This window comes from Armigeres subalbatus, chromosome 3 (assembly GCF_024139115.2).
Source record: "Armigeres subalbatus isolate Guangzhou_Male chromosome 3, GZ_Asu_2, whole genome shotgun sequence".
Taxonomy (NCBI): Eukaryota; Metazoa; Arthropoda; class Insecta; order Diptera; family Culicidae; genus Armigeres; species Armigeres subalbatus.
The window spans coordinates 281,722,277-281,844,172 of record NC_085141.1 but is presented as its reverse complement, the minus strand read 5'-3'; the positions used below and the strand labels follow the sequence as shown (position 1 = coordinate 281,844,172).

Here is a 121,896-nt window from a genome sequence, read left to right as displayed (position 1 = left end):
GGACCCCGGCTACTTAAAAATTGTTGATGCTGAAGATGTGATCGCAGATCCAACGTCTTACCGTAGTCTCGTAGGCGGACTTCTGTACCTATCCGTTGTTGCAAGACCAGACATTGCTGCGACTGCTGCGATCTTAGGACGAAAGTTCAACGAACCCAGGGAGCTCGACTGGACGGCGGCTAAACGAGTTCTCCGCTATCTTAAGGCGACAAAATGTTATCAACTGCAGCTGGGAGGAGACAAGAAACAAAACCTCGTTGGATTCTCCGACGCTGACTGGGCTGGCGACGTCAGTAGCAGGCGTTCGACATCGGGAATGGTGTTCCAATTCGCAGGCGGCACAATTTCGTGGGCCAGCCGGCGCCAATCAAGCGTCACACTTTCCTCGATGGAAGCCGAGTATCTCGCGCTCAGCGAGACGTGCCGGGAAGCAATATGGCTGCGACAACTCCTCCGTGACTTGGGCGAAACTCAAGATCAGCCCACCTTAGTTCTGGAGGATAACCAGGGATGCCTATCTTTCGTGCGGTCGGAGAGAAAGAGTCGACGAAGCAAGCACATCGACACACGTGAGCGTTTCGTGCAGGAGTTGTGCGTGCGAAAGGAAGTACGATTGCTGTACTGCCCTACCGATCGTATGTTGGCCGACATCATGACAAAGCCACTTGGACCAGTCAAACATCGGGAGTTTTCGGAACTTCTCGGTCTTATGAAGAATGATTGAAAAGGTATCATTGAGGGGGAGTGTGGAACGGGACAATGACTACCTCTCTACTCAACACACTTTGTTCCATCACAAAACTCTCTCATCCTCTTAATTATAAAGACTTTGTTTCTCAGTGCATAATAAAAACAACAACAACCGCGTGCGGACTTGTAAAACCGGAGTTATAAATAAAGTTACTTTTATTTCGTATTTCGCGCGTTTGACTCCTCCGTCGGTATCCCGAATTCCCGTGTGCCATTCCACTGCTGTACCTCGACTTTGCCGTCAAACTCGGAACCTCCAGTTGCCGAAATTGGTCCCATCGAACAACCACAACTTTTCTTCGCCCATTTCAACAAGCAAAAGGTTTCAAGGAAAATAGCGCCTCGAAGTTTCTTTCTTCGTCAGCGTTCTGGGCTCATAACCTAATGAAACAGGCAGAGCTACAAAGAAGTTCGGCTTCATTGGAGGAGGACTTGAATACAAATGAGGAAAATTCATTATGACAGCAACGCAGTCTACTTAGATTGTAATACATATTTAGTTTGGATATAGTTACTAATGGTAACGTGTTGAACGGTTGCATACCTAACAAAAGCTGGCATTTGCTAATTGATATTTCTGGATCTATGTACATATAACGGATAAACTGAAGAGATCCTTGTAAGGGAGACTGATACATTTTCTAACGTAATCAAAAACCAGTTTCTGTAAATGATGAAATTAATAAACTTCGCAATAACGAACCGAGGGGCCCTCCTCAGCCGTGCGGTAAGAAGCGCGGCTACAAAGCAAGACCATGTTGAGGGTGGCTGGGTTCGATTCCCGGTGCCGTTCTAGGCAATTTTCGGATTGGAAATTGTCTCGACTTCCCTGTGCATAAAAGTATCGTCGTGTTAGCCTCATATACGAATGCAAAAATGGTAACCTGGCTTAGAAACCTCGCAGTTAATAACTGTGGAAGTGCTTAATGAACACTAAGCTGCGAGGCGGCTCTGTCCCAGCGTGGGGATGTAATGCCAATAAGAAAAAGACAACAACGGACCGAACCGGCCTGTCTCTCTTCACTACATTTCAATTGGTCGATGGTATTTTTTTTGTTCCGATCGCAGTAATACGATACCTACTGTAAATTGATTTATCCGTAATGAATCTAACATAGATGACAATATTCTGGTATTTGACCTGACCCTCCGTGTATTTTTGGATGTGCAAGCTGAGGATAAAAGGCCGTTTCTTTAACTAGGGACACGGCAGGTATTTCCGTCCTTCGTCGTAGGGGCTAAAACCAACGAAAGCAACGTACATTTGCTTTTTTATTGGTTTTCGAGACTATGACGAACAGACGAAAATACCTGCCGTGTCCCTATAGCATCATCAACGTACACTGCCCACACGAAGGGAGACCCGATGACGAGAAAGAAGTGTTCTATGCACAGCTGGAGCAGACATACGATGGATGCCCACTGCGGGACGTCAAAATCGTCATCGGCGACATGTACGTTCAGGTAGATAGGGAGCAAATGTATAGACCGGTCTCTCGGACCGGATAGTCGGCATACCGCATTGAACGACAACGGCCAACGATGCATAAACTTTGCAGCCTCCCGCGGAATGGTAGTCCGAAATACTTTCTACCCCGCCAGAATATCCACAAAGCCACATGGAAATCACCAAAAATCAAGAAACGGAAAACCAAATCGACCACGTTCTAATCGACGGTAAATTCTTCTCCGACATAACGAACGTACGCATTTACAGCAGTGCGAATATTGTATCCGATCACTATCTCGTTGCAATATGCCTCAAAACTCTAAACGGTGTTCAAAACGCGTCGGAGTCGTCCGCCGCGGTTAAACATTGGGCGGTTACAAGACGGTAGACCAGCCCAAGATCCATTATTGTCCCATTACCGCAGGAGTCCCGCAAGGGTCAATTCTGGGCCCGGTACTATGGAACCTGATGTATGACGGGGTTCTGAAGCTAAAGTTCCCTCCTGGTGTGAAGATCGTCGGCTTTGCTGACGATGTAGCCCTAGAGGTCTACGGGGAGTCAATCCCCGAAGTAGAACTAACCGCAGAACACGCGATCAGCACTGTGGTGGACTGAATGAGTGCGAGAGGTCTTGAGCTCGCTCAACATAAGACGGAGGTGGTTATCGTCAGTAACCGTAAGTCGGCACAACATGCAGTTGTTCACGTGGGAGACGTCGCGATCACTTCAAAGCGGAGTCTGAAGATTCTTGGGGTCATCATAGACGACAAGCTTACCTTCGGTAGCCATGTCGAATATGCGTGCAAGAAGGCTTCGACTGCTGTGGCGGCATTATCGAGGATGATGTCCAACAGCTCCAAGGTGTGCGCCAGTAGACGTAGGCTACTGGCAGGCGTTGTCGCATCTATCCTTAGGTACGGTGGCCCGTCCTGGGTAAAAGCACTGGGGGTAACCAGTAACCTGCAAGAACTGGAGAGCACCTACCGCGGAACTGGAGAGCATCTACCTGTGTCTCAGAGTGATATTGGCCTACCGCACGGTATCGCACGACGCATCCTGCGTGATAGCGAGTATGATGCCAGTCGGGCTGGTCATCTGGGAAGACGAGGAGTGTTTTGAGCTATGTGGCACTAGAGGAGCCCGCGAGCGTACCAGGGTGGCTTCGGTTGCCAGATGGCAGCGTGAGTGGGATAACTCCTCGAATTCCCGTTACGCTGGGATATGGATACTCTGAAGTAGTGCGTAACGGTGTAAATCCGGTCATATTGCCAGGCTCGGTACAACACTGAAGCTGACAATATGACGTCCCTAACCCCGAATCCCAAGGTGTCAGGTGACCCGTGCTGAGGGGATGAATGGCCTGGGGAGTGAAACAATTAGCCAGGCAGTTAACGGAGCCTGTAATGCTGGATAGACACTCTTCGTGTTGCATTACGGAGTAAGATCTACCACACTGTGCTCTAGTTCTTACTATTCTTGTTAATACTTATGAGTGATGGTCGGAAGAGTATGGAACGACTATAATTTGCTTTTAGATAACCCATTTTTGCTTCTTTTGGATGGAGTCAATGGAGTAAATTGTAAAAACGTAACTCAACCTTAGGCTGGTTTTCGAAGCCGACGACATGAATCTCCAAGCTCCAGAGCGCTGATTAATTAGGAAAGAAGCGGATACGAATTTGGTGGATCTGCTGAACCCTCTGACTGATAAGAGCTCTGTGTAAAGGTGAGATTCGGAAATGCCAAACGCAATGAAATCAGATCTCTATACAAAAACGAATTCGGAACTCATAAGAAGAAGCAAAAATATGTTTGAACTTCAGTACCGATGCATGGTCAAAATCAATATTATCCCACTTATTGCTGAGCCGAAACTGATTGAAAGGCGCGCCTTTGAGAGTTGGTATAAGCCATTTTTCGAAGGGTATAAATAGCGGTACCTTAATCTAAAGAGGCCTTACATTAAGCTTAAGAAATATATGAATCAAAAATGACTACTTCATTTCTTCTCAATAGAAATGGAGCAGAAAGACATGCACTAAACAAATGACACGGGTATACTACAAAAGTTCAATGGAATGGACGCAGTGGTTCATCCCGAAAAAAAAGCTCCTCGAAAGGTAGGTGGACCCACCGGCTGATTCCTAACATATCAAGCTGGGTGGGGAGACCCCATGGGGAAGTTCACTTCCATCTGACATAATTCCTGTCAGGCCATAGCTGTTTCCGACAGTACCACCACAGATTTGGGCACGCGGGGTCCCCGTCTGCCCTGACTGCCCAGTTGTTGACGAAACTGCAGAGTACATACTGTTCGTATGTCCTCGCTTCGACGTCGAAAGAAGAGCAATGCTAGACGTTTGCGGCCGGGACACAACTCCGGATAACCTTATCCAGAGGATGTGTCAAGCGGTGGAGAAGTGGAACGCAGTCTCGACTGCAACCACTCTGATTGCCTGCATATTGCAGAGAATCTGGCGCGCCGAGCAGCAATCGACAAGCAGTACTAACTTGTGATTGGTTAGTTAGAGCGAAAAGTGTCGAACGCGGAGAAGTGTGTGAATGGTCGCCCATGCAGAGGTAATGGCGCAGCGGGTGGCAACCGAGATCGTCACCTCGAAGCATGGCAGAAGTGTGAATGAATAGGTGTATGCATGGACTGCACACGCCGTGCTGGGAGTAGTGCAGGAATGTTGGTTCCTATGACTACTTTTACCCCGCGGCGTGGCAGAGGAGTGTGGGTGAGCATCCAAGTCAGTCTCACATGGTATGAAAGGAACGAGCACACAAATCAGTCTCACATGGTATGTTCGAGGTGAGCTAGTCTCATATGGCATGAGCGAGGTGAGCACTCAAGTCAGACTCACATGGTATGTCAGAAGTGGGAACCTAAGTAAAATGTCCCATAAGGGATGCCAGAGCGAGAGTTAGGTCGAATGACTAGAGTAGTATGTGTTAGCGCGAACTGAATGAAAGAGGTGAGCATCCAAGTCAGACCCACATGGCATGAGAAGGGTGAGCACACAAGTCAGACTCACATGGAGCGTTAGCGCGAGTGCAAGCATGGAGTGCATGAGCGTGTACCAGGTGGTTGGGTGAGCATACAAGTCAGACTCACACGGTATGTAAGAGGTGAGCATCCAAGTCAGACTCACAGGGTGTGACAGAGCATGTAGGGTGTGTTAGAGGGTGCGATAGAGCGAGCACCCAAGTAAGACTCGCATGCGACGGGTGCCTGTGTGAGCGAGAATGAGCGAGTACGTTAAGTACTGCCATCCCCCAGAAGTAGTACTGAGAGGTAGTTCCTGGGGGTGACGATGGCGGAGCCCAAGGGAGTTTATTCGGTATTACCGGTACGGTCGAGTCCGACACTCCAGTACACTTCCGTGTGATAGTTTGGCAACTACAATGCACGTGTGCTGGATTAGTGTGTAAATGCATTCTCCCCTGTAAAAAAAGAAGAGACCAGCCCAAGACTACGCGGAGCAACTAGAAGTGACACTCCCAAGTCCCAACAGAAGAGGAACTAGACGCAGCGTCTTTTAAAGATGGCTGGAGAGATATTCGATCCGCCATTGGAAGCACCGCAACCGCTGCACTAGGCACGGTGCTTCTGGATCAGAGAAACGACTGATATGACGGCGAATGTGAGCAGTTAGTTGAGGAGAAGAATGCAGCATGGGCGAGATTTCTGCAGCACCGCACGAGGGCGAATGAGGCACGATACAAACAAACCCGATCGGAGGAAAAAGCGCCAGCAGGAAGATAGAGACCGTGAAGAGACGGAGCAACTGTACCGCGCTAATAACGCACGAAAGTTCTATGAGAAGTTAAAACGGTCACGTAAGGCCGCGTGCCACAGCCCGATATGTGTAAGGACATAAACGGGAACCTTCTTACGAACGAGTGTGAGGTAATCCAAAGGTCACCTACGAAGAGCGCCTGATGTAGCAGACTAAGGTGGTGGTATGGTAATGAGCCTAGGAGCACGCGCGCAGGACATACGACTTCCGGTTCCGAATCTGCAGGAAATCCAGGAGGAGATCGACCGGCTGAAAACAATAAAGGCCCTGGAGTTGACCAACTACCAGGAGAGCTGTTTAAACACGGTGGCGAGGCACGGGCTAGAGCGCTGCACTGGGTGCTTACCAAGGTTTGGGAGGATGAGGTTCTGCCGCAGGAGTAGATGGAAGGTGTCGTGTGTCCCATCTACAAAAAGGGCGATAAGCTGGATTGTAGCAACTACCGCGCAATCACATTGCTGAACGCCGCCTACAAGGTACTCTCCCAAATTGTATGCCGCCGACTAACACCGATTGCAAGAGAGTTCGTGGGGCAGTACCAGGCGGGATTTATGGGTGAATGTTATAAAACAGATCAGGGGCCTGTAGCATAATCGAAATTTTACTAATAATATTAGTAGAGTAGCTTGTAACTTGTAGTTTTCTGTTGCATAATAATTCTTATTATTTATTTATTCAGACTAAGGCCGAAGTGGCCTGTGCGGTATATAAGAGTCTTCTCCATTCGGCTCGGTCCATGGCTACACGTCGCCAACCATAATAATTCTACAAGTATTATTTTACAAGTCTAATATTACAAGTAAAGCGCACTAATAATATTAGTAGAATTTACAAGTAACTGTTGCATAAAGAAAATACAAGTACAAATTATTAGCGTTGGCTTGTAGTTTCTTTTACAACTATGAATGGTCCTGTAATTTAATTTACAAGTAGCTTTTATTTTAATATTTCAGCTGTGCAAAGTAAATATACATCGTTTTATTGTTTTTAACGACTTAACAAAGAAAGAAACTTTTATTCAAAGCGGTTTACATTACCATACGGTGAAATACTATGCACTAAGAATAAATTTCTCGTTCCAATACAAAACTGAGAATTATGATTTTTTTTGGATAACTCTGATGGAGGAACCACAAATGGTGACATCAAGTATTCAAATGGTGCGGCATCAACTACTCAAAAATGGGTTGTTTTCGCTTAAAACCGTACTTTGGCCCAATAACACAAATTTGTGTAAAAGGACTCTTCTAGTAATTTACCAATCCACGTAAAAACATATTACCCAAAGCAGGGTTTAGTAACTTTAGTTTACCTTAAGTTGACTTTATTTAACTCGAATGTGGGTTGTTGTACTTAACAATCTTGGGATTTGCCATGCATGTCCTATCATGGAAGGAAAAACTACTTAAATTTTAAATAAAATTGGAAGCGAATTTATCATCAGTAAGTATTTTGAACTTAAATTTTGAGATGATTTATCTGTTAAGAAATCGCCTGAATTTCATAATAATTTCAATTATTGGACTAAAGTTCAGCAAAACACGTAAATTGAGTTGAGATCCGCTTCAGGAACACGCGTCTAACTAGTCTAGCAAAATTAGATTTTTCATGGAAGATACGTTCGAGTAAAGTACAAATCGCCCAAATTAAAACCCATGTCTATCCCAAAATCCCCCTATAAAAACCACGTAAAAAATCACGCCAGCGTGCATTACTTTTTCTTTGTAAAAAATGCTAATACCACGAAACCGGATTTAACAACGGAATCAATAAATTAAAGAGAGAACTATAATAAATTCGTGTTCCGTGTATACCTATCCCAGTATTCTATGCACAAACTTGCAAAAAAACATAAACAAATCTAACCGCGGTGGAGGTTGGTACTCGGATTCTGATGGCTTTTCCGCAAACGTGACCTTTAAGTGGTCTTGTTGTGTAGGGGTTATCACGCCTATCTAGAGAGTAGGAGGTTGAGGGTTCGAGTCCCTCCAAGACACGTGGATTCTTTTTCGCAAATTTCATATCAATTTGTCCATTTTCGAAACATATGCTGTGCATATGCACAGCCAAGATATTTAACAAAAAATGGTTTTCGTACGGCCGAGTTGCCGAATAATATGCAATTAATTGTAATCAAGTGTCGGTCTTTCACCGTCATTAGTCGTCTGAGTACACGCGACCGCTTACGTTAAGGCAATCAAACTCATCAAATGCTTTAGCCAAGCAAGCCTTTGGCACAGCAGAGTGCGATTGAATTCGCATTCTATACCGTCCCGCCCAGACAGTTCCTGGGGGCATGGAGTGCGATCCTCTCGTTTAATAAACAATGTGCACTCGCTTGACTGTGGGTATACAACAGTAAAGCACAGGTGGAGATTGGACAAACCTAGCATCCGAAGGAAATTCAATGTGCAAAAAGAGAGCTGACCGCGGTGGAGGGTGGTACTCGGATTCTGATGGCTTTTCCGCAAACGTGACCTTTAAGTGGTCTAGTTGTGTAGGGGTTATCACGCCTATAGAGAGAGTAGGAGGTTGAGGGTTCGAGTCCCTCCAAGACACGTGGATTCTTTTTCGCAAATTTCATATCAATTTGTCCATTTTCGAAACATATGCTGTGCATATGCACAGCCAAGATATTTAACAAAAAAATGGTTTTCGTACGGCCGAGTTGCCGAATAATATGCAATTAATTATAAACAAATCATTTATCGCCGCATTGCCAGTGAATTATCGGATGAATTTTGACAGGTAAATGAACCTGACAGACTTGTAATTTCAACCTCACTAATAATACAAGTACTAATATTATTAGTTGGCGAATCACTTTTATGCAACACAAATTACAAGTACTTGTAATTTTTCGACTTGTAACTTGTAACTTGTAGCTAATATTATTAGTCTGATTATGCTACAGGGCCCAGGTGTTCGCCGTACGTCAAGTATTGCAGAAATGCCGCGTATACAACGTGCCCACACATCATCTATTCATCGGCTTCAAACCCACATATGATACATATAATCGATCGAGACCAGCTATGGCAGCTAATGCCAATAGAGTGATCAAGCGTCCGCAATTTCGGGGCGATCGGGGCCAAGACCTAATTCGCAATTCCGGCCCACAATAGCAACAAAGTGGATCAACAGAGTTTGCTTCGCGTGTGGCAGGAAGGGACATCTTAAAGGTGATGTTGGTTGCAAGGCAACGAATGCAAAATGTATAAAATGTGGCGAACTTGGGCATTTTATGAACCGCTGCTTGAAGCGTCCCGCTGGGATTGAGGTAACCTCTTCGAAGCCGAAACGGATACGGCTAGTTGATGGCACTGCGGCGGACAGTCAGAGGGAGGAAAAAAACGCCATGGGGAAAAACACTTTCGATTTCGTTGTGGGAGGAGTTAAACTGCCCATGGCTATCGATTCAGGTGCAGATGCCAACATCATCGGAGAAGCGACTTGGGAGCAAGCTAGAGCGGCAGGAATGAAAACATCAGGGGTTAAAACATCAGTGGATCGGAAACTTGTAGCGTATGCTACCAAACAGCCCATGCAGATCAAGTGCATGTTCTGGGCTTTCCAAAAATCAAGGATATTGTGGTGAAAATTCCGATAGATAAAACGGTGCAACCAGTACGACAGGGATATCGACGAGCGCCAATTGCGCTGGAGGAGAAAATCCACGATAAGCTTAAGTATCTGCTCGATAAGGACGTTATTGAGAAAGTGAGCGCACCGTTAGCTTGGGTCTCCCCTGTTGTACCGGTCCTCAAGGAATCCGGTGAGGTAAGGATTTGTGTGGATATGCGGCGCGCAAACCAGGCTGTACAGAGGGAGTTGCATCCACTTCCACTAATCGAAGAATTGCTGGCAGGGGTCGAAGATGCTGTTAAGTTTTCCAAACTTGATGTGAAGGATGCCTTCCATCAATTAGAGATTTCCGAAGACTCTCGCGTTATTACCACGTTCATAACGAAATATGGTAAATGGCTTGTACCAAAAAGTTGTTTTTAATAAATAAATAATGAATAAAAATAATTACTTTATTTAACTACTATTTACTCAGATATAAACGGCTTATGTTCGGCATCAGCTGTGCGCCTGAAACATTCCAAAAAGTCATGGATACTTTAATAGCAGGCCTAGAAGGGGTGATAGCTTATATTGATGACGTGATGGTTTGGGGTAAATCACAAGAAGCACATGATATCCGGTTAAACAAGCTTTTAACTCGTTTTAAAGAGTATGGCGTGCTTCTGAATGATGCAAAATGTCAGTACAACAAGGATGAATTAGAATTTCTAGGACATAATCTCTCAGCCAACGGGGTAAAACCAACAGAAAGTCGCGTAAGTGCCGTTGAACAATTTCGGAGGCCAGACAATGTTGCAGAACTCAGGAGTTTTCTTGGGTTAGTAACTTATGTTAGCAGATTCATTCCTAATTTAGCATCAAAAACTGATTCGCTACGCACACTTTTGAAGAAGGAAGTTTAATTCCAGTGGACGTCAGTTCATCAATCGGCATTTGAAGAAATTAAACAAGCCGTTGCGAAGATTAGTTACCTGGGATCCTAAAGATAAAACGGTGCTAGTAGCAGACGCGAGCCCTTGTGGACTGGGAGCCGTTTTAATGCAAGAGGGCATACGCGAGCAAGTCGCTAACGGAGCTGGAACGCAAATATTTCCAAACAGAACGAGGAGCTCTAGCGTTGGTGTGGGCGGTAGACCGTTTTAAGCTATATCTGCAGGGCACAACGTTTGAACTGATCGCGGATTGCAAACCGCTACAATTTCTGTTTAGTCCAAGGTCAAAACCGTGCGCTAGACTGGAACGGTGGGTGTTGCGTTTGCAATCATATAGCTATAGAATTGTATACTAGCCAAGGTCCGACAAATTTGGCAGATGCATTGTCAAGACTATCAGTTCCAAAAGAAGAAGTTGAAAGCTTTAATCCAGAGAATGAACATTATGTGCGAACGGTAGCTACCATGGCAACGCCAAGAGCAATAACGTTATAGGAAATTCTAACTCAATCTTTACGTGACGAGGAGATTCAAGAGGCCATTCGAGCTTTAAGTCAAGGTGAATGGACAGGGATAGCCAAACCCTACAAAGCGTACGATACTGAGCTTTGTATATCATCAGAAGTTCTCTTGCGTGGTGAGAGGATAATTATTTCAGACGGTCTCCGCCGTCGTACACTGGATTTGGCACATGAAGGGCATCCAGGGATGGTAGTTATGAAGAGGCGTCTTCGACAGAAAGTTTGGTGGCCTGGTTTGGACGCTCAGGTTGAACAATTCGTTAAAAATTGCAGAAATTGTACTCTTGTGTCGAGTTTAGCTGCTCCAGAACCATTGATTAGTACGGTAATGCCTGACAGACCTTGGGTACATATTGCAGTAGACTTCATGGGTCCGTTACCGTCCGGGCATAACTTGTTGGTAGTAGTGGACTACTACAGCCGTTTCGTTGAAGTCATTGTGATGAAGGAAATCTCCGTAAAAACTACTATCCAAGCACTACACGAAACGTTTTGTCGGTACGGAATTCCAGAAACTATGAAATCAGATAATGGTCCGCAATTTGTTAGCGAAGCATTGCAAGACTTCTGTAGTACGGGGTGAATCTTCTGAAAACGACACCTTATTGGCCCCAAGCTAATGGGGAAGTATGGAAGCGTCTCCAGATAAGTCAAGCATCAAAATCCGACTGGAAATGGGATTTGCGTATGTATTTGTTAATGTACAACTCAACTCCGCATTCGACTACCGGAGTTGCTCCATCAGCACTCATGTTTGGTAGAGTTCTCCGTGATTAATTGCCAGGATTTCCGACGATTGGATGCAAATCACTAGAAGAGATTCGAGACAGAGATCGTGAGATGAAAGCAAAGAACATAGAATATAGAAACATGAAACGTAAAGCATAATCAAATCCGTTGAAGGAAGGAGATGTAGTAGTGGCCAAACGGATGTACAAGAAAAATAAGTTGGCGTCGAATTTCAATCTGGAAGAACTCATTATAGTCGACAGAGCGGGATCGGATGCGACACTAAAATCGATGGAATCAGGGAAAATCGTTCACAGGAATGTGGCGCATCTCAAGCCCGTTACTTCGAAGGCTGGAATTATCGCAGAGAACAAAATGGGAGAAAAGGAAGCAAATGTGCAAGTTCAACAAAACGTAGAACCTGCATTCGAAACAAACAATCGTGTTGCAATCAGGTGGGTGGCACGACGCCATGTTTTTGCAGCCAACATCTCAGTGTAAAATTCATGATAGTATGTGTTTTGTTTACAAACATCACATTTGATTCTCATTAGGATACAGAACTGTCAGTGGGATACGGTCGCGCAATGTTGGCTGCAAAACAAACCTATTGTGTGAGATAGGGATGCCACCGGGCTGATTGCAATACCGGAGTCAGCTGATAAGGAGCGAGCCCGACGAGTAGTAAGGCGGCCGGAGTATCTGGATGACTATATTATGCGTGCAGTACAAGACTATTGAGGAAAAGGGGGATGTAGTGTTGGCAGGGGGAGAAGGCGGAGCACTGAATCCCTACCCCAACATGTGCGACATCTGGATTTGGTTCTAAACTGTAAACAACAGTGTTAATTCTCTACCACCTTTTTGTTATGGGGAGGCAATTTTTATGCACACTTTTGTTTTCGATATTTTATCAAAATTAAACACTCAATCATGCAGCAATATAACGATGTGATATGCTTGAGATACCTGCCTTATTATAGGGACTCGAAAAAGAATTTATTTGCAGTAACTAACCGAATATAAAAATGTTCACATTAACGATTGCGCCCTAACACCGGTTCTAAGCTTCGATGCAGAGTACACGAGCTTTGTTCGCCAGTGACAGGCGTATGAGGCCCTTGAGTCACCTTGAGTGTCGGTGTTAGTAAGTAGGGAGCTTGAACTTTCAGAGATATTATTGTGGGATGGCATAAATACAGACAGTGGCGTAGCCACGGGGGTGGTTTTGGGTATAAACCCCCCCCCCCCCAAAGACAAAATTTTTAGAAGAAATTTGTTTTTCTAAATAAAAATGTTCAGAAACCCCCCCCAGACCAATTTTCTGGCTACGCCACTGAATACAGATGTACAAGAAAGATAGAGAAAAAAGAGAAATGTATAGGCAGTTGATTGCAGACTGTAGAGCGAATTATACATGTTTTTTTTCTTCTACAAGATCCGATATCACAAGCACGACCGTGCTTTACGAAAGGTTCTGGATACTCTTAAAAGCAAGAATATTTAGTTAAATCATGCGAAGTGTGTTTTTCGAGTAAATGGATTGGATTTCTTACTTAGTAAATTAGATTGGATTGGCACCTCAAACAGCGGAGGAGTTGAGGAGCTTCCTTGAACTCGTAACATATGTAGGAAGGTTTCTGGCTGATTTAGCGACAGTGTGCATCATTGCGAGAGTTAACTCACAAAGGAACGATGTTCAAATGGCTTCCTGAATACGAGACAGCATTCCAAAAGCTATAGGAGATGGTTGGAAGTAAAAAGATATTACGGTTTTTCGACAATTTACTTCGTACTCGGGTGATTGCTGATGCATCGCCAGTCGGACTGGGTGCTGTACTGGTTCAGTTCGGCGATAGCCGGGAAAGCTTGTCAGCCACAGAAAGACGCTATTTCCAAACAGAGAAGAAAGCCCTTGCGCTAGTTTGGCCGTCGAAAGATTTTCTACCTATGTGATAGGTAAGAAATTTGAACTGGAGACTGATCATAATCTAGATTGTTGAATTCGAGTGAGCTCAACAAACATGGAAAACGGACATGTGTTTGATAAGAAACAAATATATTTATCATATAAAATGTTATTTCTTTCTTTATTTAGTATCGTTCAACACAAAGTAAATTATAAGTCGAATTATGGCAACAGTGAAATAAAATTAATTGTTTATTTAAAATTAGAAAAAGAGAACATTTAAAAATAAAAGACTAGAATTTCCTCTCATTAAATGATCGTTGTTATTTTTACTATATCAAATACAACTTTCTGAAAATTTAATTAGCCTGTAAATTCTTAGTAACTAATCTTTGGCAACAATATTTATGATGATAACATTCTATTTGGCCCCTAACTGTCAGCTCCGACGTTCCTTGGTAAGCGAAGTGGAATGAAACTGCGCTGACGAGTTGGGCAATGGAGACCGTGATGGTGATGAGTCTCTCGATCTTCGCACTGATCGTGGTTGTAAAATATCCGGCGGTGGGGTTGAAACGGATGACGGCGACGACATGGATCGTTCTCTACGGTCGCTGAACATACCAGGACTGGGATACTCGAGTAAAGGACTGTCCTCGTCCAAGAGTAGGCTGGCTGCAGCGTTCATTGGCAGCCCATCGTGAGGATGTTCTCCGGGTGATGTTCGCTGTTGTAGGTCTCCGGGAAGGTAGTCTTTCCAGCTTCGGAAGAGATAGCGGGTAAATTTTCGTAATTGTCTAAACTTACAATAGGTCGCACCTTCAGCCGATTGCATTTGTTGGGTTTGGATGAGAAATCCCTTTTCCTTGAATGTTTTCTCCAACGTTTCACGCTGGGACGAACGCCGTGAACGTCGTCGGGCACGTCGTGCTTCATTGTACTCCGACGCATGCTGACGACGCTGTTGGTTGGAAGAATTTCCCGCGGTAGTCAACCCTGTCAGACCAGCAGCACTAGGGAATTCCGGGATCTGTAGAATGTCGTTGCTAAGCCCCAACGAAGGAGGCGGCAGATCGCAAGCTATTTTTTCCACCGGAGGCGTGTTCAGGAATGCTCCAGTGGTGGTTGTTGAATGGAGGCTACTCTGTTGCAGACTTTCGCGGGGAAAGAATTCATAACCTCGCATTGATTTATCCCCCGTCCCGGAGTAGTATCGGAAATTCCCACCGGAGTCTACACTGAGCATCTTCTTCTCCTGGAGACACGGTTTCGCCCCGCCAGTGAACTTGAACTTGCAAATGCTAACTTCGGTGGCAGGATTTGTACTGTTTTCCGCCGGAACTGGCGGAATGAAAATAGCCGATCGTTTTCGTTTCTGAGTCGGTGGTGAGCTTTTGCTGGTCGAAGACTGTGAGTCTGACTGTTGTTTGGAGGGTTTCTCCGGCTTGATGAGTTGGGAAATCGGTTTGGGAGTCAGTGTATGCTGTGGCTCTTGTTTAGGTGCGACCGATGATGGGGGCGGTGGAGTTGAGTTGGTGGATGAAATTGGTAGTTTGGGGTTCAGTATTTCAGTAGGAGTGCTGGGGACTGAATTGGGAGTAGATGAACTTGACTGACCAGGTGTTATCGCATTGTTCGAATCAACTAGTTTCTGATAGTATAGGGCCATAGGATGGATGAAGCCGCCCATATTTGGCCAGTACATGTACCCTGGCGGTGTATCTGCTGTGGACGGAGTATCTACACTAGAGGGTGTTGCTGCACTCGTGTTGTGCAGGTTTGGCAGTGACATTTTCATATTTGTAGCAAGTAGTTGATCGGTGCTGATGTCGGTAGGTGTTATGATGGGTGTTGGACAGGAAGAATCATATACTTCATCACTTTCATTCTCCGAACTTGATACGTCTAAAGAATCTCCTCCACCATCTCTGACACAAAGATTTAAAGGTTCTTCCCGTTTTCCCTTTCCATCCTGTTGAGTTTTTTCGTTGGACATAAGACGCCTTTCTAGTAAACTACTGCTCCTAGTTTGCGCTCGATGTCCATTATTTGGCCTTTCTTGTAAAGATTCTGGCTTTGGCGTTCCCGGTAAGATTGTGCCATAATTTTTATATATCAGATGGCAGATATCAGCCTTCTTTGGCTTTCTACCTCTTCGTGGCTTCGAATTTTCCAAAGTCATCTCTCCCATGTAAGGCAAATCACTGTAGCTGATGACTTTATTTCTTTGGGCTCCAGGAGATGCATTCTGTTGAGTTGATTCCGTTTCATCTTTAACAGGTGCAAGGGAAACGCCCTCCTTTTGAAGTTCCAAAATTTTCTGTAGCCAATTTCTTACCGATTCGTTGGTTCGATCCTCACGTTCCTGTTCTGCTTGCTTCTCCATCCTGCTAGAACGTGTACCGGAGTAGTTTTGCATCTGCTGTTGTTGTTCTCGTTTAGCTGCGATGTTCTGGGTCGCCTCATAATGGTCCAGATATTCTGGTGGAAGGGCTTGGTGGTGGAACCGTAATTTGATGGGTCCTTTACGCCGTTGGCGGCCAGCGCCACCGGGTGTAGCCCCACGGCGATTTGAGTGGCCACCGGACTGCTTTGGTGGCGCGGGTAGCGGCGATATCGGAGTATCGGGTAGTTCGGGTGACAGGATCGACGTAGGTACGACAATGCTGTTGCGATGCTTCTGCGTGGGCGGAGGAGTGGGTGATGAACACATTGACTGGGATGCGGTAGCAACGCTAAGCTCATTATCGTTTTGATTGTCGTTGGTGCCTCCGGAGATGAGTGGGTCGTCCGAACTGCGTCTGAAAAAGAAACATGAACATATAATTAGTACATAAAGACAGTGGGTTGAATTAACCGTTATTCCAGCATTAAACATGTACATCACTAAAAATAGAGCAGTGTGTGTTGATTAAAACATGCATGATATACCAAATTTTGAGAGGAAGATGCCGGTTCAGAGGAGTACATGGATTGGTATGTCCATTTATAAAAGAGGGATAAGCTGGATTGTTGTAATTACCGCGAGATTAAACTACTGAAAGCCATCTAGAAGCTACTTTTTAAAATCTTATGGGAGAAGTTCGTGGAGCAGTACAAGGCGAAGTTCATGGGCGCTTTATTACGACGCCGCATGAAAGTCTGTCCTGAACTAAACGGACTCCTTCGTCGACCCCAGGATAAACTGATGTAATTTAATCGTCCTTCAAGAGTGACAGCTTGTTGAGTAGAACGTTGTGCTGCCGGAAGCAAAAATGAATTCGATCAGGACTTCCAGAATGCCTGAACGTGTGAATTTACTGGAAAATCGATTACTGGGAATTTGAAACAAGCCGAACCCGGGAATTGATTGCATGTATAGTCGCCAAACAAGAACATTCTCCGTAGTGAGAATGTCCATGTCGCGTGGATCCTCAAAGCAGCTAATTGATTTGGCAAAGTACAGTATTCATGGTTTCGTTTGGTAGTGTATGACGACTCTTCGAAAGTGGTGTTATATGCATGTGACTATGTCTTCCAATAACTCCGAAGCAAGAGTCGATGACATACTACAGATCTGCACTTTGTCAGTGTAGAATTACGAAATAAGGCTCTCGTTATTCCCTGTCCATGCCTTCGACTGGTGTGTAACAAGTATTGTGTCTATTATTTCGAGATGTGTAAGATGTTGCGTATTGTGTTCTGTATAATAAATTAAAAATTAGAAGGTATGGAAAGGAGATTCGCCATTGCTAGGCATTTTTATCCCTTTGACAGCTTAATTTGACAGGGGTAAACATCCATTTTGAAAATCATACGAAAAGTTAAAGACTTTGTGAGACAGTGGAAGCGGCAGAAGTTGAAGAAAACATCCAGGTAAAAACCCTTGACCAGAGCGCTTGAATTACCATTTTGCTAGCATTTTCGGGACGGCGCCCGTTAAACCTGTCCGAGGTCAGCTCAAGCGTAGATGGTCTTTCCAGCAGTGAAGGGACTAGGGGTAGTCGAGAGCACCACCAAATTACCTGAGACAGTATCAACGGCGAAACTGTGGAGAAGGAGGTGTGAAGTGCAAAAGCGAAGGAGCCCGCTACCAAATGTAGTGACGTGAGTAGTGTGGAGGTAGGAGATAAACCAAGAAAGGAAGTGAGAGAAGTGAAGGTATCTTTGGGCTCATGAAAGTGTGCGATCATCGCACGAGGGCCGGCGTTATTCATCTCGATGATGGTGGATGTGGTGCTATGTGGATGCGGTTTTATCACAAACGCCCGAATGACATAAACCGGAATTTAATTCGCCCGAATGACAAACACCCGAAAAGACCACCTGCCAGAATGGATCATGTGCCCGAATGGACCGCATTGACCCGAATGGTTCCTGATAGGGATCCGCAGGGGACAAGAAGGCGAGGGGCGCATAGAGCAAGGTGGTTCGATTTGAGGTCCCTTCGTGGACTACAAAGTTGGTGACGTGCAAATACTGACCGAGCTGAATGTAGACGAATTTAATGTACTGCAGAGGCCTTAGTTTGAATGAATCAAATGAAATAAATTCCGTTGTTAGAATGTCAAATGGTGCTATGTACTGAAAATCATTATTTTTTGTTTTATTTCACGAATATTCCGGAATTTTGGAAAGCCACAGCATGTATAAACCACAACATTAAGTGCATACTCATAATACAAAAACAAATGCATCAGAAAAATCTTGGTGCTTAACGATAAAATTTAGGAGTTTTAATTTTTGGGATGCTCCAGATTTCCCAGAGGACCACACGGTGGTTAAAGGTGTGCGCCGTCGCCTTCGACAATTTATGGCAATCCCGTTGAAACTCCAGAGGATTTCACGTGAAAAGGCTATTTTTCTTGAAAATTCCTTACATTTTTTCATTCAAAATCGAAAAAGCTTCTCGTAAAAACTAAGAACTTTTAATGAAAATTCTGAAGAATATCCTTCGAAATCGCGAAAACAATACCGTTGAAATTCTGAGTAAATTTCCTTAAAAACTAGGAAGGTCTTTTTGTAGAATTTAAAAGAAAGAAAGACAGGATCACCATCTTTGACCAGAGCTTGTACAACAGACTGAATACTTATCACTTAGCATTAGACAACGGATAGGATATTCACACAGCACCTAGTGAACAAGTGGAGCGTTTTCCTCTTCACGAAATGTTTTCTCTTTACTAGGGCGGGAATCAAACAAATATTCCATGGCTTGCAAATATGCTTAGACGACTGACGCCACTAACAATGCAAATTCCATAAATTTCCCGGGTAAATTATAAAGAATTTCCCTTATGGTAATCTCGAAGAATTACCTGCGTAAATTTCCTGTTGAAATCCACAGAATTTCACGTTGAAATCAAATGTTTTGACGGGGAAGGGCTGTTTGTTGTTTGGCCAAATATGTCCGAAACTCGACTGGCATAAAATCATTTGGCCGAAATAGACATATGGCCGATAATGTCGTTCGGCCGAACAGGTCATTTGATTGAAAAGTCATCTAATCGAATAGGTCATTTAGCCAAAAAGGCCTAGATGGTCTCTTGGTAGAAAAGGGCCATTTGGCCGAAATGAACATACACACTTAAAATTCTATGTTTAACGATTGCCGAGAATCCAACAGCCGAGATATCGGTAATAACTTCGACGAATTTCGGTAAATTTTTTACCGAGATTTAGGTAAACTTTACCGAGTCATCGGTAATCGTTACCGAGATCTCGGCAAAAAATCAACTTTGCCGAATTTCGGCAAATTATTGACGAAATTTCGGTAAAGGAATTACCGAATCTCAGTAAAAAATATTACCGAGATCTCGGCTGTTGGAATCTCGGCAAAAATTTTGCCGAGATCTAAAAAATAATTTAAGTGTGTATGGTGTTGCTTGCCCGAGCTGCCAAAAAAAAATCGTTTCACCGAAAATGCTGCTTGGCCGGACGAGGTGATATAAGGTTGATAACAGTTTGCGACGCACGGGTGAAGATTATACGGCCGTACAGATAATTTTTCCGAAAAAGACGTTTGCTCCAACAGCTCATTTGTTCGAAAATGGCGTTTGGCTGAACTGTTCGATGTTTTTCGCTGTATAATCCGATCAGCCGAATAACATTTTCGGTCGAATTGCCCTTCCTGCTAAACTACCCGAGCAGCACAAGTTAGACAAAAGTGGTTACAGCAACTTCATTGTGACTAAATCTAGTCACATATGAATTACAGTAACCTATATGAAATAGGTGTGCTGCTAGGGTACCGTTTCGGTATTCGACCATTTGACTTTTTCGGCCAAATGACTAATTTGGTCGTACCGCCAAACCATTTTCCACATAATAACCGTATCGGAAAAATGAAATTCGGCTAGATAGCTTTCGGCTTAACGTATTATTTGGCCATGTGGTATCCGGTAAAATGACTTTCAACCAACCGATCCTTCGTCTTTTGAAAATTCTCTAGTAGAATTTTCGAAGAATTACTAATAGACAACATAAGGAATTTCACGAAGAAATCCAAAGAAATTCCGTAAAAAATGAAATTCCGTTGGAAACAGTTTTTGTGAAACTTTTAAAAATCACAAGGAAATTCTGTTAAATTCGAAGCATGTATGCCCGGTGGCATAGGCAAACTCCTAAACAATTTCCCGTGAAATTTTCAAAGAAATTCCCGTGAAAACTTTAGAGCAATTCCTATTGAAAATTCGAAAAACTTGGAAGAATCTCATGCTCATTAGATTTTTCCGGGGAAATTAAAAGGATTCTACCGTCTAATGTCTTAAAATATCTTGAAAAAAAAACTTTGCGTTACGAACGTAATAAAAAAAATCGTCAAGCCATCGCCGACCAAAATTATGACAAACGTTGCCACCGACGAATTTTGGATCGGCGCTGACCTCTAACGGTAGTCAGAATCCATGAACGGACCAACGGGATATTTTATTAGATGTTATATAACCAAAATAAAGATTATTTAAGCAAAAGTTAAATTTTCAGCAACACCAAAAAATGGCTCGATTATTCGGCTCGATTATCCGGATTGAATTTTTTTTCCAACACTCAGGATAATCGAGTCCGGCCTGTATAACAAACTGCAAATTTAAATGTAGGCTTTTTGTGTATCATATCAACAATTGACGAACGGCACTCCCGTATAACCAAGGCGAAAGAGAGAGACAGCAACGCATGCAATGCTGCTCTGTCTAATGTGCGTTTTTCAGTAAAGCTTGACTTCTACCGCTAGGTTTGCTAGCGTTTCAAAAATTATGGAAGGACCACATTCCACAGCAAAGATGTCTATAATTCTAGTTTGCTTGAATTTCTGCTTGGAATACAGTTGGCTATTTTTACGGATGTTCCGGATCTTCGAGGGGACCACCCAGTGGACACAATGGTCCATATGTGGGTCAAAACATCAATTCCATACTCAGGGTTCGGCAGAAAATGGTTTTAAGAAAATCCCGTCGCTTTACGATGGAATATTCGAATTGACCATTTTTACGGATGTTCTGGATCTTCCAGGAGACCACCCAGTGGTCCGTATGTGGGTCAACAAAACATCAAATCCATACTAAGGGTTCGGCAGAAAATAGTTCTAAAAAAATCCCGTCGCTTTACGAAGGAATATTCGATTTGTTTATTTTTACGGATGTTCCGGGTCTTCCAGAGGACCACCCAGGGGACACAATGGTCCGTATATGGGTCAAAACGCCAATTCCATACTCAGGGTTCGGCAGAAATTGGTTCTAAAACATCCCGTCGCTTTACGATGGAATATTCGTATTGACAATTTTTACGGATGTTCCGGATCTTCCAGGTGACCACCCAGTGGCCTCTGAATACACACACTTCTCTGAAACCACACTCACACACATGCGCATACACAGACACAGCGATGGGGGCAGCAGGGACTTTGTCCAAGGGCTTGACGACCCCTCCCCATGGCCACTGCGAGTTAAACCGGGACCATCGTCCCTAACCCCTAATCCCAAGGCGTCAAGCGACCCGTGCCGAGGGGATGCATGGCCAGGGGGGTGAAATAATAAGCTAGGCCTTTAACGGAGCCTGTGGGGTACCTGGGCACCCTCCACAGTAATTGTCCATTACCGCGTCATGCTGGGCTCTGGCGTGGTGGACCTCTTTTCCCGAGCAACTCGTGGGACCAAAATGGAAAACCAAGTCAATTCTTCAATTAGTGGTAGTAGTGTAAGCGACAACCCCTTCGCAAGAGGTAGGTTGTTCAGGTCTCCGTCTAGGAGGCCAGATGCAATAGTCGGCAGCTCAGTGCGCAGCGCCAGCGTGGGTCACTCAACCTTCCTCTCGGCTAGAAAAACGCCGGTAGGGGTTATTGACGGCCCATGGCTTGTGAACCGCAAACGCGATGGGCTTTTGGCCTTCGAGGTGGCGACGGAACAGCTGGACGCCATCATCGACTTTGCGTCATCGAAGCATAATATCAGCAAGGACCTCAAGAGGAGCTTGCAGAAACTTTGAAAGTCGATGCTGGACGCCAAGCTGGAGAGGGCGGTCGGGACGGCCAAGTGTAAACCCGTGAAATCGGTGGAATCGAGGTCTACCCAGACTGAGGCCCAAGGATTCGCGGACTCGGGCAAGGTCGAATCGACCGAAGGCGTGCCTGCGAAGACGGTGGTGCCAAAGTCTACCCAGACTGACGCTCAAATATTTGCGGGTACGTCGGCGGTGACTGCTCCAACGGAGCAGACACAAAAACGGGGGAGACAGTCTCCAGGGGATGAGCTTCCTGGTTGCCGCTCCAAAACGCGGAGGGTTACTACCCCGAACAAGGGTAGTGGGGCTGGGAAGCTGAACCCCGGTCAGGTACCTCCAAAACCGGGGGAGGAAGGACCTGGAAAGGTCCGTCCACTCAGGAAAGACGGTGGTAAGGGGTTACGGCAGGCTGAAAGTTCTCAGCCGCACCAGACCAGGGAAATAGAGGGGGATGACGCCTCCTGGACCCTGGTCAAGAACAAGAGGAAACTGAAGACGTCAAGGGCCGAAAAGAAGGCCCAGGCGAATGAGGGTAGCAAGAAGTCTAGGGTAGGCGCCAATCGCTCCAGGGGGGATGCCCTAGTCATCACGGCGGACGAGGCTAAGTACTCGGATGTTTTGAAGGCGATGAGGAGTGACGTCAAGCTCGGTGAACTCGGCTCCGACGTACGTCGAATAAGACGTACCCGGTTGGGCGAGATGATACTCGAGCTGAAGCGGGGCGTCTCGCAAAAGGGCGTCGCCTACAAGAAGTTGGCGGAGGAGGTCCTAGGCGAGACGGTCAAGGTGAGGGCACTCACGACGGAGGTGAATCTGAGGGTTAAAGACCTGGACGAGATCACTGAAGTCGAAGAGCTCGTCACGGCACTGCGGCGACAGTGTGAAGTGGAGACGCCCACCGCAGCCGTTCGGCTACGGAAAGGTCCGGCAGGGACGCAGGTAGCATTGGTTCGGCTATCTGCAGTGGACGCCTCCAAGGTAGTCAAGTTAGGGAGCGTCAAGGTGGGATGGTCGGTATGCCCTGTGCTAATATACGAGCAACCCGAAGTTTGCTTCAAGTGCCTGGAACCGGGGCACAAGCAATGGGACTGCAAAGGCCCTGACAGAAGCAATCTCTGCCGACGCTGCGGATTGGAGGGACATAAGGCACAATGCTGCACGAACCCTCCCAATTGTTTGATTTGTTCCAGCAAAGCTGTGAACAGCAAGCACCCCATGGGGGGTTCGATGTGCCCGGCGTTTAAGCGTGCTGCAAAATCAAAGTACAGGTAACGCAGCTGGCTTGCTCGGCCTCGCCCGAGTGTTTGGTGTGCGCAGGTTTAGAGGAAACGGCGGAACACGTGTTGTTCGTGTGCTCACGTTTTCGCGCAATGCGTGACCACATGCTTGCCACTTGTGGTCTGGACACTACCCCGGACAACCTAGTTTGGAGGATGTGTAAAGATGAAGTTGACTGGAACGCCGTTTTATCGGCGGTCTGGACACTACCCCGGACAACCTAGTTTGGAGGATGTGTAAAGTAGATGAAGTTGGCTGGAACGCCGTTTTATCGGCTATCGCCCAAATCGCCTCGGAGCTACACAGAAGGTGGCGCGTGGACTCAAGGATGGCTAGTTCAGGCGTAAATAAGAGGTAATCCAAGGGATCGGAGTCGGCTTCATGGGTCATACCGGTGGTCATGCTCTGTGGTCGAACTCGATCCTTTGCACGCGGCATCATCATTCTTGATACCAGTCGTGCAGAGGGAAGCAGGCGCGAAGTCGACCCTTCCCACCTTCCGAGGACATAGGGCGTGGTAAGGCCACCTAGAAAGCCGGCAACGCGTTGGCACGATACCATGGTGTTCTTCTAAAAAAGCGAGTTACGATGATCGGTGCTGCAAGGACACGCAGCTAACCTCGAGGGTGCGTTGTGCACTGGCCCCCCTTTGAAGCATTACTTTCTGGTTGTACCGAAGGGACTATGGGCTTGGCGGCAATGGAAACGATTTAGCGGGTCGGGGATGTAGTCCTGCCTCCCTCGGTGATCCCTAACCCCGCACTTCCTGGTCAACCCAGGATGTCTGTTGAGCAGATTCCCCCTCCATTGTTTAGGAAGAAAAAAAAACACACAGCGATACACACGAACATACACACTTACACATACCACATATGACATATGAATGCCAATAGTAAGGCGGTTGGGTACCCCGTCACCAATCTACGGTGGGAAAAATCGTCACTCACATAAGGGTAAAAAAACGAAAATAAAAACGGAAAAAGTGCTACACGTGTGAATCGGCCTGAATAACAGTTCAAAAATTACAAAATCACTCGATCATATTTGCCGCTTTGATGTTGCACGAAGAGGAAGAAGCAGAAAGATGATAATCAAAAATACCTCCACGGGAAACCATATGTAGAAGTTTTTAAAAACCTTCTCAAAAAAAAAAAAATATATATATATATATAAGCAATTTAATTAAAAACGGTAAGCAGTACGGGGTTGGACTTTTCTTATAATGTGTTTAAGTGCAATATTACAAAATAAAATTTTGAATAGAAATATTATGTTTATTATACAGTAGAAGAAAAGTCCAACCCCGTACTGCTTACCGTTTTTAATTAAATTTCTTTTAGAACTTTTAAGAAGAGTTTTAAAAACTTCTTCGTATGATTTCCCGTCGATGTTTTTTTAATTATCATATTTCTGCTTCTTCTTCTTCATGCAACATCAAAGCGCCAATAATAGCTGGCGCTACCCAGAAATACCAATAAAAAATCTCTCAAAAATAATTCGATTTCTGTCAAAAGTAATATTGCTTTGCAAGCAGGGTTATTGAAAATTATTGAGTTCAATGCTTGTTTAACTCACACAAGGCCCTAACAATAGAATCAGCATCAAACCGCGATTCTCAAAAAAAATCACACGGATTTTTTTTATTGAATTTAAAAATTGTGAAATAATTGAAATGTCATAACTTTTTTGTTTATTAGTTCACCAAATTTTTATGGTAGATAGCTTATATAATGGATCGTTTTCCCTAAAAAAATTACGTTCTTAAAAAGATAGGGTTTTGTAATATTTGAGTTTTTGTGACAAAAATAATATTCTTTACCGCATTTTTTTTTACTGTGTACATTTTCTTAATAATCACCATTTAGTTGTCTAACTTTGCTGAAAAAATCATAACAATCGAACATTCCGTTTTTGCTGTGCAGCTTTTTGAATATTTTTGAACCATTTTCACATACACCCCTTTGAAAAGTTAGTCGTGAATCAATACGAAGATTTGATATCGAAAAATGACGATTTAGATGACGATTTAGAAGAAAATGACGATTGGAATTTTACCATAGCTAGGTTTCCACTGTATTCATTCACAGGGTAGACAAATATTGCGATAAAACCAACATGATTTTTTTTGGCAAAAAGTTGATTTTCAAACATTTTGAAATCTACAACTCTTGGTGTACTGGTATCTTCAGCAAACTTTTTATATTACCAAAATATGCATTTTTGCTGAACATGTCGTTAGTCTGCAACCTATAGAATTAAAGCTATTTAAAAAATATTTGCTTGCTAAACGAATTGTTTTAGTTCCACCGCAATATTTTTCAATAGGATCGAGACATAGGTAAAATAAAATTCATGTTCTAGGTATCTGAGCTCTGGTCAAATTTTCAGCATAATCGATTCACGGGCATTCAAGATCTAGAGCTCCAAAGTTGACTATTTTGTATGAAAAACTGCAAATGGGTTATTCGTATAAACTACATTTGTTTAAAGATTTCATTTGTAATTCGCGTGGAGAGTGCTTGTGTGTGCTTTCATAAACACCATTAGTTAAACTCATAGATTTTTGCCGAAAAAATGTGTGGAATAATAGGTGCGGAGATTTTAGAATTATTTTTTTTCCCAAATGGTTATTACACTGGGTTCGCTTTTTGCGCAGACAGTGTTTATCATTTTCTCGATCTACCCCAATTTCCACAATTGTTCAAATATTACTTGATTTTTCCTTCGATTTCTTGTGAGTTAAGCTCAATAAATCCAAAGGTCAGAAATAACCAAAAATAAACTGCGTAAAAAGTGACCCCAGTGAATGCTCTAATTTAATTATGATTGTTATGTATTTTATGCCAAACGTTCATTATGCCAAATGATTCCTGGCTATTTAACTCGTTATTCCAAATGGCATTATCTCAAATGGCGGCCTCATGCCAAACGACATGATGCCAGTTGGGGTAGCCACGTTCTAACGAACGCTTTTGGAAATGGCTGTTTCTAGTTTCAACAACATACCGAAAAACGAATGCACTAATGGGGTGGGGAGTTAACGCTCTACACGTAAATATCTTGAAAGGATTAGGATGCTTACATAAAGCTACAAAGAGAAACTAAGCATGTTGGTACCTGAGAGTTGGTACATGGAAAGAAAAAACTTAAAAGAATGCCTACTACGATTTTGTATCGCTGATTATAAGATCCGGATATTACTAGACCAATATTTGAAAAGGGCGTAACAGCCAAAATTTATTCCTTCTGTTTCTTCGTCTACATATATAGCTATATATGTGGACGAGGAATCAGAAGGAATAATTTTTGGCTATTACGCCCTTTTCAAATGTTGGTCTAGATTAGACCTGGGCATTGCTTTTGAGGGACCCATGCACACTTGGTGTATTTGAAAGAACAATGCTACGACATATCCATGGCACATGGCGGAGACGATGGAGTCATGAATTGCTTGAGCTCCTTTGAAAAGCATTCATCGATCATATCGCGAAAATCGGACGACCTAAGTGGACCGGGCACTTAGCAAGAATGTCGTACAATAACTTGGCGAGCATGGCTCTGGATTGCGATCAGACTTGTACGAGCCGTGTATTAAAGCTGTCTGCGATTTTATAATAATAATTCAAAATCATAACACAGGAACTTACAGAAATTGGCTTCCGATATTGTTCGTGCTCCAGGGATACAGATCTCGGTCTGCTTCCTCCAGTTTGCTACTTTCGTTTGTTTCAATCAGATCACCATTCTGATTAAGCTTAATTTCGTCGGCTATCGACGATGACTCAGGAATGATGTTTCCTCCGATCACCCCGTGGTGGTGATGGTGATGCAGTGACTGATGATGGTGATTCCCGTGTATGTGCACATTGAAATGCTGGCTATGGCTGGACAGGTCCTTATCGACGCTCACAACACTTCCACCAAGAAGACCAAATTCCTCCTTGGTGAAGTCTTGCATACTCCCGCCAACTGCAATTAGAAGAACGAACATTTATTAATTAGATTTTGAACCAGATCATAGAAACACAATTTCATGAATTTGACCTAATTATCTACTAAATGAAGGGCCATATCCAACCGGCGCGCTACTAAATTAGAAACTACCTTCTGCTCGTAGAACTACAGTTTGCAGCAGCACTTATGCCTCTAACGGTGAAATCCATTTTTGCCTTCCGGGAGTGGCCGAAGACGCACCCACATAGTCTCGTGAAGCGTAGAAAATTCGTGTATAATATCGGTTCAAAATAGAACAAAACATTGGTCAGTGGCATTTTTCTCGGTTTTCCACCCGCAACAACAACACCGACGATGCTGCCCAGCAGCAGCAATCCCAACGCAGTCATAAAACACACGTCGAGCGAGGAGGAAATTCGAGTTCTGTTGCTCCCATCATCATCACCATCATCATCTCGCCATCGCATCACCGCACCGTCGTCGCGTTGCTTGTCGCCGTGACGAAGCGCAACAGCATATGTAGTGCGCGCGGCGGTGGTGGTTTTGATGCTCATAAGCACGATGATGGCCCAGTTCAGTTGTTGGGTTAGCCGACGGACCGGCGATGGTGATTCACCACCAGAAGATTTAAATATAGCAATCGCCGCCGAGCGCATCGTGCAATTTTTCCCCAATTCGTGATAAATGGTGTTTCCATGCAGTGCGGCGCTCCGGACCTCTCCGTTCCATTCCGATAACCTGATGGTTTCGAGGTCCATCGACATTTGAAACGATCGCCAGTCAACACGTGTTGATCGACGTATTTTCCCTGGGTGATTGTTGATGATCGTTTAGCAGCGGAAACGATTCTTTTTTTGCGTGGTGATTATTTTACATACAATAGTGACCTGCAGTGAAATATTGAGTCTTTTGCTGTTTAGTGCTTACGGTGAAATCTCCGATCAAAAGTATTAAAAAATAAGTTCTTATTTTTGATGTTCCTAATTTAAAAAGAGCTGGTCACACATTCAATACCGTTTGCTCAAAATTATATGATGATTGAATGAGATTTCGACTTTTAAGAGTACTTGGAGAATTTGTAAGGATATGTAATTTAAGGGATTTCAATATTCATAATCCATAAGGTACCTAATATCATTTCATTTGTATTTCAAAATATTTCAGTTAATATGGAGGCGCATGGTATTTCAAGTGGCACAATAAGAACATGAAACATGAACTCATATGATGATTTTGGTATTTCTTGGTGTTGCATATTGTTTCGTTTATTGGGTGTTCTTTTAGTGTTTACTGCGATGTTGTGTCCTACTATTGTCCTGCTAGTAGGGAGAGAAAAGGTAGTCTAATTCTGCGGGGCACCGCCAACTGTAGTATGAAGTTTTAGAGAGTCTTTTGATTGAACATGACGGATCAGCGGATCCGGATTTATGTAAGACTTTAAACTTTTTTTTCTAAAACAATAACGGCCAGTTTTAGGCATTCTGTAACCGGTTTCGAGACTGAGGACATGCAACCGGATATCTTTAAATAAATCATTATTCATTTTTATTGTGAGAATGTTTTCCAAAATTATTTCTCGAATTTCTCCTAGAGTTTCTACAGAAATTCCTTTTCGAATTCCTGTGATTTTTTTTAAATTTCTTCAAAAATTCCTTAAGTGAATCCTCCGTGAGTTCAAAAGAAAATCATTCCAGGATGTACGAAAGTTCCACCTGTAATTATTCTCCTTGCGGAAATTCGTCAGTAAACTTCTTTGGAAATTAAGAGGTAGGGCAAATTTTCATATTAAAATAAATGCAGTTTGAGTTTTTTGCTGGAAATAAACATTATTATGAAGCTTCTTGTGGTTTTAAAATAATAAATATAATAATGGGGCCCTCCTTAGCCGTGCGGTAAGACGCGCAGCTTCAAAGCAAGACCATGCTGAGGGTGGCTGGGTTCGATTCCCGGTGCCGGTCTAGGCAATTTTCGGATTGGAAATTGTCTCGACTCCCCTGGGCATAAAAGTATCATCGTGATATACTCATGATATACGAATGCAAAAATGCTGCCTTGGCTTAGAAACCTCGCAGTTAATAACTGTGGAAGCGCTTAATGAACACTAAGCTGCGAGGCGGCTCTGTCCCAGTGGTGGGGATGTAATGCCAATAAGAAGAAGAAGAAGAAGAATGTCTCTTTAAATGGGCCACCCGTGCGGTAAGATGCGCTGGCTACAAAGCAAGACCATGCTGAAGACAGTTTGTCTTGGTGCAGTGATCACCACGTCACTATCCAAGCCGTTCTTGGGTGGACGTTAGGCAGAATGACAGCGATTTCAACAATGCTTGTTCTCACATATGGCCCTCTGCTAATCTTCAGTTTCTATTCATTTTACACTTGCCGCTCGCTTGCGGTGTCAAGCGAATCTGTATCTTCATTTCTTTCATCTACTCGCTTTTGCTTTGAGTAGTACAATTATTATCACCGAGAGAAGCCAATAAATTATTTTGGTAAAGACACTCGGTGATCAAAACGATCCTAATACGCAGTACCGTCCAGTCTACTGTAATCTGCCGTATTTTATCAGCCTGCCGATTTCTGCATTTGTGTACACTTGGTACAACTCGTAACTCATGCATCATTTTCTACCACGTCGCCAAGTATTGAGCGCAGTATTTTCCGCTCAAACACTCCGATAATTCGATATTCTGCTTCTTTTAACGTCCATGCTTTAAAGCGACTGGACGAATCAACGATGCGCAAGGAGCTAGTTTTGTCTGTTTCTGTAGGCTGCGAGATTTTAGCTGGCTAGCTAGCGTAGAAATTCTTACTTGCAGCCGGCAACACGTATTTTTACCTCGCGGCAAACGTCATTATCACATGTAACGAGTGTTCCACGATATATGAATTTATCGACAACCAATATCGTTTGAACTGTCACGATCTCTGCCAGCCACCAGGTACTTAGTTCTGACAGAGTTTATGGTTCGTCCTAATCTTTCAGTTCCCCTTTTAAAAGGCACGAAAGCCTCTTCCACCTTCCAGAGTTATGTCGAATAGCAGATTAGAGAGCGCATCGCCCTGCTTCAATCCATTTAACGTCACAGATTAATCGGATGTCTCACCGGATATTCGACGCTCAATTTGGATGCACCCATCGTCGACGAATCAGCCTAATAAGATTTGCCGGAAAGCCATGTTCCATCATTATATGCCACAGTTCGTTTTGTTTCACTGAGTGATGTGTCCGCATATTGTATTCCCGGCATTTATCAAGGATTTGTCATAGAGTAAACATCTGGTCCGTTGTTGATCGCCCTTCTTGAAAACCCCAATTTGATATTCGTTGTCAAAGATACTGAGTTATAACTCGATAATTATCATAATCGAGTTTCTGTTATTTCTTGTAAATAGTACATACAAGGGTTAGACAAAAAGGTTAAGATAGGCAAAATTTTGTCGAAGTTCAAATCAGCATAACTTTGCATAGAATGATCCGATTTTGATGAAGTCCGGGACCTTCGGACGCGTAAACTCTTCTAGTATACTGTCCCCATGCAAAACCTAAGATTGGTCCTTGGTCACCGGAGATGTTCCGGGTTTTCCGAGGATATGTTAAAAATGCATTTTTTTTCTGCTTGTCGTTTTATCTGACGTTTACTGCCATCATGTTTTATACTCTCCCTGGAAACTAGAACTAATAAAGCTGACCAATGCTGGCTGCAGATCGAAAATTCGTTTGGTATACGCAAAGATATGGCCATTTTCGTAAAATCGGTACGGGATTGGCCATACACCCTGACCAAATGTCACTTTCGCAGAACACCCGGAACCTGTTACAAATTGGCCAGAGAGTCTTACAGTCACCATAATGTATCTTTAATAAAGATCCTATATTCATCGTCTTGGGAAAACATGAATTTTGACACCCATATATGCATAGTTCCAGACGGTGCCAAAACCGGCCCCTCCTGGAAGGCCCTTGGAACCTGCTATAAGGGTGGCAGTGGACACTATCATTCTGGAAATGTTTCTGTAATCATCGTCTCGCAAAGCCATGAAGATAGATACCCATATTTGCATTATTCCAATCTGTTATCATTTCTTCATGTTACCGGAACCGTGTTATGGAAATGGCCTCATGTTACGGAAATGGCCATATCTCTGCGTAGTTTTGATGGAATGTCGATCTACAGCCACCACTGGTCGGCATATAAGTTCTAGTTTTTAGAGAAAGCATAAAACATGATGAAAGTAAACGTCACATAAAATGACAAGCAGTTGATAAAATGCATCTTGAACATACCTTTGGTAAACCCGAAACATCTACGGTGGCCAAGGACCAATCTTAGGTTTTGCAGGGTGGCAGTATACTAGAAAAGCGTCCGATTCTGATGGTCCTGATTTTATCAAAATCGGATTATTGTACGCAAAGTTATGATGATTTGAATTTCGACATAATTTTACCTATCTCAACCTTTTTGTCTAACCCCTGTATGAGGCCATCAAGCCAGTTCGAATGCATTTCTTCTCAAATAATTTGTACAACACTAACGAAAAACATCGCTCACGGTACACAAGAACCACAGACAAACAGACGTAACACTTCCCATTTCAACATCGTTCACGTGTTCAACGGTTGATTTGAAATACATCTGTGCTACGCGATTGTGGCAAGAGAGGCGCTAGTGTTCAATCGCTTTGACATTTGATTAGTGTATATGCTGCTGAATGTTTTCTGTGTTGATGACGATGATGATGATAATTGATATAGATGTATGCGTTAGGAGCAAACGTCAAATGGGAAATAATCATGGCCGACTCTGTGTCTCGCGATTTTGATAACAGATGGCAGTAGTGTTTTCTGAAAAGCGGGTGACGATATTTTTTCGAACAGTTTGTATGAAGAGTTACGTCTGTTTGTCTGTGCAAGGACGTTCCAGGAACGTGCGCGTGCTGACCTTTTTTTAAGTTTTTATTAAAGTGTTTTTAATAATCATTAGGCTCATCACTGGCGTGCTGACGGACCCTATGGACTTCAAAAGTACTTTGCAAGTAGATAGAACACGGAATGGTCGAGGAATGATTCAGCTACTGAAATTCCTTGAGCGGTACCTACGGAGCTGACAAGTAGAAAATTTCGCAACGCAAATAACGCCTACTGTGTAAAGTAAATGGAACTTTCATGTTTTCTTGCGGAAAAATATTCCTTTCCAGTCTTCACGAAAACATGAACCGCATTCAAACAAGTGCAGTTTTCCCGTGTGCATGTTTGTACTCAAACATGCATACTAGATCCAAACCAAGTTCTAAACCGAACCAAAATCACACCCAGTTTAAACACGAGTGTGCGCCCAAGTTCAAACACACGGGTTTGAACGTGGAAGTTTAAACATCAGTTTACACACAGCACGCTGTTCATCTGTTCATGTTGGTCAATGAATCGCCTACTTTGAGTGTGATTACAGCGGCACACTAGGAGTTAACTTTCGGAAATCAGTATGGCGAAAGGCATTTATTCATTTATTTAGTCTGCATCTAAACAGATAACACTGAATCAACAATTTGACGCCACAATACAAGGTTCGAGGCCGCATCTCGCCATCCTCGAATACGCCCCTCGCTCGCCAAGTCGTTTTGCACCTGGTCTGCCCATCTCGCTCGCTGCCCTCCACGCCGCCGTCTCGTACCTGCCGGATTGGAAGCGACGTATTTCACGACTAACATTGTTATCAGCCGTTAGCAAGGATCCGATGTAGACGAATTCCTCGACCACCTCGAAGGTATCCCCGTCTATCGTAACACTGCTTCACAGGCGGGCCTTCCTCGGTTCCGCCCACAAGCATGTACTTTGTCTTTGACGCATTCACCACCAGTCCAACTTTTGTTGCTTCACGTTTCAGGCGGGTGTACAGTTCTGCCACCTTTGCAAATGTTCGGCCGACAATGTCCATGTCATCCGCGAAACAAATAAATTGACTGGATCTGTTGAAAATCGTACCCCGGCTGTTACACCCGGCTCCCCGCATGACACCTTCTAGCGCAATGTTGAACAACAGGCACGAAAGTCCATCACCTTGTCTTAGTCCTCGACGCGATTCGAACGAACTGGAGTGTTCGCCCGAAATCTTCACACAGTTTTGCACACCATCCACCGTTGCTTTGATCAGTCTGGTAAGCTTCCCAGGGAAGCTGTTCTCGTCCATAATTTTCTCGATGTGGTCTATACTGTCGTATGTCGCCTTGAAATCAACGAACATATGGTGAGTTGGAACCTGGTATTCACGGCATTTTGGAAGGATTTGCCGTACAGTAAAGATCTGGTTCGTTGTCGAGCGGCCGTCAACGAAGCCGGCTTGATAACTTCCTACGAACTCATTCACTAATGGTGACAGACGACGGAAGATGATCTGGGATATCACTTTGTAGGCGGCATTAAGGATGGTGATCGCTCGAAAGTTCTCACACTCCAGCTTGTCGTCTTTCTTGTAGATGGGGCATATAACCCCTTCCTTCCACTCCTTCGGTAACTGTTCAGTTTCCCAGATTCTGACTATCAATTTGTGCAGGCAAGTGGCTAGCTTTTCCTGGCCCATCTTAATGAGCTCAGCTCCGATACTATCCTTACCAGCTGCTTTATTGGTCTTTAGCTGTTAGATAGCATCCTTAACTTCCCTCAAGGTGGGGGCTGGTTGGCTTCCATCGTCAGCTGAACTGACGTAGTCATCTCCTCCACTGCCTTGACTTTCACTGCCTGTATTCAAATGTTCCTCGTAGTGCTGCTTCCACCTTTCGATCACCACACGTTCGTCCGTCAAGATGCTCCCATCCTTATCCCGGCACATTTCGGCTCGTGGCACGAAGCCTTTGCGGGATGCGTTGAGCTTCTGATAGAACTTGCTTGTTTCTTGAGAACGGCACAGCTGTTCCATCTCCCCGCACTCCGCTTCTTCCACGCGGCGTTTCTTCTCCTGAAAAGGGCGGGTCTGCTGTCTCCGCTTCCGTCTATAACGTTCCACGTTCTGTCGGGTACCTTGCTGCAGCGCGGCAGAATCTGTCTGCACTCTTCGTCGAACCAATCGTTCCGTCGACTTCGTCCCATATACCCGACGGTGCTCTCCACTGCGTCGTTAATGGCTGCTTTAACTGAATTCCAGCAGTCCTCAAGAGGGGTTCCATCGAGCTCACCCTCTTCCTGCAACGCTGCCTCGAGATACTGCGCGTATGCAGTGGCAACATCAGGTTGCTTCAGTCGCTCTAGGTTGTACCGCGGCGGTCGTCGGTACCGAACATTGTTGATGACGGATAGTTTTGAGCGCAGTTTAACCATCACCAGATAGTGGTCAGAGTCGATGTTAGCGCCACGATATGTCCTGACGTCGATAATGTCGGAGAAGTGCCGTCCATCAATCAGAACGTGGTCGATTTGTGATTCTGTCTGCAGTGGTGATCTCTAGGTGTGCCGATACGGGAGGCTGTGTTGGAAGTAGGTGCTGCGAATGGCCATACTCTTGAAGGCGGCGAAATCAATTAGTCGTAGGCCGTTTTCGTTCATCAGCCGGTGGACGCTAAACTTCCCAATAGTCGGTCTAAACTCCTCCTCTTGGCCAACCTAAGCGTTCAAATCTCCTATGATGATTTTGACGTCGTGGCGTGGGCAGCTGACGAAAGGCATCTAAGGTTTAATATCTCGAAAATAATCACCCTTATTGAGAAAAATATTTGGTAGGCGTAATAACGTTCCTACATAACTGGTACCAAATAGATTTTCGTGAAAAGTTCTTGCTGTTGTGATGTCTTTCGCCATACAAACTTCAGTGCTGGCTATTTTTACATATACGTTAGCACCCGAATACGGCAGCGGCGGGTAGGAAACCAACCACTGTATGTGATTCATTGGTTTGTCTTCTTGAGTAGAGGTGATGGCCTAGTGGTAACTCGTTTGGCGTTCACTCAGGACACTAGGGTTGAATCCTTTTCTTTGGATTTTTTTTAGAAATAGCACATGAATGGCTTCAGTTTTATAAATGGCACTTTTCACCCCTTGTTGGGTGATGGAATAGCTGTATAATATACTTAACCACATACCCACAGTTTGCGCTTGGTCCGATATTAACTCACCATATAACGATCATTTGTCTAACGGGTGGCCACTACAAAACGGGAATTTCAATACCTACTTTAATATATAATAACATCAAAGCTTTCAGAGAAATATTTCTTTATGTGAATAAATCCTTAAAATATTCAGAAAATTATCGCCCACACACTTTTATTTCAACATGTTTAGTTGTTTAAGCATGCCGTCAAATAGGAAGTACTGCGCCACGCATTGTAGAATTATTTCAAGCGAACATAGATCGTGGGAAAAGTACACGGTGGACAATTTTAAACGTGAAAATGTTTCGAATAGTGTTTAAGGAATTTTTGTCTACTCAGCTTCATTATGTACAAAGATGAATGGAAGGCCAAATAAATGAATAGAATAGCCAATAGAATCAGAAGCATCATCCGGAAACGGCAGCCGTCCAGCGGTCATGTGATACCTGCCAGATTAAACTACGCCGCACGGCGGACCATATGCTATTATTCAATAATCTAAGTTTAAAGACTAAGGCCAACTCTTTCCAGCTATTTAGTGGCTTCCCGCAATATTTGAAAAAAAAAAAATCACTAGCGCAATAATACTTTGGTTTTAGAGAATAGAGGGAATGATACATTAACATTTATTCTTTACAGCTGTGCGATAAAACCGTAGTCCCCAACGGAAAAAAAGAGAAAAAGAAGAGTTTTTATCATAGTTTGTCAGTGGGCTGTTTCTACGCTTGCTTTATTTGTTTTTGCACTTGATCAGGATGCGATAAACTTTTCTTGTGGCTTGCAATTATTGTGTAAAATGCATGCTTCTGTTCAACATCTATCATAATTAATTGCAATCTGTTACAGCGACGCCGAGAAAGCAGAACATGCAATTGGTTTCGTAGCGATGGACAAGTTTTTTTCCCTCTTTATTAACGTGATTTTTTTATTGTAAATAAGTTCATCACCTCATGGACAAGTCGATGATAAGAGTAATGAGGCGAAAAGAAAATTCATTAGCGAACGGATCTGTGTGTTGAGGATACGTGAATTTTTTTTCAATTAAAGCCTAATCTACATCTACGCACCGACAAACGATAAATTCGACGACTTGAAAGACACGTGTTATGAATGTCTTAATAGAGTCTATGAGAGAGTACCCAAAGCAAGACAATGACAACAAGATATTTATTATGGAAAATCAAAATGGCGTACCTAATCCGAATATAAGCTATAACGCTCAGGTAAGTAGAGAGCAATTTTTCCGTCCCGTTATCAGTAGGCAGAGTTGGCACACCGCTACTAATTACAACGGCCTATACGACTGGTAAATTTTGCTGCAGCCAGAGAGATGGTCATTGCTAGCACGTACTTTGCATTTGCGCGAAATAATATCCTATAAAGTAAACCTGGAGATACCCAAATGGTGAAACTTGAAAATAGATAAGACCATGGGCGGAATTTTTCTGATGTTATCAATGTGCGGACATTCAGAGGTCCAGAACACAACCTCGTTGTCAATAAAATTAGAGTACGGTTGTCAACTGTATCGAACGGAAGATCAGAAGCTCGACGAACGGATAAGTGCAATCAACGTTAGCGACAACATCAACGATCTATGGATGTCAATCCATGGATCGGTGAGCACAACAGCACGGGAAGTGATAGGCACTGCGCAGATGCGACCTAGGGCGGGTTGGTTAGATGTGGAGTGTCAGAGATTGACAGACGAGAAGAACGTTGCAAGAAGCCGGATATTGGTTCAATTGAGATCGGTACAAGCAAGCTGGAGCAGCCGAAAAGCGAATCCTCCGATGGAAGAAAAAACAATATGAAGAATAAGTGATTACTGAGGCGCAGAAGAAAAAGGTAGCAGAACGATATGCGGAAGTTTTATGGCGTCAAAGGCGTGCGAAGATAGAAATTTGCTGTCAGATAAACCCGAAGTGGCTGTCAGGTGAAAGGGACACTTCCGGACTTTGTTGAACGGTGGATGTGACGGTACATCAGTGAACAGAATAAACATTACCAATAATGTGGCGTTAAGGTGAAGGTGGGTTGAGTACCAAAACAAAGCTTTGAAAGTATTGGTACTATACAAACTGTCATATACTGTAGTAGTATTTGTGTCGTATTTATGAAAAAACAAAGAATATTAGTAGGGTGGTTCAAAAAACGACCCAGCTCCACCACGCACACTTGATTCCGTCCTATGCTCCGACTGTCTTCCAAAAGTCGATTTGAACAAAAACTGATTGAGAAGAAGCCGGTTCAAGTTTGTATGAAAACTATTATGGGAAACTAAACCTTTCATTACACTGGCTACAGCGCCTCCCCTCCAAACGATGGCGAAAAGAGAACCCACATAGCTGAAAGCAACATTCCAGAGACTGGATCGGTGAGCACAACAGCCCGGGAAGTGATAGGCACTGTGCAAAGGCGACGTAGGACGGGTTGGTTAGATGTGGAGTGTCAGAGACTGACAGACGAGAAGAAGGTTGCAAGAAGCCGTTCAATTGAGATCGGTACATGCAAGCTGGAGCAGCCGAAAAGCGAATCCTCCGATGGAAGAAAAAACAATATGACGAATAAGTGATTACTGAGGCGCAGAAGAAAAAAGTAGCAGAACGATATGCGGAAGTTTTATGGCGTCAAAGGCGTGCGAAGATAGAAATTTGCTGTCAGATAAACCCGAAGTGGTTGTCAGGTGAAAGGGACACTTCCGGACTTTGTTGAACGGTGGATGTGACGGTACATCAGTGAACAGAATAAACATTACCAATAATGTGGCATTAATTGTGGCGATAATTTGGCATAACGCCATTTGGCATAATTGTTGCAGTTCAACAACAAAGGAGAAATGTTATCAAAATTCAACTGACCATAATTCTGGAAATATAAACCGATTTTTTTTGGTTCTACCAGGATTCGACGGGAAAACTCATCTACAGTCAAACCTACATGAGTCGATATGAAAGGGACTGTCGACTCATAGAGAAATAGAGATGTTGAAAATTGAAAATATTCTTGGAAAGCTGTTTGAAGGAAACACCACAGTAACCCAGAAATTATTTTTTAATATAGGGCACTGCACGGAAACATCTCTTTCTCTTTCCTTCTTCATGAAATTTGACGTTTAATGGCCTGGGTTCGGCATGGTGGCTACAAAGCAAGACCATGCTGAGGGTGGCTGGGTTCGATTCCCGGTGCCGGTCTAGGCAATTTTTGGATTGAAAATTGTCTCGACTTTCCTGGGCATAAAAGTATCATCGTGCTAGCCTCATGATATACGAATGCAAAAATGGTAACCTGGCTTAGAAACCTCGCAGTTAATAACTATTGAAATGCTTAATGAACACTAAGCTAAGAGGCGGCTCTGTCCCAGTGTGGGGATGTAATGCCAATGAAGAAGAAGAAGTTTGCTTCCATGACTCGATATCGAGTTACAGAACATCGACTCATGGAGTTTTTTTTTGTAAAACAAGTCAAACTCTTTTTCAGAGAGCTTTTTTGACACAGATCGGTCACTAAACACCTGAGATATGGCTGTTTCCGTGAAATTCGTGAAATGGGTTTTCAGCGTAGTGACCATAGTTGCCTACCTTTAAAGAAGGAAGCACATCCACCATGGCCTTATTGCGGACAAATGCGTACTTTCAAATAAGGAATCACTTTCACGCTGACTTATATTTATTACTAGTTGACCCGGCAGACGTTGTCCTGCATAGTAGGCGAGAATGTGCGTTCCGAACTGCCCATGCAAAGTTCGCATAGGAATCACAATTTTAGTTTTTCACGATTTGCTCAACTTTACTCGTAATTTTCGCATTAGGAAATATCATATAAACCCGTCGGAAACTATAACGAATGTTTCTACTGAAGAAATGAAAAAAATCCATCTAGCCGTTTTCGAGTTATGCGGATACGAACACAGACCATTTCATTTTTATATATAAGAAGAAGATATATGTTATGTTGATAATATGGGAAAACGAGGAATTGCCTGCTAGCTGGTTGGACGGCCTCATTTACCCACTCTTGAAGAAAGGGCACATACTCTCCAAAAGGGTTTGGATCCGTTGAACAGAATATGGGACATAATCTTGTACGCATGTATTAGAGAGGGGCGTCATGGTCATTTTTTCAAATCAAAGGTTTTTCGATACTACTCGGGGTCCCAAACAACTGTCCAGAATTTGAGCCCGATAGGTTGCTTCCTCGATTTCGCATCGCGTTTGAAGTTTGTATGGAAATTAGTATGGGAAAACATAAAATTTTGCATTTTTACTTCTAGTGGTTTCAGTTTATCGTAAACCAAGTGACACATTGTGTTAAAGTATAACCCGAAGGATGCCGAAAAACTTTGCTGAAGAAGGTTCGTTGCTGGAATGTAGGTACGTTTCTGGAACGTCTACAAAACATGTTATAACGGTTCGAAGATTGCTTGTTCAAATCATTTAACTTAACTTTAACTTAAATTTTATATCAAAATTATTGATCTTATAGGGCTGGGATGTAAATTGGCCATACAGCCATACAGGTTTTGCCCACAAACAACTGTAGATTGCCCGGTAGTGCTGGCAGAAACATTAATTTGTTTCCATATGGTTCGAACAATCAATCTTCGAACCGTTAAAACATTTTTTGTAGACGTTCCAGACACGTACCTTCTTTAGCAAAGTGTTTCAGCATCTTTCAGCCTATATGGTAACGTGATGAGTCACGTGATTGACAATACATTGAAGCCGTTTGGAGCAGAAATGCAAAAAGAACGTTTTCCCATATTAATTTCCATATAAATTTTAAACGCAGTGTGGAAAGCGGGGACGCAACCAATCGAGCCCATCTTTTGCACAGTCAATTGGGATCCCAGAACGATTCAGAAAAAGCATGATTTCACTTGATTGGATGAAATTGAAATTTGCGTTTTTCCATACCGCCAAGCTACCAATTACTGAATATGATGTACAAAATAAAGTCCCGTATACTGTTCAACGGATCGACACCGCTTGAAGAGTCCTTTGTCAGCGAATTACATGGCAGGCTTTCGTTAAAAACATTTGACGAATTGGTGTACCTTAGAGCTCTAGTGATGTGTGATAACGATGCTACCCACGAGGTGAAAAGGCGTATTGCAGCTACGAATGGGGCTTATTACGCAACCATCGTTAGTCCCGTAGTCTGCGAACGATAGACGAAATCAGACCTGTATAAATACTATTCTGATTCTTCCGGTGGCTTTATACAGCCATGAAACATGGACTTGAAGGCGGCTGATCGGAGCGCTTTCGGAATATTTACGTGTAGGGTGCTGCGGACAATACTCTGCGGAAAACAGAAGAACGGCATCTGGGCTTGATACGTTGTTTGTTTGTCGGAAGTGTGTCAAGCGAAAATAAATGACATTCAGTAGAAAGCCAGAAGAGGCCGTAGGCTTCGTGACGATTGGCTAAGGATCAAATCCAGTGGAGAAGCAAACTTCATTCGGCGTAGACTCATCGGGGAGCAGTTATAGTATCATTAACAATTGAGAACAACTTCTTCATACACTAATGCAGTCCCAAGGTTGTTGGCTGCTGTCGGTAGATATAAAATTGAGATATCTTCTGATACCTTTTTCCGATAATATCTTGTTTACTGGTATACGTAAGTACACGAGAAGCATTTTACCATGATCGTTTCTATTAATATTATAAATCACTTGAATTACTGCTAATATGTCATTGAAAAACAAAAACATCGATTAAACTTTCCATAAAGTGAAGCACACCAAAGTGCTTGCCTGTAATAAAAAACAACAAAACTATTTGTTTCAATATAATGTATCACATACCACCGGTTACATTTAAACAGTGGCTTGGGTTGAATCACAACTTCCACATCACTAGTTCAAAGCTTTTCAATGCCTGTCATAGCATGAATATGTACCTATATTGTATACACTATTGCCACGAAGTTGACAATATTTGTCACCCGGACCTAGATACGGACCGAGGATCGAAATCGTCGCCTCCGTATTGGCAAACCTAAGCCTGTGCTCGCAATGCTAGCAGAGAGACGTCGACCATCGGTTAAATGTGAAAACCGCTTATTCTGTCTGAAGATGGCAACTCCAAAATATTTTAGAAATCTTCTCATGCTTTTGCTGTGTACCCCAAAATCGCTTTCGTTATAACTACACTCAGCTTGACACATCACAAATATATCTTCGCTTCCCGGGCACTATGGATTTAAGTAATCAATTCATCAAGTATTATCGTCGCCCAAATGCCTCACTCATTTTCACTATGTTTTAATTTTTCAAAAGCAAAAAGTAAGACACTTCAATTACCCGAAAACAGGAGCTCTGGCAACATTTCCGATACAATCATCGGGTTGGAATTTCTGGCAGAAGACGGCTTTGCACTAAAACCGGGCGATGCATTAACCCGAACAACTTGCAGCAAATTGTCTAACTATCAGTGCACCACTAAATAACTATCGATTCTTTACTTGTCGAGTGCACATTTCCATACTATGTAGGCACCACGGACACGTTACACCTGATCCGCGTGCTATTTTCGTACAACCGAATATTTCTGATCGGGCGACTACCATAAAAGGCAATCGCTATATTTGCGCTGAAAATGGTTTAGTGGTGCCTCCTTGGGGACGGACACCGACCGCTGCCGCAGTGACTTGCGCTACTATCGTCGAGGTTGTCTTTTTGCGGACTTAAACACGTCGCGACGTGCCGCGAGTTGAGCTAAGACTAGATCTAGTAGAAAATCATGTCGAAAATACGGATTCAAAAGGGAATCAAAACACACTTTCCTTCCGTCGCCTGCTGCATCTGCTTCTGCTCTCCATTGATCCTACACTGACCCACACTTGGTTCCGGTGAGGGGTGGAATGGGTGCAGCGAGGAAATCTCCTACCGGGTGGTGGTAGTGGGTGGGATACCAGCTCGCATTTCTCTCTTTTTCGTCTGCAGGAGGTCGTAATCCGGCACTACTACAGTAGGCACTATATGGGAGTATCGCAGCAATGATATTTACTCACTCATTCAGTTTTTCCGAGCCGGTGGGCGATGACGAAAAGCTTGCGCGGCGCAATCCCACTGCGCAACGAAACGCATGATGAGCCCACCGGCTGTGTTGCTTGTTTATCGTGTACCATGCGCTTCCATCGAGCTGCTGTGTTTTGGGGCGGTGTGGGTTTACAGTGAAGATGAAACAATTTGCGATAGATACGTGAATTAGAATAATTAAGCGAAGTAGATTGACCAATAGAGAAATTGGCACATAGCGCGGTGGCATCATGCTACGTGGTGTAACAACGAGGCGACAACCGTCCTCTACAGCATTTCAGGATCGCTTGTCAAGCATGTCAACATTCTTATTTTTGTAATTATTTGACTACCTTCCATATCATAAAACCTCCAATACACCATGTCAAGAATTACAATTTGTCAAGTTTGCTTTTCCTCGTTCTAGCTAGGTGACGATTCGAAGCCGTTTTCCCTGCCATAAACTAGAGCAAGCCGGTCGCTCTCACTCTCGGTCGCGCACAATTTCTCTTCTATTTGGTAATATTTACATCTCCCACATGGCGTCTCACACCCACTACGCCGGAGCATCCTACGTTTTGGCGACTAGGTCGCGAGACCGTAGGTAAGCTATGCGAACATCATCTCGCTTCAAATGGACATATAAAGCGATGTTCGTGAGTTTTCCCCGAATGTTATTTTTTCTTCAATCGGTAAAATCTTTCGCAATGCATTCGTGTCTTTTTCGGCAGGACTGTGGCAACATTGTAGCAACACTGGTGTCTCCCACTAGCAGAAGCATAAAATTGGCTTGAGCTTCAGCTTAGCTTAAGCAATGAGAAAAAGAGAAGAGAGAACGGACAACAAGTGGGAAATCTCGTATCAACAATTGAAATCGAACAATAGAAACATAGTTTTGGAAAGTTTTACTATAATAAAATGTTGCTTCTGTAAGCATGAAGAGAATCCTTACTAAACAAATGTTTCCATGGGGATTTGAATGCTCTGTGCGTTATCCGAATTAATCCGTTAAGGGCTGGTATAACTATGGCAAGAAAAATTTTACTTCGTAATTCCCTATATTGATTTGATTTCATGAAAAATAATCTCATGAAAATATATGTAGTATCACTAAAGCTAGAGCAAAATATAAATTTTTCAACTTAACCATCCCACACAATTTGTCATCCACGCACGCCACTCGTGGAGACGATTCCTACAAGCATGAAACAGTAGAATACGATTGACGGGGCGCCTGGCGTACGATTTTAATCTCTAAAGGTATCAATGCTGGTTGGCTTTCTTTCAGGAGAGGGAAAAAACTTGGGTCCGTTTCTTTCGGGTTGGATCGGTCCGGTCCGATTTAGCCTTGTCGTACTCGCACTGCAAACGGCTCTACTGCCTGGGGTATTCACACGAAAATAAACCAGAAATGAAATTCGGTGTTGCTGATTCTGTTTGGCCGGTTGAATTTTGCGTAAAAATAGACTAACTCGGAATCTCGAGTGAGCAGACAAACACACATATGTATTAACATCGGCCGCTATGTCGTTCAGTATGCACAGCGAGGTCTCAGATGTGAATCGCCTTTTCAACAAACCCGGGACTTCTGATTGCGAGCTATTTTTGCGAGCGATTCCACTATATTTGGTGCTAGCGTTTTTTGACTGCAAGAACTTCTATTTTTGAATAGGATCAAATAATGCGATGTTTATATTCAAATCTGAAATTTAATGTTGAAATGACTACGAATGCGTTTCGCTTACTAGACTTATGTGGAGGCAGTTGAATTCAAAAAATTACTAGACATTGCGTACCATCGAAAGCTCACGTACCTGAATCATAAAATTGAGCCTGGTCCTTATGATTATTAATCCCTGCACTCCTAACATCACCTGCTCAAAATTGCATCGAATTCGACTCATTTTCTTTGAAAATTATAATCAAAATAAACATACACTTTATTAAAACGTCGACAACAAATATCAGACGGGTTATTTTGTCCAAAAACGGTACGGTGTACTGGAAGACATAGGAAATCTGTATGGCGGGTTGATTTCACAGAAACGTTGATGTTGACATTACTCAGCTGCGTCGGACAGTCAATGTTGTGGGACAGGATATCGAACACGAGGATTCTCTTGCTAGCCTGAGATGACAAATGAATCAATCCACAGCGATGCTCATATTGAGGAAGGCGGCGGGGCCATTCCACGGTAGTCGACGAAGCGTAAATCGAATTTCGTTGAATTCGCTTGATCCAATTACTCTGCACTGCAGTAGAGAGTATCCAAGCAATATATATCTTCAAACTCTTGAGCGTTTCGTTTTATAAATCCAAGCATTGCATACGCCTTGGCGGTTGTTGTAGTTATGTGTAAATTGAAGATGAGCCTGGAATCTAGCTGGACGACAAGGTCCTTGACGATGTTGACTCTTGTGATACTGGCGGAGAGCTGCTGTCATCGCATTTCGCTCAAGCTATTTGGAGCCACACATTTTGGCGATCCTGCCAGGTTATCTTTTGAATCCTGACGCTTATTTCAAAAGGTGAGTTGAATTCAAGTGGTTAATGTGCTAATTAAAATATTGGATGGATTACAAAAAATCACAAGGCAAGGGGGTTTGTATTGCAACAATGCGCGTCTGGAAAATGGATTGTATTTAAGCAAATCACAAAGTGCGTCTCGAAGAACGCTGGAAAATGGATTGTTGTTTGGAAAGCTTCAGCATACACGAGACAACCAGATGAGCTTGTTCTAACGGAATCTTGGATATATGGAAAACTATCGAATCCTACAAAAGGGGTGTTTCAGAGGCAAAATATATTATCTTGAAGTTTATTTTGGAATTCTTTGACATAGTATTCATAGCGGAACTACCTGTTGGATCAGATATCCGAAATTCATGAAGTTAAAATGTACGCCGACGATTTGAGAATATTTCGAATTATTCGGACACTGTCCGACTGTCTTGCGTTGCAACAAGATCTAGATGTCATAGCCAACTGGTGTTGTAAATGGGATGGAGATAAACGCGTCCAAATGCAATTCAATAAGTTTTACCAAACGCAGATAAACTTTCGTTACTCGGCATGCGGAAACGAACTAAAAAGTGTGAGCTCCTTAAAAGACCTGGGAGATACGTTTGACCGCAAGCTGAACTTTAATGAGCATATTGCAACGACTACTGCCAAGGCTTTCGCCGTACTAGACTCCATGCGCCGGAACGCTGCTGATTTTGATGACGTTTACTCCCTGAAAAGCCTGTATTGCTGCCTCGTGCGAAGCATACTCGAATATGCTGTGCAGGTGTGGGCGCCCTTTCACGAAATCCAGATTACGCGAATCGAAAGGGTCCAACGCAGTTTTGTTCGTTTTGCCCTCAGGCGATTGCCGTGGAATAATCCTTTGAGATTACCGAACTGATTCGACTCGAAACCCTTCGACAACGACGCGACGTGGAGATTTGCAGAGGGTTTTTGCATTTGAAATTATAAACAACCACGTGGACTGCCCTGAGCTCTTGCAGCAAGTTAACTTTTATGTTCCAGCCCGTCGCTCCGGCCAACGTCAGCTCTTCCAGTCTGTCCGACACTCCACAATGTTTGGGCAAAATCACCCGCTTGAACGTTGCTTCAACCTACTCAACGACATTGATTGGTTCGATTTTAATTGTAGCAGAACGATATTCAAAAATAGATTAAGGCAAATTTTACGTTAGCATATAAGTTTTAAACCAGTCTGTATATTTTTGAGGTTATGGCTTTCAGTCTTCTTATGCTCAAAAACGGGTTTTACGCTTTTATAAAAACGTAAACCCCGTTTTTGAGCATAAGAAGACTGAAAGCCATAGCCTGAAATATCACCATCATAGTCGATCTCTCCTAGCCAGTCTGTACAGTTAACACTGAAGATGAGGATAAATAAATAAATTTGCAAAGCAATTACTTAGTTACAATTAGTTCGGAATTGTTGGCTAATAGTTAACATAAGTATGATATCTCAGCTAAATTCTAGATAAATATCATTTTCTAGGCGGTTGTTCGGAAGTTCAACCTTGATATGTCGAAGGTCAACTTACTATACATGAGGCTGAAAGTTGGATTAAATGAACGGAATTTGATGTTAATATTATTGCTGGAATCTATAATGTTTCTTGAGAGATCAATATCGTAACACTAGGTATCAATTTAATTCAATCTTTGAACGATACAGTCTATTGACTTCCATATCGCTGTTTTGCGAATGAAAATCATGGTGTCAGGACAGGTTTATATTGGAGCACAGCTTTTAAGGAATTAATCTGTTTTTCAAATGCAACATGCTCAATGTTCATCTTAGTCTCGAGCAAATATCTTTGAAAAAATAGTTGCATCCCATGCAAGAGGATTTTTTTGTCTCTTTTATGAGAGAAGAAGGAGAATGTGGGGTTTGAGTATGTTACCATCAACGTGTGATTATCCATTAACACATCAGCGTGTCAATCGGTGAGCAGCAAGCCATGCCTCGCCCTCTTCTTGTCAGATCTCGGTGGCGTGCACACGCACTGACGGAGAGCTGCTCTGCCCATGATTTCATAGTTGACGTAACAACCAGCACCATCGATGTTGGGAAAACGCATTTTTATTAATTTTACACAAATCATCATATCAATCAACAAAATAGATGAACTAATCTTCTAAATGGACAATATTAGTAGTTATTTGAAGGCCGCGGGGAATTAATTATTATTCCTTTGATTGAAGTGGTCAAAATATGCATACGACAGTTTATGCGATCAAACAATCTTTTTGTGAAATGTTTGTTCCCATGACATGGCGTAAAAACCAGGCTACTACGTGTGGTTATATAGCGCTAAAGAATAATTGTAGTTAGTTCCAACGATTTATTGATCACTTGTCATAAGACGAGTTTGTACAATTCCAATAAATTCTACCACTTAATTGTACCTTGACCGATACGTATTTCGACCTCAAAGTAAGGTCGTCTTCAGTGTCTCGTACTTGACTCGAGTCGACTTAAGTAGAGTCAATTACGAGACACTGAAGACGACCTTACTGTTGAGGTCGAAATACGTATCCGTCAAGGTACAATTAAGTGGTGGAATTGAATGGGATAGTACAAACTTGTCTTATGACAAATGAAGACATTCCACTAAAAAGCTCAAAATAATTTTCTTAAGATTTATTGATTGAAGAAAGGAAATCTTTTGAAAAGTTCAAGTTTCCGGGAAAGGTTTTTCGGATAGCTCTTTCCGTGAAAATTGTATTGGCCAAAGTTCTCGTTCCAACCAAATTTAAAGCAAAAATGGTTCCAATCCCTATTTTAAAATACCCGAGTAGACGAGGATTAGAAGTAAATCAATCGTGATTAGATTGCAAAATGAGATATGGGTCTGATTTATATGTAGGATATAAAAGCACAAAATATCAGACGACAATATATAAATTTGCTCTGAAATATCATGAGGTTATCAGTTAATGGTATTTGGAAGAAGTGATTAATATCTCGAACTATCTTGATATTTAAATAACACTTCGGTGCGTTTTTTTGTTGATATTTTTGCCTGCTCTTTTGAATCTTACATCAAAGTCCATATCATGTTTTATAATTCAGTTCTGTCCGGGTAAGGTAATGAAAAACATGAATAAGAATTGCATTGCAATTGTTAAAACTAAAATAACAGCCGTGGAATCTATTAGGATCCTTCCCGGTAAATGTGCTCAAAATATACATACCAATATTATCAAGCTGTAACGAAAATATCCATAAATTACTACACTTTAGAGGAGGAATAGGGATTCAGATAAGTGTGATCCCATACACAATGTACAATTTCTTCTTGTTGTTGTCGTGGGCTCCAGGTCGTGTTTCAACGTGGGTTTAGAAAATGAGCACCGTTTGGAGTTTAATCACTCAAGCACCTTCTTGTAGTGAAACCTCTCCACGATCATTAACTCCACACCTTCGACAAACTCCTCCCTGTGATCAGTCTCCAAAGGTCGGGGCGCAATTCCGTCAGATCACCCTTCACAAAAACGGAAGGGCACTTCTCCTTCCACTAGAGTGTGCACTCGGGTGTTTTATCTGGAAACAGTGGCTGCTACTTATTTCTCTTCTTGTTTTATCCTAGCAGATTTCCCATAACAGAACTGGGCAATGAACACAACAACATCAACGATGACGCGATAAACAAATGGAGTGTTGCCGAGTATTGGCCACAGAGTATGCTTAGATTTGGAGGGCAATTCTGTTTAGTGTAATTTGACTGATCAGGTTGAAATGTTTCATTCAGTACGCTGTGAATTTGTTTGTAAATAATGTTAATAAATTAAAATGTGTCTTTTATAAACGTCTGATGATGGTCAGTAAACCGTGACGCGTCACGAAAAATTCTGCTGTCTGCTGTCTATGTGCGTCATTACCGAGAAAAACCAATCTGATGGAAGCTTCTAAAAAAAGTGTGACACAAATAGCTAATCACTGCGTTACATAATTATTGGATTTTCATTCTTCTTTTATATTATACTTCCTTTTGAATGATCGCGATTGTCTTAATTTTTTGAATTTTGGCCACAATATTTAGCAAACAAACATTATTTTATTGATTCAAAATAATGTAAACATTTATCTCCAGAGCTACACCTCGATGGATGAAAGCTTATTTTGTCGGATTATACCGTGGATTTCACAAGAAATGCTTGCTTTAGCAGGAACTTGCTTATTAATTTTTTATTACAAAATCAGTTACGCCCAAATCATAAAGTTGTCCTGAAATACGACAAAGTAAAACTAAAACCTATGTTGTGCCTAATTGGTGAATTGTGAATGTCGAAAAAATATGAGACAGGTTTTTGCTCCATATTGCAGGAGGTAATGGAGGTACGTCAACTTATGCGATCAAATGACCATATTTTCAAAAACAATTATCGCCATAACTCGAATGTTTCCGAACAAAACATGAATATTTTTTCATGGAGCACATGTATAATCGTACGAAGAATCCATATCCGCAAAAAAGTGTGTTTTGGTCATTTTGGCTTATACGTCAACTAGGTGATCATGGGCAGTGCTGTCATCGCATTTCGGTCCAGCCATTTGGAGCCACACATTCTCGATCTACAATTCTACCAAGAATGACACCACTCGAAAGAATTTCAAGTCATCAGTGAACATCGCTTCCGAGGATTTAATTGTGGTGCAGATATTATTCACAAAAAGCACGAATATGAGTGGACCTAAATGACTTCCTTGAGGAACGCCGGAAGATATAGTGAAAGAGTCCGAGCAGGTTCCGTTAATGCACACGTACGCTTTACGCTCTGTGAGGTAGGAATATATCCAACGAGTCAGCCAGGTGGGTAGACCCATTCTGTCCAATTTATCAACGGTCAATAAATGCGGCACTCGATCAAGTGAAGTCAATATAGATAGCGTCGACTTGCTCCCCATTCTCGAGGGCATTGACTAATGTGACTAATATGATGTATATTCGGGTAAAGCGCGTCGAAGACCAGGCTCTCGAAAACTTTTGAAAAGCAATTTAGGATCGATATACTCCGATAGTTTTCTACATTGTGATTGCTACCAGATTTGGGCAGAGGGGTGCTAGCAGTGCTTTTCCATATACTCGGGAACGTACCTTCCGACATTGAATGAGGCTCCACGCATGGAAATGGGACCGCTCAGCGAGGCAGCACAGTTTAAAATTTAAAAAAAACGGTGAAAGTCGATCAGGTCCGATGCTTTCAGAGTAGTCCATCTGTTGAAGCTTTCTCAGCACATCATCTATCGAAAAACTGAATAGCGTAACGTTGAGGTCATAACGCGTCAAACTGTCCAAATACGCTTCAGACGAAGGTGATCGGTTTTCACTAACCACGCTCCGAAAGAAGGACGAGAAAAAATTTGCTGAATCGAGTGACTTTTCAGCTGTAACTCCATTGTAGCAGACACGCTGAGGAATTCCATTCATCTGCTTCCGACTTCAAACAAATGACGAAAAAGAGTTTGGATTGATGTTCCTTAATGTTCTCCTCGGTTCGACGAATATAGCAGCTAAAGCATTGCGAGGGCAAAAAGTTATATTCGCCCTATAAGTCACGTAGCTCAACTTTTTGCTGTTCCGATTTCGACCGAAAATATCGTTTCCGAACATTGGAACAGCATCATGAAGAATCGAGTATACACTTTGAAAGAAGATGTTGACGGCTTAGCAGAAATAGAATTTCCCAAGGAAATTCCGAAGAAACTTCCAAAGAATTTCCCAAGGAACTCCGAAGAATTTCCCAAGAAAATTCCGAAGAATTTTCCAGGCAAATTCCAAAGAATTTCCCAAGAAAATTCCGAAGAATTTCCCAAGGAAATACCGAAGAATTTCCCAAAGAAATCCCGTAGAATTTCCCAAGGAAATTCCGAAGAATTTCTCAAGGAAATTCCGAAGAATTTCCCAAGGAAATGCCGAAGAATTTCCCAAGGAAATGCCGAAGAATTTCCCAAGGAAATGCCGAAGAATTTCCCAAGGAAATGCCGAAGAATTTCCAACGAAATCCCAAAAAATTCCCAAGGAAATTCCGAAGAATTTCCAAGGAAATTCCGAAGAATTTCCCAAGGAAATTCCGAAGAATTTCGAAATTCGAAAAATTGAGAAATTCGAAGAATTTCCCAAGGAAATTCCGAAGAATTTCCCAAGGAAATTCGAAGAATTTCCCAAGGAAATTCTGAAGAATTTCCCAAGGAAATTCGAAGAATTTCCCAAGAAATTCCGAAGAATTTCCCAAGGAAATTCCGAAGAATTTCCCAAGAAATCTGAAGAATTTCCCAAGGAAATTCGAAGAATTTCCCAAGGAAATTCCGAAGAATTTCCCAAGGAAATTCCGAAGAATTTCCCATGAAATTCCGAAGAATTTCCCAAGGAAATTCCGAAGAATTTCCCAAGGAAATTCGAAGAATTTCCCAAGGAAATTCCGAAGAATTTCCCAAGGAAATTCGAAGAATTTCAAGGAAATTCCGAAGAATTTCAAGGAAATTCGAAGAATTTCCCAAGGAAATTCCGAAGAATTTCCCAAGGAAATTCCGAAGAATTTCCCAAGGAAATTCCGAAGAATTTCCCAAGGAAATTCCGAAGAATTTCCCAAGGAAATTCCGAAGAATTTCCCAAGGAAATTCGAAGAATTTCCCAAGGAAATTCCGAAGAATTTCCCATGAAATTCCGAAGAATTTCAAGGAAATTCGAAGAATTTCCCAAGGAAATTCGAAGAATTTCCCAAGGAAATTCCGAAGAATTTCAAAAAATCGAAGAATTTCCCAAGGAAATTCGAAGAATTTCCCAAGGAAATTCGAAGAATTTCCCAAGGAAATTCCGAAGAATTTCCAAGGAAATTCGAAGAATTTCCCAAGGAAATTCCGAAGAATTTCCCAAGGAAATTCCGAAGAATTTCCCAAGGAAATTCGAAGAATTTCCAAGGAAATTCCGAAGAATTTCCCAAGGAAATTCGAAGAATTTCCCAAGGAAATTCGAAGAATTTCCCAAGGAAATTCCGAAGAATTTCCCAAGGAAATTCGAAGAATTTCCCAAGGAAATTCGAAGAATTTCCCAAGGAAATTCCGAAGAATTTCCCAAGGAAATTCCGAAGAATGTCCCAAGGAAATTCGAAGAATTTCCCAAGGAAATTCCGAAGAATTTCCCAAGGAAATTCGAAGTATTTCCCAAGGAAATTCGAAGAATTTCCAAGGAAATTCGAAGAATTTCTCATGGAAATTCCGAAGAATTTCAAGGAAATTCGAAGAAATTCCAAGGGAATTCCAAAGAATTTTCCATGAATATTCCGAAGAATTTGCCAAGGAAATTCCGAAGAATTTTTCAAGGAAACTCCGAAGAATTTCTTGAGGAAATTCCGAAGAATTTCCCAAGGAAATGCCGAAGAATTTCCCAAGGAAATACCGAAGAATTTCCCAAGGAAATTCCGAAGAATTTCCCAAGAAAATTCTGAAGAATTTCCCAAGGAAATTCCGAAGAATTTCCCAAGGAAATTCCGAAGAATTTCCCAAGGAAATGCCGAAGAATTTCCCAAGGAAGTTCTGAAGAATTTCCCAAGGAAATTCCGAAGAATTTCCCAAGGAAATGCCGAAGAATTTCCCAAGGAAATACCGAAGAATTTCCCAAGGAAATTCCGAAGAATTTCCCAAGGAAATTCCGAAGAATTTCCCAAGGAAATTCCGAAGAAATTCCGAAGGAAATTCCGAAGAATTTCCCAAGGAAATTCCGAAGAATTTCCCAAGAAAATTCCGAAGAATTTCCCAAGGAAATTTCGAAGAATTTACCAAGGAAATTCCGAAGAATTTCCCAAGGAAATTCCGAAGAATTTCTCAAGGAAATTCCGAAGAATTTCCCAAGGAAATGCCGAAGAATTTCCCAAGGAAATGCCGAAGAATTTCCCAAGGAAATGCCGAAGAAATTCCCAAGGAAATACCGAAGAATTTCCCAAGGAAATTCCGAAGAATTTCCCATAGAAATTCCGAAGAATTTCCCAAGGAAATTCCGAAGAATTTCCCAAGGAAATTCCGAAGAATTTCCCAAGGAAATTCCGAAGAATTTCCCAAGGAAATGCCGAAGAATTTCCCAAGGAAATGCCGAAGAATTTCCCAAGGAAATGCCGAAGAATTTCCCAAGGAAATGCCGAAGAATTTCCCAAGGAAATTCCGAAGAATTTCCCAAGGAAATTCCGAAGAATTTCCCATAGAAATTCCGAAGAATTTCCCAAGGAAATTCCGAAGAATTTCCCAAGGAAATTCCGAAGAATTTCCCAAGGAAATTCCGAAGAATTTCCCAAGGAAATGCCGAAGAATTTCCCAAGGAAATTCCGAAGAATTTCCCAAGGAAATTCCGAAGAATTTCCCAAGGAAATTCCGAAGAATTTCCCATAGAAATTCCGAAGAATTTCTCAAGGAAATTCCGAAGAATTTCCCAAGGAAATTCCGAAGAAATTCCGAAGGAAATTCCGAAGAATTTCCCAAGGAAATTCCGAAGAATTTCCCAAGAAAATTCCGAAGAATTTCCCAAGGAAATTTTGAAGAATATTTTACAAGGAAACTCCGAAAAATTTCCCAAGGAAATTCCAAAGAATTTCTCAAGGAAATTCCGAAGAATTTCTCAAGAAAATTCCGAAGAATTTCCCAAGGAAATTTCGAAGAATTTCCCGAGGAAATTCCGAAGAATTTCCCAAGGAAATTCCGAAGAATTTCCCAAGGAAATTCCGAAGAATTTCCCAAGGAAATTCCGAAGAATTTCCCAAGGAAATTCCGAAGAATTTCCCAAGGAAATTCCGAAGAATTTCCCAAGGAAATTCCGAAGAATTTCCCAAGGAAATTCCGAAGAATGTCCCAAGGAAATTCCGAAGAATTTCCCAAGGAAATTCCGAAGAATTTCCCAAGGAAATTCCGAAGTATTTCCCAAGGAAATTCCGAAGAATTTCTCTAGGAAATTCCGAAGAATTTCTCATGGAAATTCCGAAGAATTTCCCAAGGAAATTCCGAAGAATTTCCCAAGGAAATTCCGAAGAATTTTCCAAGGAAATTCCGAAGAATTTTCCAAGGAAATTCCGAAGAATTTTCCAAGGAAATTCCGAAGAATTTTCCAAGGAAATTCCGAAGAATTTCCCAAGGAAATTCCGAAGAATTTCCCAAGGAAATTCCGAAGAATTTCCCAAGGAAATTCCGAAGAATTTCCCAAGGAAATTCCGAAGAATTTCCCAAGGAAATTCCGAAGAATTTCCCAAGGAAATTCCGAAGAATTTCCCAAGGAAATTCCGAAGAATTTCCCAAGGAAGTTCTGAAGAATTTCCCAAGGAAATTCCGAAGAATTTCCCAAGGAAATTCCGAAGAATTTCCCAAGGAAATACCGAAGAATTTCCCAAGGAAATTCCGAAGAATTTCCCAAGGAAATTCCGAAGAATTTCCCAAGGAAATACCGAAGAATTTCCCAAGGAAATTCCGAAGAATTTCCCAAGGAAATTCCGAAGAATTTCCCAAGTAAATTTCGAAGAATTTCCCGAGGAAATTCCGAAGAATTTCCCGAGGAAATTCCGAAGAATTTCCCAAGGAAATTCCGAAGAATTTCCCAAGGAAATTCCGAAGAATTTCCACCAGGAAATTCCGAAGAATTTCCACCAGGAAATTCCGGAGAATTTCCACCAGGAAACTCCGGAGAATTTCCACCAGGAAATTCCGAAGAATTTCCACCAGGAAATTCCGAAGAATTTCCACCAGGAAATTCCGAAGAATTTCCCAAGGAAAATCCGAAGAATTTCCCAAGAAAATTCCGAAGAATTTCCCGAAGAAATTTCGAAGAACTTCCCAAGGAAATTCTGAACAATTTCCCAAGGAAATTCCGAACAATTTTCCAAGGAAATTCCGATGAACTTCCCAAAAAAAATTCCGAAAAATTTCCCAAGGAAATTCCGAAGCGTTTCCCTATGAAATTCCGAAGAATTTCCCAAGGAAATTCCGAAGAATTTCCCAAGGAAATTCCGAAGAATTTCCCAAGGAAATTCCGAAGAATTTCCCAAGGAAATTCCGAAGAATTTCCCGAGGAAATTCCGAAGAATTTCCCGAGGAAATTCCGAAGAATTTCCCGAGGAAATTCCGAAGAATTTCCCGAGGAAATTCCGAAGAATTTCCCAAGGAAATTCCGAAGAATTTCCCAAGGAAATTCCGAAGAATTTCCCAAGGAAATTCCGAAGAATTTCCCAAGGAAATTCCGAAGAATTTCCCAAGGAAATTCCGAAGAATTTCCCAAGGAAATTCCGAAGAATTTCCCAAGGAAATTCCGAAGAATTTCCCAAGGAAATCCGAAGAATTTCCCAAGGAAATTCCGAAGAATTTCCCAAGGAAATTCCGAAGAATTTCCCAAGGAAATTCCGAAGAATTTCCCAAGGAAATTCCGAAGAATTTCCCAAGGAATTTCCGAAGAATTTCCCAAGGAATTTCCGAAGAATTACCCGAGGAAATTCCGAAGAATTACCCGAGGAAATTCCGAAGAATTACCCGAGAAAATTCCGAAGAATTTCCCGAGGAAATTCCGAAGATTTTCCAGAGGAAATTCCAAAAAATTTTCCGAGAAAATTCCGAAGAATTTCCCAAGGAAATTCCGAAGAATTTCCCAAGGAAATTCCGAAGAATTTCCCAAGGAAATTCCGAAGAATTTCCCAAGGAAATTCCGATGAATTTCCCAAGGAAATTCCGATGAATTTCCCAAGGAAATTCCGAAGAATTTCCCAAGGAAATTCCGAAGAATTTCCCAAGGAAATTCCGAAGAATTTCCCAAGGAAATTCCGAAGAATTTCCCAAGGAAATTCCGAAGAATTTCCCAAGGAAATTCCGAAGAATTTCCCAAGAAAATTCTGAAGAATTTCCCAAGGAAATTCCGAAGAATTTCCAAGGAAATTCCGAAGAATGTCCCAAGGAAATTCCGAAGAATTTCCCAAGGAAATTCCGAAGAATTTCCCAAGGAAATTCCGAAGAATTTTACAAAAAAATCCAAAAAATTTCCCAAGGAAATTCCGGAAAATTTCCCGGAGGAAATGCCAAAGAATTTCCCAAGAAAATGCCGAAGAATTTCCCAAGGGAATTCCGATGAATTTTCCAAGGAAATCCGAAAAATTTCCCAAGGAAATTCGAAGAATTTCCCAAGGAAATTCGAAGAATTTCCCAAGGAAATTCGAAGAATTTCCCAAGGAAATTCCGAAGAATTTCCCAAGAAAATTCTGAAGAAATCCCCAAGGAAGTTCCGAAGAATTTCCAAGGAAATTCGAAGAATGTCCCAAGGAAATTCGAAGAATTTCCCATGAAAATCCGAAGAATTTCCCAAGGAAATTCCGAAGAATTTCCCAAGGAAATTCCGAAGAATTTCTAAAGGAAATTCGAAGAATTTCCAAGGAAATTCCGAAGAATTTCCCAAGGAAATTCCGAAGAATTTCCCAAGGAAATTCGAAGAATTTCCCAAGAAATTCTGAAGAATTTCCCAAGGAAATTCGAAGAATTTCCAAGGAAATTCGAAGAATGTCCCAAGGAAATTCGAAGAATTTCCCAAGGAAATTCCGAAGAATTTCCCAAGGAAATTCCGAAGAATTTCCCAAGGAAATTCCGAAGAATTTCCCAAGGAAATTCCGAAAAATTTCCCAAGGAAATTCCGAAGAATTTCCCAAGGAAATTCCGAAGAATTTCCCAAGGAAATTCCGAAGAATTTCTCATGGAAATTCCGAAGAATTTCTCATGGAAATTCCGAAGAATTTCTCATGGAAATTCCGAAGAATTTCTCCAGGAAATTCCGAAGAATTTCCCAAGGAAATTCCAAACAACTTCCCAAGGAAATTCCAAAAAATCGGGAACAGTCTTATACATATAATGTTTGTAGGGGAAGAGGCCCCAAAACGCCCCCCCGAGGCAAAACGCCTTTTGTGGCTTCCCTCATATTTACCGTCATTAAGATGGCCGTAACAAAACTAGATCTAAAATTATGTAGGTTAGGCGAAAAAAGTTTCAAAATAGTGTCTCGGAAGGTCGGAAAAACCGAAAATTTCCACATTTTGAAGAAACATCTAACATTTTGGCGAGGCAAAACGCCCTAGTGGCAATAACCTACAAAGTACTTGCGTCTCCACGGACTATCCATACTAGAATGCTGATTCGCCGACGCGTGGTACTTTGTTCCCTAGGAGCCGCCAGCTGAAAGGCGTTTTGCCTCATGAGTTTTCCGGCAACAAAATATCACCACTTTTTTGAAATGTGAATATTATCAATATGATTGAGATTTTGACAATTTTGAATGGCATCAACTAGCTATCTTGTTTAACTGATGTATAATGTAAAAATACCCATGAATAGCGTTACAAATAAGACAATAGAGCAGTGTGTGCTTAGCTAGGGCATATTGCCCCCCCTTCCCCTACAATAAATTTAATGAATCTGAGGGCCAGAAAGCTAAATCATAAAAGATCTTTTGGAACGGCTTTATTATCCGACCTTTAAACTGTCGGTGAGGGCGCTGACCCATTTTCACCCCCTTGACTCATTGTCACCCCCTATGACGCTAATATAATAAATATACGATGTATCATAAAAAATATCATGAATTTTGCAGAACTACGACTTATGAGTGAAACAGTATTTTTAAGCGTGAATTCCACTAAGACAACGAAAAGTTCACAAGACTGGTAGAACTCACCTAATACGTTTCGTTTCGCCCCAAAACACTTAATCCACTTGAGGCACCATGAAATTTCATCCGAATTAGCTGAACATTTAACAGAAGGCTTAGCATAAGAATTGTGAATCTGGGCTAACCGGTTGAATTCAATATAGATCTGTGCAAAATAAAGAAGCAGAATAAATTAAATAAAGGACATTTGTACAGCATCTGAACACAGTTAATAGCTTGTAAAATCTCTGAGAAGCTGGTTCCCCCGAAAAAGTGTCATACCAAACATCATGATTCAGCAAACATATTCAACAAAACACATTTGTAGAGAATCTTGACGCATACGCCGTTTCTAGAAGATCCCTGTTCCAACAAGTCAATTTTGTCGATTTTATTGGTTCTGAGCAACAAGCTCAGGTTCTGAGCCGGGTTCGCATATCTAAAGTGCCTAATATTAGAAGGATATTAATCTTAAAATGCATATCTCAAAATCACTCCGTACGACATGATCTTAGCAAAAATAAAACATGAGAATGAGATCGCAGACAAATATCTGTTGTAACCCTGAAACAAAACGTTCAACGATCTCTGGGTCAGGGTATCAGAGCAGTACTTCAACTTTAGCTTTGCTCAGTACACAGTAGACATCGCAAGAAACCATTTATTTGTTTCCCACGGGGCTCCACGATTAATGTTTTTGTTTGATGAAGTGACGTGAGATCGAGAGCGTTTCCAACCTCAGCTACTGAACTGTACGATGGTCGATAGAAAAACAAAACAAAATCGTGCGACCTGTAATACAAAAACTTAGAGCCATAGGATCGATAGATTCAACTTTTTTTTCGAACTTAACACTCAGCCGCCACTCGTAACTCATATCTCAACGCACTTCGGGATCGTAATAATCAAAAACGAGAAAACGGTCATTTAAATCCATTTTCGTCTCACATGTCCCAAACGTGTCGGGGGTGATTGAGAGCGTGGGTGGACTATTTCACTGCCTTCGGTGCGCATACCTAGGTTCGTGGAGACACACTCTTGTAACATGCTCTTTTTGGCATTTATTTGGCTTATCTAAAACTGACGATATTTGAAGAGTTTATTTGGTTTTTAATGGAGGATTTTGTTGCCGGCCGCCGACGGGACAGTCTCTAGTGGCCTTTTTCCGACTATGGTGAGGGATGGTCGCCATCGGGCAAACTCTCAATCAACAGCTTTTGGATATTCAGGGAGTGTTCTTTATTGGAGTGGATTTGATTTTATGACTTTTTATGACGATAAATTTAAATGAAGACTTTGAAGTGATTTTGACCATGTACGTGGTTGAGGGTGACGTCAAGCTCGAACGGGTCCGGATATCGGTTTGTTTCGAATAAGAACGTCTACTTCAAAATGGCAGTCAACGATGGAAGGTGTGCAATATGGCATTGCTGCTGAATTTGAAATGAATATTTGAATGCAACTTTCCTGTTTAGTAGCTGCTCTACATCAAAATCAAAATCAAGAAAATCAACTAGGTATACTGCCATTATACGCATAACTGTCCCATGTGAATAATAATACTAGCAAACATGGAACAAATGTGCGTTTGACGGTAGTATATGGTTTGCGCAAAAGTATATAATGACCTCAGGAACCACATTATAAGAAAAAAATAACCCATCATAAGAAGTGATCAGCTCCTTTTACGGCAAAAGAATATTATAATTTTCTTCACCCGATCATGTTTGGGTTACAAAATCTATTACGATTCGTCAACCTTCCCTCACGTGATGCTTGTTATCTTGCGCTGCCTCCAACAACATAGCCCTCGGGTCCTAAAACGAAGCGTGTGTTCATTATTTGCGTGGTACGCGCTGGTGTTAAGTGCAGCACCTTACTGGAAAGCCCACACATCATTGTACATTTATCTTACCCTTCATCCATTTTCGAGCTTGAAGCAATCAAAGTGCACTCCATCAGGGTGCCTCAAAACAAGACAAATATGAGGAAACCAATGCATAATAATTTAAAGGAATAGACAATCTACTTTTATCGACTAAAGAATGTTTAAAAACAAACGGTTTACTATTTACTAATTTTTGCGATCCTTTATAGTTCATTTATTGATTAAGTTTTCATAAATACAAAACTCACAATCAAACCCAAGAAAAGCTAAATATTCTTCAAGTAATACATTTCAATTAAGGATTTTTTTTCCGAAATCCTCGGTGGTATGATTGAAAGCAAAAAAAATCGGTGTACCTGATCTTAAAAATTAATATTAATTGATTTCAACCATATTTTTATATTAGCTTTCTTGTGGTGACTGGTGACATATAATTTATTAGGAATGCTCTATTCGTCATACGAGGCTTCAGAAATCTATGTTGGAAGAGAAGCGAAAGAATCTCAAATCATCACATGCTGAGAGCGAAACTATTAAATTTCCCTCCCGGGCGCTGCATCATCTATTAAAGTTGCCGACCGACTGTTTAGCTGAATCAAGCACGGTGAATTCATAAGGTAGATAGTCGCGTGGGTGACAAGATAGCAGCCGTTCACAAGACGGTACACACTCGAACGAAGCCTGTGGAGGTTGTGTGCTGTTACATATGATGTAGTATACTTAAATAACACGAAACTGTGACAGCATTGTTGACACGATCGTTTTTGATGGAGCTGATGATGATGATGATGTAGGCATTCGGTATATGTGGTGCTAAGCCACTTGTTGATGCGCACGCAGATACAAATTGATGAGTAGACATGTTTGCCATGCCCCATAACTTAGAATGCGACGGAATTATGGTTATAAACGAATCTGTAAGCTAAGGATGAGCTGTACTGATGATCAAAAGCTGGACATTGTGTAATAAATTTCATGTTGAACGCATCTCGGCTCTATCTATTTGAACAAATTGATTTCCAAAATCAAGTTGAAATGATCATTTTAGTCAAACATATTAGTGGTAATACGCCATTCGCCACATTTTAGTTTTAACGAAAAGTTATACAACTGCAGTCATATGACGAATTACGTCAATTCCATTTTACCTTCGATTAAAGCTACTCGTTAACACTAAATTTAGCAAATTGCGTATACAAACTTCAATTTTTCCAGACTACGGTGAACAAGCCATTTGTATGGACATTTCTTGTAGTCTATTGCACCTCGGCACACCAATCTGACATTTATGACTTGATACATTTATTCTACAGCTCATCTCATTAGAAATAAAGTTAAAATTGACGGCGCCCTTTTTCTTTAAGAAACATAAGTTGGAGGTTATTTGAGGAGCGTGACGAATCATATATAAAATGTCCAAAACAAAGAATGTGATTCAGGAACAGGAGGATTCAAAATCAAAATTTCGTCACATTTGTTCCAACGTAACCGTTACATTGTAACTGTGGCAAGCAAAAATGGCTATTATTTACATAAATCCCAAGAAATCCTTTGAAATTTTAATGAATTTTTGGAAGATTCAATGAATCAACGCCAATTCATAAAAACTAAACTGCATGGATTCAAGACAAGAAAGCTTTCGAACTTTCCACAAACTACTGGATATAGTTAGGTCGATTCAATCCAGCTCCTAACCTTCCACGACTCGCTTCAACTTTCATAACACGAGAAATCGTATGTTGTAAAAAGAACAACAGTCCGAAAATCTAATTAACATGATATTAACGTGATTCTTTCGGGAAAATAATAAAAGAATTGAGGACATTTTTGCATGCACTAGTCCAATAAAAAGTCCAACAAAAGACCGTGGGTTCAATACCAGGCCCGTTACATTTTCCTACTTTGTATTTGCAAGACCTGGAGGAAGCAATCAGGTTGCAAGTCCTGTAAGAGAGAAACATGGTGAGTTTAGCTCGAGATCTTGAATTGGTCTATTCTAGCAGTAACTGACCCGTGGTGGGCGGCTGAACAAGAAATGCGGTATCACGTCAGCTAGAGAGAGCCCCATCATGGGACTCGCTATCGCAGCCTGGGTAAGGCGGCATACCGAGAAACCAACAATCAAGCCCGAAAAATGTTTTGGGGTTGGCATAGCCCCAGTAAGGGATAATATTCTAATGCGATATAGAGCACTACATGAATAAGCTGCCAAGGGTTTTATTTATGCCTTTGCAGCTCATTTGTCTTGTTGTTAATATCACTCAATATGCAAAATATTAAAATGATTTCTAGTAATCTTAATTTAGTCAATACTGACCTAAATTTCATATTCACTGTACTAATTATAGATAAATGCGTGGTGTGCACGGGTCTGCATGGATTCTTAATCGCGATGTCGTCTCTTATTATACATCTATTGTTCTTTTCACGGAAAAACGTAATCGTAATGGTATTCGTCCATTACATCTTTTTGGTTCTGAAATCAATGTAACTGACCAAGTAAAGTATGTGCGTCTAATTTTGGATTCAAAGCTTTCCTGGACTCCTAACATTGAGTTCAGAATCAAAAAGGCGTGTATAGCTTTCGGCCAATGCCGACGAACGTTTGGTAAAACTTGGTTGCGTTGCGTTGCGTTGCGTTGCGTTGTAACGGAGTATTTCGTAGATTGCATACTGATAGTTGTCATGTATATTCTTTACCTTTCTTACCCCAATTGCTTATGGATGACGAACGTTTGGTAAAACTTGGGGTCTTAAACCCAAATATATCAAATGGATTTACATAACAGTTGTACGACCAATTTTGGCTTATGGATGTCTTGTGTGGTGACAAAAGGAGGAAGTGAGGACAATTCAGTCTAAATTAGGCCATCTTCAAAGGATGTGCCTAATGGCAATGACTGGTGCGTTCTCTTTAACTCCCACGGCTGCTCTCGAAGTTATCTTCGACGTGGCCCCACTACACATACATCTCAAACAAGAAGCATTTTCTTGTACTTACCGACTATGGGTACTCGGTTTCATGGAAGAGAATCCTGTAAACCGCAATTCTACACACACTTCGTTGTTACCGCTTATGGTTAGTTGGGACAAAATTTTCCTTGCTCCAAGTGGTCTCACACACGTTAGTAGTTTTCCTTATAGGACATTTTCAACACAATTCTCCTCGCGGGATGAGTGGACATCTGGCTATTTGGAGAGAAGTATGTCGGACAGCATTGTTTGTTACACTGACGACTCCCTGCTCGAAGGTAGAGCAGGTGCAGGCGTCTATTCGCGTGAGCTGAGATTGGAACAGTCACTCTCACTGGGTACACACTGCACTGTCTTTCAAGCGGAAATATTTGCCATCATGTGTGGAGTGCAATTTGCACTGCAGCAATGCATTATGGGCAAAGTAATATACTTCTGTTCAGATAGCCAAGCAGCTATTAAAGCTCTCGCCTCGGCCAACTCAAGGTCGAAGTTAGTAATCGCATGTCGAACTCAAATTGAGGAACTGAATTCAGTAAATACTTTACACCTTATATGGGTATCTGGCCATTCTTCCATAGCTGGAAACGAATTGGCTGATGAGTTAGCTCGTAATGGAGCATCGCATGACTTTATTGGTCCTGAGCCAGCTATTCCAATATCCAAGTGTTGGGTGAAGCTTTTGATCAACTCTTGGGCTATCACTTAGCACAAATGGCATTGGAGTAGTCTGGATTCATGTCATCAAACAAAATTGTACATCCGGGAGCCATCTCCGGTAGTAGCAAGCTATTCAGCCAATCTAAAAAAGAATTGCAGTGTCTTAGTCAAGGCCTTGACAGGTCACTGCCGACTAAACTATCACATGGCAAATATTTAACGCGTTGAATCATCTGTTTGTGATAGTTGTGAATCCGATTATGAAACTTCTTATCATCTAATATGTAACTGCCCAGTCTATGCACAATTGCGCTTCCAAATATTTGGCAAATATTAGTGAAATTGACTTCAGAAACCTGAACCTTCAGAGTATTTTGTTGTTCATAACCCTAAACGGGGAAAAGAGGAGGTCTGTTATTTTCTGACGCTCCATATAAATAAAAAACATGTTTTGAATGAAGAAAATCTTACATGGTGTGGTGAGTGACTGTGAGTGGAAAAGCCCAGGTAAATCCCTCACTTAATAAAGGTAGAAACGAAAATCATTTGTTGATTTTTTTGTTAAATATCTTGGCTGTGCATATGCACCGCACATGTTTCGAAATGGACAAATTGATATGAAATTTGCGAAAAAGAATCCACGTGTCTTGGAGGGACTCGAACCCTCAACCTCTTACTTTCTAGATAGGCGTGATAAAAAATAAGACCACTTAAAGGTCACGTTTGCGGAAAAGCCATCAGAATCCAGAATGCAAATTGAATATCTTTCGGATGCTTGATTTGTAAAATCTTCACATATGCTTTACTGTTGTATATCCATAGTCAAGCAAAAAGGGCTAACCGCGGTGGAGTTTGGTACTCGGATTCTGATGGCTTTTGACCATTGAGACCAACCTGACAGTCCTACGGATGCCTCTCGTGCCGCGCATTTCGAAACACATTGTCACTCGATGTCAATAGGCATCATATCGGTGATGACGCAAAGTGCATCGTGCGACACGGTACGGTACACACTCGTGACTCTTAGGCACATGAGCCTATACGTACTTTCTAACTTCGTTCTGTAGCAGTTAATACGCAGGGCCGTGCCCCAAACTGGTTCCCCATACCTCAGTATGGACAGAGCGACACTAGCCAGAAGCTTTCGCTTGCTGGCATAAACCGCAGAGCTATTGGTCATCATCCGGGACAATGCCACTATAGCTGTGGAGGCACGTGTGCAGGTGTAATTGACGTGGCTACCAATGGTGAGCTAATCGTCGATCATTACCCCCAAGAGTTTGATGGAGCGTCAGAGGTGACCGCGGAGTTGACTGCCCTTATCACCGCTTGTTGCTCCGACTTTCGGTTGTTAGTAACAACCACCTCAGTCTTGTGGTGAGCCAGTTCTAATTTCCTGGAACTCATCCACTCCTCCACAATTGCGATCGAGTGGGCTGCAGTCAACTCCACCCTTTCGATCGAATCGCCGTAGACCTCCAGCGTAATATCGTCAGCGAAGCCGACGATTACCACGCCCACCGGGAACCTCAAGACACCGTCGTACATGACGTTCCATAACATCGGACCCAGTATGGAACATTGCGGAACCCCAGAGATTATATCAACGCATTTCCGCCCCGCCTCCGTGTCGTACACGGGTACTCGATTCTGGAAGTAGCATCTGAGAATTTTGTACAGGTACTCGGGAATTTCAAGACGCAGGAGCGCATCTGCAATAGCTGCCCAACTGGTACTATTGAATGCATTCCTCACCCGTTGACTTTGGCAATGACGAAGCCCTCGTGTGTCGAAGACACAAACTCTTGGACTGGGTATTTCCCCGTTGTCCATATCGCCGCCATTTTAGACCCATCGGTGACCCAATTTCCGTTCCTGGCAGGTACCCGGTAAGGATCCGCTATGATGGCGATATCCGTCCCCCATTCAGCAACTGTCTGACGCAGCAGTTGTTGGGCTGCATAACAGTGGTTCAGGTTTAGCTGCGTAACCTGCACTGTGATTTTGCAGCACGCTTAAACGCTGGGCACTTTGAACCCCCCATGGGGTGCTTGCTGTTCACAGCTTCATTGTGCCTTATGTCCCTCCAATCCGCAGCGTCGGCAAAACTTGCTTCTGTCAGGACCTTTGCAGTCTCATTGCTTGTGCCCCGGTTCCTGGCACTTGAAGCAAACTTCAAACCAATGCTACCTGCGTCCCTGTCGGACCTTTCTGTAGCCGAACGGCTGCGGTGGGCGTCTCCACTTAACACTGTCGCCGCAGTGCCATGACGAGCTCTTCGGCTTCGGTGATCTCGTCCAGGTCTTTAACCCTTAGATTCATCTCCGTCGTGAGTGCTCTCACCTTGACCGTCTCTCTTAGGACTTCTTCCGCCAACTTCTTGTAGGCGGCGCCCTTTTGCGAGACGCCTCGCTTCAGCTCGAGGACCATCTCGCCCGTCCGGTACGTCTTATTCGACATACGTCGGCGCCGAGTTCATCAAGCTTGACGACACTCCTCATTGCCTTCAAGACGTTTGAGTACTTAGCCTCGTCCATCTTGATGACTAGGGCATCGCCCCTGGAGCGATTGGCGCCTACCCTAGACTTCTTCCTACCCTCATTCGCCTGGGCTTTCTTTTCGGCCCTTGACGTTTTCGGTTTCATCTTGTTCTTGACCAGGGTCTAGGAGGCGTCATCCTCCTCTATTTCCCTGGTCTGATGCGGCTGAGAGCTCTCAGCCTGCCGTAACCCCTTATCACCTTCTTTCCTGGGTGGACGGATCTTTCCAGGTCCTTCCTCTCCCGGTTTTGGAAGTACCTGGCCGGGGTTCAGCTTCCCAGCCCCACTACCCTTGTTCGGGGTAGTAACCCTCCGCGTTTTGGAGCGGCCCCCAGGGAGCTCATCCTCTGGAGACTGTCTCCCCCGTTTTTGTGTCTACTCCGTTGGAGCAGTCACCCCCGACGTGCCCGTGAATACTTGAGCCTCAGTCTGGGTAGACTTTGGCACCACCGTCTTCGCTGGCACGCCCTCGGTCGATTCGACCTTGCCCAAGTTCGCGAATCCTTGGGCCTCAGTCTGGGTAGACTTCGACTCCACGGATTTCACGGGTTTCCACTCCAGCCCTCTCCAGCTTGGCGTCCAACATCGATTTTCGAAGTTTCAGCAAGCTCCTCTTGAGGTTCTTATTGATATTATGCTTCGATGACGCAAAGTCGATGATGGCGTCCAGCTGTTCCGTCGCCACCTGGAAGGCCGAGAGCCCATCGCGTTTGCGGTTCATCGCCCTCACAAGCCATGGGCGTGCTGGCGTAGTCGAAGAGAAGTCATTTAACCCAAACCGATTTGCGCGCAACAACCGCTTCTGCCTCATACGTAGGAGATCGTGGGTTCAATCCCAGGCCCGTTCCATTTCTCCTAGTTTGTATCTTTTCATATATTTCTAGCAATCGCTAGAACTGGAAATGGGCTTTCATACCGTTTCCATCTTCTATCCCTATACCTACAACTTGATTAGTTCTAGCAAGTAACTGTTAGAATTCGAAATGAGCAAAAAAAAAACTCGTTTCGGCATCCAATTAGAATATACACTAGGGTGGTTCAAAAAAACGATTTTGCTCCACAGTGCTTATCTGATTCTTTATCATGTTCTGAGTGTCCCCTGAAAATTTGAGCTCATTTGGATGAAAACTGATTTAGCACAAGCCGTTTCAAGTTTGCATACAAATTAGTATGGGGAAATTTAATTTTTAATTGTGCTGTTAATGACGCTTCCCCATTAGGCGCAGGTTAAAAGAAAACCTACATAGATAAAAGGAACACTCAACACCTTTCACCCAGTGAAAACCGCATCTTAATTAATCTTTCCAATAATTAGTAATCGAATTTAATCTATATCGTGGTTTTCTGGAGCTAATTGCATAACTCCTCAACAGGCAACATTGTTGCTCGTGGCGCGAAAGATAGAACACACAAATTCAGGCTACTATGTTGCCCTGCACATTTCAGTGATGCCCTCAAACGATCGCATTCTATCTTAAAATCGATTACTAATTATTTGGGCAATTAATCAACATGCGGTTTCCGTTGGGTGAAAGCTGTTGAGTATTCCATCTAGCTATGTAGGTTTTCTTTTAACCTGCGCTCAATGGGAAAGCGTCATTAACAGTATAATGAAAAAATAAATTTCCCCATACTAATTTGCATGCAAACATGAAACGGCTTGTGCTAAATCAGTTTTAATCCAAATGAGCTCAAATTTTCAAAGGACACTCAGAACATAATAAAGAATCAGATAAGCACTGTGGAGCAAAATCGATTTTTTGAACCACCCCAATATACACCACCTTTTCATTACTACATTGGCAACCCGTTAACCAAGACAAACATTTGCCATAAAACCTCTAACCCCCAGATTACAATAAAATTCCGCATGAACTCGTGGCGAGTGCAGAGGTGTTCTCGGCTTGCAGTGAGCGAGTGACTGCATCATCAACTCCTTCCCATCCCCGATGACCGTGAGGACGTGGCCAGCGCCGTTATCGATCATCCAAAATACTAGAGCTCTCGGACTGTGCACATTGAGGTTGGAGAGCACATCCCATGCTTCCATCCATTGGTTCCCAGTGCAATTGCGATTGTTCTGGTCGATCACGGAGTAGCAAGTACGAAATGCACGGTCATAATTAATAAAAAACATTAAATTAAAAAATTTAGCCCAAACCGATTTGCGCGCAACAAGTTGTGTTAGATGGGCAATCTTGTTCTATTCTTTTCTATTGAAAATTGGGCTGATCGGACTATGGGATCAAAAGTTAGGGCCGAAATATAATTTTTCAAAAATTGTAAAAACGCCTCTTTTAAGTTAATTTCTCAGAAATACATTCGCCTCTCCACATTTCGATATTGAAGGGACCATCGAGATAGGGAGAGATTGACGAATGGAAGGAAAATTGAAATGGGTACTAGATCCTGAAAAGCTCGCTGCTATTAAAACAACAACAAAACAAATGTCATTTCTCGTTGTTGATCTGTTTGTTATTGTCCAAAGATGGTCTTGTAGCCTAAAATGTGAACATATCGAGATAGAGATATATATCGAGATATATCGAGATAAGGAGGTTATCGAGATGTAGAATGCCCAAATGTATGTAGATTGAAGGGACCGAGGAAACCATCGACATAGGGAGAGATATCGAAATTATCAAGATGTAGAGAGTCGGCTGTAATACTGAAAGCAGCTAATTATTTTCATCGTCTGTTGCAAAATATTTCATGAATTTGAAAGTCTAATGAGAAGAAGAGTTATTCCAAATGATTTGAAAATCTGTATGACAGTCAAAAACCATTAATTTGTTATTTACTTTTACTTACTTATGGATCCTGTACACCTCCGGTGGTGCAAAGGGCCGACTTGAAAGATCTCCATCCTGAGCGATGCCCGGCTATCGCTTTAACCTGTTGCCAGGTTAGATTTCGGTCGACTTCTTTTATTTCTTTATTGAGGCTTCTCCGCCATGAGCCTCTGGGTCTGCCTCTGCTGCGATGTCCCGCTGGGTTCCAGTCTAATGCTTGCTTACAGATTTTGTTTCCGCCCCTACGTAGAGTGTGGCCGACCCAGCCCCACTTCCGATCCCGAATTTCTGTTGTTATCGGCCTCTGGTGACAACGACGATGGAGCTCGTTGTTTGAGATCCAGTTGTGAGGCCACCAGGCCCGAATTATATACCGCAGACATCTGTTAATGAACACCTGCAGCCGTTGAGTGTTCTCCACTGATACACACCATGTTTCGCTAGCGTATAACAGCACAGATTTCACGTTAGAGTTGAAAATTCGTATTTTGGTGCGTTCACTTATCTGCCTGTTTTTCCAGATATTTCTTAAACTCGCAAAGGCAGCCCTTGCTTTCTTGATCCGTGCGCCTATGTCGATCTTGGTACCGCCGTCTGACGCCATTTGGCTACCAAGATATTGGAAGCTTTCAACATTCTCCACTGGTTGCCCGGCTACTGTGAAACTGGAAGGAGTCACCGTGTTTACATCCAACGATTTGGTTTTGTTGACGTTGATGACTAAACCTGCCGAGGAGGAGCGATCGGCAAGGTCGTTGAGCTTACTCTGCATATCAGAGCGCCGTTGCGCGAGTAGTGCAACGTCATCCGCCAATTCGAAGTCGTTTAGGTGCTCCATGGTTATAGGCTGCCATAACAGCCCGCGGTTTGGTTCACGGTCAATCGCATCTACCAGAATCTCATCGATTACGATGAGGAACAGTAACGGTGATAGAATACATCCTTGCCTCACACCAGCTACGACCCGGATAGGGTCGGACAGGACCCCATTGTGCAGCACTCTACACGAAAAGGCCTCGTACTGTGCTTCGATGAGGCCGATGATTTTCTCAGGAACCCCCTTGCGTCTCAGGGCGCCCCACATATTCTCGTGATTGAGACGGTCGAAAGCTTTTTCGTAGTCAATGAATACCAAGTAAAGGGACTCTTGGAATTCGTTGACCTGCTCCAAAATGATGCGGAGCGTGACAATATGGTCCACACAGGATCTTCCGGCACGGAATCCGGCTTGCTGCCGCCGGAGAGTCGCATCGATCTTCTCCTGAATCCGGGCTAGGATAATTTTGCACAGAACTTTGAGAACGGTACACAGCAACATAATGCCTCGCCAGTTATCGCATACAGTCAGGTCACCCTTTTTGGGCACCTTCACTAAGATACCTTGCATCCAGTCGACCGGGAAAGTTGCGGTGTCCCAGATATTACGAAATAAACGATGCAGTAGTTGAGCGGATGTCATGGGGTCAGCTTTGAGCATCTCGGCTGATATGCGGTCGAACCCTGGGGCTTTATTCGATTTCATGCTTTGGATGGCTGTTTGAATCTCTAGCAGTGATGGAGCTTCGGTATTGACACGTGTTATACGTCGGATCCTAGGCAGATCATGCCAAGGTGGTGATGGCCTGGTTGGCACTTGAAAAAGTTGTTCGAAGTGCTCGAACCAGCGTTTCAGCTGGTCAGTTGGGTCGGTCAATAACTGATCATTCGCGTCTTTCACAGGCATCGTTGCATTCATCTTCGCCCCGCTTAAGCGTCGTGAGATATCGTAGAGGAGGCGAATGTCCCCGGTTGCGGCGGCTCTCTCTCCTTCGTCGGCCAGAGAGTCTGCCCACGCTCGCTTGTCCCGTCGACATGAGCGTTTTACTTCCTTCTCAAGAGCCGTGTATCGTTGACGGGCTAAGACTTTGGCTCCTCTGGTTTTCGATCGCTCTATCGCGGCTTTGGCTTCTCTTCGCTCCTCTATCTTCCTCCAGGTCTCATCGGTGATCCATTGTTTTCTCTGGGTGCGTAGTTCGCCCAGATTGTTCTCGCTGGTGGCGATGAAGGCATTCTTGACGGCGGTCCATTGGTCTTCCACGCTGCCACCTTCCGGAATATCTGCAGCACGCGTCTCCAGTTCTTCAACGAAGGACCGTTTCACCGTGGCATCTTCCAGTCGGCGTGTGTTGAATCGTCGTCCAACTCTTTCCTCCTGCCGACGAATCCGCGCAATGCGCAGGCGTATTTCGCCGATGAGGAGGTGATGATCAGACGCGATATCGGCACTACGTTTATTCCGTACATCAAGAAGGCTCCGTTTCCATTTTCGGCTGATGCAGATGTGGTCGATTTGATTTTCTGTAAAGCCGTCACGGGAGACCCACGTGACCTTGTGAACCGGTCGATGAGGGAAGAGCGATCCCCGATCACCATGTCGTTATTACCACAAAATTCTGCGAACAGCTCTCCGTTTTCGCTCATTTCTCCGAGACCATGGCGTCCCATAATGCGCTCATGGTTCGAGTTGTCGGATCCGATCTTCGCATTGAAGTCGCCCAAACAGATCTTGATATCACCCTTCGGAATTCTATCTACGACGGCATTGAGTTGACTGTAGAAGTTCTCTTTGTCTTGCAGATCGGCAGCATCGGTTGGCGCATAACATTGGATTATAGTAAGGTTTCGGACCCGTGTTCTAAATCTGGCAACGATTATCCTTTCACTTATAGGTTCCCACTTCATAAGCGCAGAGTGTGCCTGAGCGCTTAGTAGGAAGCCAACTCCGCGATGCCGGGGAGCGTGTTCACCTCGTAAACCAGAGTATAGCAGAACTTGTCCCGACGGCGTTCTGTGTTCTCCAAAGTTTGGCCAACGGACTTCACTCAGTCCCAGGATCTCAAGCTTCATGCGGCGTGCCTCATTGGCAAGTTGTGCCAATTTACCCTGCTGGGCTAGGGTTAAAACGTTCCATGTTCCTATTCGTGTCCGTTGTTTCGCGCTAAGAGTCGTCGCCGTAAAATCAGTCCGTATTCTTTCATTATCGGATTCTCGAACAAATTGATGTTTCGGGAACAGTAGGTTGTTGGCCCAAGGTTCCCTATCCACCGGGATGGGGCTGCCATCTTAGGTATAGCTTCCGGGGAATAGCATTTCATACTCAGCCGCTGGATGCCAGAACAGACGCTGTTGGAGCCGCACCTCCTTGGTGGACAGACGCTCGATCAGTCGGGTCAAATTGTTTAAAGTCCCACCCAACACCAGGACTAGGCTAGTGCGCTTTGAGCGGCACACGGTCGCTTTGATAGGGCCTGCTTGGGGACACATGCAGCTTTTTATAGAAGTTCAACAGAGCCCACTGTCGAACCCCACCACATCCTAGGCAGACCCCACAGTACGCACCCTCTCACTCTAGCTGATGTCAGAAGGACAACAGTGCCCAGGCTGCACTACCAGCTAAGTACGCAACCCTTAGCTGGCGGTCAATTGTCATCGGAAGACCCGTGGAAGCGTGAGTATTGGAACTTGTGAGGACCAGAGCTATGTTAGGCGCCCCTTCCCGGATGTCAACTCACCATTTCGCAGCCCTTAATTTGTTATTATTTGTGCTATTTTTACCTCTCTAAAGAACTATTCTCGGTACATTTTATAATAAGCGAGAAAGGCATCATCACCGTTAGGTGGATTAATCTGTTTTTTTATATAAATAGGCAAAAATCATCATATATGTTCAAATTATTTTTGAATTAAAATTTCATCAAATAATCAATCCTTTTCTTCATTGACTAATGCTTGATATTTTAAATTCTATCAAACAAAGCAAAAACAACTGAAATCGATATACGATCTCTTCAATTTTTGAAATATTTTGTAGAATCGTTCCTTTTCGAAATCAATTGAACCCGAACTGTTTATTTCACCATTGGGGAGATCAATTTGGAGATAAGGAAGTCGAAAAAATTTAAACTTTACCTTCATCGTTAGTGTTCGTAAATTATGGTGTTAGTATGGTTCATTAACTTCATGATGAGCAACCATTCGCCTCCATTTTTGTGTGGTGCGTATTCTGTGGATGGTGTTTGTATGTCGGACCAAAAACTTATGTTATCATTGGCGTAACTAATGAAAAAATAGACGGGGCAAAAACAAAGACGCTCAGCACCGTTTTTGGTTATTGCACTCCATTTAAACATAAGATCAGGAAAAGAAAATTATTAAGCTCTTTTAGTGGAATGTCTTCACCTGTCAGAAGATGAGTTTAATACTATTCCGTAGATTTCCACTACGTTGTAATCTTTACAGATACGCATACTTTTTTTTATATATATTTATTAGCGAAACTAACAGTATTGAACTCGTCTTGTCTGTTCACAAATTACGTAACGCAAAAATCGGAGTTTTTGACCCCCTCCCTCCCCCACGTAACAAAAAGTAATATTTTTTGTACCCCTAACTCCCCCATATAACACGTAACTGTGAAAAATTTGAAGTTTGTTTTGTTTTTTATGAAGCATGTGGATTTTTGAATGGTCATAAATGCCACAAAAACAATGAACAATTCGACTGTACCCATGTGACAATTTCTCATTTATTGTAATTTGAATGCGATAATAGTGATATTTATGATGAAGATCTTTTCAAAATCAGGCGACATGATGCAATGCGTCTTAGTTTTGTGTTAATTAAAACTTTTTGGAGTTGGAGTTAATTGTTGAACTTGAGTACGTCACGTCAGTCAACTTCACAATGGTATAACATAGAATGGTGAACCTCAAGAACTTCCAATACCTTTGCAGCCAAATGTTTTCGAACGTGATTATCAAGAGGAGAGCGAGCGAACCACGTAGAAACGGAGTGCTTCAGCCAACAGGTCATTGCGAAGGCGGACAATCACTACTGAATGAAAAGGAGATTTCTATAAGCCAACATGGTTATTACGTTGCACAGTATAAATCAATTAATTGAAGATTAATCCATTTATCATAATGTATGTATATTGAATTATCATATCAGAAGCATTTGACCACTCCATCTCACGGTTTGAATTTAATTGACGTTACAATTGAACCGGATACGCTAAAAACTAGAAATGTGACTCACCTTTTCACTATCCATATTTATCCAGCGTCGGGCGATGTGTCGTGTAGTCAATTCAACAGATTGTCATTGCCATTAAAGCGAAACTCAACAGTAGTTTTTTTTTATTTTCTTATTACTAGATCATATTAACTTCGAATTAATAAATGCACTACTGTTTCATATTATCATTTATCTTACTCGGTATGCATAATTTGCAACAAATGAATCACTCCACGCCGAACGACACTAACAAAATGCTTTTATGGGTACCGAACATATCATGACGAAAACTTCTGCAATTACAATCCATCACTCTCCGGAGGCAAGCGGAGGGCCAGGCCGATATGTATCTCTTCCTTCGTGACCCATTCATAAAGTTTGCATCGACGGACAACGACACGACAGCGCCGAGTTTCATTCATACACCAAATTCATTCACAGCTTTTCGCGTATTTTATGTTCCACCATAGCGGTTGTCTGTCGGGATTGTCTGTAGACGGCCGCCGCCGGTGAGCTCCGTGTTTTGTATACACAACCCAGACAATTGCGAAGAAACACTCACTCTGTTCACCGTAATTGATGATAATTAATTTAAATTATTCTCGTTGGGAATCATTTCATCTGGTACAACGATAACCGTTGAAGAACGTTTCCTGTTTGAATTGAATTTTCTATACACGAACAGAGGTTCCAAATAATCTTTTACTGTTTACTTCACTATCTCTGTTTCACTGCAAAAATTTCCGCGATAGATGCTCAGGTGAGCGAAAATGCGCGCCCGCGAACTAGAAATCTGCGACTTGTCTTGAGAAGCGATTCAAAACAAATAAAGATATTACTAAAAGCTTCCCGAGTCGCAAGTCACACGGACGGAGAACCTGCGTTCACTCGACTGTGGTTGACTTCGATATGCAGAGGTAGGTACCATCGAATCGAACGCACGGTCGCTGATTGTGTTCATGACTATGAACAAACGACTCGTTCAAATCGAACCCCATAGGCATCGCAGGCTTCCATGAACCATTGTACGGTTTCGCTTCTCTGTACAGGTGAGTTGGTGCAAGGAAGTTCTAAGGCAATATGAGCAAAGTTACCCTGTGGTATGGTTCGGTTGAGTTTGAATTTAAAAGGGTGTATGATAATCTATGTTTCAAAATCTTTACAATGCGATGTAATGAAGAGATCTCTCAGTTAAAAAAAATAGTGTCACAAACGCAATCAGTGAATGGTCAAGCAACTTTGGTCAACTACATTGTTTCGTAATTCCAGAGCGTCGATGTTCAGCAGACGTTAATTTCTTTTCGTCAACAGTCTATCTTTAATCTTTTGTTTTTTAATCTTATTGGAGAAAATATCTTTTTGCTCTTATGCTTTGGTACTGTGATGCAAAGCTTTTTTTATAGTAGGTCTTACAACCCCGTAAAGGTCACAAATCTAAATACGTACCGCACACCCTTGCCCGAACGAGATCTTCGCTGAACCAACAACAGCATTAGGATCACAGAGCGAGCGCGGGACGAGTGATAGAGCCGTGCAACGCTGCGAGAGTGGATCGTAACTGGAACTGGAAAATGCGTTGGTGTCAAAATTGCCCTCGGCCGTCGTCATTGGAACAAGGCACTTCTTTGCGATCGTCTGTGGTGAGCTGCTTTGGCCGTTACAGGGTACCTATCTTGAATGGGCACAATCTTGCCCACCTAAGTATGCGCTTCGGTTACTTCCACCAAGTCATGCCCGGGCAATCGATGACGAGTGTGACAAGTGTGGGTTCGGCGCACTGCTGCCCTGGCTTGATGAGACCCGCTGGACTGTGTCTTTTAAAACACTTGCATGTCTGCACTGACTGGGTCTTGGCTGGTAAACAAATCCTCATTGTAGGTATCTGTTGTTAAGCAAATATTTACATCGGTGATCGAGAGGTGGCCGAACAGGTTGGCGGAAACTGTGCTTTTGGGGTAATTTTTAGCCGAACGCGGACTTTGAGAGGTGCTGTCGAGTGGGTGACTAGTTTCAAATGAGTTTCAACATTTAAGTATTGGGGAAATGGAAAGACAAAAATTTTAAAGTACTTTGTCAACATTGTTGAAGAAGTTGAGTTTTAAGACTGGGTTCAATTCAAGAGTGAACTTGGTGAATATTGCTAAAGCTATCAACTGTAATTGGAAAAGGAAATCCAGTGATAACCCCTTTCTCGGTCTTAACGAAAGACGAAAAGCCAAATATGTCACCCTCAGGATGTTTTGACAATGTAATTAGGCTTCAGTAATTGGTTCGAAATACCGTTTTGATTATTATTAACGCAAATTCAATAGTGACTTATCAAAGCTTCGTTACGCCACGCAGTTTACTAAGAGTCCCTAAATCGTCTTCCACACGATCGATCCACCTTGGTCGTTGCGCAGCGCATCTTACCTTTTTGTGCCCATCGGATCGAGCGCAATTTTCACGGGATTATTGTCCGACATTCTGGCAACGTTCCCGGCCCACCGAAGGCTTTTAGATTTGCTGCTGCTATAAGTCATGGTTCATTCGTCACCTCCCCACGACACGTTTTCGAATTTCTCTGCTGGTATTTCTTCAAGTGATTACCATTGAGCCTGATTCTCATTTTAATGAATATATAAACATAAGCTTTTTAATTTGCAGGAATAAAAGGAATATTCTGTAAAGTTGTAGCCCAGCTTATTTCCATTACCCTGAATGATTTTGTGATTCAGAGAATTTTTCTGTTTTAAACTTAGGAACAGAATTTCTGCTCTAATATTTTTAATTCAAATTTCTTGCTACAGTCATCCTTAGACTATTTTTGGAACTCTTCATGATGCAACAGTCCGTGCAAGTAGCTTGTCGATATTTCTAGCAGATCAAAAGTTATTCACATTTTATACACAAAAATAGAATATTTCTGGATGGCACAAACATAAATATAAATGTATTTTTATCATATCTTTAAGCAACAAGTAAAAAGTAATCCATAGTGTAGGGGAAGAGGCCCCAAAACGCACTCTAAAATTATGTAGGATAGGCGAAGAAAGTTTCAAAATAGTGTGTTCTGGCAACCCTGCCCAGACGCAGCCGCGTCACAACCGACATTTGGCCGATTAGGTAAATTAGCTGATATGATGGTGAGAGTGAGTGATGAAATTGAAAAGCGAGGAGGAAACATATACGTTGAAGAGGTAAGGGAAAATATAAACAAATGGCTGAAGTTGAGTAAAGTGGATTGATAGCGAATCGTAGAAATTTATTGTGAGGGTAGAGTTGGAGATTTAATTTGAATAAAGTGTTAGTGGCTGAGGTGAATTAGGTGGAGTTTGGTCAGCAGATCACAGTAACGCACACTGTAAGTAGGTCGAAATGTGAATAAACACATAGTGAAATTTTAACATTATAAACAGCTGACGGACGACAATACAGTGGTGCTCGAACTATTGCGGACAGCCCACGGAAGAGTAAGACGACATTTAGACGAACGACATATAAACGAGTAGGACAGACAGGTAAAATACGAAACACGCTAAAAAAGACAAGAGAATAGAAATGAAGAGTTATATTAATTAATAGAAAAGGTCAAAAGGACGATTGAGACGGAAGACAAAGGAGCAAAAACAAACTAAATTGTGAGTAGAAATTATACAAAAACGCTCAAAATTGTGAATCCTGTAAATTTAAATCAAATTAAACTTCCACAGTTTGATCATCCTTTTGAAGGTTGATTCTCAAAAACGGTTTCGTTTAAAATCCGACCGTCCGAACATAGTGCATTAGAAGGTCGGAAAAACCGAAAATTTCCACATTTTGAAGAAACATCCAACATTTTGGCGAGCCAAAACGCCCTAGTGGCAATAACCTACAAAGTACTTGCGTCTCCACGGACTATCTATACTAGAATGCTGATTCGCCGACGCGTGGTACTTTGTTCCCTAGGAGCTGCCAGCTAAAAGGCGTTTTGCCTCATGAATTTTCCGGCAACAAAATATCACCACTTTTTTGAAATGTGAATATTATCAATATGATTGAGATTTTTGACAATTTTTGAATGGCATCAACTAGCTATCTTGTTTAACTGATGCATAATGTAAAAATACCCATGAATAGCGTTAGAAATAAGACAATAGAACAGTGTTTGCTTAGCTAGGGCATATTGCCCCTCCCCCCCTTCCCCTACACCATATCAAAATAATAGCTCCCGATCCAACCAAACCGTGTCAGTCTATCCGAAAATCCGTGTTCGTGCATTAACCACCATAGGTCTCGATCGATTCTATGATATGCGGCTTTAAAGTCGATGAACAAATGGTTTGTTCTTCTACTCTAATTGTTTTTCGTTGCATTTCTGCAATGTTTGGCGTACTGCGCGCATCTGATCCTTTGCAGAGCTTTCGCCCATGAATCCCGTCTGATACTACCCCTCGAGCTATCATACAATCGGTACTAGTCGACGAGTGCCTTGTAGGTGGCGCTCAACAATGTGTGACAACACGGTAGTTGCTACAATTCAGCTTATCGCCTTTTTTGCAGATAAGACTCATGAAACATTTCATTCAATCCTGCGGCAGAATCCACTATCGTCCTAAATATTGCCTGTGCCCCAGTACCGTGCCAAAATAGTTCTACTGATATTTGGTCAACCCGAGGGGTTTTGTTTTTTATCAACAACCAGCCAGTCTTCTGCAAAATTTCGTAAAGTTTAAAAGCTACGCGTGTATCCAGTTCTGCGTGGTGGGACTCCCACATTAAATTGTTTTTTATCTGCGTTGGGGAGACACCCACAAGAAGCATGACATTATTGTGGATATGGTGGATCACAATTATGGGTGGTTGGACACCCGTATTTAGGAGTTTCATCCTCTGCGTTGATAGGAACATTTTTATGTATTAGTGGGACGCCAATAAGAAGAATTTCCATATTGTGGATCGCCCACATTCAAGAGTGGGACACCTTCAAGAAGAATGGGATTATTGTGGATCAGATGAATCACATTTCTGCGTAGTGGGAAGCCCGTTTTCAGCAAGATTGGTATTATTGTGAATCAAATGGACCTTAGTGAGACGCCCGCATTTAAGAGTGGTTTGATCTGCATTGGTATGACGCCCACTAGAGAAAAATTGCATTATTGTGGATCGGATGGATCACAAGTCCTCGTGGTGGCACGTCCATATTCAAGAGTTTCTCCGTCTGCATCGATGATAAGTCAAGAGTTTCTTCCCCTGCGTTGGTGGGACGACCACAAGAAGAATGATGTTGTTGTGGATCTGATGGATCACATTCTGCATGGTGGGACGCCCGTAACCATGAGTTTCTTCATCTGCGTTTTTGGGTTCTATGGGGATTTGGGTGTTCATTAATCGGAAATTGGACATTCACCAATCATTTTTTCAATATTTTCTTTCAAAAGTAGATACATAAGAGCAGCACAGCAAAATTTCCAATAAGAATTAGAAGTTTTCCATAAAAAATGCTAATGAAGAAATCAGGGTAGAAGCAATAAATTACGCAAATTTTTATTTTAGTCATACATATGATAAGAGAATCCAAAATTGTTAAATCCCTTCGGGTTATAGTCATTGAGATATTGGGCAACAAAGTTGAGAAAAGGTGATAAAACGTTCTTTTTGTTCTCTCTAGTTTCGCTTTTAGATCATACTAACAACAGTCGTAATAATATCAATTAAAATTAATAAACTCTAATTAAGAAGAAAATGAAAATCGTGAAAAACATACTTTGAAGGTCAGCCACTTTTTTAGGGATATTTATTTGGGACTGATATTTGGGTTGTGTACTTTCAGGTTCCGAGGAAAAATCTTGCCCGAATTTGCCCTATTTTGAGAAAAGGTTTTGGCCATTTTCATGCAAGCAGATTTAACATAATCTTTTTTTACGAAATGATGAGCTTCGACAACTCCGCTGGATGCCTTACAAAACCATAATAAAACAAAACAATGTTTGTTAATATTCTTGTAAAGTGCCAATCCACCTAACTTGATGACAAGTTAGTGCTAATCCACCTAACTTGTTTGGACTAAAGTGCCTGGATTATACAAGTGGCGCAATGTTCCTACCTTTAAGAGCCTTGTGCTCGATTGGAACAACTGATTTGACAGCAAGCGCGCTGTTACAATTTTGACTCTTTGTTGAGTGCAGCCTCTTTAGTTTGGACATGCTCTCGGTTCAGTTTACTGACCATTTTTCACTTATCTAAAAATATGGATTCAGGAGTAAGTTTTGAAAAGGTCGAAAGTGTTTTTGCACAAAATAATTTCAGAAAACTATTTCACGGAAACTGTTGAATGTATCTAGAAACTATCTGATAAAGAATTTGAGGGAACTAATAGGGCCCGAGCAAAAAATATTACACTTGTCAAGACAATTTTGTTTCATTTTAAAAAACCGTTTATAAACTTAAAATATAAAAAAAAACTCCGAATGAATATCGTTATTTCTTTAAGCATCTTCTTCTTTTTCTATGTATAATAATCAAGTAATGAGTTATAAAACTATCGGTTCCGTATCGCTTTACGTCAAATGGCCTTTCAAATAAACGAAAGCTGAAAAAGATCGTTATTTCTTCACCAGTAGATTACCACAAACAATAGACATCTAAACGCGTATTTGTACGATATGAACAACAATATTAGGTGGATGAAGAAGTTTAAAATGAAAAAGATTTAAGCCATTTTTGATATCTGTATTCCACCCTATTCAAAACTTACTCGCGATTCTCCATCAACAGCAATGGGTGTGCATTCATTGTAAATGCAATTGCCAACAATTTACTCTTCAAAATCAAGACAATCAAACGAATTTTGGAATGGAATTAGATAATTGCGTTATTAACAAGACTTTGTTTTCCAAGGCATTAAAATGAATGTTCATAAAATTGAACTAATGGAATTAATCCCCTAAGTGCTATTTAAACCTTTCGCCACAGTGGAAAGCCTGCATTCAAGAGTTTCTTTCTCTGCGCTTGTGGGACGTTCAGAAGAGAATAATGGCATCATTATGGATCGGGTCACAATTCTGCGGGGTGGGACGCCCGCATTCAAAAGTTTCTTCATCTGGGTTGGTGGTACGCTCGCAATTAGAATAGTGTTATTGTGGATAAGATAGATTACAATTGTGCGTGGTGGGACGCCCGCCTCCAAGTTGTTTCCTCTGCGTTAGTGGGACGCCGACAAGAAGAATGGAATTATTGTGGATAGGATGGATTACGATTCTGCGTGGTAGTGATGAACTTAAACTGCATTAAAAAATCACTTTAATATAAGAAAAAAATCTGCTTAGTGGAACGCCCGTTTTTAACAGTTTCTTCCTCTGCTTTGATGAGACGACCACAAGAATAATGCTAGAGTGCTTTGAGTATAGGTCGTATGTGCAAAAGAGAGTTTCTCTTTACTTCCATTATTATTCGATTAATATTTATTTATTTATTTATAACATTTATAATCCCACTGATAAATTATGTCTCAATGGATAAAACTTAATCTAACTGGAAACGATCAGCAGTGCGAAAAAGATTGAACATCCGTTGACGAAACACGTCCGAAAAAACATTAAAATCAAATTAGTTAATAAACGTGTTTAACTTACTTTACTAAAAAGGTGTTTAGTTGGTAACTAATTGAACGAATTGGCTCGTCCAGAGCATAGTCTGTGCTTCGTGGGTTCAGATACAAAAAATCGCGTCGACGGAGTGGCCTCTCAGGAGCGTACAAATTGAGCTGAGATAGCAGAGCTGAGCAGTCGATATCTCCCGTTAGTAACTTCCCAGCAAAAGCGGATTGAGCAATTGACCGCCTAACCTCAAGCGGTTCTATTTGCAGAAGACGCGAATGTTCCGCGTACGGTGGCAGGTTCATCGGGTCGCGCCACCCGAGGAACCGAAGTGCATATCTCACATTTTTTTATGGCTTCTATTCGGGCGATCCAACTGGCATGGAATGGGCTCCATATGACAGCTTTCGACTCTAGAATTGATCGTAACAGCGAACAGTAGAGGGCTGTGAGACAAAATGGATTTCGAAACTCGTCAGCAATTTTGAACATGAAGTCCAGTTGTCGATTATATCATTGTAGTGAACTCGAAAGGTAAGTTCACTGTCCAGGGTAACGCCAAGATCCTTTAGGTGCTGCACTCGGGTGAGACTACATCCGGAGAGGTTGTAGTCGAAGATGATCAGTATGTTTTTACTGTAGTACGAAATGATGTTGCATGTTTCGACATTTAGGCACAACAAATTACGCGAACATCAATCGGCGAAGGTACGCACCATATGTTGAAGCTCCAAGCAAACCGTATCACATTTTATTACTTTGTATATTTTCGTGCCATCTGCATAAAATAACTATTACAGAATTTACAATGTTATGGAAACTCATATGTGAATATGTACGTTATGTGGAAGATATTGATTTGAAAAATGTATTGGAGGTAACCACTTTCCCTTCGATGGGACTCGAACCCATGACCCTACAGTATGGGTTCGAGTCCCATCGAAGGGAAAGTGGTTACCTCCAATACATTTTTCAAATCATGCATCGAAATTGAACAACAGTCGATCGCGTTTGAATCACAAACATGTGCTTCTGCCTGTCGTATTGAGGCGGGTTTGCTTCTGCTACGACAATAGAGGCGTGTTTGCAGCCGTTTGATCATTTATTTAACCACTTAGAATTCATTTGTTGATCAAAATCATTATCAAATCAGGGGGGAAGGGGAATTTAATTTCTTTTGCTCTTTTTCGTTTCAGAGAGCGAGCAAAGGCGCTTAAACCTAGGCTATTAGCCAGGGCAAGGCTAATACCTTCGCCCCATCCGAGGAAAATCATCAGCAAGGATAATGGAGTGACATAAATTTCTTAGCAAAGTCACTCCCAACGTATTTCCACAAATTTTCTATCATTTGCTTATAATGATATTCCTAAACCACATACCCTACCCACCATCCAATTCCTTGACATCTATGAGGGCGTCGGTGAGTCGCTGGCCTCTCGTTAAGTAGATGTCATATCATCATTTCCTTCCCTTTCCTAGTAACGGAGAAGATGGGCGTGGCCGGCAATGATAGCTTTCATGTTTTATCATTTTGGACCCCCAATTGGATTTCCATTGAATCCCAAATGGAAATCCATAAGCAATTGGGGTAAGAAAGGTAAAGAATATACATGACAACTATCAGTATGCAATCTACGAAATACTCCGTTACAACGCAACGCAACGCAACGCAACCTCCAATACATTTTTCAAATCAATATCTTCCACATAACGTACATATTCACATATGAGTTTCCATAACATTGTAAATTAACGTCCAAGTCGGGTGGTTTAATCCCCGGAAATAGGCAATTAACTTTGATTGAACTGAACTATTACAGAACAATTATAGAACTATACTTAAGCTTACTTCGGATTTTTTGGCAGATATCTAAGGACAATAGCTTTGTCTAGCATGCTGAAGTGGTCATGTATAAAAAAAAAAATGCAAAACTAGCTTATCTTTAAGCGAAAGAGAGCCTCTCTTTTGCACATACGATCTATTCTCAACGCAATCTAGAATGGTGTTATTGTAGATCGGATGTATCATATTGCGTGGTGGGAATCGTTTCGGTCACAGTTCTGCGTGGCGGGACGCCCCCATTCAGGAGTTTTTTTCCTCTGCGTTGTTAGGACGCCCACCGGGAGAATAATGTTTTCGAGGATCAGATGGATCACAATTCTGCTTGGTGGAACGCCCGCATGTAAACATTTCTTTCTCCACGTTGGTCGAACACCCACAAAAAGTGTGGTTTTAGTGATTAAGTGCTCGAGAATTTAATTTCATTAGGAATAGATATTCACCTATAATTATTAGCTATCTATACCTATAATCGTCGTACATTCCGTGTTGTCCGGGCTATAACCAAATGTCATTTCTTATTCCAGGTCGCTCGTTCTTGGGCCTCCAATCGCCAGTCTCTCTGCACACTAGCCGCACGCGCTACTTTCTCGATTGCACACAGCTAGCGAGTGCGGGGTCTACCCCGGTACCGACGTCCTCTTTCATGTTCTCTGCTAAACTTAACTTTTGCTGGTATCTCTTCTGACATACGCTCTACATGTCCAGCCCACTGTACTCTGTTCTTTTTTATCAGCCTGCTGATGTATGCATTTTTGTACACTTGGTACAACTCGTGAGTCACGCGTCTGCATCAATTCGATAGTCTGCATCTTTTAACGTCCATGCTCTGAGACTAGTCGAATTAACGATGTGTACAGAATTAGTTTTGTCCATGTCTGTAAGCTGCGAGTCTTTAGCTGGCTAAGCAAATCGTAGAAAGCCCTACTTGCAGCTGCAACACGTCTTTTCATCATCATCATCACATGGAATGAGTGTTTCAAGATAATGTTGTCTATGTCATCCACAACACCAAGGAGCTGGTAAGTCTTGTTGATGATGGTTGCGTTTCTTTGCACATCAGATCTTCAAAATGCACTTTCCAGAGCTATGTGCTATGCTTCAATCGATCTAACGTCACTTTCGAATCGGATGTTTCACTATCCCAGTCAACACAAACTCTTATATGATACCACATAAGATGCTAAAGTGGAGGCTATATACGTACAAGTTGTATTGGGAGATACGTATATCGTCTCCACTTTATCATCTTATATGACATCATTTACGATCTTGTTGTTGACTGGAATATATTCTTACCCTCAGTTTGGACCCATCCACGTATCAGTCTAAAAAGCTTTGACGGAAAGCCATGTTCAGTTCGTTTCGTTTTACTGAGTTGAACGTTGCCTTAAAAACCAAAACAGATGATGAGTTCGCAAGTTGTATCCCTGGAATCGTCCTTTTCGAAAACCACTTTGATATTCGCCAACAAAGGTATCCGCAAACGGGGAAAGCCTGTTGAACAGAATTAGAGAGAATACTTTGTAGGCGGTATTGAAAAATGTAAAGGCCGGAGCACAATGGATACGTTGCGTTTGCGTTTTGTTATCCGTTTAATACGTTTTGTATTAAAATACAAAACGTACGCAAAACGGATACGCAACCCACAATGCATACGGTTTTTGACGTTTTCTTGTCGCTGTTGGGTTCCAAATAAGTTATTACGGAATGGATATATGTATCTCTGGCGCTCAAGATTTTGAGCTTATATTTATTTAGACAAGTTATTAAAGTATTCAGAAAAATTGAAGGAGAATTCAAACTGAATTTTTGGACATTGGAGGATGGAGGTTAATTAAAAATTGTGATTGATTTAGGTGTTTCCTAGGCAAGTTTCCCCACAAGTCATTCCAGGAATTCCTTCATAAAATCTTCCTGGACTTCCTCCGAAAGCCTTCTGAAACTTTCTCCAGAAATTCCTTCGGCAGTTTCTCCAGGAGATTCTCCACAAAATCCTCCAGAAACTCCTCCGAGAGTTTATCCAGAAGTTTCTCCGTAAATTCTTCTAGAAGTTCCTCTAAGCATTACTCTGGAAGTGGCTCCAGGAATTCCTCTAGAAATGCCTACAAAACTTCCTCCGGAAGTTTCTACAGGATATCCAAGGTTACGGCAAGGTGATGGTCTTTCGTGTCTGCTATTCAACATCGCTTTGGAGGGAGTAATACGAAGGGCAGGGATTGACATGAGTGGTACGATTTTCACGAAGTCCGTCCAGTTATTTGGTTTCGCCGACGACATTGATATCATGGCATGTAACTTTGAGAGGATGGAGGAAGCCTACATCAGACAGAAAAGCGAAGCTAAACGGATTAGACTAGTCATCAACACGCCGAAGACGAAGTACATGATAGGAAGAGGCTCAAGAGAGGTCAATGTAAGCCACTGGGAGTTTTCGAAAGGTAAGTGTTGCGTACCATCTATGGTGGGGTGCAGATGGCGGAAATAATTTCTATGGACATTAGGGTGGCTCAAAAAACACTTTTTCAAATTTTTTGATGGGCCGCCCTTTTATTCGGTTCTATTTGATGCCCTGATGCTCTGGACAAAATTTCAGCCAAATCGGTCAACGTTTGGGCGGTGCTAAACTCGTTGGAAGTTTATATGCAAAAATGTATGCAGAAACATCCAAAAACAGTGATTTGCAGTTGGGCGGCACAATTTACGATCAAGAACCATGATACTCATTCAGTTCTTGTAGAATTAAATACAGAATGTTATGCTGAAAACCGCGAGAAGATTAGAGTTTATTAGGCAAAGATAATAGCATTTTACTGGAGTGTTGTAGGGGTGAATTTATTTCTTTTCAAAGGTAAAAGAAACGAAATTTGCTCAAACCCCACTTCAGCGAAATGCTCATAACTTAGCCGGGGAAACTCTAATCTTCTCGCGGTTTTCAGCATAACATTCTGTGTTGAATTTTTTCAAGATCTGAATGAGTATCATAGTTCTTCATCGTAAGTTGTGCCGTCCAACTGCAAATCACTGTTTTTGTATGTTTCTGCATACATTTTTGCACATAAACTTCCAACGAGTTTAGCACCGGCCAAACGTTGACCGATTCGGCTGAAATTTTGTCCAGAGCACCAGGGCATCAAATAGAACTGAATAAGAGAGCGGCCCATCAAAAAAAATTGAAAAAAGTTTTTCCCATACTAATTTGAGCTAATTTGAGCCCTAATGGACATTTTATACAATTTCCTATGGAAATTCCCAACAATTTTCGATGGAAATCCCTAGCAGATGCCTATCAGATTTCCCGTTTAAATTCCTCGCAATTTCGTATGGAAGTTCCTTACATTTTCCCCTGAAAAGTTGTTACAACATTTTCCACGAACATTTCTTACAATTTTCCAGGAAATTTCCGTAAAGTTTTCCGAGGATATTCTTTTGAATTACCCGTTGCAACTCTTTATAATATCCTTAGAAACATATTTACATTTTCACATAGAAATTCAACAAATTTAAGTTTTATCTCCTTGAAATTTTCAATGGAAATTCCTTGCAATTTCCATTGGAAGTAAAAATGAATCATCATTTTCTCGTGATTTGTTTATTTTTTGACGCAAACCTGTCCGCAAAGTTTGAGATTGTTCAAATGGTGCGGACAGGTTTGCGGTTTATTTAGCGTTTAGTACAATCCGCAAACTCATTCCGGATGCATTGTGCGTTGCTACGTTTGACTGCATGTATTCAAACTAGCTGTCAAATTTCGGATTGCCTTTCGGATCCATTGTGCGCCGGCCTTAAGTGTAGATTGGACAAAACCTCATAATACATAATATAATAGAAGATGTTAGCCATTTTCTAGAGAGCATGAGAGATCTGTGATTACAAGATAAAAATTGACAGCCAGTGAATCCAGGATTCCTCACGAGATGAGTCGCATGTAAGCAAATCAACATGATGGATGAATTCTATATGCGATGCTGAATTGCACAATCTCGTAGCAACAAAAATCGAATTTAATATCTTTCAGTTCTTAAATACCCTCAAGGGCTTTGAGAATTATACATAAGAGATGAATGGCAAAACTTATGCTCCATTTACATGGATCAGTGTACAATATCGCAAGTTCTGGTAAATCACGTAGTAACAATTATGAGTTATACGAACATCCGACTTATACTCATGACCGAAATGTTATTAAAAATATATCAAGTTTCGGCAAGAAATTGTGATCGAAATCCCTCAAGAACATTGCCGAGATCTTAGCTATTGGATTATGGAAGCAAATAAAATTAACAAAAAAAAAAAAAAGCCCCTCCAATCCATATAGGATCCGAGTGATATCAGAATGGATCCAGAGTACGCATTTTAGGAAATCGCGATCAGGCTTATATAGTATCAAGTTATGGTATCGTCGGTACAGTAACCTCTAATTTAAAGTTTCCCAAATGGATAAAAATAATGACCTCCTAAATAGTACTGTCACAATCAGATGATACTAATCCACAAGATTTCTCCACTCCCAACAGCAAATCCCCATTAACTCAACCCGCACGGAATTCCGCGCAGCTCCACCACCGTAGAGTAGGCATACCTTTGTATCCGACACAAAGCACCTAAAGGTGCCGGTGGCGATTTTGCAGCTAAATTTGTAATGCAGGAACCTGAACAACGCGATCAGTCCCGTCCACACAGATAGGTAGGAACGCGCCGCGTCGCGCGGCTCAAGAAAATAAAGACCGCAACAAAAATGAAATGAAAGAGTTCGCAACCCGCGCGCGCCAAAACGAAACGGCAACAATAATAAATGCACGTGGGTGTCTAGCTGGTTTGCATCCTGCGCCGGTAATCTCCCTTCCGCCGACGACGACGCTGGTGGGGCAGGGAACGGGACGTTCGGCGTTTATAGACATATACGCGAGAAGCAAAAGACTCGTTATTGCCATATATGAAAACAAAAACGACAATCCACACCGCGCACTCTGCAACTATAGTTATTACTTGGTTATACGTACCGGTCTTCGAACCACTCCTGGCGAACGGTAAAACGAAACAACTCACTCATTGAATGGCGGGCTATAGCGGAGCAGTTTCGAACCATCGGGCATATTTCTTGAAGTGTATGATTAGTAACAGCAAAATGGATCAAGTACGAACACTATCTAATAAATTTCGCGAAATATATTGCATTATTATGGCGTTTCACTCCACGGGAGTATTTGCTATAGTGGGACAAAGCAAGCTATCAAAAAAAGCATTTGTACATAAATCATGATTCGGGAACCTTGTAATTGTCAGAACCTATCAATCCTAGTCTCTATCTTAGAATCTATTAGTCCAGAATCTAACCAATCAATAAATTCTTTAGTATGAATCCAACATCATGACTTTTATTTACCCCAGACCTCAAAATATTACAGTCTGCCAAAGCTTTTTTAAAGACTTATTTGAGTCATTTTTTTTTATTATAGGGTTACTACTCCTGGATTTCATCTAATAGCTCCGATATTCATCTTATGAAAAACAAAGCAATGAAAAGGAGTTTGATTTGTTTCTTTTTTGTGATTTTTTCCCCTAGATTCCACTAGATACGGGAACTGTTCCGTTTTTCATCTTACTGAACTTATATTCATCTCATCGCAAAACAAAGAAATGCTGCACCAATGTCGTCGCTTCTTTTTGCTAACATGCGAAACGTAAGAAACCAATCAAACTCCTTTTCATTGATTTGTTTTTGATAGGATGAACATGAAAGCTATGAGATGAAGTGCCGAACAGCTCCCCTAATAAGTTTTGATTTGATTTTTTTTTTATTCCAATTCTTAAAAAAAAAACGACGTTGAACAATGGTTGCACATTGACGAAGAATTCCAATACAGCCTTAGGGGCAATCCAGAGCAAACGCGACGAGCGATGCGACGCGACACACGTAAAAGAATAACAATCATTATCAACAGGCTGTCGACACTGTCGTGTCGCGTCGCATCGCACGTCGCTTTAACTCTGGCTTGCCCCTTATAGTCCGTTGATAAATACAGAAAACAATCAATTGCCATTTGAACTATGACACATTTTTGCCTTTCTCGTACAACTGAATACATTTACTTTGACGGAATTCAGAATTCTTTCTCAAAACGTATTCGAGAATAATATCAACAAATCGCATCGGTTATGGTCATTGAGTTCCCCACCCCCGCAACTTACGAGCACCAGGGGCAACAAAAAAAAACCTTTCAGCGAACAGACGTTTCCATAGCTGCCTATCTACCTACCATCAGATTCGCATCATAATTGCGATTCGCGGTAAATCGCGCCATTCTGTGCTCAAGGTTAGGGGCGGATTGACCGTTTAACGACCTCCCCGATCCTGAAGGCGCGTTCAGAACGCGCAACGCCCGTACGATTATTTCCAAATTTGGCACTTCCTGGGTGATGACGATGGGATTACCTGCCTACCATTGCGACCGTCCGCCGAACAGAGTATCATGCAATCGGTAGCTCGATGACTGTTTCTCATCGCGGATTGCATATTTTGCCATAAACAGTAGCGAGATAAACGCCAAACACACGATGCACTTTAACAGTCTTCACCATTTATATGATCAACGATCGCCCCTCTTTCCCGATCCGATAAAAGTCCATTATTTAAATTAATTAGAGGCAAGTGGTGAGATGCCGGGTTGTGTAAAACGTAAATTTATCACCTTGCCGCTATAAATTTCGATATTATTCAATATCACGCCGACCCGATGACAGTGGGTTGGTTCGTAGATTTGACTTACGTCGGTATGGTGATGTGATGTAGTTCGCGGTTGTCTCAAATTTCTGGTCCATTTCCGTTTAAAGTCAACGAGCCGATGCTGTGTGGTGCGGCGCTCTATCTGAGTTGCTACTAAATTAAATGGTTTTACCTGAAAGAGTATGTTCGGTTGGTCACTGATGGTAGCAGCATCCTATTGGGTGTGAATAGCAGATTTGATAAAATAAGGTAATTAATTATAATGGTGTGGAGGCCCAAGTTTTATGGTTACTGGTTTTGATTCCTTCAAGAAGCTGAATAAAGATACAAATCATTGGTTACCTAAAGAACGAGGGATGGTTTAGAGAGTTGATCCCTTGAAATATCGCACCTATTTATTTAGCAGTCTAAGCACGCGGACCCTCTCCTCTGTTCAATTATAGGGTAAGACGGTATAATGCCTCCCACCTGGCAAAAGGCCCCTGTTTAATTTCTAGAAACTATTACTAATCAGACCCGAATCCGAGTTAATTCAATTTTTTGTACCCGAGCTGGAGCTGAACTTATTTTTTGCCGAAAAACTCAAACTATTTAGATATATTATATATCTCTTAACATCAAAAAGGATGTTAAGAAAATTATTTTGAGCTTTTTAGTGGAATGTCTTCACTTGTCATAAGACGAGTTTGTACAATCCCATTGAATTTCACCACCTAATTGTGTCTTGACAGGTACGTATTTCGACCTCAACAGTAAGGCCGTCTTTAGTGTCTCGTACTTGACACTGTCACTGTCACACTTGACAAAATAGTTGCAGCAACTTGATTGTGATTAAATCTGGTTACATATGAGTTGCAGTAACCTATTGTAAACATGTATGCTGTTCGGGATCCAACTGATCACGATCGTTATCCAAAATATGACTACGATTTATTATCTTTACATAATTTTGCCTAAAATTCTTCGTAATTAAACTTTAGAATGCAATTAAGGCTTTGTGGGGTACACCAAATTTTGGTCAGCTTTGTTCCTAATTCGGCCATCTTTGAAACATATAAATAAATATATTTTTCTGAAGTAATCAATCATTTAGGGGCCGTTCAGAAACCACACGTGGTTATACATGAGGGAGAGGAGGTTTGGAAAATAACTACGATAAACCACACGGGGGAAGAGGGGTTTGACGGATGAACGTGTTTGTTTATTTTAATATTTGATAACACAAGAAGTTCACGACAAATAATATTTAGAGGATGTGCTTTTCTTGTTACATTACATATAATACACGAGAAAAGCACCATCACCGCTAGGTTGATTATACTGTTTTTTTTTTAGTTCCACTGGAAATCCATTTGAATTTTCAAGGGAAACTTGTTTTGCAGTTACATGAGGTTGATTCCCGAGAGAATCGGCAAAAAGCATTTATTCTCTCGCCACTTGACACACACTCGTCTATAGTTGTCGTTATTCGGATCAACACATGCGATCTCATTTTAATGAATTTGAGTGAACACGACTGCAAGGATGTTCATTTCTTCCTTAACTCTATTGAATAGCGGCTTCAGCCAGTTCCCGATTCTCTCACTGCTGATCGGAGCAGCACGGAAAATCGTCCAAGTTCAATCACAGCTCGATAATTTTCGGCGAGCGAGTCCTATTTCACTCGTTTGATTGCAATCAGGCATGTTATCTCTCCATATGAATCGGATATTTTGACGGCGCGCCCCCCATGCACTTCACGGTAAATGTTAATGTATATGTAGTACACCCGATTCTTTTTTACACGGGGGATACGTTCCGTGTAAAAAAAGTTTTCAGTTCAAAATTTGAAAATCCGTGTAAAAAAAGTTTTATGATTTCTCGACGAATCATGCAAAATAGAGCAACTTTGCAAAAATTTTGTATGGGATTTTTTTTACACGGCCGTGTAATGACGGCCAATATATGTACGTCCTTAAACGATCCGTTTGAATTTAATTAAAATGGCATTAAAAATGCAAGTTTTTTAAATGTTTTATCAAAAATGCAACCTATTAGATATGATACATGGCCCAAGATATGGCACAATAACAAACATGATGTTAAGAAAACTATATTGTTTCAAAAGTGTGCATGTGAAATTAACGATACTGGGTAGAAAATCAACAATCCCTGTCAAATAAATATATATTCGACATTCAGTTAAATTTGATTGCAGTTAACAATCTAGTGTGGTTCAAATTAATGTATATTCAAAGTAACAGCAAATTCAACTGAATGTTGCGTTTAATTGCATGCTCCAAATGCCTACGTGCACAAAACACATTTAAAATATTAAAATTGTACCATATACATTCAAAATTACAAAATATTTTATCTGTTCGCGCTACCCGAAATGATAAACAAAATATGCCGTTAACATCAATTCAAATGATCGGAAGTATGTACCAATAACTATCATTTGACCCATTCTTATCATTAATCATCATTAATCATTTTTTCATATTTGGTACACAGTTTTTAGATGGTTTGGATGGTTTTTAGATGGAAAGTTAGGCATAAATTTCATAAAATGTTTATTAAAATGTATCGGAATTGGTTACATTAGAGCCTAATTTTGCCAACCCCGAAAAAATACATTTTTCAAAAATAGTCTATCAATTTCCACAGCGTACGAAATGTATATACAAATTTTCCTTGGCCGTTAAGGAATTTGCAGCAATTTGTTCAATGTTAACTTAGGAAATGTGGCGTGTTATTTTTCCTTTTGTCTCTTTCTAGCATTATCACCTCGTTACTTTAGAGCGGCGTATTCCGGTTTTCAGTTGTTTGATGTAACTGTGAATGTATCAGCATGTAGATTGCGAGTAAGCACGCGCCGCTGATGATGATGATGATGGTCCCGCCACATACCCCTACAAAGGTTTGAGCTAGACGATTTATCTTTAAGATAATTAATTGAATTCTGTGTGGTGATGGTGGACATCATAGTTTGTTTGCCTTTGTGCGGAAAGAAAAGTTAATTTTTACGTGTGAAAGTGAACTTGTGCCGCGGGAAAAATATTTCTATCGTGTGCCCTTTTCGTGATTATAACAGGATAAGTAGGAGGCATTAAGCCTCCGTGCCAAATTTTCATTTATGTCGAATTCGTTTTTAAACCTGGGTCAGTGCCAACCCGAACCCTGAATAAAAAAACATTTTCAGTTCCATCTGTCATTGGATATATTGGTGTGCGTAGCATCGTGTTTGTTTTGATTCGAAACATATGATCCAGGACATCCAGTGCACTGGCAGTGCGTTGGCCTTGACTAATCAGATCATGATAAATAAATATGTTCAGGTGCGTGAACTGATTTTTGCGGATAGTGGAATTTACTTTTGGATTGATATAAATAGGGGAACTGCTTCTGGAATTCATCTCATGGCTCCGATATTCATCCCATCAAAACAAAGGAATGGAAAGGAATTTGGATTGTTTATTATTTTTGTGAATTTTTTTCAGCAGTGAGCACACATGTTGACAAAAAGAGTCGACGAGTTGGTGCTGTATTTCTTTGTTTCCCGATGAGATGAATATATGTTCAGTGAGATGGAGATCTGAACAGTTCACCTATTTAATATCCCGCGCACATTTTTATACCAAGAATTCCGTATAGAATTCATGTAAAACAGATTTTCTATTCTACAAAAAATCATCTATTTATGCAAAAGTTTTTTTTTCGGAGAACTCTCAGAAGCATGTAATAAAAATTATCCAGGATTCGCTAATTTTCTTTCCTCGCTACCTCTCCTGATAAAGGTAGCCTCGCACCTCGGGATAATTCGGATCTGCCGGATTTTGGGCCCCGTGCATTTTCAATTTTCAAGAATCTCCCGGAGGAATTGCTCAAGGTACTTCCGGGGGAATTTATGTACGAAACTTGCTGAGCATTTCCTCAAGGAAACATCGAGTAAGTTCCTGTATTCCAGAAGGATTTCCTGAAGAAATTGTAGGAATCTCCAAATTAATTCCTGTATGGAGCAACTTCCAGAGAAAATACTGGAACAGTATTCAAAGATATTCCTAGAGGAATTTCCAAAGGAATTTATCTCGAAAGGATCCCTTGGAAAAAATATGGAGGAATGCCTGAAAGATATCACCAAAAATTCAAGAAAGCATTACTGAAAGAATTTCTGAAGTTATTTCTGGCAGAATTCCCGAAAACGATTCTGAAACGCACGAAATTTTGGAAGAATTTCAAAAGAAATTCTGCATAAGAAAAAAATCTATTCGGTATTCCTCAAATATATTATTCGGGCAATTCTTAGCGGATTTTGTGAGCGGGTTTCAAGGGGAATTCCCAAACTACATAATTCCATCCACCGACCTAATTTAGGACACGATCTGTGAGAAATCCTGAATAAATTTATGAATACATAACTTTCCTAACAATTATTTTTAAAACTGAATCTAGACAATCGGAAAAAAAATTCAACGTGCATTTTATTTTAATAAACAAACAGTCTCGTTTCTCCTTCTGCTTGTTTATTCCGTCCAATCCCACCCACCCACGTGGTTTTGACAGTTGAAGTACAGTTGTATTGGTGAACCCAGTGCGAAACCGTGAAACAACACAGTGCGAACCCGACAGCTTTGGGGTTGGAACTAGTGCGAACCTAGTTCCAACCTGAGCGAATAAAAAAACACTTTGACAGCACTTAGGTTGGAACTGGTTCCAACCTAGGTTGGAACTTTTTAAAAACGAATTCGACATTAATTTAACATTTATTACTCAACACAGCATCCCGTGAAGCCATAGTTCTACCTATAGCTTCGCGCGGCAAGCTGTTGTTGTTCATTTGCTTGCCCCATTTCTTTTATTCTCTGTGGATGGTATGAGTGTGTGTTGTTGCATGTTTGAGTCCACTGCTGTGTAGAGGATGGAGTGCGAAAAGTGTAAAGTGGGGATCGCAATCAACGATTTCCCACTGTGTTGTTTTCAATGTGGGAAATATTTTCATGCCCGCTGCTCTCCTATTGAAGCGAAGGCAGCGGCTAGATTGATTACGGAGAATGCAAATGTTTTTTTCAAGTGTTGTGACTGTCTATCTAGTCGATCTTGCGACGGACAGAATGTACAGGTTCCGAATACCATTCGTTTCGATGAAGAGATGAAGAAACTTTCTTCTCTTTCTGATTCGATCAGTGATATTCGGAATCACATTACTGCCCAAATAGACAGCGCGTTGTTAATCGGTATTGAGAAATTGCAGAAAAATGTATCTGAGGTTTTGAACGAGGCTGTTAATGGTCTCAAAGATTCGATCAGCAAAGAAATGGAAAATATGAAATGTTCATTTTGAAATGAAATGCAAGGTACATCGCGAAGGGCTACAGGGCCTAATTTGACTCCCAAAACGAAAAAGCGTAAGGTACAAGATGTTGACGACACATCTGATATTGCAATGCCAGAAAATGTTAGTTTCGCGGATATTGTTTAAAAGTAATGTTGGGAAAAATAACGTCAAAGTAATGAAAAAAGTCACTGCGCCTAAGGAAGTAAAGGTCCCTCGTAAGGCTCGTCCGGTCATTGTGATTAAACCGAAAGAGTCCAATCAGAGTAGCGATGATACTCGTAAATTTTTGAATAGTAAACTGGATCCGAAAACACACAGGATCAGTAACTTTAGAAACAGGAAAAATGGCTCTATTATTGCTGAGTGTGCAACAGGATTTAATGTTGATGTTGTGAAAATGGCATTCAAAGCGATCTGGGTGAAAACTATAATGCTGTTGTTCCCTCATCGGTGCCAAGACTAAAAGTGATGGGAATGTGCGATAAGTTTTCTTCCGATGAATTCATTCAGATTTTGAAAGATCAGAATGAAGACATCGCAATAAATGATGTTAAAGTAATAAGAATGTATGAAAATCCACGTTTTAAGTATAACAAGAACAATGTTGTTATTGAAGTCGATAAAGAGACTTATAGTTGTTTGTTGACCGCGAGAAAAGTTAACATAAGGTTTGATCGGTGCCTTGTTGTTCCCGAAATTAGTGTTTTGAGATGTTTTCAATGTGGAGAATTTGGGCACATGAGTACGGATTGCAAAAACAGCATTGCGTGCTCAAAGTGCAGCGATCGTCACAAGACATCCGAATGCACGTCAACTGTATTGAAATGTGTCAATTGTATAAAAATGAATTCGAACGTAAAATGAAATTGGACGTGAACCACAGTGCCTTCAGTACTGAGTGTAGTGTTTATAAGCGATTAGTTGAACGGAAAAAGAGCAGCTTACGTTTCAATGAATAGCAACCAAGTTCTAGTAGAAATGTGAGCAGATTCGATATTTTGTATTTGAATATTGCGGGTTTGTCTACAAACTACGTTGCATTACGTAAGATTGTAGAAGATAAACGTCCATTTTTAGTGTTTTTATCTGAAACTCATATAGTCGACATTGAAGCATTTGATCAGTATAGCATTCCGGGTTATAGTGTAGCTGCTTGTTTATCACATTCTAGACACACTGGCGGTGTTGCTATTTATGTCAAAGAATCAGTTCAGTTCAAGCTTCAATTAAACGAAGTTTGTGATGGAAACTGGTTCTTAGGCATTGCAGTTGTACGTGGCATGAAGATGGGTAATTATGGTGTTTTATATCACTCTCCCAGTGCAAGTGACCAGCGTTTTATTGAAATTTTGGAAAACTGGTTTGAGTCATTTATAGATCCTAGTAAATTAAATGTAATTGCTGGTGATTTTAATATCAATTGGTGTGACGATTCCAATTCGAATCATTTGAAACATTTAGCGGATTTTTTAATTTGAAACAAAAAGTAAATTCTTATACGCGTATTTCCCAGCACAGTAGAACTTTGATTGATCATGTGTATACAAATTTTGATTCTGTAACTAGCGAAACGAGTGATGATTTAAAAGTAACTGATCATGAAACGCTAGTCATTAACGTTTCCGACAATAATAGTAATGATAGTAATTTAATTAAAATGAAGTGCTGGAGAAAATATTCTAAACAAGCAATTTCGGGTCTTGTCGAAAGAAACGTGGATTTTCAAGAAAATTCCGGTAATATAGATGAAAGATCAGCTGTTCTTACAAACGTTTTGAAATCCTGTACCAATCAATTAGTAGAACAGAAGTTAGTAACTTTGCATAATTCTAACAGCTGGTATAATTTAGATCTTTTGCGCCTGAAACGTAAAAGAGATAAATTGTATAAAAAGTTTCGTAGAACTAATAATGAAAATCATTGGAATAGGTATCAGGTAGCGCGGAACAAATATTCGCAATCTTTGACACGTACACGTTGCGAGTATATTCAGAGGAAAATTTATCAGCATCAAAACAACAGCAAAGAGTTATGGAAAATATTGAAATCATTATTAAAGCCTAGTAGTTGCAAGCCGCGGTCCATAACTTTCAATGGCACATTAGAACAGTCTGAACAAGAAATTGCATCTAAATTCAACGATTATTTCGTCAATAGTGTCTTATCCATTAACCGATCTATCGAGTTAGTGGATGAGCCTGATGAAATAAAACAGCCGATAAATATTAACTGTAGATTTGATTGTTTTCACCCGATTACTTTTGAAGAACTTAAAAACATTTGCTTTTCTTTAGGTAGAACGGCTGGAGTTGATAATGTTAATGCTAGAGTTATTCAAGATTGCTTTCATGTCATTGGACGCAACTTGCTGGACCTTATAAATGAATCGTTACAAACTGGGCACGTGCCGCATGTTTGGAAGGAATCACTAGTGATTCCAATACAAAAAGTTGCTGGAACGATTAAAGCCGAAGAGTTTCGTCCCATCAACATGTTGCACACATTAGAGAAAATTTTAGAACTTGTAGTTAAAGGCCAGCTAATTACATATTTAAATAGTAATAACTTGTTAATACCGGAACAATCATGTTACAGGGAAGGTCATTCCTGTGAAACTGCATTGAACTTGGTATTATCTAAATGGAAGGAAAATATGGAGCGTAAAGATACTATTCTAGCTGTGTTTTTGGATCTCAAACGCGCTTTTGAGACAATTTCTCGGCCCTTATTGTTGAAAACTGTTAAGCGCTTTGGAATTTCGGGTTCTGCATACAAATGGTTTGAAAGCTATTTGTCTGACAGATCTCAACGGACTGCTTTCAATGATTATGTGTCGTGTCCCGTGGAGAATGACCTTGGTGTACCACAGGGAAGTGTATTAGGGCCCCTTTTGTTCATTATGTACATTAATGACATGCGACGGGTCTTACGTTATTGTGACATTAATTTGTTTGCTGATGATACTGTAATATTCATTGCAGCTCAAAATCTGGAGGAAGCGATTGAACACTTGAATGAAGATTTGAATTCTTTAAGTAGATGGTTGAAGTACAAACAGTTAAAATTGAATATTAGTAAAACAAAGTATATGGTTATTTCATGAAATCGTTCAATTGATAATGTCTCTGTGAAAATTGATGACGAGACACTTGATCGCGTACAGGAAATTAAATATCTTGGCGTGATTATTGATGACAAATTGAAATTTGACCAACATATTGACAATGTCATCAAGAAAATAGCCAAGAAATATGGAATCCTATGTCGACTGAAAAACGAATTAAATACAGCTAGTAAAATACAGTTGTACAAATCAATCATCTCTCCTCACTTGGACTTTTGTCCTTCCATTTTGTTTTAGCAAATCAGACACAAATATCGAGATTGCAGCGCTTGCAGAATAAGATTATGCGTTTGATTTTAAGATGTAACAGATTCACTTCCTCAACTTTTTTGTTGGATGCATTGCAGTGGCTCTCGGTGAAGCAAAAGAATTGTGTATTTAACAATGGTGTTCATTTTCAAAGTAGTAAATGGTTTGCTGCCTCGATATTTGTGTGATCGAATTGAAAGAGGAAGTGACATTCATAGATATAACACTAGAAACGCGGAGGATGTAAGAACACCCAACTTTTTTGCATGGAGCTTCACAAAATTCTTTGTTTTTAAAGGTATCAATGATTTCAATTCGATGCCTACACATATCAAACGTGCAACGACATTATCACAATTCAAGAGACTTTGTGTTTCACACGTAAAAGCTGTATTTTAAGCAGCTACTTAGTTGACTTTTAAAAATCATTAATTATTGTATCTTGACGAAGTTTGACCTACGGATATTTTGTTTGGACAATTGTGTTTTCAATTATTGAGGCACTAATAAACTATTTTGTTCGCCTCGATGATGATGATGGATTTTATATTTATTGACGTAATTGTAATTTGACCTTTTTCTTGTGTAGTCTACAAAAGTTTGAGTCTCGCGCGCGTAAAGCAGATATGAATGATTTTTAAATTTATGTACAGACTTGCGCTTTTTCAGCTGTTTCAATGATTCTGCGGATTAGTAATAGGCTATCTAGTAGAGTTTGGTTTCCGCGGTTGATAACAGAACTTTTGATTTCGACGGAGCGATAACACAAGTTTTGATTTTGTTGACAACGACATAGTTTATTAGATTATTATTGATGCTTTCGAGTGGCTAACGTTACTTGTAATAACATGAAACGCGATTCTTGGTGGAACTTTTGAAATCTGTGCGAGAGGTATCACAAGTTTTGCATTTTTATGAACTCGAAGCATCACTACTGATACTTATGAGAATCTGTAGATGAATTAAACAGTTTTTACATTTATTATTTTTGCTGGATAGTAATGGAAAGTTATGAAATTTATATCTGTGATGGTAATCAGATCGTTTTTGTTTTGTTTTGCAAATCTGATTAAATTGTTGAAAAATTAAATTCAATTAATTATCTTAAAGATAAATCGTCTAGCTCAAACCTTTGTAGGGGTATGTGGCGGGACCATCATCATCATCATCATCATCATCATCATCATGATACTTTTTCAAAATCATATTTGTTGTAGGAAAAAATTAAGCATTCAATGATGAAAATAATGACGATTCGATGATTGTTCGTGCTCCCCGTATCCCCTTAAAAAACGAATAAATTCCCAAATCTCGTAAATCCAAAACTCCGTGTAAAAATAGTAGTGCAAAAAATGACCCTAAAAAGCGATCCCCTTGTAATCTTTATTGATAAAACGTATACAAAGTTATCCACCATTTGGCACTTATTTTTGAAATAATGATTCTTTTATAAATGGCCTTAACGTTGTCAAATCATTTTTTTTTTTAAATTACCTGTCATTTGGTAGAAGAAGATCGTAAATGCTTTGGAATCACTTGTCATTTGTATTGCGAAAAAAAATTGCCCACCGATAAGAGTCACACAATTCCCCGTATGGCACACATCGCATCTAGAGTCCCCACAAGCGCGCTCCGATTTCCTGTCGCTATGGTCTGCTGATATATCATCGATAATTTAGTGAGAAGCAAATTGTGCCATGGACATTGCGTTAAAATTTTAAATGGGAATTGCCAATTTGAAAAGCGTTCATATAAATATTAAATATTCTATATGCGACTGAAAACAAAAATGTCTTTGAAAAAGTATCACGCCACATGCTTACTCGCAATATGCATGCTGATGCACTAAACCGAAATGTGCGTCTCCAAAATTGCGAGGAGACAAGTTAAAACATCCTCCAATGTTTTGATTTGATCATTTTGAAGTCAAACCATTGTTACGTAAGCCAATTTTTATGCATCCATTTCGAATCCAATTCAAGCAACGTACGCTTCAAAGCGGATAGAAGCAAAATTCTTGTTGCGCTAGGTACCTCGCTTCCTCTGCCGAACAATATGAGTGAGAGTTGAATCACATTTTCATAATTAGGTCCTATCGAATGTCCCGAGACTGAATGCTGGATCGAATCAAGAAACGATAATGAACAGCCCATGTTTGCTGCCAACTCAATCATCACACGATTCACCCGGGCAGCAATTACCACACAAACGCGATCGGAGTATGTTTACTCATAAGGAGGATTCATTCGAAGTGTCTGAAACCACATCTGTTCTCAGCAGAGAAAATGATTCAGGCCCACTCATGCTCTGCGTCGATTGATTCGGAAATAATTCCAAAATGAACGTTCATTGAACCGAGTGAAACCATCACTGCATGAGACCCCCATTCTTGTTAACGGACTAACGAGCTTTCGAACGAATGCAGTGCGTAATTTTGCAGGTGTAAACGAGAATGCACATCAGCTTTCGTTCGAAAGCGCGTTCGTACGTAAACAAGAATAAGGGTGAATATTTGAAAAAAAAAATCTTTGAAATTTGGCCAGAATCTCTACAATAACTGTTCTATTTTAGAAATTTGGAAAATTCCTTGAAACTAAAACTACTAGACGAAATGGATTTTCACTCTACAACTGTCCTCGACAAGGAGATTATTAACCAAAAAATTAGTTAATCTAATCCAATTTAATAATGATTATTATATGCATGGCAATCAGTATATCAAAGCCTATTGAATCCTACCCACCACAACCAGCACAGTGTAAGATCAAAAACTCGACAAAATCTAAAATCTAAAGGTTCGAAAGCCTCCATATTAAAGGAATACTTTTTCCGAAAAAGCTCAGTAGCTTCGATGCAAAAGGCTTGAAAGCCTCCTTATAAGTGTCTCGGGAGCATCCTTGAGATTGAAAGAGCTCCGAACGTTTCTTTCAAGAGGCGCGGAAGCCTCCTTTAAAAAGGCGTGGAAGCCTTCTTTCAAGAGGCGCGGAAGCCTCCTTTCAAGAGGCGCGGAAGCCTCCTTTCAAGAGGCGCGGAAGCCTTCTTTCAAGAGGCTCGGAAGCCTCCTTTCAAGAGGCTCGGAAGCCTCCTTTCAAGAGGCTCGGAAGCCTCCTTTCAAGAGGCTCGGAAGCCTCCTTTCAAGAGGCTCGGAAGCCTCCTTTCAAGAGGCTGCTTTCAAGAGGCTCAGAAGCCTCCTTTCGAGAGGTTCGAAAGCCTTTTTTCAAAAAGCTCATAAGCCTCCTTTCAAGAGGCTCAGAAGCCTCCTTTCAAGAGGCTCAAGCCTCCTTTCAAGAGGCTCAGAAGCCTCCTTTCAAGAGGCTCAGAAGCCTCCTTTCAAGAGGCTCAAGCCTCCTTTCAAGAGGCTCAGAAGCCTCCTTTCAAGAGGCTCAGAAGCCCCTTTCAAGAGGCTCAGAAGCCTCCTTTCAAGAGGCTCAGAAGCCTCCTTTCAAGAGGCTCAGAAGCCTCCTTTCAAGAGGCTCAGAAGCCTCCTTTCAAGAGGCTCAGAAGCCTCCTTTCAAGAGGCTCAGAAGCCTCCTTTCAAGAGGCTCGGAAGCCTCCTTTCAAGAGGCTCGGAAGCCTCCTTTCAAGAGGCTCGGAAGACTCTTTTCAAGAGGCTCGGAAGCCTCCTTTCAAGAGTCTAAGAAGCCTCCTCTCAAGAAGTTATTATTTATTTATTTATTCAGACTAAGGCCGAAGTGGCCTGTGCGGTATATAAGAATCTTCTCCATTCGGCTCGGTCCATGGCTACACGTCGCCAGCCACGCAGTCTACGGAGGGTCCGCAAGTCATCTTCCACCTGATCGATCCACCTGCCCGCTGCGCACCTCGCCTTCTTGTGCCCGTTGGATCGTTGTCGAGAACCATTTTCACCGGGTTATTGTCCGACATTCTGGCTACGTGCCCGGCCCACCGCAGTCGTCCGATTTTCGCGGTGTGAACGATGGATGGTTCTCCCAACAACTGATGCAACTCGTGGTTCATTCGTCTCCTCCACGTACCGTCCGCCATCTGCACCCCACCATAGATGGTACGCAGCACTTTCCTTTCGAAAACTCCAAGTGCGCGTTGATCCTCCACGAGCATCGTCCAGGTCTCATGTCCGTAGAGGACTACCGGTCTAATGAGCGTTTTGTAGATTGTCAGTTTGGTACGGCGGCGAACTCTATTCGATCGGAGCGTCTTGCGGAGTCCAAAGTACGTACGATTTCCAACCACTATGCGTCTCCGAATTTCTCTGCTAGTGTCATTTTCGGCAGTCACCAGCGAGCCCAAGTACACAAATTCTTCTACCACCTCGATTTCGTCACCACCGATGCAAACTCGCGGTGGGTGGCTAACATTGTCGTCTCTTGAACCTCTTCCTATCATGTACTTTGTCTTCGACGTATTGATGACTAGTCCGATCCGCTTAGCTTCCCTCTTCAGTCTGATGTAGGCTTCCTCCATCTTCTCAAAGTTACGTGGCATAATATCTATGTCTTCGGCGAAGCCAAATAGCTGGACGGACTTATTGAAAATTGTACCACTCGTGTTAATCCCTGCTCTTCGTATTACCCCTTCCAAAGCGATGTTGAATAGCAGACACGAAAGACCATCACCTTGCCGTAACCCTCTGCGGGTTTCGAAGGGACTCGAGAATGCCCCTGAAACTCGAACTACGCACATCACCCGATCCATCGTCGCTTTGATCAACCGTGTCAGTTTATCCGAAAAACCGTGTTCGTGCATTAGCTGCAATAGCTGGTCCCGATCGATTGTATCATATGCGGCTTTGAAGTCGATGAATAGATGATGTGTGGGCACGTTGTATTCGCGGCATTTCTGCAGTACTTGGCGAATGGCGAACACCTGGTCCGTTGTGGAGCGTTCGCCCATAAAACCCGCCTGGTACTGCCCCACGAACTCCCTTGCAGTTGGTGCTTGTCGACGGCATATAATTTGGGAGAGTACCTTGTAGGCGGCGTTCAGCAATGTGATTGCGCGGTAGTTGCTACAATCTAGCTTATCGCCCTTTTTGTAGATGGGACACACGACACCTTCCATCCACTCCTGCAGTAAAACTTGCTCCTCCCAAATCTTGGTAATGACCCAGTGCAGCGCTCTAGACAGTGCCTCACCACCGTGTTTAAATAGCTCTCCTGGTAGTTGGTCAACCCCAGGGGCTTTGTTGTTCTTCAGCCGGCCAATCTCCTCCTGGATTTCCTGGTGATCCGAAGCCGGTAAAATTATGACCTGCGCGCGTTTTCCCAGGTCCATCACCATACCGCCATCTTCGTCTGCCACATCGCCATTCAGGTGTTCTTCGTAGTGCTGCCGCCACCTTTGGATCACCTCACGCTCGTTTGTAAAAAGGTTCCCGTTTATGTCCTTGCACATATCAGGCTGTGGCACGTGGCCCATACGTGAACGGTTTAACTTCTCTTAGAACTTTCTTGTGTTATTAGCGCGGTACAGTTTCTCCGTCTCTTCACGGTCTCGATCTTCCTGCTGGCGCTTTTTCCTCCGGAAAATCGAGTTTTGTCTGTTCCGCGCCCGTTTATATCGTGCCTCGTTCGCCCTCGTGCGGTGTTGCAGCAATCTCGCCCATGCTGCATTCTTCTCTTCCACTAACTGCTCACATTCGCCGTCATACCAGTCGTTTCTCTGATCCGGGGGCACCGTGCCAAGTGCAGCGGTTGCGGTGCTACCAATGGCGGATCGAATATCTCTCCAGCCATCTTCAAGAGACGCTGCGCCTAGCTGCTCTTCCGTTGGGAGTACCACTTCCAGCTGCTGCGCGTAGTCTCGGGCTAGTCTACCGTCGCAGACATACTGCAACGAGGTAGTGGTCGGATTCAATATTCGCACTGCGGTAAGTGCGTACGTTCGTTATGTCGCAGAAGAATTTACCGTCGATTAGAACGTGGTTGATTTGGTTTTCCGTTACTTGATTAGGTGATTTCCATGTGGCCTTGTGGATATTCTTGCGGGGAAAGAAGGTGCTTCGGACTACCATGCCGCGGAAGGCCGCGAAGTTTATGCATCGTTGGCCGTTGTCATTCGATACGGTGTGCAGACTAAACGGTCCGATGACCGGTCTATACATTTCCTCCTTCCCTACCTGAGCGTTCATGTACCTATGGCGATTTTGACGTCCCGCTGCGGGCATCCATCGTATGTCTGCTCCAGCTGTGCATAGAACGCTTCTTTCTCGTCGTCGAGTCTCCCTTCGTGCGGGCAGTGCACGTTGATGATGCTATAGTTGAAGAAACGGCCTTTAATCCTCAGCTTGCACATCCTTGCGTTGATTGGCTGCCACCCAATCACGCGTTGGCGCATCTTACCCAGCACTATGAAGCCGGTTCCCTGCTCGTTGGTGGTGCCACAGCTTTGGTAGAAGGTAGCCGCTCGATGCCCGCTTTTCCATACTTTCTGTCCTGTCCAGCAAATCTCCTGCAGCGCCACGACGTCGAAGTTGCGGGGATGTAATTCAACGTAGATCATCCTGTCGCAACCTGCGAAACCTAGCGACTTGCAATTCCATGTTCCAAGCTTCCAATCGTGATCTTGTATTCGTCGCCTAGGTCTTTGACGATTATATCGAGTCGCATTATCTCTTATATTGTTCGTAATGATTGGTTTTCCAGGCGGCTTATTGGGCCTGCGCAAACCTCCTGTCTCGTTGGAGGGCCGTCGTGTCAGGGCTGTTTAGCGTCCCACCTAACACCAGGACTTGGGCTTGTGCGCTTTGAGCGGCACACGGTCGCTTTGGTGGGGCCTACTTGCGGATACATGCAGCTTTTTATAGAGGTTTAACAGGGCCCACTGTCAAACCCCACCACATCCTAGGCAAGCCCCACAACTCGCAGATGGCCTGGGGAGGCTGCCCGCGAAGAAGTTAGAAGCTTTATTTCAAGAGGCTCGGAAGCCTCCTTTGAAGAGGCTCGAATCAAAAAATCCGCAAAAAATAACCACGTGGTTTCTGGATGGCCCCTTATAGTGGTGTAGAAAGCCAATAAGTATATTTCTAACTGGAACTAATAAATCACAAGTAAAATATTTTATTTTTAGTTTCATCTATGTTTCATTCACAATTAACAATTCTCTTAAACAATTAAAAGATGTTTCGCGTAAAATAAGGTATGACAAATTACACTCTAAAAGATGTTTCGCGTAAAATAAGGTATGACAAATTACACTCTCATGGTATGCAAATCATAGTAGGTATCAATTGAGGGAAAGGAAACAAATAGTAATGGAAAATACTAATTTGTTCTACTTCTTAGTATTCCATCCCAAAATTAATCATTAATGGCTTCTTGAGAAGAATAACGTATTTGTTTTTCAAATATATGAGTACTCATATGATACAATTAGGTATCGATACTTTCAATTAGATATTTAGTGGTATCGATACTGAGTACTCATATGATACAATTAGGTATCGATACTTTCAATTAGATATTTAGTGGTATCGATACTTTACAACACTATTTTGAAGTAGATGTCGATACCTTGGTGGTGTCGTTTCATCCGTACCTTCTGGATATTAGGGTCGCCGTAGAGTTGGGCGAGCTCGTGGTTCTCCTTCGTCGCCACACACCGTCTTCTTACATACCGCCAAAGTTGGTCCTAAGTGCACGTCTCTTAATTACTCAGAGTGCTTTTTTTTTTTTTTTTTTTTTACAAGGGAGAATGCATTTACACACTAACCCAGTACACGTGCATTGTAGTTGCCAAACTACCACACGGAAGTGTACTGGAGTGTCGGACTCGACCATACCGGTAATACCGACTAAACTCCCTTGGGCTCCACCATCGTTTCCCCCAGGAACTAACTCGCAGTACTACTTCTGGGGGGACGGCAGTACTAAGCGTACTCGCTCATTATCGCTCACACAGGCACTCGTCCCACGCGAGACTGACTTGGGTGCTCGCACACCATTCACTCCATTTGAGTCTTACTTGGATGCTCTCCCGGACGCTCCGCTGCCATGCCTCGAGGTGTCAATAGCGGTAACTGCCTGGGCCTACAGATATTACGCTACGACACTCCTGCCTCAGCAGATCAATCACACCACTGCCGAAGCAGACCACACGCTACCCTGCCGAAGCAGGGACACTCCCCATGCACCACATGTGCACAACTGTAGGTGTGTGGGTACAACCCACTGCTACCCTGCCGCCGAAGCAGCTTCTCCAAAGACCATTCGCTCCATGTGACCCTTTTTCGGGTGCTCACTCTAACACTCCACTGCCATGCCTCGAGGTGTCGAGAAGGTACCTCGACTCCTACCTCAGCATGTGCAGTCCATACTCAGACTTCTGCTGCGCTTCGAGGTGACAATAGCGGTGACGCGCTATGACACTCCTGCCTCAGCACAACCAGATCACTCACTCCCTGCCGAAGCAGCTCACGCGCTACCCTACCGAAGTAGGTACACTCCACAACTCACTCTAACACTCCACTGCCATGCCTCGAGGTGTCGATAGCGGTATGTAGGGACCAATCAACGATACTACGCTACGACACTCTTACCTTAGCATGTGCAGTCCATCCGCGGCCTCCGGCTGCGCCTCGCGGTCCCAACACCGCTCACTCGCTATGACACTCCTGCCTCAGCACAACCAGATCACTCACTCCCTGCCGAAGCAGCTCACGCGCTACCCTACCGGGTAGGGACACTCCCCATGCCAATTGGCACTCCCTGGGCTTGTGCTTTTGAAGCGGCACACAGTCGCTTTGATAGAGTCTGCTTACGGGCACTTGTGGTTTTTTGGGAGGGATTTAACAGAGCCCACTGCTAAATCCCACCACGCCCTAGGCAGTTCTCCCTGACTCGCAGACAGCTGGGGAGGGGTCGTCAAGCCCTTGGACATGGTCCATGCTGTCCCTACTGTCCCTGCTGCCCCCACTCAGAGTGCTTGCAAGTCTTCCTCGAGCATGGCCCAAGTTCCATGTTCGTAGAGGGCAACCGGTCTTATGAGCGTTTTGTACATGATACATGATCTGCTGAACATCGTATCCCGTCATCGTACCCAGTTCCCCGCATGACACCTTCTGGCGTAGTATTGAACAACAGGCACAAAATCCATTACCTTGTCGTAGTCCCTAGCGGGATTCGAACGTACTGGAGTGTTCGCCTGAAATCTTCACACAGTTTTGCACGCCATTCACCGTTGCTTTTATGTTTTATCAGTATTTTAAGCTTCTCAGGAGAGCTGTTCTCGCCCGGATTTTTCCATAGCTGTATGCCGTATATCCTGTCGCCTCGAAATCGATAAACAAATGCTGCGTTGTTGGGAAACGATAACTAAGGGTCAAATTCAGTTGGTACCTATAAATATTTGTAAAACCATCATCATATGTGAATATGGGAATATTTTTGTATTACTTAATGAAAATATTTGCAAAATACAAAAAGTCACAGTTTTGATGTAACTTTTAATGTTTCTTTGCTGAACATTCTGGAGCGACTCTGGCATACTGTCCGCAAAACTTGCACTGGAACACTCAGTTGGGCAACAAAATTACTTTTCTCAGTGGTTAATATGATATAAAATTGCTTCCATCTTCAAAAATGTAACGATTTTCGAAAACATGTTTCACTGGCGCCAAAACGCCCCAGTGTAGGCAGGACGATATGCCCTTACCAACTGGACACAAGCGCAGCGAGCCTGTAGCAGTTCTTCCAAATTGTATGGAAAATATTGAAATGTAATTCATACCTGCTTGGATGGACCTATGTTGGTTTTTTAATGTCAAGCTCATAAGGATTTGTAGCCTTTTTATTATGGGATTGATAAAATACTAATGAAGGGCTATTAAATTATTTTGGTTGAGGTGGGACGTATTGCCCAGGCACTTTTTAAATTTCATTTTTTCACGACTTTTCAAAAAAGCTTTATTACGCGTTATCTGTAATATTTTTATGTGACTACTCACGGGCAATGCATTTGTGACTTCCTACACTACCAAATAACACAAAGTTACGTTGAAAAGTGAAAAGTTATCAAGGAGTTGCCTTAGGGGGGGCATATTATACCGTCTTACCCTAATGACTTCCCATGAACTATTGGTGACAGACGCCGGAAGATGATTTGGGATATCAATTTGTAGGCTTCATTTAGGATGGTGATCGCTCGAAAGTTCTCACACTTCAATCTGCCGCCTTTCTTGTAGATGCAGCATATGAAACCTTCCTTCCACTTCTCTGGTAGCTGTTCTGTTTGCTAGATTCTGACTATCAGTCTGTGCAGACAAGTGGAAGTGGCCAGCCTTTCCGGGCCTGTCTTGATGAGTTAACCTCCAATACCATCCTTACTAGCTGCTTTTTTAGTTAGGAAGACATCAAAGTGGGGGCTGGTTGGTCTCCATCGTCCGCTAAACTGATGTGTAGTCGTGTCTTCCACTGCCTTGACCCTCACTGCCTGTACTTACTCTCTTACTCAGCTTCTCAACTTGCGAGATTGTATCAGTGGTAACGATTTAGGTATTTTTAATCACTCACATCATGTGGCTTCATGTGGTCACATTTATAATGCTGATCCAATAATTTCAGTGAAAGGACAATTTCATCAATTTCTGGGATAGCTTTATTTAGCTTTATTTGAATTGAGTGACTGTCTAAGTTGGCAAAGAACTGTGACCTCGCCTACTCATTAAAATCTATACTATAAACCAACATTTGTATAGTTTTATCTCTTTTGGCGAAACCGAGCATATACCTAGCGAACCTAAATCAATTCGGTTAATTAATTGCTTTGTAATAAACTAGCTAATGGCTTCCGCTCGATGATGTTTGCTCATCGCTTTCCCTTTCTTGCAAGCTTTATGGCCTTAAACCGACGCGCTGAAATACCTTCGCTGCCCCCAACGCAAAACCCTTGTCACTTGATCCGCCATCGAACCGTTGTCGATATTTATTACGAATGCTACCCTCGGGTAAATTATACATTCTTGAAGTTGAACTTTTCTACCAAATAAGGACAACGGTGCGTAGGTGCGACGGTAAAATTGTTGTATGAAAACATGTTTCTTTATGTCCCCGCAACCGGCCACAGACAGACACACAGTCAGCTAAACCTAACCATCAGAGAGCAGTATCAGAATGGACGAAGAATAATGAAGCAAGCGAACAGGGCGACCTGGACGTTGGGTGCTTGGGGGCCACATGGGGGAGATCTGTTTCTCTGCGTGGATGAAAATCGAACTCTTTCAGATGATCGGCGACAACACAGGCTTTGAATAAATTACTAATAGAATAAGGTGATAATAATGTTAATTTCATGCGTAACGGTGCATCAAACATCATTTCCTAAATAGACTATACTACTTAGCTTAGACACAGACAATTCAACACAACACGCTCACTCTAGAGTAATATATCATACTCTAATTTATTGCCACATTCAGGTTGCGAAAGAAAGTTACGCTTTTAATCTAATTCGATTGATGTGTCTTTAACATCAACCTGTAGTCTTTCTTCGATGCAAGTGTCTGAAATAAACAATAACATTTAAGTTTCACTTACTTCGCTAATCACTTAAACTTCGAACATGACTGATTAAAGAATTAAATTGATAAAATCGATTTACTACTGAAACAAGTTCTAAATCCTCAGGGACATTCTTTTCTCGTGTATCAATAAACATGCAAGCCAACAACAATGACACATACCTAAAGAAATTGGCTCGGCCAGTGAACAACCGCGAAATGGTTTCGAACTCCTACACAAGTCCAACGGTGAAGTAGTAATCCAGAAAAATTATACATTTTATTACAGCTCCAAGCGTACAATGACGCGTTCACTAAAGCCATACGCGGACTTTGGGACCCATTCCGTTGTCATTCGGTAGGTTCGGGCACCGTTCGAGCAGTTCTTAATAAATGAATCCAAAAATGGGACCTGCCATCGGCCTGCCTCCCCCGTGCGCCAAAATGAGCAACAATTCATACGCGATCACCTCTAGCCTATTTATTTAACTGTGCAGGACACATACGCCCCATTTGAACATGAGCTCGTTTGTTCGGATTTCGAGAGCTCTCTGTAACGTAATGGGCGCTCATTTGGCGAATCAATTCATATTCCATGTTTTTGGACTCGGTGAGGCAGAGCGACTTATTTAGGCAATGCCCATGCCCCCACAATATCTCATAAGCACAACTTGGGACTTCCCTGTCCACCCTCCGCAGATCGAAGCTGTATTTTGGAATTACCATGGATTTTTCCTTTCAGGATGGCCACGAGACAAATGTAAAACCGCCTTACGAGGATACCGGCGATGACAATTTTCAATGTCTGATTGGGTATTCATTCATTATTATGAAGCTAACTCAAAGAACAACTTTGTAAAGCTTTTTTTATTCTTTTTTGTCCACCCGCATCCCTGTTTGGCGTGTGTGGAAAAAGATTTAAACGATATTAATAACCGTGTGACTATGGGTCAATGAGGGCATGTCTTTTCTTATTATTTCTTGGGTGGTCACTCCAGCTTGCAAATTTGGACTTGAGCCGAGAAACGAAATATACTTCAGACTACATGGTGCATGGCAATGTTCCGGTAAGGAAATTATTATTCGTAAAGGTGGGTATGCCGAAGCCAAGTCGTCGAACGCAGCAACTGAACAAGGGACGCTGGCTTGTTTACATTGGTCGTATTTGGTTCAAGCCATACATCGCACTAAGGGGTAACTAGACCAAAATCCTGGCCAAAATTATATTTCGGCGTTTTCTGGTAGGTTTTGCATATATGATGCAAAAACATAATAACAATCGATTTTCGAACATTTTTACAGGTGAAAATTCACCTACCAGTGATAAATTACCTTTCTTGATATGTTCAAAAAATGAGCAACGTTATTATAAACTGATACAGAAGCTCCATGACAGTTCATTTGTTTACTCACTTTTGTCCTTAATTCGCGTGGGAAACGTGAAAAATGAAAAAATCTCGCGTAGCATTTGATAAGGGCCTATGACAGAAAGGTAAACATTAATCGATAAAAAAAAACCTTAGATTTTTAGCTCCTATTTCACAAGTTTATTATATTTTTAGCAGCGAAAGCTACCCAGAACGTAAAATCAGCACTGATTACTAACGCATAAATCATTTGCATCAGAAACTTTAAAATTGATAAAACAAAAGTCTGGCAATTGTTTTTGCACCCTTATGGATCGTTTTTAAAAATTTTGCTCGAAACATCTTCATCTTACAAAAACATAGGATCGATTATTTTTGGAGAGCAAATGTTTCTTTCTATTTCCTGTTTTGGTCCTATGTACAAGGTTGCTTCAAGTGGTTACTTCACTTAAGACCAAGTAGACTGCTTATTCGAATTGTTTCTATTTAGCTTGAAGTGGCACTTGGCCGATTTATCCCCTACTTCATATTATTTATATGCTTCAACTTGTTTACATAATATTAACTATGATGTATTTAAGTTATATCGAGATTTACATATATGTTGTCAATGCAATCGCCAAATTCAATACAATTGATATTTTGATTTTTCATAAGATTGGTTAGTGGGAAGGAGATAAAAGATAATGGAGCATGCGCCATGCTTTGTAGAGATTTAAATGAGTAGCAGATGCTCCAAACTAACATTATTTTCTGAGCATTAGGTTACAAAATTGTATTAAAAAGTTTTTCTTTAATCGGCTCCGTAACGCCCTACAGCATTTGAGCCTACCAAATGAACGAATGAATAACAAAAAACAGAGTATGTTACTATTGTATTCAATCATGTCTATGTGTCAAATGCCTCAAAGACCAGAAAAAGTTATCCGCGGAATTTTTTTGCCTATATACTGTTGAAAACAATGGCGGAAAATATGAAAACAACCTATTTTGAAGTTACTCGCAAATTCGTTTGCGGACGAGTGCGGATGATCTTTAACCCGCAATAGAAAGATGAAAGCCTATATTTTCATGTGTGTACAATCTCGTAGCGGAATACGAGGGAGTACTTCTACTTTTTTAATAATGAAGTTTGTTAAAAAATGTCAAAAACTCCATGTTGTTTATGTTTATGAAAAAATATTTTAATGTTAAATATAATTCATTTCAACTCATGGAGGTCCTAGGGCAGTGCATAAATGATGTTTTGTGTACTATAAACCTACACCCAAAAAAATCTGCACGTTCTTTCCACCTGAAAAAATACGTAGATTTTTTCCACCTGAAATTCACGTAACTTTTACCTGATTTTCCGATAGAAATTTCATTCTACGTGAAAATCAGGTAAGGTCTACCTGAGTTTTGGATAGAATTCACCGGACACGTAAGTTTCACCTGAATTTTCTGAAGCATTTGCAGCTACGTGTGCACGTAAAATGTACCTGAAAATTCAGGTGGAAACAACGTTTAGATTATTTGGAGTGTAACATTATATGTGTTATTTAGATTAGTCAACAGTGGTGACTGATCTTTGTCTTACGGCACGCTAAAAACCATCAAAGCAACATGATTTTTGATAGGTTGTCATTAATACTAATAAGGAACAAACGTAAAAATTTCAATGATACATAATGGAGATAATATTGAAGAATATTCTAAAAATGTAATACCATGCAAAAGTTCGAAAAACGAGAAAGGGTTTTTGGCCAGCCATTTGTTCTAGCTACTCCACCGTGCATCGTGAGCAAACAAACGGATGGGTATTGAATACTTGCAATTGGAATTGTGCTCGCTGAGAGGTGCGTATATGAGTACATACTATCCATATGTAGTCGATGTAGTCATGCCGTATTAAAGTTATAAATCAAGCTTTACTGAGCTGGACTTGAATAAAGTTCAACAGCATAAGCAATGAGGATGTGTTAATAGTCAATTTAAAATATTCGAAGGATTGATGTTTGTTTACAGTTCTGTATTGCCATAAATAATTTCATTATTTTTAAACAATTAGTGAGAAGTTCTTAATGATGTCATGTGAGAATCGAGTATCGACAAAAGAGAAATATAAGAATTGATAACACAGGGGAACAAAATTCAACCTTTTGTGTGTCCTCGGAACCAAATGATGTGTCCAAATGATCTTATATGCCTGGATTTGAGACGCAAGGGAAAGACAAATACTTTTGACAATTTTTACCTGTTGAGTATTTCAATCACTGCGACCATTTGTTAGATCTATTATGATACATATATGCCCCATTTTACATAGCTTTGTCAAGTTGACGCATTATTACTATGTAAATCAATGGCTCGGGCAATGGCCTGTTATTGTCAGCGTAGCACCAACTTAGAATTCGGAAGTCGGGACTTCCGAACCGAACTTTCTTCCGAAGTTTTATCTGTCAAACTAATTGATGCGTTGTTTAGCGCATCTTTAGGGGAATCCAGCGCACTACTTCCGAAGTTGGGAAAGTTGCCTGTATCTGGAGAAAAATCCAACTTCGGTATAAAAAGCGTTCTAACTTTGTTCCGGATAGACAATATAAGACCTGTTATGTACCTACTTAAAACTTTTTTTGAAAGATCCAGAATTTTGCGAGTAGATAATACGTTAGTGCTAATGAACCGTTCAGACTGCCTCGCAATTAAGGTGCTATTCCAAATCTCCTCTATTTTAAAATGATTACAAGATTTTAGCTCCATTTTAAGATGGACTTTTAATCCATTACTTGCAAAAAAGTTAATTGAAAGTATTTAACAAAGAATTAAACGTAAAAATCATGCAAATCGCAAGTCGAAAATTCATTAGAAACTAGGAATTTTAGTAAACTATAATTTATAAATGGGAGACTTTAGTAGTAAATAAATCTTCAAAGTTAATAAAAAAATGGAAGACTTAAATTCAGATAATCTTGAGTTAAAAAAATCTTCGAAATCTTTTTTTAGTTTTTAATAAACAGAATCTTAATAAAATGAGATATTTCTGAATTATATTTCAATCAGAAAGTTTCCAATTACACCAAGATCCATTTCAAAACGATTTTATTTGCGAGATTTTCGCATACTCACATGTTTTCTACAAAACCCACAAGTATCGTTTTTTTTTTCAGGCGAGCTAGTTCACAAAGTCATAACATTCCGAGACTCGCATCGTTGTAAAAAGTACAATACATTAAGTAAAAATGAGATATCTTTTTAGTCAGTTGACCAATTTGCACCAAACCACCATGTATTCCTCAATTAGTTCTTCATCAATTGAAAAGATCTTCTTCTTCTTATTGGCATTACATCTCCACTCTGGGACAGAGCCGCCTCGCTGCTTAGTGTTCATTAAGCACTACCACAATTATTAACTGCGAGGTTTCTAAGCCAAGTTACCATTTTTGCATTCGTATATCATGAGGCTAACACACGATGATACTTTTATGCCCAGGGAAGTCGAGACAATTTCCAATCCGAAAATTGCCTAGACTGGCACCGGGAATCGAACCCAGCCACCCTCAGCATGGTCTTGTTTTGTAGCCGCGCGTCTTACCGCACGACTAAGGAGGGCCCCGCAATTGTAAAGATAATAAAAGTGATTCGATAGAAGGCTCGGGTAAATATAGCTAAATAAAAGGCTCAGGTGCACAGGGAAAAGTGACCAGTAATGACTTATTTATTTATTTAATTAACAATTCATTCTATTTCATTTATTTAGTCTACATCTAAACAGATAACACTGAATCAAAAATTTGACGCCACAATACACGGTTTGAGGCCGCATCTCTCCATCCTCGAATACGCCCCACGCTCGCCAAGTAGTTTTGGTCTGCCCATCTCGCTCGCTGCGCTCCACGCCGTCTCGTACCTGCCGGATCGGAAGCGAACACCATCTTTGCAGGGTTGTTGTCCGGCATTCTTGCAACATGTCCTGCCCATCGTACCCTTCCGGCTTTAGCTACCTTCTGGATACTGGGTTCGCCGTAGAGTTGGGCGAGCTCGTTGTTCATTCTTCGCCGCCACACACCGCCAAAGATGGTCCTAAGCCCCCGTCTCTTGAATACTCCGAGTGTTTGCAAGTCCTCCTCGAGCATTGTCCATGTTTCATGTCCGTCCAACGTTTCACCAGTCCAACTTTTGTTGCTTCACGTTTCAGGCGGGTGTACAGTCCTGCCAGTTTTGCAAATGTTCGCAGACGATGTTCATGTCATCCGCGAAACAAATAAATTGACTGGATCCGTTGAAAATCGTACCCCGGCTGTTACACCCGGCTCTCCGCATGACACCTTCTAGCGCAATGTTGAACAACAGGCATGAAATTCCATCACCTTGTCTTAGTCCCCGGCGCGATTCGAACGAACTGGAGTGTTCGCCAGAAATCTTCACACAGTTTTGTACACCATCCACCGTTGTTTTGATCAGTCTGGTAAGCTTTCCAGGGAAGCTGTTCTCGTCCATAATTTTCCATAGCTCTTCGCGGGCTATACTGTCGTATGCCGCCTTGAAATCAACAAACAGATGGTGCGTTGGGACCTGGTATTCACGACATTTTTGAAGGATTTGCCGTACAGTAAAGATCTGGTCCGTTGTCGGGCGGTCGTCAACGAAGCCGGCTTGATAACTTCCCACGAACTCATTCACTAATGGTGACAGACGACGGAAGATGATCTAGGATATCATTTTGTAGCCAGCATTAAGGATGGTGATCGTTCGAAAGTTCTCAATGAGAATATATATCCCCTTATTATTTTCCCGAAAAAATCACGTTGATATCATTTGAATTGGCTTCATTATAACGGATTTATAACTGTTGTACTTTTTACAACACGCGAGTTCTCGTGTTATGAAAGTTGAAGCGAGTTGCAAAGTGACCATTTAGTGACCAATGACCATTTTCCAAAAAAATAGTGATTTTAGTGATTTTTTTATGCAAATATAGACTTTTTAGTGACTACACCCAACCAGAGATTGTAACATTTTATTGCAATCTCACATTAGTTCCCCGTACAGTTTGCTATAATTTGCGACATATGCACAGATTGTATTAAGTAAACGGCAGGCCCTTGCATTAGGTTTCCGGTCACGAGAAAATAAGAACTGGTTAAGTGTTAGTGTCTACATTGAATCTAATTTTACACTTCCCCATAGAGGAGTGAAATGCTGTATACTTCGACAACCTCAGCAACCTTACAAAAAAAACGGTCAAAGACGGGTATTGAACCCGGACCCTCCACACTTTCGCACATCTAAACTGACGCACTAACCATCTGGACTATTTACCAGATGAGGAACGACGCGACCTAAGGCAATCATAATCCACGTTTCATACTATGCGGATGTGACTAGTGGAAGGGTAACAGGGATAGCATTGAGTGATACGAGTGGAATGAGTACTAGAGTGGCCTAAGCTTATATGGAAAAAGTGAAAAGTCTGGAATTTCAAACCTTGCACCCTTAAATGACAGTTTGGGGGTCCCATGAGCTCACCTGAAAATTTCAGCTCATTCGGTCCAGTGGTTGGCGTGCGCAAATGGCTCAAAGTTTGTATGGGAAAAGTGATCCAAATGTATGAGGAAACGCAATCGTTTCAGTTTTTTGCTTCTAGGTGGCGCTGTAGTCGACGGATTTATGTTGTGGACAAAATGTAGAACCTTTTTTATATAAGGAAGCGACTGGTGAAATTGGCCAAGTTATAAGCATCCAAAGTATAGGGTGTCGAGCGTGTCCCCCAGGGGTGTTTAAAATGAGAGCAACGTACCACCGACCATTGCGGCGGCGATGCAGGCGTATTCGGTGCTGTGCGAAATTAAATGCATGATTATCACGCAATCTCGTGAATTTTTATCCGATTGGTAAATACTTTCCGTACTCTGTACAGTAGTGTAGCTAAAGAGGGAGGGGGTGACTTACCACTGAAGCCAACGAGCTGAAGTTTTTAAGGAGAGACAAAATTCATGAAATATTTGTAACGAGTTGTTTTCGGACATCGTGATGCCCGTTGCATCAATTTTAGAACGATATGATATAATCGTTACAGATAGAGGGACAGAAGGACAGAAAGACAGAGAGACCTGGGATATTATATAAGTTATATATTTTTCAAACAACAGTTTTAATGTTTATAGCATAATTTATTAACTGTATAAAACTACAAAGTTATCAACAAACAACACTCATACCTATATTAATTATTTATTTCAACTCTCAGGCCTTCCTTTATAACAGAGCGAGTGCAATCTGGAAAATTTTGCCTATGCTATTGAACAACTTTGAGAAGATATTGAAGTTGTTCTTCATTTTTTGTCAGTTTTCCACAAAAATCTTGAACTAGTGTTACTCCTCTTTCAGCACAGTCATTCACTACCAAAACTGAATTAATTTTATTTCTACTTTCAACAAATTCTTCCAATGCATCCCATATACTAGGATCTTCTTTGAGAAAATTTGCAGATATTCCAGAAATTTCAAAAAATTCATCGTATTTTGAGAAACAAAATCCGAAAGCGTACAAGAAGTCAACTTATCGATCGTAGATATTTTCTATTTTATTTTTCTTACTTTATCACCCTTACAAGATTTTAAATTGTGTGCCATTTCTTTTCTCTCATCAGTAGATATTTCTGGGTCGAAAAAAGCCAGAGCGACTAGTTCTTCACTCAAGTACCATAGATGATTTGCAAATCTTGAAGCCGCAGCCATATACACATTTCTTGATTGATCAGGGAAAGCATATCGTAAAGTTATCAATTTTTTGCCAGGTTTAGATCATTTCGTGCTGCTGATGAGGGTAAAGGAGCTTTAAACCAAGACCAAATGTAAACTCGTAAAATAAAAGCACACATTGCTGGAATTTTTCACCTTTCATAATCGGTCATGTCAAATTGGCCTCTAAACAGCCATATTTTAAGACAATATATTGCTTTCGCCATCCATCTGGCATTGCTATGTGCTCCTGGTGGCGACAATTTAATTCTTTTCACACCAAGAAATGCAAAAGATAAATTTAGCAACTCTTTATAGTCTTGTCGTTGCTGTTGAATATTGAGTTGGTTTTTCAAAAATTCAATCAAATGTTGTGTTTCATCACCAAGGATCTCAATAATGTTTTCGTTTGTTCCATCAAAGGATTGATCCATAGTAGGCCATGCCGATTTAAATTTTATAAAAATACTTGAAGAAGGGCCTTTTGAAGGATATAGTTTTTCCCAAGCTGCTTTCATCAAAACTTCGGCAATATGATGCCTACACGCCAGCCATAAAAGATCTCTGCCAATCCGCTTCTCGATTAGGGTACAAGCGCCTTTTTTGATTCCTGTATTTGCTGCTGTTGTATCAAATCCCATTGCACAGATGCGATCGCTTAGTTTCCATGCATTCATCAATTTGCAAACTTCGTTTGCCTGTCTTTCACCAGTTCCAGAAGACAATTTTGGGACTCCAAGCAGCTGAATATTTGCTGCAGAAGATACCAAAACTGGCAATCTTTCTACTTTGTCAGTACCTGAAAAGAAAGCACATCACCGTTTGAAGGCAACTTTACACCTTTAAAACTTTCAATTGGGACAACAAGTTCCATACTTAATTCTTCCTTAGATTTTGAATATATTTTATGTATTCCACTTGCACGATCAAATATCACTTCACAAAAGCAAGAAGCACATTTTTCTTGCAGGACCAGTGGTTTTGGAGATACAACAATTTGAAGAGTGAAAAATTAGTTACGTTATATCGAGGTATACCTGTAGAAATAAAGAGCTTTTATTTGATTTGTTAATACAACAAATAGGCCTAATGATTTGGGAGTTACAATTTTATGAAAAATTAAAATTCAATTTTTCAAAAATCAATTTTTCTGAATACCCTATATTGAAATTGGTCACCATAAAGGGCAAATAATAAAATGGGTCCAATATTGTTCTATAAGGAACGTTCCTACCGAATATAAGGTAATTTTGAGGGATTATATCAATAATGTAGGAACTGGATGGCTGTATATTTTTATTTGAGGCTAACAAAATAAATGGAAGAAGTACTTAATTTATTTCGTATATTTACATTTACGCTTCGAAAATTGAACTCTAAACTATAGCATAAACCAAACTTGACCAAATTTTGAATTCTTCAATTTATATCAATTTTAAGTAAATTTTTTTAGCGTGTTAGCTCGAAGATAAAACGGCGCCAGAAAATTGCGAGATTAAACATCGAACAATATCCCGGATGTGTTTTTCTACTTTAAAAAAATCCTCCCCCCTTGCCCAACCCCTTATTCACTCCCTCCCTCTCTAGCTATACTACTGTACACAGTACGGAAAGTATTTACCAATCGGATAAAAATTCGCGAGATTGCGTGATAATCATGCATTTAATTTCGCACGGCACCGAATACGCCTGCATCGCCGCCGCAATGGTCGGTGATAGGTTTCTCTCATTTTAAACACCCCTGGGGGACACGCTCGACACCCTATACTTTGGATGCTTATAACTTGGCCAATTTCAAAGGGATTTACATCCGGTCTTCACCAGTTGCTTCCTTATATAAAAAAGGTTCTACATTTTGTCCACAACAGGAATCCGTCGACACCAGCGCCAACTAGAAGAAAAAAAACTGAAACGATTGCGTTTCCTCATACATTTGGATCACTTTTCCCATACAAACTTTGAGCCATTTGCGCACGCCAACCACTGGACCGAATGAGCTGAAATTTTCAGGTGAGCTCCTGGGACCCCCAAACTGTCATTTAAGGGTGCAAGGTTTGAAATTCAGGATTTCATGCATTTTGGGCCAGTCTAGAGTACATATTTATGTCCTTTTCCGTTATCAAGCTAAATGGAATCGGGAAGATTGTGTGGGTTAAGTTTATATTGCTATACACGATTCATATACTTGTTCTAGGAGGTACCATCGAGATTCGTTTGGGTGTGTTGATCGAAACCAAATAAACCGACTTAATGCAATGAGCTGTATTAACAAGTATGGCATTCTCTGATCGGTTTGAATGCGAGATTTGATACAAAATGCTTAATACAAAGAATGTCACACAGAATTGTTTTGGGTGTAGACTCAAAATAAAAAGTGACTCGCTACCAGCTCTGATATTTGAATGCTTGTTATTTCGGCGTAAGCATACATTACAGTATTCTAGTACTATAGCTTGTACTTCAGCTTGGAAAACAGTATGCCGCTGGCCCATGGAAATCGACATATTCATCCCTGGGAAAGTAACGCGTGCTACAAATTGATTATTCAGCTTGGAGCCCTCGGTGTAAAATGCAGTTGATCCTGAACGAGGAATTGGTCCAATGTTAATCCACATACATCGTTCAAGATTAATTACATCAACACATCGATAGAACTTCTCCTCATCCAGTAATCATTGTTTGTGATCAGTGAGTTGATACTTATTTGGTTTAAAATACTAAGATGACCTTTTAAGTCAGGTTTGAAACTTTTCTGATCTTCAAAGTACTTCTCTCTGCTTCTAATTGAATAAATTGAACCAATGGTAGCAGGTGGAGCAAAGCATCTAGCGCTTTGTTCGGCTCGCTTTTCATAGCACCAGTTACTGAAAGAGCAGCTATTTTTTTAAGTTTTCCTAACTTCTTCTGCACCACTCTTTCTTTCGTTTTTGGCCACCATAATAATGCAGCATATGAGATTCTGGGTTTCGCAATCGCCGTATAAATCCACTGAATCAACCGAACGACGCCTTACTTATCCTTAACACTTGTAGCTTTGCTAAGTGCTTCTTCAAGATGTAAGTTCCAATTCACAGTTGGCCGAGGTTCTGCCAAAACGCACCAAAAGCTAACAAAAAATTACTTATTTTTCTATCCAAACTTTCGGTTAGCAGTTTCAAGTGATCGAAAATCGTATCGGATATCCCTCAACCTCATAACTGTGGATATCCTTCAACAAATGTACGAATGAGTTGATATGAAATGACGTCCGTTTTCTTTTTGCGAACAAAATACCGGAAGTCAGTCAAAAAGCCGCTTGGTACGGTTTGGCTGACTAGTTTAAAATCTGTTCCTCTTTCAAACTCAATATAGGAAATGAATTATTTCCTTGTAAAGGTGGCCGAATGCCGTTTGGACAGACGCCATTTGGCCGAACGGGTCGTTTGGCCGAATAGTTAAAAATGACCTTAAATTACGAGTAGTGAAGAGTGAGAAATGAGAAGTGAGTAGGAATGAAATCGGGAAAATGAGTAGCAGACCAAACCGCGTCGAATGGGAGAGAGATATTTACAATCTATCTCTTACAATCAGGGTCAACGAAATCCGTCGCGCTTCTATTTCCGGTTATATTGCCGAAGAACGTTAATCTGAGGACTATTTGCAATCCACTCGTTCACTTTGATCTTGGACCGTGATCATGGCGGCGAAGCCTCAATAAAGAAATAAAAGAAGTCGACCGAAAACTAACCTGGCAACAGGTTAAAGCGATAGCCGGGTAACGCTCAGGATGGAGATCTTTCAAGTCGGCCCTTCGCACCACCGGAGGTGTACAGGATCCATAAGGTGGTGTAAGAAAGGCGCGATTCTTTAGTTTGTTCCGTGGTGTAATTGGTTCGTGATTTTAAACGTGAAGTGTTCCCCGAGCAGGAGAAATTGGCTCAATAATACCTAATTCTGTTAT

At 41.6% G+C, this 121,896-nt stretch overlaps 1 protein-coding gene across 4 annotated transcripts; it reads right to left on the bottom strand.

The window, feature by feature from the left end:
- Positions 1-13,904: 13,904 nt before the first annotated feature.
- LOC134224646 (uncharacterized) lies at positions 13,905-74,462 on the bottom strand. Of its 4 annotated transcripts, XM_062704113.1 has the most exons (4): positions 41,779-42,232; positions 27,083-27,404; positions 14,502-16,483; positions 14,220-14,443 (listed from the first exon to the last, which is right to left on the bottom strand). In XM_062704113.1, exons 1-4 carry the CDS (start codon positions 41,816-41,818, stop codon positions 14,367-14,369), a joined length of 2,421 nt encoding a protein of 806 aa, XP_062560097.1. In that variant the 5' UTR covers positions 41,819-42,232; the 3' UTR covers positions 14,220-14,366. The 4 variants fall into 4 exon arrangements, with proteins under 4 accessions (XP_062560095.1, XP_062560094.1, XP_062560096.1 ...); XM_062704111.1 differs by lacking the exon at positions 41,779-42,232 and adding an exon at positions 73,602-74,462 and having other exon boundaries at positions 13,905-16,483; XM_062704110.1 differs by having other exon boundaries at positions 13,905-16,483; positions 41,779-42,233.
- Positions 74,463-121,896: the final 47,434 nt, after the last annotated feature.

What these genes read in the sequence shown, in the direction of transcription:
- LOC134224646 (XM_062704110.1), bottom strand. Translation starts at nt 41,818, where the DNA reads ATGATTGTATCGGAAATGTTGCCAGAGCTCCTGTTTTCGG. An exon ending in GCCAGAGCTCCTGTTTTCGG is followed by an intron (nt 27,405 to 41,778) that starts GTAATTGAAGTG and finishes TTCTAATTGCAG; the next exon opens with TTGGCGGGAGTATGCAAGAC. An exon ending in AATATCGGAAGCCAATTTCT is followed by an intron (nt 16,484 to 27,082) that starts GTAAGTTCCTGT and finishes TTTCTTTTTCAG; the next exon opens with ACGCAGTTCGGACGACCCAC.